This window comes from Ischnura elegans, assembly GCF_921293095.1.
Source record: "Ischnura elegans chromosome 13 unlocalized genomic scaffold, ioIscEleg1.1 SUPER_13_unloc_1, whole genome shotgun sequence".
Classification (NCBI taxonomy): domain Eukaryota; kingdom Metazoa; phylum Arthropoda; class Insecta; order Odonata; family Coenagrionidae; genus Ischnura; species Ischnura elegans.
The window spans coordinates 7,362,604-7,506,782 of NW_025791657.1; the positions used below are offsets into that span (position 1 = coordinate 7,362,604).

General features: G+C 37.9%; 2 protein-coding genes and 3 long non-coding RNA genes across 5 annotated transcripts; 3 read left to right on the top strand and 2 right to left on the bottom strand.

The window, feature by feature from the left end:
* Positions 1–332: 332 nt before the first annotated feature.
* LOC124172543 (gastrula zinc finger protein XlCGF57.1-like) lies at positions 333–26,683 on the bottom strand. Its single transcript, XM_046551988.1, has 8 exons — positions 26,654–26,683; positions 25,821–25,940; positions 22,702–22,830; positions 19,889–20,008; positions 17,210–17,341; positions 15,610–15,682; positions 8,183–9,293; positions 333–480 (listed from the first exon to the last, which is right to left on the bottom strand). The coding sequence occupies exons 4-8, from the start codon at positions 19,952–19,954 to the stop codon at positions 333–335; spliced, it is 1,530 nt and encodes a 509-aa protein (XP_046407944.1). The 5' UTR covers positions 19,955–20,008; positions 22,702–22,830; positions 25,821–25,940; positions 26,654–26,683.
* A 6,586-nt stretch (positions 26,684–33,269) lies between these two features.
* Positions 33,270–47,576, top strand: LOC124172411. The gene is made up of 3 exons (XR_006868151.1): positions 33,270–33,307; positions 33,425–33,562; positions 47,556–47,576. It is a non-coding gene; the product is annotated as an uncharacterized LOC124172411 (long non-coding RNA).
* A 2,062-nt stretch (positions 47,577–49,638) lies between these two features.
* Positions 49,639–52,644, top strand: LOC124172412. Its single transcript, XR_006868152.1, has 3 exons — positions 49,639–49,769; positions 50,934–51,065; positions 52,518–52,644. It is a non-coding gene; the product is annotated as an uncharacterized LOC124172412 (long non-coding RNA).
* A 10,063-nt stretch (positions 52,645–62,707) lies between these two features.
* On the top strand, positions 62,708–95,377 carry LOC124172544. Its single transcript, XM_046551989.1, has 6 exons — positions 62,708–62,720; positions 64,663–65,904; positions 76,405–77,303; positions 91,158–91,551; positions 91,695–91,912; positions 95,345–95,377. Exons 1-6 carry the CDS (start codon positions 62,708–62,710, stop codon positions 95,375–95,377), a joined length of 2,799 nt encoding a protein of 932 aa, XP_046407945.1.
* Positions 95,378–101,144: 5,767 nt separating this feature from the next.
* Positions 101,145–111,263, bottom strand: LOC124172410. Its single transcript, XR_006868150.1, has 3 exons — positions 111,003–111,263; positions 110,538–110,638; positions 101,145–101,751 (listed from the first exon to the last, which is right to left on the bottom strand). It is a non-coding gene; the product is annotated as an uncharacterized LOC124172410 (long non-coding RNA).
* Positions 111,264–144,179: the final 32,916 nt, after the last annotated feature.

Genomic DNA, 144,179 nt, shown 5'->3' on the forward strand with positions numbered 1-144,179 from the left:
CACATGCTGCAAGGGAGAAGCAGTTCAAATGCAATGGACTTGCAAGGGAGAATGGCATCAGAGTTTCAGTTAAGTGCCCTTTTTCTTGTTGAGGACAAGGCAGTGCAGTGCAGTTACAAGGTTGTTTCATGGCAGTTTCCACACATTCAGTGGAGTTTCAGCCCAGAATCAGCTCTGTTTCAAAGGAAAAATTTTTACTTGAGCAGGTTCGAACGACATTCTACCCCGTAAAGCATTTACGTGTACCCTTTCATTTACATTTCTCCAAAACGATAAAACCTGTCCCGATTCTACAGCAACGGTAATGTAGTCAAAACGTCTTCATTAATGATCTACCCACTCGGATGACCATTGGGCCTCACGCTGACGACTTGGCCATTATTTCCACGCATTTCAATCAAATCACGGACGTGGACTTCATCCCGGATCACTTGCACTAAGTGGAAGACTGGATTACCACCAGAAAGCCTCAACTTAAACCTAAAAAATTAAGGAGATGCAGTTTACAAGGAAGAATGAAGGCTCTACCTGATTCCTCATTTACAATGGCTCCTATAGAACCAGACGAGGAAAAACACAATAAAATTTCTAGGAGGTATTGCGGATGAAAATATGACTCAGAGCGCAAACAACACAGCACCAATCAATTGTGCAAAAAGTGCATCTCCTGCCATAATAATGTGAACGTTTTTGAAATGGTTATGATCCAGCCAAAACTAGCGTACGCCTATCCCGGTTAATCCCTCCAACGTCCATTCGATATTCGAGCATATCTCCTCACACAGTTTCATCAAAATCTGTGGTGGTCGTGAATACTTCCGTGACCGTATCTGATAGCCTTTTCGTTTAGCCCCCCTGAAAATTTCCTCTCTCTCCTCTTGACTTTCGGACTGCAATGTTTGAACTGCATGAGACAGTTTAAGCACTTATTCACAGCTGCATGTTGTACAAATGTTTTCAGCAGTAATGGAGAAAGCCGAGCAGAGAGAAGAGGGAAGGATTCGTGGAAGATGCAGCTCGCCAGGCGAGAAAGAAATCCCTGAAGGGTCTGCCTTTTTTCTCTCAATCAGCCGGTGGCAAACATTGTCTTCCCTTCCTTCGATGCTTGGGAGACTGACGGAGAATAAGGAAGAGGGGATGGCGGGAAGGAAAGGGGAGAAGCGAGGGACAGGTAATGACCTTGAAATGTGACTCTCTCGCCTCTTGCTCGGCACTCCAGGGACATCAATTAGCTCTTTGAGAATTAAAACTGTCGATACGATTTCCGCCTATGCCGTGAGCCCTCTTGAATATACTTACTCTATGGTTGTCTTTATTTTTGCTGTTTCAGAAAAAAATGGAATTGGTGTCAGCCACAGCTGAAGATTCAAACAAACTTCGCGTTTCGTACCTTTATTTCAATTTTCCATACACACGGCAAAAATTCACTAAAAATCGAGTAGACATGAAATCTCATCAATTATCATAAAAGTCCACAGCAACCTAACTAGTTTCATACCGGGCAAGGGTATAGACTAACTGCCCACCAAGTCCATAGGATTATTAACACAGCGTTGTTATAATAAATTAGGCACTCAAAAAATTATAAGCACTTAATAAAACTTAAATATTGATGCATAATATGAGTACTTATTTAAGGGCCGTATTCAGAAACGGTGATTCAACTTGTAACGGCGCGCTCTGTTGACTGCTATATCCAGAAACCTCACTACTCCAAATTGGTGGGAGATATGTTGCCACATTCATTTTGGACTAGGTTGATTACGCAGACGAACGTAGCGACATAGAAATCAAGAGGAACTAAGGGAAATAATTGAATAACGAATGTCTCAACGTGAGATGTGCGAGGTCGTTCTTTTCAATGATTCCATCTTTATGATTCAAGTCATTGGGGTGATTCCAACAACTGAGTCAGTCATTTCGATCATTCAATCATTTCGATCACTCAATCATTTTGATTGATGACTTGGAATTGATTGAATCAAGGAATGAGAAGATTGAAACAATTCAACCAATGAACTCCGATGATAGACGGATAAAAACCTATCCATTGAAATGAATCGCATGACTTTAATGAATTATGATCGAGATATTGAAGAAACTTATTTCAATAAGCGCAATATGAAAACTATAGTCAACTGCTAATTTTAAATGAATCATCTCCTGTAATAAAGTGCTAATAGCGATTCCGTATTTCAAGATACGGAGAAATATTTTTGCATAGATACATTCTTGGAGAGATTTACGAATTTTGAGGGAAAGATGTTTCATGAAAACAATCATGCACGCATTTGTAAAAGCATCTCTGAAATAAAAGAAATCCGATTTCGGATTAAGCATGCTAAATCCAATTGATCTTCTATCATTAAATTCTAATGTTGCTCACCCAACACCCAACACCGACACTCATTGCTGTACTAAAATTTTCGAGGGTGCAAATCATAGATGTGCCAAGTGCAATTAGTAAATTTCAAGCAGAATGTTTTTCACACATTTCATCCGAAGTGACAATGAAAAATAAAAGATGAAACCAAAGTTTTGAAATATTGTTCTTTTAGGTACCACATTTTTCCCAATGAATTGCGGAAACGCAATATGTTAACATTTTGTGAATCATATTAAGGGATGAATATCACCATTACTTCCGAAAATTCATCTTAAGTAGACTTAAGCAATCCGGAAGATAAGAGAAAAAGTCGTATGTACAGTCAGGGTAATTACGGCTTAATTATGTGTTTAAATCATCTATCGTATGTCAATTAATATTCATGAAATTACCTGATAATACAGCACGGAGATAAAAAATACATTGCGTAATGGGAAAAAAGCGATTATATGAAAGTAAACGGATGAAAACATCAATTGGGTTCACAAAGCACAACAGAAATATTTTCACACCAAGAGTAGGAACTTAGAGTCAATCACTGAATAAATAGGAAGTCTGTCCGATTAATGATTGATCCAAATACCGAAAAAAACGGAAGCCGATTTACGACAGACCACGGAGCCGTAAGTCGGGCTGATTGATGAACGACTTTACTTTGCGCAATGAATAATGAGCCATTTGAATCACTGGGTGATTAAATCATTTTGAACGAATCGATCAAGAACGACCCATCACTTGTGGCTTTGTTTGTAAACAAAATGGAAACGAGTTGTAAGTAGAATTTCGGCGTAGGAGAAGATTTTGATTTTAAAATTAATTATTGATCGGAAGGTTGCATTGGAGTGAAAGAAAACCGATGTTGTGGGTCTTTCTTTAAAGATTATGGCATGCAAGAAGGTGGAGGTCGAATTTAATCAACACGACGACGCACAGTGGTCCCAAATCAAAAAAAGCTGGCCAAAAGTCATTTTTTCGACTTTTTACGAGGAAGTTTTGAATTATGTATTCGGATTCTACAGGATATGGCCTATAATATTTCGTACCTGATAGGTCTGTGTGATTATTATGTTGACCTGTGTAACCCGTCAAACATGGGCATTTTCAGCCTAAAACGCCCGAGGCGTAGAAATAGCCGATTTTAGGGAAATTCAACTTAATAAATGACTATTTAAATTTCAAGGGATTAATTTGTAAATTTTAATACGGTAAGTTTGCATATTTTTGTACAATATTATAGTATTTTTTGTTCGTTTTAGAATTCATTATAACAATATTTAATTATTTATAATATTAGCTATTTTTAAGGCTATTTATAGTCAAATGTGTCGATATGGTTTTGTGCCCCACCGTGCCCCTCGAAGATTCCTATGCTGAATCCTTAGGAAGAGTATGTACAACAAGATGGAGAAAAAAAATCTTGCCTATACTTGCCTATCTGACATCTAGAGGGTTTTAAGTTGAGCGGTGCACCGCTCCGCTGAGGGCGGCTGGCCGGCGCCCGGCGGGAAACAGTGGCATTATCGCTCAAATATTCCTGTATCGGTGGTCAAACTTGCATGGTGTATACTTAGCATAATTCTACATCCTGTACGATTACATACATCAAGTGCTTCACGCCTATCGTATGCACACTTCTTGTTTGTGCACTCACCTTCAAATATTCATGAAACCAATGAGGGCCGTTTTTCATGCTCTTAATGAGAAACATTATGAGTGATGAAAAGCGACTACTTAAGTCACTATGCGAGAACCTTACAGTAACCGCAAGATGCTTTTCTTTGCAAAACTTTCCGCATATTTTTATAGAGATCCCTTACATGCCGTACAGCGTTGTCTGCACGTTATTCCGAAATAAGGTCTTGACGCTAAGAGAAATAAATGCTCCCTAATGGCAAGAATTGTTCACAGGATTATTTCAACAGCCCATAGACGTAGATAGGATTGAATTCGGAGGGAAAAATTCGTCTAAACCCACCAATGGAGCGTGCATCTTGCAAGTGCATTTTTTAATAATAATGGAATGAGGATGACGCCCTCCCTCACCAGAGCCATTGCATGGATGTGGTAAATATTTCCTACTCAGTTTTATTTAATGATTTTCTTAGTGAACAAGTGCTGTGCTCCGAACTGTGTTAATACGGCTAACTCGAGAAACTTCTCCTGTCCAGATAATTAAAGCACTTGGTTTGCCAATGTTTGGCATTCAAATTTCAGGATGCGCCGGAAAATCAGAGGCAAGTCTATATAAGGTTTTATATCTTTTATTCAATGTCAACTCATAATTTCCGGTTTATTATTGGTTAAAAATAGACAACTTTTAGAAATCACATTCCTCGTTTCAGCCGTAAAAACACCTGTTAAATTTGAATTATGGGTGCCGCAAATTTTTTCGTACCTTGGGGTGTACAATAAAAATACAGAGAGAAAAGAATATTCATAAGCGAAGAAGAATGAATATGACGTGGAATATATGATAAGAAGATTTTGACTGAATGAAACCAAGCATGCAAAAAATATTCTGACGCGTTTTGCGCGAAGAATGTTTTCTCGAAATACCTAAGAAAGTGGAATCAAAGGTCGAGGACAGATGAGCATTTCAAAGAGACGTTCAAAAGCTGGTTGCAGAAGGAAATGAAATTCCCTCGAGAAGCATATCAATATCTCCCTCTCGCATCTAGTGAGTGCAAATGATTACCGTGTATGCACAGTCGGCGAATATATGTAGTGTATAAAAATAATCACTCATTAATCTCAATCATCATATTTTTAAAAGTGGAGTTTTAATTCAGGATTTCATTTCAGACAAGATGAAACTACGTGTAAATATGAAATTATAATCAATAAGTAAGAAATATTGGACCCGTTTCCATAATATTGAAAAATCTACGAACAAATGCTTTACGTGTATGAAATTTAATTATTATTGTGATTTGCAATTTTCACGACAGGTATCTATGAAAGACTTGTCCATAGACAATCAGTGATATTAAAATCTCTATCCTGCGGCTATGAGATAAATAAGGAAGCCTTCAGCCAGTATTGCATTGAAATAGCTGAGCTGTACATCGATTATAGTTTGCATTATATGCTGCTCATGGTACATATAGTGCTGATACATGGAACAGCAATTTCCAAAGAATCCTTTCTTACAATTGAAGTTTTAACGGAGGAAGCATTGGAGGCCAGGAACATAGACATGAGGAAATTCCGAGTGGAACATACAAGAAATTCCTCAATAATGTTAAATTATGAAGATATCTTTCGAAGGCCTCTTTAAATAACTGAATCATACATTTTAATTACATCAGGAGTTACAAAAAACGAAGTCAGCCTATCAGGTGAGGTGAACATTTGCTAATTTTAAGTGATATGCAGAGCAACAATGAGTCCGATGGGGTGACATCGGACGACTATTCTTTTAAAATTCGTTTTTTGTGATACATGAAAACGATTTTATTACAATTAGAACATTATTTTCCTCGATGTTCTTAATATCAGTCATTTTATTTCATCTAATGTGACTTATCAAATACATGGAAGCCAAAAATGAGTAAGTGTGAGTATTTTTTCCGATTTTTGTATCTCACCGACTATGCTGATGGTCGCGGGTTCGAATCTCACCAATTTCATGTCGTTAATTCTATAATGGGTTTTAACAACAATTTGTACATATTTTGTCTTAAATTATACTATTTTAACCTCTCCATGAACACCAAGTTATCGCTAATCGCAATGACATCTGTATCGAGATTTTCTAAAAATTGTTTAAATAATAACAGCTCAAAAAAGCTAAAATGAAGAGATATCGTAAAAATAATGCCAAAATCACATTAAGACGATCAAAATCCATTAGGGACATCCAATTCTGTTGCTATTTTAGGTAAAATTACGACGTTTTTAATTTTGACCAGCTTTTTTTCGATTTGGGACCACTGTGCGACGTGACGAATGTAAGCAAGGTAGATTTGTAAAATTTCTGCAAAAATGTTTTTTTTTTAATTCTTCAAATCTGAATGGAAATTATTCATAAAATTTCTCTTTTCCATGATCTTTTAGAAATCTTCATGATAGAAATGCCTTTTCGGACTTAAACAACCGGATATTTTATTTCCTTACGATAAAATTGTTTAATGCTCACATTGTTTATGTAAAATACTTCGTCCGTAATGAAATGATCTCAATTGATGTATCTCGACACGCAAAACCAAGCGTGTAATACGATATTTTCCTAAAATATTATCTATTTGTACACAGCAGAGAAGTTAATTTGTTCATGCCTATAGATGGGACACAGTTACCAGTAAATTTATGGCCACTTACATGAGAAGGAAATTCCCTGCATTCATCATTTAACCCTTAACCATGGCAGGCAATGTTTTCAAGAGGACGACTTTTATTGTCATTTAAGCAAATAATTGCTTTGTGATTGTGGCTGGCGAATAAAAAAACGACCCAATATTGATGTAATAATTGACAGGAAAGGGCGTACAGGAACAAGTAAAACAGACGAGTCACTCAGTTTAACACTCTCTTTATCAATCGTAAAATATCACCAACTTAATATTTTCATAGAAATTACATAGAGGCACTACATTAACTAACGTCAATAAGAAAAATTAACATTGATTAATAACACATTGAACATAGATATTACACAAAAAGTTATTGTTAGGACAAAATGCCTCAAACTTTTGTCGAAAGTGTTGAGATACATGGCCTACATTTAAATGTAAATAATTTTCTACCAGTAAAGCATTAGCAGTAAAAAACACAAAAATAAATTATTTGATCCTTGAAAATATGGTAGAGTAAATTTACTCAAACATTTATGAAATTAGGTCGCAGACCCAACTGAACATTGTTATATTATTTTCAACATCATGGGACAATTTTTCCATTTAAAAAAGCAGTAATCGAAGTAATAAGAATTATTTACCTTGATGGCTTAAGAAAGCCAATTAGATTACTAAGACCTAACACTGAGGGCTTGCAAATAAAGAAAAGTTGGATCTACTGAGTCTTTTAACATTCATTGCAAGAATGAGGCTTCTTTCCTGTGTTCCCGCATGTGTAAAAGAAGGTTTTTTTTGGAAGAATTAGAGTTTTCACATTCCTTGCATGTATAAGGCTTTACCTTTTTATGAGTACGGATATGAACGAAAAGGCTTCTCTTTTGAGAAAGAGATTGCTTATTCACGGCAGGAATGAGGATTCTCCTTTGCATGAGTCCGAGTGTGGACGACAAGGCTTCTCTTTCGAGAGAAAGACTTTTCACATTTACCGCAGGAATAATGTTTTTCCTTCGTATGAGTCCACATGTGATACACAAGGTCACACTTTCGGGAGAAAGACTTTTCACATTCATTGCATGGATAAGGTCTTTCTTTCATATGAGTCCGAATGTGGATGACAAGGCTGCTCTTTCGAGAAAAAGACTTTTCACATTCACCGCAGGAATAAGATTTCTCCTTCGTGTGAGTCCGAATGTGAAACACAAGGTCACACTTTCGGGAGAAAGACTTTTCACATTCATTGCATGGATAAGGTTTTTCCTTCGTATGAGTCCACATGTGATTGACAAGGGTGCTCTTTTGAGAGAAAGACTTATCACATTCATTGCATAAATAAGGTTTCTCATTTGTATGAGTCCGAATGTGATGGACAAGGTTGCACCTTACAGAGAAAGACTTTTCGCATTCATTGCATGAATACGGTTTTTCCTTTGTATGACTCCGAATGTGACGGACAAGGTTGCACCTTAGAGAGAAAGACTTTTCGCATTCATTGCATGAATACGGTTTTTCCTTTGTATGACTCCGAATGTGACTGACAAGATCATTCTTTGTAGAAAAAGACTTATCACATTCATTGCATGGATAAGGTCTTTCTTTCGTATGAGTCCGAATGTGACGGACAAGGTTGCCCTTAATAGAGAAAGACTTTCCACATTCATTGCATGGAAATGGTGTTTCCTTCGTATGAGTCCGAATGTGGATGACAAGGCTTCCCTTTGTAGAGAAAGACTTACCACATTCATTGCATGGATAAGGTTTCCCCTTCGCATGAGTCCGACTGTGACATACTAAGTTGTCCTTTCGAGAGAAAGACTTGTCACATTCATTGCACGAATAAGTTTTCTCCTTTGTATGACACCGAATGTGACGGATGAGGTCACTCTTTTGAGAGAAAGACTTGTCACATTCATTGCACGAATAAGGTTTCTCCTTTGTATGACACCGAATGTGACGGACGAGGTCCCTCTTTTCAGAGAAAGGCTTGTCACATTCATTGCACGAATAAGGTTTCTCCTTCGTATGACACCGAATGTGACGTACAAGGCTGTTCTTTTGAGAGAAAGACTTGTCACATTCATTGCACGAATAAGGTTTCTCCTTCGTATGACACCGAATGTGACGTACAAGGCTGTACTTTTCAGAGAAAGACTTATCACATTCATTGCACGAATAAGGTTTTTCCTTTGTATTAGTCCGAATGTGACGGACAAGGTCACCCTTTTGAGAGAAAGACTTATCATATCCATGGCAGGAATAAGACTTCTTAGCTATGTTTCGACTACCTGTGCATGATTTCCCATCTAACATGAACCTAGTCCTCGCTTGCCTCACATTTCTCTTCTGCCTAGTTCCTCCGAGGTTTTCCTTAAGAATCTTATTTCCCTTTTGCCCCACCACTTGTCTTTTACATAACAGATGATTTAAACTCTTGGAGGAGGTGGGCTGGCTAGAACTAACAGTCTCCCTTTTTGAAGCAAGACTTTTGAGGGGCATATCTTTTCCGATTGACAAAGTTTCTTTCTTCACCTTCTTTCCTTTCCTTGAACGTGATGCTCCAATTTTTGGTTCAAGGAGTGCAAAAAAGGCTGAGGCTCTTTCAGGAGCAGGGAGCTCTAGAAAAGAATTTTACATTAAAAATAAGTAAGAGATGAAATCTGTAACTCTTTACCCTTATTATAACAGCCATTAGACAGATATCAAGGTAGCCTCTTTGACTGATCTTTAGGTTAGATGCTTTCAAGGCGTTAGTTTATTTTAAAGGTGGTTTCCAAATGATTCTTCACAAATTGAGGGGTACTTCTCCTCAGAGAAAATGTGCCAAGTTTGGCAGGTTGACCACAAGTATCTACTCCAGAAAACAACTCAGTGTAATTTTACATGAACAGAAGTAATCATAAACTCGATTTACCAATGGCATGCATACACATAACATTGAATTGAAAAATTATAATTATCAAATATAAAATTTCCTAGAATTGCAAGGTTTAAAATATGCAAAATACAAAGTCACAGGAACAACGGAGGCCATAAGGGAATTGAATCTCACAAACAAATCATTTCCAGCTTAATTAATCATTGGGGGAAAATAAATGGCTACAAATATATGGTTTACTATATGAAATTATCTTCAAGAACTACAATTACTAAAAAAAGAAATTTTTATATTGGATAGCCAACGACAAAAAAAGCATTAAGTGAACACCACATTTTCTTAGGGGTGGATCGCGCTATGTCAGAAGAAACTTTTGTAACCACTATACCTTGCAATATTATAAAAAATATTTCAAGTACAAAGGCACGGTGTATTAATGATCTCATACACAGGTTAACATTAAGGATGGTAAGCTCCGATGCCTCATATCAAAATATCCGCGGATATTGCCCTTCATCAGATATAAAGCAATAAGAACAAACTAGTTACATAGAAGGTTAACACAAAATGCACAACACTACCACAATTTTAATAAAAGGCTTTCCATGCAAAGAGGAACTGCATTGGAAAAACTATACAATTCGTAACTCCTCAGTAGCCTTTCCCCACACTACTTCCCAACTCCATCCTAGGGCCACCTAACATCTTCCGGTTTCACTAGCGGATCATGTATTCCAGATTGAATTGACTATAGATTAAGTCTTGTAAGCAATCACAGTAAACCCTGATTCATGAGTGACTCTGTAAGAATGTCTATTACAATTCCTCACTTTCAATTCTTGTCCAGAATGAATTTTCATAACACTCAAAGTATGTCAAATGTGAATCAATGTACAAAGTGCCACTATAGCATCTTATTGAAAAAATAAACCTAGCAGTTATACGTTATATTACCATACAAAAAATTCAAACTTTTCATATCCACCCTGAATGATGGTGATGCCCTCTACTTTGCTGTACCACCTTTAAAAATTTTGGGTGAAGCTAAGTGTTGAAGTCTTAGCTAACGAGAATAAGTAAGCATAGTGTGGTCACCCTCTGTCATTACTCTGCAAAAGAAAACCTTCTGCACACAAGGTATTGATATTGGGTTTAGTCTTTTTTAATCAAATCAGATTTTCTCCAAATTTCCCTTCTTCCATGATTAACTGTTAGGCCTAATAAAGCACAGTTGCCAAGAGCACAAAACAGTGAATTGGATGGGGTGTGTATCAAAGCCAAATTGTACCATTAAGTCATAACTGGACTACACTATTTTCACTCATTTCAAAAAATTACATGTTTATTATGTCTATGTACGCAATAATTGAAATAGGAATTGGAATCATATGCTAAGTATTCTTCACCAGTGATTTATTGGGAATTGTTTTCAATTAATGAGTCTCAAAGGCTAAATTGTTAGGTAAGGTATGCTGGAATTCCAATATGAATGCACATGGCTACAAATATTGGTTTATATCATTCAAGCATGGTGAAAATTTTGCTAGACATTTGCCGACCTGATTAAATTCTTCAGTAGAACTATTAACATAAACTAAAGAAAGGTTACATGGTTGAGAAATTAAGATGCAACATCCTTCAAAGGGGAGTGTCCACCAATCTGGTGTCAGAATTCAATAGAATTTTCTTGGGTTATACAGTCCATTGGGAGCTGTCCTTGAATGAGCCCCCATTGGGTTTTATAACCAAATAGTTAAATCTGAAATGCAGTTAAACATTAAAAGGTCAAATGTATTCATGAATAGGAGCCACTCTGCAGAAAATGAGCGTTAGTACAGCGGTAAACCCATTACCAAGCGGTTAACTCAATGTTGCGTATATGAAAAATTATGGAATTTTAATTCTTAGAAATATCCTACACTTCAGGATAATATTTTCTTCGGTTTACTGACATTTTGAAATATCCTAAAATTTACTGTTTTTCGTCAAAAGTTTCATAAAATTATTTATATTTTTTTAAATTTGAAAATTACCTTTTTCAAAGCATTGATGTACTACAAATTTTAAATGATATATCCTTAAGATTAACTGAGCAACTTTTTCTCTCACAAGGGTAATACACGATCTTCGGGTGGCCGACTGAGCTCAAATTTTCCGATTTGACAGATCATGGCTATCAATTCAAGATGCCGAAGGAAAACAGCGCACCTCTCGTAATTTTTCATGAAAAAAGCCATTGAAAATCGTAAAAAAGATGAGTCTACGTCGGATATACGTGTTTCCTATCACTTTCTTCTGGACATTGGTGGCTGGGTGGTCGAATGCTAAAGTAGGAATTTGGAGTTCGATCCTCTCCTTTTGTTTTCTTATCTTATTTACCTCAATAAAAATATTTTTTATTAATTTTTCTCAATAATAACGTGCTGAAAAGGGTAGGAAATGAATCAAGGGCTATATAATAACGTTTCTAATGGCGATTTTGTTTTTATTTGTTCTCTCTAGGAATATTAGGATATTCCGAGTGTAAATTGACTTCTGTAGGGGTGGGGACGGAATAATGACATTTAAGTTAATAAATGGGAAGGAAATCCACCCCATAGACAGATTATGCTTTCAATGGGAAATGGAAATGGATCAGGTTGGGGTAATTAACAGAATGAAAAGTGGGCAGAAACCCGGCGTCGGCATTATGCAACCCTTAAGGAATGGCGCCAAGGGGGCAAAAGTTTAATGTCCCATCCGACAGACTGCACTGCACTGCTGGTTTAATCCACATTACATGCATGGATTGAATGCAACGACTGCCCTGTATTTTTGACGGAATACTCGCATCATTCAAGGCGGGGTACGGCAGCGGAAGGAATGTGTTCTCCGCTTGTTCGAGTACTATCCTGAACTTAGCAAACAAAGAATTTCCAGGAGTGGTCAGGTAGTGTGCTGGTCATCCACGTCCAAATCTCGGTAAATAATTTAAGAGCATTTCGAAATTCAATCCCTGTATTCTGTGTGGTATTCAGAGGTTGTGAGTAAACAAAGCAATGGGAGAATGTCATTGGGAATTCCTTATGGTCATGTCTACACATTTTAGATTCAACACTTCATCACTTAGTTCAGCAAAATTGTTGCGCACCTACGTGGAACCGGTACACAACAAAATCATTCGCTAGAAATGTTACTTAGTTGACATTCAATTCAGCTTTTCATGCATTCAATTTTAGAGACGATAGAATGACAGGTTTATAAACATATAAGTTGAAGCAGGAGTATGACAGAAGGTGTAGTTCCTTATGCAGGCTTCCGCGGGTCGATGAATATGAAGATACGTCTCTTTCGGGTAATACACCGCGTGGGTCCATTATTCTCGGACGACAGTTTCGCCGGCGTTACAGTCGGCTTCACTTCACTGACCTGAAGAAGCCGACTGTAACGCCGGCGAAACTGTCGTCCGAGAACAATGGACCCGGTGGAGCGGTGTATTACCCAAAAGAGACGTATCTTCAGAAGGTGTAGTGTTGCTGTGGTCGAACCTTTTTACCGCATTTTTCTCAGTGCTTGCCATTCCTTCTTCCCGCGCTTAGATGGTAATTCTAAGAATCAGCGTTCAATTGGGTAGATATCAGTTAAATCGTCCTCTGAATTGCCTCTTTATCACTCTCTCAGTAATCATATTAATAATATTTCAATAGTTTTTGGTCGGCTTGTTGTCACAAAATTCATCCAGATGAAAAAGTGAGGAAAATTTTACGCCTCAGAAGTAAACCTTGGAAGAAATGTCAAGATGGTAACTGAAGAATATTAATTAACATGACAAGTAGGGTATAATATTTTCTAAGCTTAGCAAGTCCAATAAAGATTACAGTATTAAAGATATGGATGATTTCAAGGGTACATCACGGCTGATGAAATAGTGGCTGCAGTGCTAGTACTTAGGGAGGGAAGTAATGCGGTTGTACTTAAAATATGTGAACTCACCGAAGAAGAATATAGTCATAAATGATGGTGATATTCCTCTGCCTTAGGATGCTTTTAAAATACATTCAAACCTGCTTCAAGGCAAGCCACAGTTGAAACCAGTAGAATCTAAAGATCAATCATCAAGTTAACGCAAACATCCAGGTAAAAGATACAGAAAGCAAACCGGTATCCTAAATTCAAAAATTAAGAGTAACTTCCATTCGAGCCCCAAATGTCTTTAAGAGTAAAGCAACAGAAACACTCATTACTCAGTATGCATGCCATTCAGCAATTGAAATCATTCACTTATTTATCAGAGAAGAATCACTTGAATTATTTTTGAAACATTCAAATGAGTATGCTAGAGAGAAAAATAACCATATTTTTACTCTGAGAATGGCAGATTTAAAATAAATTCATTGGGATACTAATACTGTCGAGGTACAATCCATTACTGCTCACTAACTAGTACATGACAAATCAAGAGGGCATGTCTGTCCTAATAGTGAGGTGATGTATGATACGGAACAGATTTCATAACATTCAAAAATATCTGCATCTCTCCGATGATTCTCAAATTGACAAAAGTGAAAAATTCAGGCCTTTTCTCAGTAGACTAAATTAAAATTGCATTCAGTGTGGAATTTTTCGAACAAATTTTTCCATTGATGAGCAAATGGTTCCACATTTCGGGCAACACTAAGCTAAAATGCTCATCTGCAGGAAACCAATTAGATTTGGTGGTAAATTGTGGTGTCTAGCCTCATCTACAGGCCATTTCTATCAGTTTTTTCCCATATCACTGTTCTATATTTGTTGAATTTTTGTAAGTCTCCAAAACATCTAACCATGTATTTTTATAGTTTCTTCACCAATTACATTCTGTTGGCAACTCAAAGTGATAAGGATAATTTTGCAGTAAGAACGGAAGGAGAAAAACGAATGGGAAACTGTGCTGTTATGTCTTCGAGAGATTTGGCAAAAAACCAAAAAGGAATTTGAGGGTTTCCATTTGACAAGTGAAAAGATATTCTCTTGGTTCGATGGCATGATAATTTTGTCGTCACTGTTGCATCAAACTACTGGAATATTGAACCAATAGTAAGGACGAAAAGGTATAACCGGAGGCAGAAGAAAAGAGAACAAATTCCACAACCAAATGTCATTAACGATTACAATCAGGAAATGGGAGGGGTAGAAATACATGATAATTCTACAGCATGTTACCCTATCCAGATTAGCGTAAAAATGGTGGTAGCCTCTATTTATAAATGGGCTCTCTTGTGCAATGGGGAATGTGTGGCGATTTTACATCATGGTCATGGGCAAAGCAATCCTCAGTTAGACTGCCAGTCTGAGATCAAAAAATTGTATTGAGGCAAGAAGTACTTTCCAATACAAAGACTGGTAACAAATGGCATAAAAAGCGGTACGCATACGTGGGATGCCCTAGGAAAAATAACATACCCAAGCATGTCCTTCAATACAGAATAGGGCATTTCATCCAAAGGAATACTGATAAGTCCCAGTAGAAACCTCAATTGTGCAAATAATGGACAACTTTTGGGAGTTTATAGTGCAATGTTTATCTTCACGCAGAATGTTTTCACACATTTAATCATAAGTGAAGGCAAAAAATAAAAGAAGCAACCTAAGTTAGAATATTTGATTGTTCATTTATATTAATGTAGTTTTCCCAGCGCTGCATAAACGCAACATTATGTAAATCATTTATCATGATTAATATAATAATGTTTCATGCGAATTCATCTTGATTCGGCCTAAATAAACTGGGAAATAGAAAAAAATTAAAGTTGAAAGTTCTACATACAGTCTGGGGAGTATTGGGTTAAGGTGCCTGGTTGTAACACCAAGGATTTGGGGTCCAGGAACACATAAAAAAATTTCTGTTAACTTTATGGTAATATTGAAGAATAACAGGCCTATATAACATAAACAATAGAAAAATGCATAAAAAAATCCATGTGAGATTTGCAAAATTTGATTGGATTCTGAGATTCAGTTTTTTAATATTCCCTTGTCAGAATTAGTTACAAGTGTTTTCAATAGATAGTCATTTTCAAACACTGAAGAGCACTCACCCACTGCCTCCGTCATAGACTCCATGGCCATTGTGCGATTTTGAATCAGCTCCCCACTCTCCATACGAGAAGGCTGAAAGTAAGCAGATTTCAGATTTACCAACAACAACTGACATCTCTAAAATTATTTAAAATAATGAAACAATAATCTTCACTTCTTATGAATCTCTGGCATGAATACAAAAAAATATGAAGTGACAACACCAACATTAATCACAAACAATATCTAATTATTCCCTTCTCTCCTAAATACTAAAATATGCACCCCTCACAGGGAAAACAAGAGGGTAAAAAGAATAAATTAGGCGAGGGACAATTATTGTGGAGCAACAGGATTTCTACACAGTTAGTACTTCTATTCTTGATTGGGGGATATAGAGTACTTCTTCATGAATCTTCTTAACTTGGGGGGGATCAGGGATGCAGACTCACAAAAAATATAGGGGGGCCAAACCAGGGATCTTGCCCCAGGAAATTTTCTAAGTAGAGAGTTTTATGTTTTTTAAGGATTATAAAGAGTCATATGATCAACATTAGAATCCTTAGAACTCCAATCTTGGTATCTGGACACTCCGGATAAAATCGACAAGCCTGACACATTTTTTCCTCACACCCATAACGGATTTTTGAGGGGGGTCGGGCCCTCTCAAGCCCCATGGAGTTGGCGCCTATGGGAGGGATGTAATGTGGGATAGCTGTTTAACTTATTGGCTCTCATTCATTCATGGGGATGACCTCCTTCGCTGGCTGCTGTCGGGGTCGCTGCATCTTCTTTCATCATGGGCTGAGAGAATATTTAATTCAAGGCGTTGTGGGTTGATCTTATTCCTCTTGACATGGGAAATCTACCATTCTGTTCTCCTATTTCCTCTACTTTGCCACTCATCACTTTTCAGTCTAACCTCCAAGATTCTCTTCTCTCTCTAACTCTCCTCCACATGACAGGCATGACACCTTCAGCTGACCAGCATAGCCTTTGGCAATAAAATGAAGCCAAGGTCCCTGTGTCTCCATGAGCTGAAATTCGTCCATATGTTACAACCCAGAAAGGTTTAGGTTTCTGGGGATGAGGCAGGTGGGGGAAACCAGGAATGAAGCAGGTTTTCTTAGAAACCTCACTACGGGGAGGGGGGGTTTGCCAAAGCATGTCCTCATTTTGTAGAGTGAGGGGGTATAGATTCTGTCACCGTCTATCCCCTGCTCATAGGTGCTGTTTGGAGGGAGGGGTTGGGGAAAATGTGGACATTTCACTGGTCACGTACAAAACACAAAAAAAACCAGGAATCAGGAATGCAGGGAGTTGTGGGGGGAGGGTGAAACACTTTATAATTGAGCCCATTCCTGCTTCACTATGCCCACAAACATACTCAGTCAACACATTGCATCAGCTCTTTTTCCCTCGTCAACACCGATTTTAAGTTACCCATAAACCATGCCAAGTGGCATCGGTTACAATACCTTGTGCCCAACTTTGAAAATAATGATTAAGGTTTCAAAATCTGGGATCAAGTAGCCCATGTTTACAGAACTTGAATTTCAGCATTACCTCCAAATATCACTTTCATCCATTAATTTAATTGAATGTGAATTTCATGCATACCTCAGTGGCATCAGTCTCCTTGGGAGATAGTTCTCTCTTGGCTACAACCAGCAAAGAGTCAAGGTCTATCACAATGGTTTCTTTGCCATTAGAATCCACCACTTCACCTTGGGAAGATGTTGACGCCTGTGTCTGCATTTGAGTCCATAATCAGCATCATTAAAGACGGGGACAGAAATATAGAAACAGCTTCGTGAGTTTGCCAAAAAAATTATGGTTCTTATTAATAGCATATATATGTACATACCAACCATAATTCACTTTTGTAGTATTAACATGTAAACAGCTTAAGTGTAACATTTTTATGCACTAAATTGTACAATAATCTACCATAGTTTTTGAAAAAAACACTCATCTTATCAAAAAAATGGTAGGATTAGTATCAAGTAAGAAATCACTACTTACATGTGAATGACTATTAGTCTAATGCTGGAACGTGTGACTGAAACTTGGGTGTAATTTGAATTGATTTAAGATGTTTTTGCCACTGATTACATTGACTTAACTTCTGCTCATGCAAAAACTATTTGTATTCTGTGGATTTCATTAGCTAGATGAAGAGTGATGATGATTTACATATCGGTAGGTCAATGTTGTTCCATTTGCAGCATGCTGCAACAATGAATGAATTATTGAATCAGACTGTCCTGTTGTGAGATGCAACGAGTTTTTCATTTCCCCTCATATTTGAGTTGTATACTGTAATAAATGTATACATACAACAAGCTCCATCAAAATCAGCAGATGGAAAAAATAATTATCCATCTCAACAACCAACCTGGTCTACCAACATCCAATACTCTTTTCAAAAATGGTAAAGGACAAATCCTGAGTCCCCTTCATAATTTCCTCTACACAGTTCACACAATATCCAAATCTGATATAATAAATATATGCCTTACATTAATTCTTTTTTGGGAATAAATTTTCTTTGGAAGATACGACTAGAAACTGCATGATCAATTGATTTTGTAGAAATGCAACCAACCACAGCCAACACAAGCAAATTTCATTTCAAATTTATCATTCATAATGAATGCTTTTGTTCATTTTGTACGATTTCACCAAAGAATCATGACTCAAATGATTTGGTGTAGTTAGCCACACTATACTCGGTGATCAGTTGATCATCACTTCACGAGCACTGAGTGTGAGAGTACCAATTACTACAATAAGTAACATGAATGTCACTTGCTTTCCTTCCATATGGAGTATGTCTCTTTATGGAAGCGAAGCTTGGACATTGACAGCAGCAGAGAAGTCTAAAGGAGAAAGCATTTCAAATGCATTACTACCAAAGAATGACAAGGTCAAAGGGGATCGACCATGCACGTAACAAGGAAAAGCTAGGAGAGAGAGAGAGAAAAGATAATTTTTCCAAAAACCCTTAAAAAAAAAGATGGAACGGCTTAGTTGGCTACATTATGACACATAACAGTGAGATGAAAACAATTGTAAAAGGACAGGTGGAAGGAAAGAAGGGCAAGGAGCGGCATTGAATGAGTTTCATAGCCCAGGTCTTCAAGGATGTAAAAGAGAAGAAATATGTGGGCTAAAAAATGTCTAGCAGATAGGAGAGCTGCATCCAACCAATCTTACGATTGTTTACTAGCAATGATGCTCCTTCCTTCTGATTTGTGTTGATCAGAAGTGAGCATCGTACATATATTTATCCTCACAAATGTGGAAAGTGTCAGAGCCCTCACCTGTTCAGTGATCAAAGGTGAGTAATCAGAGAAGCTGTGTGCCCCCAACCTGTTCAGTACAATTAATAACTCATTTTGAATATCTTCTTCAAGAACGACACACAGGGTTCCCACTCTAACTAAATAATAAAATTCAGTTTTTTTCCAGACATTCATGGTCTAAATGTTGTCAAATTCATGGTCAATTGATACGCCATTTTAGGCAGGAACACTGATCAAGTAAAAATCATGGGCCTCACAGTAACTAAAAGTTTAAGAAACGCGAGATTCAGTGAATGCAAATGCAGCTATATCAGTGCTATCTCTAATGACATGACCTATAGTTAGAAAACTCCAGTGCTGGCTTAAGATTGTGAGTGAGAAAATAGAGGGAGCAGCATAGCAGGGAAGTTAAGAAGTTTACCAGGGTTAATGAACACCTTCGTTACTGGCCTTCCAGATTCGGTGAAGCCTTGTGATTTCTTGGCACATGGGCCATTACTTCTACTTAGAATATGTGTACAGATAAATGCATGACTGACCTTGAAATAAAATCAACGCATAGATTTCTCTTTTGATCCCCCAATTGTAGTTCTACAAAGAAGTTTGTGAGATTTTTCAGGTTTCAAGACAAAAATTCACGGTTTTATGGTCTATGACGTACCAATGATTGTCAAACGCAGTGCTGCAATCTCTCCATACGAGTATGTGTTCCGAATGGCTGATATGAGGTTTAAGCAACAGAAAAAGCAACTGAGTGATGGAAAAAGTGATGGGAATCCACAGCATTAAGGTTATCGAAAAAAAATTTCGCTCGACACTCACTTCGGAGTCATCACTGTATTCAACAAACAAGAGTGATCGCTGATGTGATCAATCGAAAATGATGAATAATGATCGCTTGAATCAGTCTTCAGTGATATTGGAATATTCCATGGAGGACTGAGGTTATGTAGTAGCAAAACTGCACTTAACAAAGGAAAAGTACACTCACCCAGTCATCCGTTGCCAATGGGTCTGAGACATCAGTTGATGTTATGGCTGGATCTGTAGTGTGCATCGCAGAATAATTACCTCCACTGAGAGGGTCTTCCTCCTCCTCTTTTAGATTAAACTAGAAAAAAATGCTGAGTGTCAATCAAAGAAGGCAAAAGGATAATACATGACAATAATAATGCTGATGTTCATTAGTAATAACAATAAAATCTCATTTACATGAAAGCCAAAAGCATGTTTGTGTAAGATTTTAGTGACCTACTACTATTAAATGGTTCACATGACTAGTTTATTCAGCACACCTTGGTGTGGAATGCTTCAGCATTTGCTAACCACAGCAGAAGCGGTAAGAGTCTTCACCTTCCAACCCAGAGGTTTCAGGTTTGCATCCCAACTGGGTGGCTTTCCCCCATCTAGGTCTTGTATTAAGCTCTAGATACATGCCTCCCCTTCAACTCGATCGTTTCAATGGAGAGGACTTAAAGTCCTGAATTTTATTGATCAACAAAGATGAAACTATTCTTACCATTCCTTTAAGTTTATCTTAGAATAAGGCCATATGCTCAGTCGACATTAAAGGATCAACTGACCATTGATACGTCATCAGCACCAACATAAATCTATCTTGCCAAAAATGTGCCATAAAAAACCATACATACGGTCAATTTTTAACTAAATGGACCCAACATGAACTAGGGCTCCTGAACAAGCCCTACATCCTACATAACATGGCAGCCAAATTTTTTCTGCTGATCATTACCAATGAATTTACATTTTAATGCATATTAAGGGAGACTAGCTCATATGAACAATTTTAAAATGTTTCGAAACACAGCAGAAAGGTAATAGGTATTACTACCACATCATACCATTGAATGGAATAAATAATAAAATTTTCTGAAGTGTAATATGTACATTGGCAGAAAGTATTAACGCACAGCTCATTGTTGTCTGAAAGCGGACAATTAAGGATCTATACGTCTTCCCAAATTTTTCCCAAATAATACTCTCACACAACTGGAAATTTCAAAAGCTCTATGCCCCTTAAGCCGGGGAAATAATCACATTCATTGCATTATGAGGATGAGCAGAAGATGCAGCTGCGCATATTCTCTGAAGTGTGATTTGTCCACGACTCACCTTGGATGGAGTTCACTCTAGTCGGGAAACCTGCAAACACAGTGAACATAATGGGCATTGAGACTCCCTCAGCACATTATCTTCTCAGTGGTATAATGGGTAAAGTATTACGCAACGTATCAGAGGTTCCACGTATCAAGCCTCACATGAATTTTCCCTTGAAATGAGGGAGGAAGACTAGCCCACGACACATTGCACCTGCAGCTAATGTTCGGAGCCTTGAAGCGAGGCTATATAAACTAAAGCACTTTAACATCGAAATATACCCTCACAAAATGCTTGACTCATTATCACTTCTTCAGGATCCAGCCACCAATATTTCTGACACGTATCCTCCATGATAGGTTTGAGGTTATCATAAAGTCAGACCCTCCCCATTATCTGTCACTTTTTTGTTGAAACTATCCACTGCCCATTCATGGGGAAGTGGGACAACCTCATCAAGAAATATAGTGCCATAGATCAATTATGTGTATGATGAACAATTTTGCCTAGTTCATCCATAATAGTTAAATAGGACCTTTTCAGTAGGTTGTACAATTTCCTCTGTTTCTTAAGGACCCACATAACATCGTTGTTCAACCAGTGAAATTTTTACAATCAATTTTAGTTTTTACAGAATATGCCAGGAATTTGGCAGGAGGCATCAAACATTTGGGCTTATAAAAATAAGTTACTCAGAGTAGATATAACGGGAGGCAATTCCAAGGTAATGAAAAAGTTATCCATACATGAACTCCTAATAGGACAAAAGATGCTTAACTTCAATGGGAAAATATGAATGTTTATTTTACTCTGCACAAACAACTGATGAGTGGTGTGTACTTGAGGTGTTTTTACTTCCAGGGACTAAATAAAAATTTAACAGTGTACATTGAAGTGGAACGTCATAAGTTTTCCCAGAAATAACTGACTACTTAACAACATATTCGCTCAAAAGGTATACAACAGTGCTTTGAAGCATGTGACATTGTTTCAGGTGTAATTGCAATATATCCGAGATAAATACAAACAACAAATGATAACTTCACCACTTTAAAGTATACCTCCACTACTGACCATGGTTTTATAACCATGTCATTTTCACTTCTCATAACCTTAAAAACTGACTGACATGAGATACTACAGGAAGCAGAATAACCAGTGATGGATGAAGCAGGAAAGAAATAGTCGGTAGAATAGTACAGGTACAGAGAGCATTCTACAAAAAAGAATAATCTACTCACAGCTGAGAATTAAAATACAGACGTAAGGAGACAATTAAAAAACACTACATTTGGAACATATTCACAAATGGTAGTAAGGTTTCATATATGCCAGCTGCAGAAAAGTCAAAAGAAGAGTGGGGGATAAGATGTCTTCTAAAAATGGTAACTTAATCGGCTACATCATGAGATATGATGGCCTTGTTAGAAGAATAGACTGACAAAGAGGAGGACAGGTGGACTGAAAGTAGGGAAAAAATGGCACAGAATGTTTTAATAAGTCAGGTTATTAAGGATATACAAAAAGAAGAACAAACACATAAAAAGGTGTACACACATAAGCAGATGTTAGACAAGAACCCAGGACTCTATGAAATGAATTTTAGGAATGTGGATTTATGATGGCAACATAGTTCATATGAAATTCAAGTTCAATGGAAAATATATAGTTCATTAATAGTAATACCTGATTAGAAGAGTCTTGATGCACCTGTTTGCTAGTAGCACCATCAGAGCAATCATTCACCACATGTCCTTCATCATCGCTAATCTGATCATTTTTAACAGAAGAGCACTTGTATGTTGCCAGATCACTCTATTGGAAAGAGGAACACACTTTGAAACACATTTTAATCTACAGGTGCACTAGTAAATGTGATCATGAACGAAACTTGAATTACAGGGTGTCTGTAGTAAACAAGTAATCCCTGATGAACTATTCTGGCCTCTTTGTAAAAAAAACAGAGTAACTTAACTGATGAATAAGATTCAGCCATTTAAGTTATTAAGTTATTTTTCCTTCTATTATAATCTAAGAAAAGCCTTGGGAAAAAAGGAGGAACAACTTCATTGGGCACATCATGAGAATGTTTAAAAGTGTGGACTTCCTGTATCATTGTAATTAATTTCCGAAAAGGAGCAAAGCAAAGAGTTCTGAGCTTTTAAAAAGAACATCATTATCTTGTCCAGAAATAACTGAAACCATTACATACGTATTTGCTCAAAAGGTATACACCAGTGCTTTCACGCGTATGACATTGTTTCAGATTTAAATGCAATTATTATCTGTGATAAAATATAAACAACAAATGATAACTTCCACACTTTAACATATATCTCCACTCCTTAACATGGTTTCAACACTATGTCATTTTCACATCTCATAACCTTACAATCAGACAAGCTGCAGGTGGCCTAGTTAACAGTGAAAGCATTGGAAATGTGTTGCTCATGAGTAATGTAGAAGGTAAAAGGGATCGAATGAGGAAGTACCAAGGAAGTACAGAGAATAGTAGGAGAAGTCTTCGAAAAGCAAAACATAATCGGCCACAGCATGAGATATGATAGACTTATAAAGGCATTCGTCAAAAAGAGAAATGGAGAGATGGATGGGAAGGAGGGAAAAGATTGCTTCTAGATGTACGTGCATCATTAGACAGATTATTAAGGATTTAAAACAGAAAAAGAAAGTAAATGTTTAAAGATATGATAAACCAAATTTAGAATGATGGCGATACAGCTCTTACGTAACTCAATTTCAATGGATAATAAATAGTTTGTAAATAGTATTACCTGACCAGAAATATCTTAATGAATCAGTTTGATTGAGGCGCCATCAGTGCAATCACTGAGTCTATTTCCTTCTTTATCATCGCTAATATGAACTTCTTTAACAGGGGGCACTTGTATGTTACCGGATTACTTTATTGGAAAGTGGAACTTCCATTAATACATATTTTTCGCAATTGGTACAATAGGCAAAAGTGATCATGAAGAAAATTTTAATAGGGTAGTGTCCTTCATCAAAAAAACGAAAGGCATTGATTGCAATTCCTGACCCACCATTAGTGTATTCATAATATATAAATTATTTGGTTTTAGAAATTCCAATTTAGACCAATTGCAATGTTCAATTTTAACCGCATTTGAAAAAGGCCGATTAGCGCCCATGCGATGCCACTCCACGTGACGTCACAGGGACCTAGTTTCTATATCACTTGATAGGAGTTTTACATTGTCTGAGTTTACCAATTCATGCATGAGACACAGAGCTCAGGGGAACAGCGGTTAATAATCACTGATTAAAATTGCCTTGGCTCGAAAAGTTTCCTTAATTTCATAGGGTATTAATAATCCTTATTTAAGCCAAGCATTACCTGCTAGCAGGGTACTCTGCTACCTGAGAGCAGCCTGCATCTCAGCGGTGCTTACATCCTAAGCCGATGGTCACCTCACTTTGCAAGAACGGGAACCAGAATGACGTCACACAGGAATTTCCCGGGATTCATACTCAGCCATCGCATTTTCACGCGCTTGAAATTTTCACTGTTCATTTTATCGCAAAAAGTAGATATCCTCATTTAAAAATATAAAAGTGTGAAATTCGTATTTCAGGAGTAATAATCTTTTGGTTTAGGCAATAAAAAAATAATGGGAAACCACCTCCTTACAGGATGTAAGTATAGAATAAATTATTCTTGATGAACGATTCCGGCCTTTTCATAGAAAATAGATTTACTCAATCAACCAACAACATTCGGCCAATAAAGTTCTTATTCCTTAAATATAATCTAATAATATCCTTGTTAAGAAGAAGGAAACACTTTATTGGGAAAATATAGAGGGTGATTTGCTCTTAAAACTGTGGACTTCCCCTTTCATTATAATTTAATTTCAAAAACAAGCTAGGCTAAGAGCACTGATTTCTGAGAAAATGATAAAAATCTAAAAATAAGAAAAATATTAGTATTACATTAATAATGGAAGGGTTTCAAGACTATGAACAACAACAGCAGAAAATCGAGTCAAAGTAAATAAAAATCAGTTCATGTCACTAACGATTGATATCTTTTGGTAATCAATTTCCAACGTACAACATCCCATTCAAAAGTGGTAAAGGAGAAAACCTTACTCCTTGTTATTTGTGTGCATGATTTTTCCGACGAAAATTATGCAACCCGCTTGACGTCAAAACTTTTACATCCGTAAAAGTTTTGACGTCAAGTAACGTAATCAATTTGCATTGCCAACGTGCAACACCCCATTCGAAAGTAATAAAGGACAAATCCCTAGTCCTTGTTGAAAATTCCTGTTCACTTTCATCACGAAATCCAAATCTGATCTGATTCCTGTGAATATCAATCTCCCATAAAGATCGAGCTCTGTTGATAGATCCGGCTAGCAGCTACGTCATGATGTCATGGTCATTTTTTAAACTGTTCCAAACTCAACAGTACTTAGCTTAACTCTCATTTCCTAATAACCCTTCCACTGTGTAGTGAACAGATTTGAGAACTCTTTGCATTATAAAAAAAAATGACTGCTGAGTGATGTGATGATAGTACGCTCACTTGTTCAGTAAACAAATTTGACTTGTTAGTTTAGCAAAAAACAAAAAAACTGTTTATTACAATGAATCAGTCATTTTAAATGATTTATTCACGAAATCTTATCTGTAGCCGATAATTATTGATCAGGTGAGGGAGAATGCTTTACTTTTCTGCTGAGAAGTGTTGGGAATACTCCGCAACCGAATGATATTAGGCCATAGCAAAAGAGTGCTATAGAAGGTAACAGTAAACTCACCAATCCATCGGTGGCCAATTGGTCTGACACATCAGTTGAAATTCCTGCTGGATCTGAGATGTACAGCACAGGATAATTCCCTTCACTGAGATTACCTTCGTCCTCGTCTTTCACATGCAACTAGGAGAGAATAATGGGCTTCACTCAATAAAAGAAAAACAATAATAACCTAATTGGGTAATAAAAAATCCTGTTTTGCTTGAGACCTCTCCAGCTGGCCAATGTAATCATGAGATTCTTGCCACTCACAGATCAAACTCCAGAATATCAACGTTCAACTAGGGAGGGGGGAGTTATATCACAAAGGGCATGCGGTTTGAAAGAGAGTTTTGGCCACTTACAGCAGAGGCAAAACAGCTGGAACGATAGATCGAGGTTCCACTGTACATTGAATTGTCTTCATATTTTCTGTACCCAGGATTTTAATGAGGTGCCTCAACAGTTATTGCTGGATCCTTCATTGAAATTAAGGAGAAGATGGCTTAAAACGAAGAGAGGGCAATAATGAGACAGTCCAGTTATAGCTAAGACAAACGGCTTGAACAGACATTTCACACAGTTATCCACAAGTCCACTCCATCAGTTACATGCGATTTCTATAAGAAGATTTCTAGTGTTGTACAAGTTGATTAACTGAAAAAGTTAAGTGTGGTTCAGCTTTCTGCCTCATACATTACAACTGAAAAAGCCCTTAACTGACGGTTGCATAACTGTGACTGACTTCCCGTAAATATATTTAAGACAGACACACTCTCTTTCTTATAGAACCAATAAATTTGTACAAATGAAGGTGGTTCAAATCAGGTTTCACTGTGTGTGAGAACACAACTTACCAACTCATTGTCCCTGGGCAGTACCAAGTCTGGCACAGGAAGGTATATTTCAGTGGTTTGGGCTGAGCATGTGAGCTGTGAATTGTTTTCAATCACATCTTGAATGCGGCCCTTAGTCTCCACAGAAGGCCCCGAATTGTCATCAGCTGCTCTTCCTCCTTCGACACTCTGCAGAAAAAGTAATAGCGAAAAAACACTTATCTCCTTAAATATACATACATGGGATGCTCTTAAGCAATATGAAAAAGGATGTTCAACATACTGTCCACGCTTTCATATAAAAATAGTGGTGTCTGCATGCCTATTAATCAATCACTGAAAATCTATCATGCCGAATGAAGCAAATTCTTGCAGGTAGATCCATAATACTCTGAGTTACTGCAGTGTCTTTTATAATTTATTTGGGACCAAAGTAGCTGGCCCTTCACTGCAAAATATACGATAGAGAATGGGGATTATCCAGCCGTATCATTTTCAGTTTTTTTATTCATATTACACGAAATCAAAGTAGAGAATGAGGATTAAAAATTTTTGCAGTTCAGAAAATTAAATGACAGAGTTTATGATTCTTATACTTTGATTCTTTCTTCTGAAGTCATAATTTTGGTATAAGTGGCTTCTAAATGGCCGAAATGTCCAGTTCTTCTTTTCTCGAAAGATAAGTAGAGGAAAAACATGTTGAACATATTTTCAATGTATTTATTACGTTCCAGACGTTCTGCTAACATTCAAATATTAACTCTGGAAGAGAATACTCGTTGCAATACTGGGTTATGTAGAAAGAATAGAAACCTCAAAATCATCTTCTCTTACAAAATCATTTCATTAAACTGTTTTTAATAACCCTGACATTATTATCCTTAAAACTTGCAAAAACAATCATGCAACAATAATGTTTTACGTTCTAAACAAAGTTCCTGCTGTTAGTTAATAGATGGATATAGCACTGACAGATGGTCGATTTGAAATGTCAGTAACATCATTACTCAAGCCTAGACATTTGGTGAACAAGCTGCTGGACGACCATGATGAATTTGTCTTGGCAATGGATACTTAGTGTTGTGAGAAAATTTCTGGGTTTGAGCCAACTAACCATCATTTGCATGAGCAGTTGATTGCCTTCTGTCATTAAAATAAAACAGGATAACGTGCATCAAGAGACCTACAAATTTAACCAAGATGCTGATCTAAGAGAGACAATGTGACATGATTGGTATCACTGCTTCAATGACCGTCATTTCAATGATGACACCTGTCCATGTGAAGGAAGACCAAATACCTTCAAAGAAACATAATTGGAGACATTGCCTGAGGAAGATCAATGCCAAACTCAAGAAGAGCTGGCTTTGTAGTTGGAGTTGCCCACCTAGCTATTTCCTAGCGATTGCATGAGTTGGGAATTTAATATTAAGCAAGAAACTTGGGTTCCAAATGATTCAACAGTGATTCCACAGCATAAAATGCTTGACCTAATGACACAAAACCTAGAACATTAAACATTAAAACCTATTTGGAAACACTGTAAAACAAAGGCTGAACGCACCAGCTAAATTCCCAGACATTGTACCATCTGATTATTATTTGTTCCGTTCCGTACACCTCCTTCAAATTGGTAGCCCCAAAAAATTAAGAATGCAATAAACTTGCCAGGCATACATAGCATATAAAGAATTATCGCAGGTTTTCCCATTTTATAATATCATGTAACGTTACTCGGGTATTCCACTGGGTCAGGTTCTCCTACTCCATCTAACAATCAGCCAAAGTTTCGATGAACAAGTAGTCAGTCGTCATCAGGGCACCTGGGCAACTGGTAAACAGAAAATTGAGCCAAGATAGAATTGAAGAATCGGACCCAGTGTAATTCCTGGGTAACCTTCTGCACACCATATCCTTAGCCAAGATTTTTAAGGCTCTTATGTAGGATAAGCATCTCAGTACCTAAAAAATGTATTTTCCAACAATGGTAACAACAAAGGTACAGGTAACTTATTAATACTCAGGTCATATTTAAACTTAAACCACAATATAATTTAATATAATATATAAACTTGATAACCACAATATTAATAGAATACTCCCAAAAGTATTAATGCATTTTTATAAACAGAATAGTGTTCATCTATAAAATTATTTAATGAAACAAATAATTTCATAAAGGGTACAAACAGGAATGCTTTTAGCCATATATTTTGTGATCTAGTTAATCAAAATTGATGTAAATATTAAAATTATATTCAAATATTGGAAAATAGTATTTACAAATTAACTTAACAGCTACAAAAAAGATATATCACATCAACATTCCTGATTTCTTCCTAATTTTACATTTTTAATAAAAATATTTTCATGGATAATTTATGCGCACTAAAATAAATTTCTAATACTCTGCCAATCTTGCCTTTGTGGCGCAATATCCGCCACAACACGCAGTAGAGAAAATTGGGAATATTCCAGGAACTCCCAAAGCAGCGTTCCGCGTTTGCCGTACTATATAAAAAAGCAATCTCGACCAACAATGATTCAGTCAGTTGAGTCTGTACTATGAAGTGAGAATAATTGCTTCATAATAGAAACAACATTAGAACATTAAAACCTATATGGAATCACAGTAAAGAAAGGCTGAACGCACCAGCCAAAATCCCCAGACATTGTACCATCTGAATATTATTTTTTCCGTTCCATACACCTCGTTCAAATTGGTAGCCCCAAAAAAATTAAGAATGCAATAACCTTGCCAGGTTTTCCCATTCTATAGTATTGAGTAAGGTTATTAGGGAATTCCACTGGGTCAGGTTCTCCAACTCCATCTAACAATCAGCCAAAGTTTCGGTGAACAAGTTGTCCATCGTCATCAGGGCACCTGGTACATAGAAAATTGAGCCGAGACAGAGTTGAAGAATCTGACCCAGTGTAATCTTGGGTAACCTTCTGCACACCATATCCTTAGCCAAGATTTTTAAGGCTGTTATGTAGGATAAGCATCTCCGTACCTAAAAAATGTATTTCCCAACAATGGCAACAACAAAGGTACAGGTAACTTATTAATACTAAGGTCATATTTAAACTTAAACCACAGTATAATTTAATGTAATATATAAAATAAGCTTGCTAACCACAATACTAATAGAATACTTCCAAAAGTATTAATGCATTTTTAAAAACAGAATAGTGTTCATCTATAAAATTATTTAAAGAAACAAATAGTTTCATAAAAGGCACGAACAGGAATGATTTTAGCCACATATTTTGTGATCTAGTTAATCAAAATTTATGTAAATATTAAAATTATATTCAAATATTGGAAAATAGTATTTACAAATTAACCTTACAGCTATAGAAAAGATATATCACATCAAAATTCCTGATTTCTTCCTAATTTTACATCTTTAATGAAAATATTTTCATGGATAATTTTTGCGCACTAAAATTAATTTCTAATACTTTGCCAATCTAGCCTTTGTGGCGCAATATCTGCCACAACACGCAGTAGAGAAAATCGGGAATAATCCAAGAACGCCCAAAGCAGCATTCCGCGTTTGCCGTAATATATAAGCAAGCGATATCTGCCAACAATCATTCAGTCAGTGAGTCTGTACTAGGAGTAAGAATAATCGCTTCACAATAGAAACGACACAAGTGCGTCATTTAGCATATGAAAGTACCTATTATTCAGCATAGTAAATCGCTACACCTTCATTATACCCACCATCCATTCATATAAGAAGCCTTCAAAATAAACATGCAATTTCTGAAATGTTGCTAAGATGTTTTTAGTTGTACATAACCTTAGCCTCATGAGATCATAGTTAAACCCAAAGGAGAGGTCACCAAAAAGAAATATAATATGTTTGCATGCACTCCGTACTATATTTAACAACCGATCCACAAACTATTTTCAAGTTCTCTCACATTTTATTATTTAGCAGCATATCGTCAGAGAATTCTTTGTTCTTAAAAAACTTGAGTATGGTAGAGGAGTCATTCCATGTCAAATCAACCAAAATTTTGACAAAATGGCACCCAACGAATCAGATTTTCCTGAAACTTTCCATGGTCATACGTCCTGGTATAATTAGAAATTGTGTACAATATTTGCCTCCAATTTTCAAATATTAATGAGATATGAGCAATCCGAATTTGGGAGTGACCCCTTGAGTGCCGCAACGTGCAACACATGGTGATTTTTATTTTCATCCATAACTCCATTCCTGGGAGATGACAAGACATTTTTTTTCTAAAGCTAAGTGGTCCATAATGATCCCACGATTATCGTTAAATATTCACTGCATGCAGTGGATATTTCATCAACAATAGACAACTGGAGGCTAAAATTGTACACAATTTCTAATTATATCAACCAGAATGTATGGCCATGGCAAGTTTCAAGAAAATCCGAATCGGTGGGTGTCATGGCCTGGTAGATTTGAAATGGAATGACCCAAGCAATGAGCCAAGTGTGTGGATTGCCTTTCTACGTTGATAAATGGTAAATTTAAATCCCATTCTTCCAGAATATTATTGCATAGTAAACACTAAGTTTTGCCATAAGACGACATGTCTTCAGTATTTGACACTGAAAAACCAACTGCAACATAAATAGCATCTTGCCAAGGGCTCACATATAGGGAGAAACCGTTTATGGGATGTTGGACTTATTACACTTTTCCGTGTACCATGGACGAGGGCCTTTCATGTAACCTTTTACTGTAGATTAACAAAATGTATGCTAAATTATCTTTCGACCGTTAATCGAAGTACCTTTTTAGTTAGTGTTCGATTAAATGGCCACCGGTAGTTCTACAACATTATATTTCTCCAATTGTGCCACCAAGAAGTTAATCGATTACAATATAGTTAATCCTCAAAACTTCATACCATGAATATTTCAGTCCGCTAAATTTATCTTTCTACATTCCTACTGTAGTCGACAAATACCGAAGAGTGTCACCTCTAACTCTGCCATGCCTATACTACGCCAGCCATCAAAGAAGAAAAAAGGATAAGTACTTACCCTACAACAATTACTCTGCAAACTTTTTCTAAGAACTGCGTCTGATTCTAAACAAATCTTTTTGAAGACGCTGAATTCCGTAAGTTTCTTCAAACACAGAGGACACATGGTAGTGGGCAGGCCATCTCCCACAGCAATCTGAGACATTAATAAACAAATTATACGTCAACAGAAGTAATTATCTTGGAAAAAACAAAATGAAGTAAGCACCAAAGAAGATCGATTGCATTTGATATGCCACTCACACGTAAGCCAACTAAATCATGTATGGCATCCTTTACAGCTATATTGCATGCCACATTCGAAGTGAATATGATATAATAATATTCATGATTTTTCATACAAAGTCTGCAATTCCTTCCTGAAGATTCCGTGAAAATCCCGCTGGTGCGACTCATGTTTTCACTTCAAAATCGCATTCACTGTTTAAATCAGTTATATCGTCACAGACATCATCTACTCACTGACAAAGATCTCAAAATCTCACATGGAAACTACATTCACTACGTTGATGTTTGAAATTGAAAATGCCTATGATTATTACGCTCAACGAAAGGACCAACGACGCCAACAACAAACAACAGTCACCTGAGAGACATTCCACCACTCAATAGCATGGGCTGAGAATATTTTCAACAATTTCTGACATGATTATAAATCTTACGAACACAACATGCACGACAAAGATCGATCCGCAACGTTTATTTTTTAATACAAGAACATGCAATCAAGCCTCTACATAAAATCGATGATATTTAGTTGCCATTTTAACCGCAAACAGCACACCTATAGAGCAGTCCTGACATCCGAGTTTCAAGACAACTTTCTTTCCATTTGAAAAAATAAAAGGACATTTAATTTATATTCGTCAATTTTCTTTCAATTTATTGTAGTATTATAGTTTATATTTCATTATTATTCAATGCTTAGGCTAGAAACTGAATTTAAGGCCGACTTCAGCTTCCACACGGTCAAAGTTCATTTGCGGTTTTTACATATGATAAAGGGTACAAAATATCTTGAAAGTTGTACTATAAAAATTACTAAAACATTTATGTCTAAAACAATGCTATAAAGCTCAATAATTTATCACTCATCGTTGCAAATACCTCATCTATCGATTGTAGGCCTACTGCGTACGTTATCCTCTAGCGCTAAAAGAAGCAACTGAAGTTCGGTATTTGAGCTAAATCTTGCTTATTTGGTCTATAATAATGTAGTGCGTCAATAAACATGGAATTCGTTGAAATATTTGCTGATTACTGTGCTGCGATGTGATTTCCTTTTGAGGTCATATTTAAATGTGAGCTGAACACGCCCTTTTTCTTAATAATTCCAATGTTTTTGCATTGGTGTACGTAATGGAAATGATCGTAATTTATTAGGAATTTAGTAATCACTGAGTGCTGTGTGGATGCTTTGCTTGAGGAGTGAACTGGTTTAGAGACTGAATTAGTTATTGCTGTGAAACCATGAGTGCTACCACTGGGAATTACTCAGAGTATTTAGACAGGAATTCCGAGGGCACCTTGTGCAGACTTTGCATGAAGAAAAATGATTATTATTATAACATATTCACTTCGATTGTAGCAAGCCAGATAACTGTAGAGGATGCCTTATATGATTTAGTCGACTTAAAAGTAAGTGGCGGGTTACAGTTATCGATTTCCTTGCCTCTTGTTTTATTCCGTTCTATGAGTACATATTATCCTTGGTACGTCTGAAATCTCTTGCAAATGTTTACATACTTTTCTTAGGTTGCTGTGGGAGATGGCCTGCCTGCAACTTTATGTCCACTGTGCTTAAAAAAGCTCATCAAATTCTACGCTTTCAGGAATATTTGTCATGAATCGGACGCAGAACTGAGAAAATTTTCGTCCAGCAATAACTTCAGGGTGAGTGCTTCTTATTTTTTTTTCATTGGAAGCCTCGTGTAACATCCACATGATGTTAAATCATTCTCGCAAACTGATATTAACTTGTTCGTGATTATGTACCGTGCTGCCCGGTATTAGTAGTTTTAAGTTTATATCAACGGGAATGAAAAATATAGCAAGATGTTTGTATTTGTTGGTAGAACTGGTTATATCAGTAACTTGAAGAAGTAACTTCATTGTGTATTCGATGAATCACTGGCCACGACGGGCAAAGTATAATGCTTTATGACTGTAACAAACTGGTACGTGCAACGTTTGTTAAAAATCGCTTTGATTAGGCATCAAAAGTTAATGGGGTATTAAATTTATTAATGAACAACAGTAGATGGTGCTAAAGGCCCTTGTGCATGATCAACTGAGCAGTGAAAAGAGTCCAATGTCCCACGTAGTGTTTCCGAATTAGTTAATCCTGACGAGGTATTAGTTAACTCGCAGTTGGTTTCTCAATGGTGACGAGTGAAGTCGTTTTTACTTTTTGTATTATGAATGTGAATGACCAACTCAAAAAAGAATATCAATGGATGTGAACATTTTTGTGGAATATGTTTTCGATGTATTTCTTTTGCTTTTTACCTCCTGTTTGGTTTTAAATTCCAACACTTACAGTTTAGATAATTTATAGAATCGTACTTGCCGACTTTAAGAAGTTTATTTACCATTTTTGAGCTGTAATACACGAAGATATATCGAATGAAATATTTCAACAAATCGATTGAAAATGTTTAGAACAGGTTAAGAAAATTTATTGTACATACCTGGCTATTTGGTCTAATGGTTCGTTGCAATGTTACAATATTAAGCCTATGCATTTTTTTAATTTGTAACATATCTGATTGATTTGATAACAATATTATTTGCTAAAATTATCTTTGTCAGCTGTTTATCAAATGTTTTATGTCTTTGCTTATATAAACCGTTAATGAAACGATTCTGCAATAATAATATTTTGTGTGCATGATTTTGGTGCTATCAAACATCATGTACACAAAAGAGTGTTATTTATTTATCAAGAGTGCGATTTTATTTATTGAGAGTTTGAATTTTAGTTATTACACTGTAACAATGGGTACATTTTTATAGGTATCGTAATTTTAAGACATGTTTTTCATTGTGAAATACTATTTTTTATGTATTGAGATGTTTTTCCCATGTAAGAATCGTATTATTGTGGCTGGGGATATTGAACGCTGTATTGCTCTTTAAATCGGTAGGGGTTGTTGCATTACGGTTCTTGCGTAAATGTCTGTTTACTCCATGAATTTACCTGTGCTAGTTATTGTCTAAATAAATGAATCCAGAAATGTACACAAGAATGCATTGGGTAACACACCCAACTTGTGTGAGTGCATGAATAGAAAATAGAACCTGTCTGATTTGGTCCTTGCATTCATTATTCATGCAATCACACATTAACTTACGTATGATATTGTGTGGTGTAAACAGGCCTTAAAAATATGAGGTGATGATTTTGATTCATCATGTATTTTTTCGGTTAACTTTTTTGAACATTCTTATTATTTGTAGACATAAGTTTTTTTGCAAATAGCTTCATGGCATAGGGAATGGGATGTATTTCATTTTACAGATCTATTTTGTTTAATGAATTTAAAGTGCATGGAATAATTGTTGGAGTAGAAATTGGAATGTACTACTTGAATTGGAAGGTCTTCTTTTCTTGTATATTTTTGGGATAGCGTGCATTATAATTTTAATGGCTGTCTTTTCAAAATCACCACCAGGTTATGACACACACAATAAAAACTTTAGAAAGCAGTTTTTCTGAGGCCATAATATCATACTCTGTTGTGTATGAGTGTGTTACTTTGCTTTGTGCAATATTTCTTCAGCAGATTCTCGCTCGTTGACATGTATTTTTGCAATGCACGTTTCGGTGTCTCTTCTTGAAAGATGCAACCCATTAAGCACTGGCTTAGAATTCTAATCCTGGAGATATGTGATGAAATCACCCTGAAATAGCCTATTCTTGTGAAGTCCGCATCATCACCAGTTCATTCCTGTTCCTGGCTTCCACAAAGCGATTCTGATATACCCATCTGTCGATCATTTCAAGCTTGTCAATTTTCGTTCTCCCTGATTGTATGTCTTTCTCCCACATGGAAACTGGGCAACTCTTCAAAGACAGTAAGTTTAAAATCTTTGGCCCTGAAAATAAGTTCCCTTCATTTTGATGCCAGTACCACAGTTTTACCACTCCTGCTTGGATGAATTTTGACGATATCAGTGTCAATATAGGGCTTATTCTCAAGAAGCAGTCGAGTAAAAAAAATGTAAAACGTCTGAAAGCAACAAATCTGAATAACATGGAAAAGATGACAAAAAATGGCGGTGGCAGACTGGAAAAAATTTACTCTCTCCGAATCTCGAACCCTGGTCCTTCAAAATGAAAGTGCGGTACGCTACCACTAGGCCAAACTGGCTTTGAAACAATGAGCCAAAATATTTAATTAGATTCAATATGATTGTATTTTTTAATTTTAAATGCTTTTTTCCCTCAAACCCGGGCGTATATGGACAAAACCCTTCAACAGTATTCGTATCAAATTGTCTACTTTCAAATAGAAAAGGTGTCATCTTCTTTCTTGACATCACTTGCACAAAACCTCCATGAGACTGTAAGAGATACTTAATGGTGATATCAGGTTGCCTCAGGGGATCCCATTTTTTATTTGAAATTAATGATCTATGCTTTCATTAAACAGCCATAGTCGACATTAACATAATATAATTTTTACAAATCTTGTTTCCTCATAATTGTAATCTGCATTGTTATCTCCTATTTTTGTCAACGGCTTTTAATGATTAACTTCTGTTTTATACAGTTATAAGAAGTGATTTAACTTCAATGGAGCAAAGTCTATTCGAATAATATAAAGGAACTCTTACTTGATTCATTTCATTAGAGAAATCTAAGGAAATGTAATGCTGTATTCATATAATGATACGTTATAAATGATTTTTAAATGAATTAAACGCTCTCACGAGTAGGTAGATCTGTGTATGAAACTTAGAACTGGTTTATGGTCTCTATCCAAATCATTATGTTTTTTGGTAGTTTCATTGTTCATGCAAGGAGTTATTGTTGTTTATTATCAATTTTCTTTGCTTTGAAAAGCTTTTTTTATAATGGAATTTACCCTTGATCAATGTTATGTTGTCAGGTTCTTATGTTTTACAATGTCAGTACAATTTTTTTTTCAAAATTTGAGTTTTTTAATATTTCTCTACTGTAACTATCGTTTAAAACACGTAAATATCGTAAAAGGCAAAAAGCATAGCCATATGCTTACCTATTCTCATTTAAGCAAATCCTAGCTTCACAGAACTGCTTATCTTCTGTCAGAAATATCACATGCCGTATGGAGTAAGGCTATGGTAATCGGAAACTAATCTATTTAGAACCTAAATGTCTTCATGTTAGACCGAATATTTTCTTCAATATGACATGTTTACATATATAAAGAGGTCATCAACAAAATAAACACATCCACTTCAGTTTCTGAGACACCACTGTGTAAAATTATTAGTTAGTGATTTTATCCTTATAAACGCAACTTCTCTGACAATTATTATTGCAGATACAAGTTCAGCATTACAAAATTTAGTTTTTTTGTTCATTAAACAGTGATAATTGTTACCCTAAATCTCTATTTAAAGTACAAGCTTGTAACTTGAAAAGAAGGATGTTAGGATACTTGCATGAGCATGATATTCCAGGGGTAACGAGAATTTTCTGTGAATGGGACAATTTGAAGGCCTTCTCCTGGCTCCAAGGATTTTGTGACAAAGCCATAATATGAGATGAGTTTCAACAATTTTTACTCCATCTGGCAAACTCACCAGGTCCCACACTTTGTTACACTTACAAGGGGAATACACGACCTTCGCATCGCCGATCGAGCTCAAATTTTGCGAATCGGTAGTTTATGAATACAAATGTAAGATGCCGAAGCGAGACGACGCACTTCTCGTAAAATTCCGAGAAAAAAGCAATTAAAAATCGTTAAAAATGAAGGTACGCTATATAAGCTGTTTTGAACGCCCACGTTAAACATTAGGGCGACAGCCCAGTGGATACGGTGTCCGACTGTGGAGGTGAAGGTAGCGAGATCGATGCTCGCTCAGGGAACTTTTTTTTGTGTTAATTTTTAAGAATTTTATTGTTTAAATTTTTAAAGTTCGTTTTCTTATCTTCGTTACTACTATGGAATATACTTTTAAAAGAGTTTTTTAAAATATTTAAATCAGGAATGGATCAGCTTGGGATTACGAACTGAGGATGAAGGGTGGATAGAACCCCGGCGTCGGCATTAGCCTTCTCTTAACGAAAGGCGCCAAGGGGACCACGGCTTAACGTCCCATCCGACGGACGGTGTACTGCACAACCAGTGCAATCCACATTACACGCAGGGATTGAATTTAGGAATGCCCCTTAATTCTTTACCGAGATTTGGATGTGGAAGGCCAGTACACTGCCTCACCACTCCAGTTAATCCTTTATTTGCAATTTTCAGGATGGAACTCATCATAAAGACATGTAAAGCAAACTGATTTGCGGCACCACGAACAAGCAGAAAAGGCGTTTTTTCCACAACTGCAACGACTGTCCATAATTTTTGAAGGAAAACACACGTCATTTACATTTACGTAAAATTGTCTCGTGCCAGCGAGCTTCGAAGCAAACATGCATGTTCAATAATTTTCCCGGAAACGTATAATATTATCTGGGTACTTGATTAACCTGTAATAGAAGAATCGAATAATTGGGGAAAGTTTTGCAAATTTTTTCCCTTTTTCGCGGCCGACGGACATGCGCGGAAAGGGGTGATGTATGTGTATTTATGACCGGAATCACTTTTGTATGTGTTTGGTTTGTTTTCTGTTTTTGAGTTTATTTGTTGTGTTTTCTTTGTCTGTGAGCGTGTTCGTTTTTGTTTTGATTTTTTTTTGCTGATTTGATACTATGGTGAGGAGAGATAAATAGTAGATTGTTAGGCAGAGAGCCATCTTGGAGTGAATGTACATAAGATACAGAGTGTCAAGTGATATTTTCCTTTGGTTTAATCGCTTTGATACGCTTGGGGGACACACTTCTTTTGAACATAGAGACTCTATCCTTGGATATTCCTACGGATGAGTTAACGTGTGCGTGGCACTATTGCTGGGAGCTGCTCATTGATAAAATTTATATTAGCTGCGAACCACGCGTTCAACATTCCGATAGATCAGCCTTTTCTGCTTGTTCGTGGTGCTGCAAATCACTTTGCTTTGCATGTCTTTATGATGAGTTCCATCCTGAAAATTGCAAATAAAGGATTAACTGGAGTGGTGAGGCAGTGTGCTGACCTTCCACATCCAAATCTCGGTAAAGAATTAAGGGGCATTCCTAAATTCAATCCCTGCGTGTAATGTGGATTGCACTAGTTGTGCAGTACACCGTCCGTCGGATGGGACGTTAAGCCGTGGTCCCCTTGGCGCCTTTCGTTAAGAGAAGGCTAATGCCGACGCCGGGGTTCTATCCACCCTTCATCCTCAGTTCGTAATCCCAAGCTGATCCATTCCTGATTTAAATATTTTAAAAAACTCTTTTAAAAGTATATTCCATAGTAGTAACGAAGATAAGAAAACGAACTTTAAAAATTTAAACAATAAAATTCTTAAAAATTAACACAAAAAAAAGTTCCCTGAGCGAGCATCGATCTCGCTACCTTCACCTCCACAGTCGGACACCGTATCCACTGGGCTGTCGCCCTAATGTTTAACATGGGCGTTCAAAACAGCTTATATAGCGTACCTTCATTTTTAACGATTTTTAATTGCTTTTTTCTCGGAATTTTACGAGAAGTGCGTCGTCTCGCTTCGGCATCTTACATTTGTACCCATAAACTACCGATTCGCAAAATTTGAGCTCGATCAGCGATGCGAAGGTCGTGTATTCCCCTTGTTAGAGGACTGCATTTCCTGATCCAGTGCCCTTTTCCAGTATGACCTTTCTGGGCCAGCCAAGGCCTCATCGATGGAAATATGATCCTTGCCACTTTCAGAACTACTCGTAGCTAAAATGAAGGTACAAAGTCAGGGTAAAGCTTAGGGGTCCTATTTCTTAAAGGGTATTTTCTCTCTCTCACACTACTGGATTCCCTGACTTCAATGGATTCACCACAATTTTCAATACCAAGGACATCGTTATTGGAGTCTACTTCCCCATCCAAAACACAATCTTGACTTTCTGTCATTGGTCCTTCCATTCTAATCTCATTAAACCCAATTGACTTAACACGTTGCGTACCGGGGTATTTAAATTCCTTTTAACCCTCTGTTCCGGCGGTTTTTTAAACATCACTCACTTAGCAAACCTTCCATTCGAAAAAATGCCATAACTTATTTAAAAATTAAAATTTTTTCATGCAATTTTGAATGAAATACTCACAACTAATTTCAGAATCTTTTTCTGGTGTGATACTCCATGAAACACTTTCCCTTGTGGAGTGGAATGCCGCAAGTTGAGCACACATACCTTGTCTCTTTTCTAATTTTTCTCGTAGCGCACATTTTGCATCTTCTTGTGTGATATTGTTTCGTCCCCTTCCCCACAATAGGAACGAGATGGTGTTTGCTAAGGTCTCTTGATAAGCGCTGTGGGTGATCTCTTGAAGGGGCCCGTCCTGTTGGCTTATCATCGCAGTCATCGTCCGAGAATGATTCACTCGACTCCTGCCTACTCGCTGCCCACTCTTTGGCGGTCTGGAGCAAAAAGCTTTTGAATCGAATGCCATTATTTTTGTTTAGAGTTTTATAAACTCTGAAAGCATTAAAAAGAGCGCAATTTATTAGCCAAAGCACGACTTTCTTCGACCATTTCATTGTTTTTCTCATGATGGAGTAATAGGATAAGTACATATCCGCCCTGTCAACACCTTTCATGCACTCATTGTATTTTAGAATACAAGTGGGTTTTCTGATTGCCTGTCCTGTAACCCAATCTTTTACCTTTGAGTTACCCATGCTGGCGTTATGAACAGTGCTAATCATTCTTACTTCCCTCTTGTCTTTCCAAACCACTAGTAACACCTCACCTTTACGAGAGAACGTGCTCTGTCCCTTTTTCAAAGTTTTTGCCTCGCTCTTCAACGTGGGAGGGAGTCCCCGATTTGGTCTTATGGTTCCACACACTCTTACTTTGTTATCTAAGAGCAGTTCTGCAATTTTCACACTATTATAATAGTTGTCTTGATAGACATGATGCCAAAGATTGAGATGTGGCTTCAAAAGAGACAAGATGGTTTGTTCTAATTTTTTCCCCTCGGCTGAATAAATTTCTAAATTACTAATGTAGCCAGAATCACTTTCACAAACCATTCGAACTAGTAAACCATATTTTACAATTTTTGCAGGATTATAGGTCTTGATTTTCAATCTTCCTCTCCATGGAATCATGGCTTCATCAAGTGACAATTCCTGCTTTGGTTTATACACATTTTGAAATTTTTCAACTAAGTATTCCAGGGTGGGTCTTATTTTATATAGTCTATCCGAAGTATCTGAGAATGCTTCGTTATCACTAAAATGCCACGCTTTCCATATCTGCTCAAATCTGTTTCTCGTCAGTAGCTCTCTAAATATTTTTGTTTCGATGAAAGGATCTGTACTCCAATACTCCTTCAGTGTATCTTTCCTCACTTGACCCATCAGAATCAAAATAGAAAAGAATTTTTTCATTTCAGCCATGGTTATGTTTGACCACTTCCCTGTTTTTGGCGATTCTTTGTATTTATGCTTATTTTGACAGTAATACAAATTGGATTGATGGCACATCATTTCAAAAAAATCATTACCAAGAAATAGTGAGACTACGTCAAGGATGTTATTGGAATTTTCTGGTAATCGCTTCACTCCAGGTTGGCCCAAAAATTGCTCTAAATGCCTCTCAAAATCTATTTTTTCCCATGAAGTAGAACTTCCTGCCAAAGTATTGTCTTCATTTTCACTCGCATCGGAGTCACTTTCACTGATAACTAGAGGAATACGTTTTCTAGTTTTCATATTCACCTCAACATCAGAATCGCTTTCACTTTCGTCGTTATCTTCGTCATACCCTAATGGTACATCTGACAAATCATCAGCACACAAGTCTAACAAAATTTCTTCTTCATCCAAAGTGTTGTCCTTCCGATGTGATGCCATAATATCGAATATTCTTATGAGTGGTTTTTAGAGCACAAATGCGTGCAAACCTTCAAGCGAGAAAAACTTGACACCAAATGTTCTATTCACTTGGACTCAGGGAAACACCAACTGCTCTTGACACATTAGGAGAGGAAACTAACCCAGAGGCAGGAAACAAGTAAGAGAGCATCATCTCCCTCCATGGCATGGACGAAAAGAACTGGGGGCCTCATTGTGAGTCCCCCAGTTCCTTTTGTCGAGAATGTTTATGTTGACGGAGCAGAGCAGTCCACTTGCTGAGAGTGCATCTCGAAGAAGCGGCGATGAAGATGAGGGTCAAACTCGCTAGATAAAACAAGGCCATGTGGATAAACTCTTTGGAAATAATAAGCCAAGTGTGTGGGGTAACTCAAGGAATAAGATAAATAAGAAGCCAACGCTGGTAAGAAGAGGAACGCCGATTCTGGGTGGAGGTGTTGAGAATGGAAATATGTGCAAATTCGGGCGTAATGCCTTTGGTTTAAACATGGTTAAAAAGCTAATGTTTAGAATATAACTTTACCCAATCAAACTTAATGATGTATCAATTCATTATTAATAACGAACAACAACTGAAAATGTTCTAACGAATACGGATTGCACGCTTTAAAATTGTTTTGGTTGACGCGCCTAAATGACGAGAATCTTCGTCATCCGTCCGGAACGTTCGGGAAAAAAATGACGAGAATTCTCGCCATCCGTACGCAACGTGTTAACATTATTTAAAGGCAAACTAGATTCATTCATAGGATAAAATGATAAAAAATGGTACACTGCATCATTCTTACCCTTATTGGGTACACTTTCATCCCTTACATTAGGCCTCGCATAATTTTCTAACAAATCATGTCTAGCCTTTATGACTTTTGAGGTATTATTTGGATCAACTTGTATATAACCTTTTCTTGTTTCACAATACCCAACAAAATTAACCTTTTCCCCTAAGCATCCCACTTATTTCTTTTCTGATTAGGAACATGATCATATGCTGGACACCAAAACACCCTTAAATGTTTGAATGATGAAATTTTTCCTCTCCACAACTCTTGTGGAGCCTTACCTTGAATAGCTCTATGTGGTACACGGTTTTTAATGTAGACTGCAGTGTTACAGGTCTCCACCCAATAACCCTTTGGTAAGCCTGAATCAAACAACCTGCATCTAGTCTTTACACATATTGTGCGATTAGCACATTGTGCCACACGATTCTGTTCAGAAGTATATGGGGTGCTAGTATGATGCTCTATTCCATGTACCCTTAAAAAGGAATAAAGAATAAAGAAACATTTATTGTTCTTGGACCTTTATGGTCCACTAAGAACATACAAGGGCTTACATTCATATTTGAGCTCAGTGCACAGAAGAATAAGATACATGCAAAAAAAAGTAGAAAATAAATTGTAACAGAATATAGTGGCATATTGGTACAATTACATTTTTTCTTGTAATAGCATTTTAGTGAACATTAGATTTTTAAAAGACATCAGTGATTTTGCGGTTTTGATTGGTTCAGGAATACCATTCCATAGCCTTGACCCAACAACTGAAAATGAATTATCAAATGCAGTGGTTCGATGTTGAGGAACAATTAAAAAATCAGCTGATAATCTAGTTACAACATTACGATATTTCTCTTTACTCTGAAAAAATTGCATAATGTATTCTGGCTGTTTGCAATTAAAAAGTTTGTATAAAAAAGAGGCAAGCATGTATTGCCTCCTTGTTTTTGCTTTAAGCCATTCTAATTTAGAGAAATAAGGGGATATATGTTCATCTTTTTTAAGATCATAAATGAACCTAACACACATATTTAATTGCCGTTGAATCAGGGTGTTAATCTTTTCGGTTAGGTCATTATATACAAGGCAGCAGTAATCAATATGGGGGAATATTAACGAGGATACAAGTTGCTTGCGTGTATGAGAGGGCATAAGGTTTTTATGAATTTTTAGCTGAAACAAGATCATGTTGATCTTATTGCTGATGGCTTTAACATGGTTTTGCCAAGACAAATTAGGCATCAATAAGACTCCAAGATTTTTAACGGAGTTGGCATATGATATTTCGGCATCACCAACAAAAATCTTGGGCAGAACATCAAAGTCGACATGTTTGAGTAGTTTTGAGGTACCAAATAACATAGATTTTGTTTTCCTAGGGTTAAGCACAAAGTTATTGTCTGCAGCCCATGAAGTGATGGCCCGAACGTCCTGATTTACTTTGGAAATTGCATCATTCAGCTCATACAAATGACAGTGAAAATAAATCTGTAGGTCGTCGGCATATAAGAGATATTTACAGTTTAGAATACACCTGGGTAGATCAAGGACATACAGGGAATATAGGAGAGGACCAAGAACTGACCCTTGGGGGACCCCGCAATGGACAGTAGTCCATTGCGATGTATTCCCATTCGCGTCCTTGACTGCCTGTTGACGATCTTTTAGATAGGAGTAAAACCAGTTAAGTGAGGAACAGGAAAAATTAAGGTTTTTCAACTTGTGGAGAAGTTTGGCGTGATTAACAAGACCAAAAGCATTGGTGAAATCAAATAGTACCAGAATTGTAACCATCCGTTTATCAATTCCTTGACGTATATCATCCGTTAATTTGAGTAGCGCTGTTTGCGTAGAGAAGTTTTTCCGAAATCCAGATTGATATGGATCATGCAAGTTGCATTGGTCCAGATAATTCGTTACCTGCTGAAAAACAATTTTTTCTAAGCATTTAGAAAGAGAGCACAGAATAGAGATTGGCCGATAATCCCTGGGAGAAGTTGGTTTTTTAACTTTTTGTATTGGTGTGATTAGTGAATATTTCCATACATTCGGAAATTCAGATGACGATAAGGAAAAATTATAGATATAAAGTATTACAGGTAGAAGTACAGTTGACGCGGCCTTTATAAATTTAACTGAGATTCCATCGACCCCAGTTGAGTTCGATTTAGAGAGAGATAACGTTTTACGTAGGTTGTGTGGGGTTACGTGTTGGAAGAAGAAATTTCTCTCGTTATAGGGTACAAGTGGATCAAGGTTAGAGAGACTGAATATGTCAGCAATGTTATTTGCCTCGAAGGTAAAGGCGGGAGTGAAGTGCTTGTTTAGATCATCGATAGATAATTCATGTAAGGGCTGCTTGTTTCGTCGCTGCACGAGTCCAAGACTTCTAAGTTCCCTCCAGACCTTGTTTGGTTCTGTCAAATTGGAGAAGGTGGTTGCATAATATTTTTTCTTGGCTTCCGTGACGAGATGCTTTACCTGATTACGCAAGACGATAAACTCAGTGTAAGCAGTCTGGTTTTTTGTTCGTGTGAAAATTCTACGTGAAATATCACGTTCCTTCATTTTTTGCTTAATGTCACTAGTCAGCCAGGGGGCTGAAGGCCGTCTAGGTGCGCATGTTCGCAGGGGGGCATGACAATTTATGCACTCTAAGAATTTCTGATTAAAGAGTTCTAATTTTGAATCAATGGACGAGGAGCTAAATATGTTGTTCCAGTCAAAGGTGAGCAGATCGTCCTGAAACTTTGCTGTATCGAAATTTTTAAGATCACGATAGAGAATTTTAGGTATAGGAAGACGAGGGGAATTGAATGAATAAGAGAGTAAAATTTTGTCATGTGCGGAGAGGAAAGGCACAGGGAATTGTGAGAATGAAGAGAGTTTTTCAGGGGAATCAACTATACAGAGATCAAGGAGAGTATCACTATGTTCTGTATGATGCGTGGGCTGCGTTGAGGCCAGATGAAGATTATAATTAAAAATGAAATTCCTGATGAAGGAAGAATGACAGCTGTCCCGTAGCAAATCGGCGTTAAAGTCACCTACAATTACAATGTTTTTATAGTTTGGGCTAAAAGTTGTATATGCTTCTTCAATATCAGTCAAGGACCCAACATTTGGAGGTCTGTAAACAACAAATAGAAGAAGTTTAGAAAGGTTTATACCATGCACTTCAATAACTATGAACTCGGGTCGGCATTCATAGGTCGCGGAAGAGGTCGCCAGCACCGACGAACTCAGTCGATGATGAATGAAGGCACCAACCCCGCCACCGCCTTTCCCGATCCGATCATGTCTCAGCAAGTAATGTTCACTAAGATCAACCATGCTATCAGGAATATTTGGTTTTAACCATGTTTCGGTTAAACAGATTATATCACTTACACAGGAAGAAAAATTAACCCGAAATTAGTCGATATGACACAGTAAAGATTGACAATTGACGAGGGAAATGTTGATTTCATTAGCAATTGGTAGGCCTGCGGGAAGAGAACAGGCCCCCGTATGTTATTTTAAGCAGTCAAGGTCAGTTTCAACTAGGATAGAAAGGCATTCACCACCATCATGGACCCGAGCAAACACACGGCCATTACGAATCCACACGTATTTGATTTTACCTTCTTTCTTAAGTCCCCTAGCCATTGCATATAGCTTTCGGTTTAAGGATGTCAAGGATTCATTAATGTAGACAGGAGGGTTGGTAGGGTTCTGGTTGGCGACGATGTCATTGAGTTTCAGGTTCCGTTTTGTGCGTCTACCATTTAAAAATGCAGCAGCAGTGCTAGATCGTAGAAAACGGACAATAATAGGGACAGGTCTAGGTGAAGGGTGAGAGGTTGCAGAACGGTTGGAACCACCCCTGTAGGCGTAATCGATTTCACTTGTATCCACTTTAATTCCCACAGCGATTCCAACTTGACAAATCAGGGCCCCAGCTACCTCCCCTTCGGAGTAAGGAATGCCGTGGATCTCAATTACGTTCCGGAGTTGCTCTTGCTCAACGCGATTAAGGCGAGCTTCCGTATCACTTAGTTGTTTCTTTAGGTTGATGTTTTCACTTAATAGGTGATTCAGGGAATCAGTTATTTTCACAAGGGAGGCATTGAGGAGCTCGAGAGACTTTGCTTGACCCCCGAACGACTCCTCCCAGCGAGATATTGATTTGCGAATTTCACTTTGATCCGACCGGATATCAGCAAGATTAGCAGAAAAATCTCTCAAGATATCACTCACACGATCAGGAGACAAACTGGAACTTGCGGACTCGTTCTCAGGAGCTTTTCTGATTTGCTCTCCATCACTGCTACAGCCGATCTTAGCCCGACAAACGTCGCAATACCATGGTCTACGTTTGTCACTAAGCTCCTTAAATTCCACTTCAGGTATTGAAAGGCACAGTGGATGGTAATGGGCCTTACACTCACAGCAAGAGAGCGACTTCTGCTCGCGCTTGATCGATTTAACACATGCACTGCAGTTAGGCATTGCGTAGCACAGGAGAGAACCGGAGAGAACGACCCGACCCACACGAAGGCTGAGCTCGAACTGGAATCAAACTTTTGATTAGGTAATTCAAGACCATTGTCAGATCTTACAACCTTAATCCTTATATCTGTCCTGTTCTCAGCCCAAGCTTTAAATTCATTGAATCAATCAAATGCTTCACTTTTGGATTTCATAAAAATAGCAAAATGGCTTCATGGAATAATCATCAACAACCACAAAGATGTTTTTTGCCCCGCCAACTAAGACATCACCTATTCGACCACAGAGATCCATATTTACCAGACCCAAAACTTGATTAACAGGCATGCTGACACCACTCCATTTTTATATGAAAACATAAACAGTATGTTTAACATCCATCTTGGTATTACTTTAGAGCATCCCATGCATGTATTTTTACGGAGATGAGTCTTTTTTCACTGTTACTTTTTCTGCAGAGTTTAGAAGGAGGAGGGGCAGCTGATGACAATTCGGGGCCTTCTGTGGAGACTAAGGGTTGCATTCAAGATGTGATTGAAAAGAATTCACAGCTCACATGCTCAGCCCAAACCACTGAAATATACATTCCTGTGCCAGACTTGGTACTGCCCAGGGAAAATGAGTTGGTAAGTTATGTTCTAGTACACAGTGAAACCTGATTTGAACCACCTTCAGTTATACAAATTTCTCCGTAGCAATAAAGAAGACGGTGTGTCTGTCATAAATATAAGTATATTTATGGGAAGTCACTCAAAGTAATGCCACCGTCAGTTGAGGGATTTTCTAAGGTAACATATGAGGCAGAAAACTAAGCCACACTAATATTTTTCAGTCAATATCACCTGTACAACACTGGAAATCTCCTGATAGAAATTACTTGTATCTGATGGAGTAGGCTTGTAGATAAAGATGTGAAATGTCTGTTTAAGTCATTTGTCTTGGCTATAATTGGGCAGTGTCTCATTATTGCCCTCTCTTTGTTTTAAGCCATCTTTCTCCTTAATTTCAATGAAGGATCCAGCTTTAACTGTTGTGACACCTCATTACAAGCATGGGTAAAGAAAATATTAAGACAATTCAATGTACAGTGGAACCTCAATCTGTCGTTTCAGCTATTTTGCCTCTGCTGTAAGTGGCCAAAACTCTCATTCAAATCACACGCCCTTTGTGACATAACTCTCCCTCCCTAATTGAACGTTGATATTCTGGAGTTTGATCCGGGAGTCGCAAAAATATCATGAGTACATTGGCCAGCTGGAATGATTTCAAGAAAATGAGTATTTTTTATGATCGAATGGGCTTAGTATTGTTTTTTCTTTAATTGACTGAAGCCTATTACTATCTTCCAGTTTCAAGTGAAAGACGAGGATGAAGGTAACCTCAGTGAAGGGATTTATCCTATGCTGTACACATCAGATCCAGCAGGAATTTCAACTGGTGTGTCAGACCCATTGGCCACTGATGAATTGGTGAGTTGACTTTTGCCTTTTATAGTTCTAATTTTCTACGGCACAATATCATTCCTTAGTGGATTATTCCCAACACCTCTTAGAACAAACGTAAAGCATTCTCCTACTCCTGATCAATAATGACCAGCTACAGCATACATTTCGTGAATGAATAATTTTAAATGAATTATGTATTGTAATGAACCTTTTTTTTGCCTTTTTATGCAAAACTGACAGCACAAATTTATTTACTGAGCAAGTGAGAGCACTGTCATTACATCACTGAGCAGTTATTAATGTTTTGATAGTGTAACACAGTATTTAAATCTGGATATGACAGAGTGGAAGGGTGATTAGGAATTGAGAGTTGAGAGGAGTACTGTTGAGTTTGGAACAGTTTAATAGCATGACCATGACATCATGATGCAGCTGCTAGCCCGGTCGAACAACATAGCTCGTTCCTTATGAGAGATTGATATTCACAGGAATCAGATCAGATATGGAGTTCGTGATGAAAGTGAATAGGAATATATAACAAGGACTAGGGATTTGTCCTTTACCATTTTTGAATGGGGTGTTGCACGTTGGCAATGCAAATCCATTACCAAAAGACATCAAATTTTAGTGAGGTGAACTGATTTTTATTTACTTTGACTCAATTTTCTGCTGTTGTTGTTCATAGTCTTGAAACTCTTCCACTATTAATGTAATATTAATATTTTGCTTATTCATGGATTTATAATATTTTCTTAGAAATCAGTGCTCTTTGCCTTGCTTATTTTTGAAAATTAATTTAATGCCAGGGTAAGTCTGCAATTTTAAGAACTATTTACTCTCAAGATTTTCCCAATAAAGGGGTTCCTTCTTCTCACTAAGAATTTCATTAGATTATATTGAAACAATAAGAACTTTATTAGCCAAATGTTGTTGGTTGATTAAGTAAATCTATTTCTACTAAGAGGCAAGAATCGTTCATTGGGAATAATTTATTTTGTACCGACATCCTGTAATTAAAGCATTCTTCATGATCACTTTTGCTTCTTGTACCAATTGATTATAATATGTATCAATGGAGGTTCCTTTTTCCAATAGAGTAATGCGGTAACATACAAGTGCCCTTCTGTTAAAGAAGATCATATCAGCGATGATGAAGATAGATATAGACTCAATGATTGCACTGATGGTGCATCAAGCAAACTGATTCATCAAGACATTTCTGGTCAGGTAATACTATTTATGAACTATGTATTGTCTGTTGACCTTGAGTTACACATAAACTGATTGGCATCTTCCTAAAATTGGTTTTTCTTATCTTTAAATATTTATTTTATTTTTCTGTTATAAATCCTTATTAATCTAACTAATGATATATGTACATCTAGAAGCATTCTTATCCCTTCTTCCCATCCATTTCTCCATTTCCCTTTTGACTAATGTCTTTATAAGTGTATCATATCTCATGCTTTGGCTGATGAAGTTTTGTTTTTTCGAAGACTTCTCCATCTATTTTCTGTACTTCCTTGGTACTTCCTCATTCAATCCCTTTTACCTTCTACATTATCCATGAGCAACACATTTTCAATTCTTTCACTTATGACTTTCATGCGGCCGTCGATTTAGAATCTTGCTATCATTTTTAAATATGCTCAGAATGTAGTGTCCAATGAATATTTTCCATATTTTAGTATTAGTACTGTCAGCTGTGTGGAGATTCCCGTTTTCTTTAGAGTTCTCTTTGTGCCGAAGCTATTCTATTCACTATTTCTTTCTTGCTTCATCCATCACTGATAACTAGGCCTCATGTAGCTTGTGTGCTTTTAAGGTTATGAGACATGAAAATGACAGTGTTGAAACCATGGTCAGGAGTGGAGATATATGTGAAAGTGTGGAAGTTATCATTTGTTGTTCATATTTTATCATAGATAATAATTGTATTTACACCTGAAACAATTTCATACACTTGAAAGCACTGTTGTATAGCTTTTGAGCAAATATGTATGTAAAGGTTTCAGTTATTTTCGTGCAAGATAATGACATTCTTCTTAAAAGCTCAGTGCTCTTTGCTCTGCTCCTTTTGGGAAGTTAACTACAATGATAGGGGAAGTCCCCACTTTTAAAAGATATTCATTCTCATTATGTACCCAATGAAGTTGTTCCTCCCTTTTCTTAAGGCTTTTATTGGATTGTATGAGAAGGAAGAATAAGTTAACTGCCTGAATCTTGTTAGTCAACTAAGTTACTCTGTTTTTTACAAATAGGCCAGAATACTTGATCAGGGATTACTTGTTTACTACAGACACCCTGTAATTCAAGCTTCGTTCATGATCACTTATGCTTGTGCACCAATAGATGAAAATGTGTATCAAAGTGTGTTCCTCTTTCCAATAGAGTGATCCGGTAACGTACGAGTGCTCTTCTGTTAAAAATGATGAGATAAGCGATGATGAAGAAGAATATGTGTTGAATGATTGCTCTGATGGTTTTACAAGCAAACAGGTGTATCAAGACTCTTCTAATCAGGTATTACTATTTATCAACTATTTAGTTTCCATTGAACTTGAATTGCATATAAACTATGTTGCCATCATACACCCACGTTCCTTAAATTCATTTCATAGAGTCCTCAAATCTTAACTATCATCTGCTTATCTTTCCATATTAATGCTCTTCTTGTTGTATATCCGTAATAATCTGACTTATTGAAACATTCTGAGCCATTTTTTCCCTACTTTCAGTCCACCTGTCTCTGTCTGTCTATTCTTATTACAAGGCCATCATATCTCATGATGTAGCCGATTAAGTTAAGATTTTTAGAAGTCATCTTATCTCCCACTCTTCTTTTGACTTTTCTTCAGCTGTCAATTTTGAAACCTTGCTACTATTTATAAATATGTTCCATATGTAGTGTTTGATGAATTGTTTCCTTACAGCTGTATTTCAATTCTCAGCTCTGAGTAGATTATTCTTTTTTTGTAGAATGCTCTCTGTACCTGTGCTATTCTACTTACTATTTCTTTCCCGCTTCATCCATCACTGGTTATTCTGCTTCCCTTAGTATAACATATCTGTCAGTTTTTAAGGTTATGTGAAGTGAAAATGAGATAGTGATGAAACCATGGTCAGTAGTGGAGGTATACATTTCCAGTTGTCATTTTTTTGTTCATTTTTATCACGGATATATTGCATTTATACCAGAAAAAAATTTCACATCCTTGAAAGCACTGTTGTATACCTTCTGAGCAAATATGTTGTTAAAGGTTCAGTTATTTCTGGGAAAACTAATGACGTTCTACTTGAATATACATTATGTAATTTTCATTTAGTCCCTGGAAGTAAGAACAGCTGTATTACACACCACTCATCAATTGTTTGTCCAGGGTAACATAAACCTTCATATTTTCCCATTGAAGTTAAGCATCTCTTGTCCTATAAGGAGTTCATGTATATATAACTTTCTTCATTAACTTGGAATTGCCTCCTGTTATACCTAGTCTGAGTAACTTATTTTTATTAATCAAAATGTTTGACAAACTGACTTCTAAAGCAAAGCACCATAAATTATTCTCCTTTATTGACCCTATTAATTTTTCATGAATGTGTGTTATTATATTTGTGCTCTGGACTCTCATGGAAATTTCTCCCATAAAATAGGTTTCTAATAAGAATAGGATTACATCTGGAGTTTAACATTTCCAAAAACCATTGCCCTGAGGATCATTATGTGGCTTTAGAAGGGATTTTGCAATGCAAAAAAGAGGTTTTAAGTCTGTAATAAAGTGGTAAATTTAATAAACATAAGCATAAAGAATATAAAATTCTGACATTATTTACTTTGAGGATGCTTGCAGGGTAGCATGAAGAATGTATCCATCTTGAATGAACTTTAATTTTATTCGAAAGACAAATTCTCAAAAGCATTTCTTTTTTTTGTATCTCAATCATGTATGATGATGATTTGGCATAATGTTGCAGCCCATAACCTTAACTGCTTCCCAAGGTGAAAAGGTGGAAACTCAGGGCACAGGAGCCGTAGTGGTAGACCTGGAGTGGACGCTGATTGGGGTAAAGAAGGAATCATCTCTAGAAGAGAATGCCCAGGTATATTAGGAATTCTTGCTATGGAATTTAATTAATTGATGATGGCGATATGTAGTAGGTAAAAATGTAAACATTTTTCATTGTAAATGGTAGGACGTTTAGCTTTCTGCACAGCTGTTAAGGTTACCCATTTGATTCAAATTTTCTAATTCCTGAAGTAGTATTCATATCTCAAAAGAAACCGTTTTCATTCCTTTTTATGTTTTATTTATGTGTTATATAATGCTTTCCTTATATTTTACGAAAGAAAATGCTGGTATTAATCATCTCATTAACCCATCGGCTTAAAGAGACGGCGATTCGCCAGCCTACGGGACTTTGCCGTAAACTAAAGAGCCGTCGATTCGCCGGTTGAATGCAGCGCTGTCTTTCAACACGCCTGATTAATTAACGGAATAAAATATTTGGATGAAATCTTAACATTTGTATCACAGAAACATTGTTCTTTAGGTCAAATGCATTTGCAGCTATCATTTTACAGTATTTTTACTCTTTCCCTCTAAATGTATAACTGCCATTTTTTAGGGGTGCGTCTTTCCGCCAGTTATATTTACGTACAGATGAAGGCCTACCCGTTGCCTTTCATTGGCACTTATTATTCACTGTTTATGCAATTGTTTTCAAAGTGATTACCTTTAGTATTTATCAGAGGTGATTTTTTGACTGTCTATTCATCTCTGCTAACGATAAGAAGGACGCATAAACAAGACGACTTCGTTTTCGTGGAATCAGACGCACCCATTGAAATGACTGAAATTTTGCTTCGTGCGTTTATGACAAGACAGACAGATGGCTGTAATGATATTAGTTTGTAATGTCTAGTTATCAATTTCACGATTGACTTAGTATTATTGCCTTGCAAGTGAGCAGTTCATTTCGGATTATGAACCTCTCTTTCTCCCGCAGATGGCCACAGAGGCCCGTCTCCCTTTCAAAATCACCTATCGGTTTACTATCAATGCTGACGTAATGTTGTGTTTCACTTCCACTGCAGGTGCCTAACCTGATCCTTATACAGGTGTTTTATTTCTTTATACTTTGCTCACAATTGTGTTTTGATATTGGATTCATGTGTCTGGCAATATAATACGCAGTTATTTGAGAACCTTTTCTGGGTTGAAAATTGGTGAGAAGCAATTACTTTGTTATCATTCACTTTTTCTATCAATTTGCTTCTTACTCAGACCTTTGTTGCTCATGTTACATTATCAGAACTTATCACATTGTAAGACATTCTTCTTCTCTCAAGGGCTATATAAACCCTGGGTTTGGCATTCAGATGGTCAGTTCGGAAGCACGTAAGGCTTTATTTCGTCGGTGTTTGTGCTCCTTGCGAAAATGGCAAGCAGAAAAATGGATTACTGTGAGAGTACCGATATCGAGAATGCTCTGTTTGAGAGTAATAGTATGAGTAGTGGTGATGAAGATTCGTCCGATGAGCGTGAGAGCACCAATGAAACCGCGGACTATGAGACAGGTAGCGAGGACTCTAGTGAAGAAGAGGTTGAGCATCAACCAGTAAAGAAAAAAAGTGAAGGAAGACAGCTGAATGTGGAATACATGTAATAACCTCGTGAAAAGGTTTAATTTTTGTGGTGCACCTGGCATGAACTCGAGAGTACTTCGGCATTTAACGGAAAATGATTTCCAACCACTGCTGAAGAATTACGAGCATATTTTGCATTGTGTGTTTTGATGGCACAGGTGAAGAAAAATAAAATTCAAAAGTATTGGAGTCTGCGAGCGGTCACTGAAACTCTTTTCTTCGGTAAAGTAATGCCCTATCGACGCTTTCTATTGCTGTCTAAATTTTTGCATTTCACTGATAATTCAACTCTCGATGAAAATGACAGGCTAAGAAAGATTTCTCCCATCAGTCAGTACGTGAACAAAAGTATTTCAGTCATATATTGCCCTTCACAAAATCTTGCTGTCGATGAAAGCCTTATGAAGTTTCTCGGCAGACTTAGTTTTAGAAGTACAACCCCAACAAGAGAGATAGATTTGGGATAAATTTTTACAACATTTGTGAAAGTTCCTCAGGATATTGTCTCCAGTTTGAAATATAGTGAAAGTCGGTGGGAGTGTGAGCAGTGCTGTGTTGCTCTTCAAATACCCGAATGCTTCAAGGATTTTCATACCATAAAACCATGAGGATAACGAAATTTACATTAAATAGTATTAGTTTATATTATTGTTCAGAGTACCCACCAACCAGAAAAATACATTTAACATTAAATACGCATAAAAACAAAGTATGATGGCAACTTTCACTCAAGGAACTGATAAGTCAAATTGTTTTTACAGATATCCTGAAATGAATTCAATGTTTGATTGTTTCCATATCAGTGACTTGATCACTGTTAAAAAGAATTATATATAAAAACACACATATCACTATTACTTTTTCCAATTTTACCTTCGAAATTTCACTTTGTTGCATTATTACAACAATTGTTGTAAAAAGTTACAATTTTGCTATTGTTTATAATATCGCTTTGTAAATTCAAAATTCTTCTAACAAAAAACTAAATAACGTTTAAAATTGTTTCATTGTAGTTAAGTGAAATTTTCAAATAAATAGCAACATTATATGCGTAGATAAAAAATATTATTCATTTAAAGAATTTGGCTGAAATAAATCGTAATCCTCGGTAAGGGAAACGCTCAAAAATACTAAGCCAATGGGTTAAGAATATCAGGTCTTACATTCAAATCAAACTTTTTAGTGATATTATATGTTAGAAGCTGCCCACAAATCACCCAAATGTAGGTTTACATAACCAATGGCTAAAACAAGAAAAGGGGGTCAACATTTACAGGTCTATTTTACTCCCTCATAAATGGTCTGCCTTCATGTAGGAGCGATAGCCCCGCGGTTATGGTGTGTGGCTACTACCTGGAACTTCTAGGTTCAATTTTCACATGGAGCACTTTTCATAATTAATTCCTACTTTTCATTTTACAAATATTATATGTTTATTATTGGCTCCATGATTTTCACTGAAAAATTTAGTTTTCAGTGTCGATATCTTCTTCTGCAATGTGGCTGCGTTGGGTTTTATCCCATTTTTTGACACGGATGCCTAATTTCAAATATGTTATTTTGGTTCTGTGATTACCAAAGAAACTTTAATTTTTTTATAAAATCCTATGAAAATAAAATGACATCAATTGCAGAGTTAACTAATAAAGATAATATTACAAAGCCGGCGTAACATAAATCAAAGACCACTTTGATGTTGAAAGAAATGCGAATATATTCAATTTGCTGAGAGAGTTGAAAAAGGATTTATTGTGAGTGGAAAATATTTGTTAGGAATACCAACTTTTGATGCAATATGATGTATGAAGTAGTTTTAGTGAATCCTTAAGAAAATTTCTGAATCCTTTGTGCATACATGATTCATTTGTTGATGATTACTTACAGCTTTCTTTAGGCAAGTATGGGGACCCAATTGAGAGATCAACTATTGCCCATGATTCCGCTACGAAGGCATTTGGTGAGTACTGTTTAGGATTGCAAATAACTCTATACATGGAGGAAATGATGTTCATGTAGAGGATGTACATGTTAATGCTTTTATGTTGTCAACTGTTGCTGTTACGAGGGAAATAGTTGAGAATGCGATAGTGGCCGATGAGTCTGCAATGGAATCAGTGGGTTAGTGCTCTCAAGGGCTACAAATAGCGGTATATAGATAAGGCTTAGGCTGCTTTCTGATGGGATGTCTTTTCCCTGGCCACTATCCCGTGTGCCAGCATGCTTTCAAATAACCATACGTCTCTATGGATGCCTTCAGATGAGTCTAATTATACCATGGTCTCCGCAGCACCCATTTCATTCTGGAATGGAACCGTGCCATTGGCACCATGAACGGGCCCAAAAATTGATGCAGATTTCAAATGTGACGCCTTGCTAGATTTCATGATGCCATGCCGTGAATGGGGGATGGTGCTGTGATGTCATATTTCCTGAAAGTGGTCTTCTTGTGACTTATTATTCATCCATCCATATTTTTTGTTTTCTTTGGTTTAAGTGTCAAATTGATAGGGAAGAAGAGTTACATTTACTTGCTTTTGTGGTCATCTGTATCATTTTTAATGCCTAACAAAAATTTTTGTTGTATTGAAATTTTTAACATTTAACCAGCCATGTTTTGAGACCAGTTTATTGAAAAAAATAGTAACATATCACCATAAAGGAGCACTTGGCTTGAGAATCGAGTATTGAAAATTCTTAATTGAAAATGTGAATATGGAAACTGGTCATGTGAATGGAAAAATTATCTTTGCTTTTGGCCCATTTTAAGTTAGTGGGAAAATTATGGAAAATATTTTAAATGGGCGCATTCCTTTTCGCCCTTCTTTCCCTACAATAGGCTATGGTGCTTTTTTAGGTTTTACAGAGAGCCAAGCATGAAGCTTCCTTGGTGGAGAAAATACTGTTTACATAATATAAAATCGATAGTAATGCGCCAGTAATGGAATCAGTATGGCTAAGAACAACCAAACTTCATTTCATTCCCTTAATTGTAGGATTTCGGTGTTATAAAACAGCATAGTATTGATAGTGGGTGTCATGCTAACTTTGGTTAGTAAGGTAATGATTCTAGCTGTAAGATTTATCTATCTCACTGCAGGATGTAAATTCAGGGGCAGTCACTTTCCCCTTTTAACACTTTCACGTCAAACGTGGGTCGGAGCCAACGGGCATTTTCATGCCATACACCTAATGCCAGGTATAGCTTATTGTTCATGGTGAATTTTGCATGGAATTACACACATTCTTACTTCTACGAGGTTGACTTTAATCTGGACTTCCGAAAAAATACTTACATGTCATATACAACCAGCAGGGAGAAGATGTTAAAAAAAAGAATAACAAAATGCACCGCGGCAATTGGCCAAGATGATGTCACAGAAAAAACAAACATTACAAAACTCCCTCCTTTGCTGTGACATCATTTACGCAATACAAACAATCATAAACAAAAAAATGGTCCACACAAAAAAAATTCTTTCAATATTCCACTCTTGAATATTGTTGTAACTTCATAACAAATTCATCTGCCACGTTATCACTACTACATATATATTCATATCTTAAAATACCCTTTTTAACATAATCTCTACATAAGTTGTTCTTTATTTACAAATGCTTAGACAGCTCTGTATCCCCATAATGCTTAGCAAGCCACATTGCACTCATGTTATCAGCTTTAGATACATACTCTGCTTCGCAAGTAGATGCTGATACAGTGTCTGACTTCTTGGGTAATTTGCTATTCCAACTCACTGGAGCATTTGCAAACATAGATATGTAAACAGTAACAGATTTTCTCTCTAAGGAATTGGCAAAATCTGCATCACAAAACAGCAAAATAGGACATTCTGAACGACAAAATTTCAATTTTACATCCGAAGTCCTTTTCAAGTAAAACATAATGTGCTTTACATCTTGCCAGTTTCTATTAGATGGATTACTATTGCTTTGACGAGCTTAACATACAGCAGAATATATGTCAGGCCTTGTAGTAGTGGCTACATATAACAACATACCAACAGCTTTCCTGTACACATACTCATTGAACCTTTTGGTTTCTTGACCATGATGTCTGTCATTTCTATCTATCTCTAATGGAGACGACCTTCCCTTCCCTTCTTCAAGTCTGAATTCCTTTAGTATTTGTCGTATGTAAGGAGTGTGGTGAATAAACATCTCATGGTTCCCATACTTGATACTCATTGACAAAAAATGTGTCATCTTCCCTAGGACTCTAATCTCGAGTTTGCATCCTAATTCTTTCTTAACACGTTCTACTTGTTCAATCTTCCCCCAAAATGCCAAATCATCAACGTAAATACCAATACATAGATCTTCACTCTCATTCACATACAGGCATGGATCCTTTACCAGCTTCTTCAAACCCAAATCATTCAAGACGTTGTGCAAAGTCACATGCCACTCCCTAGCGCTTTGTTTTAAACCATATAAGCTTTTTAAAAGTTTCCACACCTTTCCCTTATCTATTGTAAAGAACCTTGGTTGGTCCATTTACACTTCTTCAGTAAGTTCTCTGTGCAAGTACGCTGTAAGAACGTCAATGTGTTCTTCCGCCCAATTGTTTTGAACTGCCAGTGCCATCATCAGCCTAATTGTCTTTTTTTTGATAACTGGGGCATAAGTATCATGAAAATCTACACTCTGAACTTGCTTAAACACCTGTGCCACCAATCTGGCCTTGAACCTATTCACACTGCCATCTGGATTTTTCTTTAGTTTCAGAACCCACTTGCATCCTAGAATGTTCTTATCAACAGGTCTATCTACCAACACATAAGTACCTGCAGCTCTAATACTTTCTAACTCACTCTCCATAGCTGCCCTCCACTCATCATCATATTCTCCACTTAAAGCTTCTACTGGGCTTAAGGGTTCCTCAATAAAATCAGATATTAATGCTGAGAAATTGCAACAAGAACATTTTTTACCTTATGTTCCCTTTCACTTCTACGTAATGGGGCAATATCTAAATCCTCACCTTCATCATCCATGCCACTAACCAAATCATTCTCATTGGCCCCAACTTCAGTTATGACCTCATTCCTATCCCCAACTTCATTCACAAAATCATCATCTGCAATCACATCTCCAAATTCATTCACAAAATCATCATCTGCAATCACATCTAAATTCTCATCATCATAGTCACAATCATAAACCATCATTCTGTCTTTTGATGTAGTCCTTTCTTTGAAGGGAAACTTGTTTTCTTGGAATTTAACATTCAATTATACAATCTGTAACCTTTAACATGGTTCTCATATCCTAAGAATACACATTGCACTGCTCTGGGTAGGAATTTACCCTGTTTTTTCGCTAACCAGGCAGCACACCCAAATATTCTTTGTCTGCTCAACTCTTTATCCACTCTCTGTCCCTTCCACTATTGAAAAGGGATTCTATTATTTATCGCTCGTGAAGGACTTAAATTGCATATGAAACATGCTGTGTTGGCAGCTTCACACCAAAATGATGTAGGCAAACCTGACTGAAATAATAAGCATCTTACCATGTCTACAATAGTTGGGTTATACCTTTCTGCCACCCCATTCTGTTGTGGAGAGTATGCGACAGATTTTCGATGAACAATCCCATTTTCTCTGAGAAAGTTCTCAAAAATACCCCCACAATACTCACCACCCCCATCAGTCTGTAAGCATTTTAATTCTAGGCCATGCAGTTTCTCGACTTCAACCTTATAATCCTTAAATTTTGAAAAGACTTCATTCTTTTTCTTACAGAATTTCACTACTGAGTACCTACTAAAATCATCAATAAAGGTTACCATGTACATTGCTCCACCGTGTGATCTAACGGGAGAAATCATTTAATCACTGTGCACTAGTTCTAATGGTTTGCTAGTTATTCTGTCTCTTCTCACTGGAAAAATGGTGTTTTTCATCTTACCTTCTATACATACATCACAGCTCTCTCTTTATTTAGGTACCTTGAGTTTTTCTAACCCTGGAATTATCTTTATGGCATCTGTGTGCAAGTGTCCAAGTCTCTGATGCCAAACATCAATGCTGACTGCTTTCAATGCCACTGCTTCAATGTCATCCTCGACCTTGAAATCATCAGATTGCACTACACATGATTGAGCAACATTAGAAATTACCACATCTCCCTCCAGAGCATATAATCCTTCATGTACATATGCCGTAAATACATTGCTCCCATCAAATACACCAGTAGCACATTCTTTATCAAATAGTACCTTCACATTGTGCCCATTCAGTTTGGAAATTGAAATTAAATTGAAATTTAATTCAGGCACATACAACACATTTTTCATTTCTAGGTCATTACCACCACATTTTTCTGACATACTGAGCACAATAGTACCCCGTCCACAAACCTTAATACTACCTTAACTAAGAGTTACATTTCCACCTCCCGGAGTGAATGATGAAAACAATTCCATCTTAGAAGTCATATGCTCAGTCGCGGCTGAGTCTAACAACCACATATTAGGACCTTTCAGAGCAGACAAAGCATACAATCTTACACAACTAATGGTTTTCTTTTCTGACTTCGCTTGCACAAGATTATTATTAGTTTTACTTACATTCTTACTTGTACAGTCAGCAGCCCAATGTCCCCATTCCTGACAAGCATAGCACTGCACTTCAGGACACACTTTACTAATATGACCAGATTTCTTACATTTAAAACAACACCTGGTATTGTTTTCCCTCTTCTCCACTGCAGCAAGTTGACCTTTCCCTTTCGGCCTTGAACGACTCTTCCTTTCCTACTTATAGGTTATGAGCGCAGTCCGGTCATTTTCCTCTCCGTTCAGTTGTAGGCGCCTCCTTTCTTAGTCCAGCAAACGTCCCTTCCCCTTCCGCGTTGTTAGCTGAGGCTCTTGGAGAACGTTTTGAATAAACACTTCGTATACATCAAGTGGAAGTCCCGCCGACAGAAAATTAGCTACGACTTCATCATCGAACTCAATACCACCTCTCTGCACTTTCTTATTCAGTCTTTCAATGGATGCTGCATATTCTTGCATGCTGATGTCTTCGGTCTTGCTTACGTTGACCATCTCCTTCAGTGCGTACAAAGCATGGAACTTCGTAGACGTGACATATATTTCTTCTAAAATCGCCCATGCCGCTTTCACTCGGGTACAGTCCTCAATATCTAATAAAAAATCATCACCTACGGTTTTGTATAATACTGAGATAACCTTTCAGTTAAGTCTTAATTGGACAACGTTCTACTCCTCAATTTCGTGATATCCCGGCTCTATCGCAATCCAACAATGTTTATCAATTAAGTGCGCCTTCACACGCAACTTCCATGCGAAATAATTTCCATTAGACAATTTTGGAATAAAATTGCCGTTATGGTCCTCACTGTCCGCCATGATGACTAGTGAAAAACCTCACAATCAGTCGCTCAGTGATATACTTCACTCGAATTCGTCAACCTTCAACAAGTATTTCAATCTGCACTCTACTTGGTTGCCTGTCTGGGCCCTTAACCTATTGTTCATGGTGAATTTCGCATGGAATGACACACATTCTTACTTAAACAAGGTTGACTTTAATCTGGACTTCCGAAAAAACACTCTTACATGTCATACACAACCAGCAGGGAGAAGACGTTAAAAAAAAGAAGAACAAAATGCACCGCGGCGATTGGCCAAGATGATGTCACAGAAAAAACAAACATTACAACATAGCTGTCGTGGATTTTTCAATGCAAACGATTAGATATCTTCTCCTGCCAATGCGAGGGAAGGGAAGATACCCCTGAGTTTGAAATGGTCGGATGCATTCAGTGGCCGTACTCTATATTTCGAATTTATTCAGTATTAGGCTGTAAAGTTATGGGCAGTCAACTATACCCTTTCTTGCCAGTTGGAAAACGTTTTTGTGCTACGAGAAGCATTAGGACATTTTAAACATTTCTGTATGGAGCTCTATTTTGGGGGGAGTTGCATGGGTATTTTAGTCCCTTAGAATTCAGACCCAGCTCATCTGGGTATCTATCCCTCACTCCAGTCACTTACCCAGTCATAGCATTAATCCGCAGCCAACTCATTTCATTACCAATGTTTTTTCAACCAGAAATTGTATTTCATTTTCAATAATTTACTCTTTTAAAAGATTGCCTGCAGTGAGGATGATCATAAATGAGTGGGAGGGTTCTGGTCTTCTACGTATGAAAATGTCCATCGCCTCCACCCGACATCCAGCACGAAAGTGTTTAGCCCGACCCACCCACTCATTTATATCCTCTCCCCAGTACTCCGTCGTGAAGTGGTTGCACTGTCAATTGTTTTTGCGATGATATATTTTTTTGCATACTACATACTATTGAAAGTTTTTACTTTGAAATGAATTCTCCATTTTTTCTCCGTGCGTAAGCAATTTTGAAAACGAAATTTTAGCGTTAAAAATAACGAATTTCTGTATTAATAGTCTTCGAACCATGTGTTCACTAACTTTGTTGTCATTAACACTACAAATCCGTTTAAAATTCAAAAATGCTTAAAAGAGGTTAGTAATTTTTAGAAGGTTAAATTATTGAAAACAAGTACTACATTCGGTTTAAAAAATACTGGTAACACAATAAGTTGTCCATGGACATGTGTTGAGATAGAGATAGAGACTCAAGTGCAGTAGCAGGCGTAAAGGAAGGGCACACCGTTGAGTTGTCTCCCAAATGAGTAGTGAACTCTACTCTAAAAAAAGCTAAACACAGACTCCAAATATTCTCATGCTGACGAGGACACAGTGTTTCACACATCTAAGTTACTGTTATGGGTACCTTGGCAAGTGGCCTGCTTTATTGCCTCCTCTGCAGGGAGGGGTAGTAGGGGTGCAAGAGACCTTAAGCTGATGCTTTACAAGGGACAAAGTTCAACCGTTTTCCCTGCAGTGAGTTACAGAAATCCGTACTCCTAAAATACAAAGCAGTGATTCGCAGCCGTACGATTTATTAAAGGTACCCTTCTTCTGGGTTCTTTATCTCATAGCTTTGCTGATATGGGAGTATTTATTGTGGGTGTCACTCCCCTGTCGCGTTTAAATATAACATATCTTCTTCGTAGTGGAATTGCTAAATAGTCAACTGAATAGGAAGTGTTTTCAGTTCATTTTCTATTATAAACTGTGAATAAGCGGTCCTGCATGTGCAACAGTTTTTCATGGTAACTATCTTTTATAGAAATTATTTTGCATTTGCAGCCCAAAGGACCTACTGAATTAGTAATTCAGCTGTATTGTTGTAATATTGTTATTCTGTTAGTTGAACGATTTGTGGGTGCCAAAAAGTACATGTGATAACTAGTTCACTATTGTTTCCCTGGCCCAAATATTTGCTGGAAAATAGGCTTTCATACATTGGTACATTCAAAAGTAGTTAAATGTAAATTAAGAAAGGATTTTGACCCAGCAAGAGCAGAGCAATGAATTTATATCTCTTTAATTTCCAAAAGAATTATATGTTCATGTCATACTGCCCAAATGGATAAATGGCATCAGTTCTTGTTCATTACACAATGCGTCACGATACTGCCATTTATGTTGAAAGTGGTAGCCAAAAGAAATCTGATGTGCGTACATACTACAACAGAACTAAAATTGGCGTCAATGAAGTGGACCAACTGTGTACAAAATGCAATGGGGCTCAGTGATTTTCTGCATAAGATTGCTTAGATAGCAATAAAGACGCTAATTATGAAAAAGAGTGGAATCACTACTATCCCAACGTAAATAAAAGCTGAGGCGTGCGTGCAATCCTGGAATATGTAGCCCCGATACGCCTCCAAACGATTGTTTATCTCATTACAGTTAAGGATAATTGGTCACCAGATCGTTATTTTGTTTATTTTATTGCTTTTAGCTTTGAATGCTTAATGGTATTATGAAAACGAATTCAGGAATAATTAAAAATATATTTTATAGATGTTCATCTGTAGTGCCGCAAAATTTACGATTTTTATTTTTTAATTGGTTGATTGAGTGATTTTTTTATTTACAAAATATTTGCTAATCATAAGATATTCAATCGAATTGTAAATTAATTTCTCTTTTTAAAATATCTACCTTAGGACAATTGAAAATAAAGAAAAAAGGTTTAAATCACAGTCTGCCTTAAAATAAAACAAATTTTTAAAGTGGCCTGATTTCTTTCTTCTTCTTCAATTGTAAGTCAGATGTGTGGTGTGCATGTGTTTTGGCTTATGTATTAATACGATGGGTTATAATGATTCCTGTTGCCCTAGACGTTTTTGTGTTATGTGTTTCTTTCCCAATCTTTTCCCATCCATTCATTTTCTGTTTATTTTTGTTTCTGGTTTCAAGACCAGGCCAGGCTATATTTTAACTCCGTGATTAATGGCATTTTTCATCCATTAAATCGATTTTGAGTGGTAGGATTAGGAGTCCTAGATATCATGTTTGAATGTGATAGTTGTCATTTGAAATTCTTTTCTAGGGTTCCAAACAGACGATGGAATCCCTTTTCAAACACCATCAACTTCATATCTGCCTGCGGAAGGAAATGTGAGGAATTATTCAATTGATGAATGCACTGGTCCCTCAGCTTTTGTGACACAAATTGATTCCAACTCTGGAGCATCCCTAGTAAAGGCAGAAAGAAACCTGATGGATGAAGACTTGGAAAAATGTGGTGCTCCAGATACTGATATGAAAACAAATAGCTCAATTCCTGATGATAGACAATGCAATGCGAGAAACAACAAATCACATAAAATCAGCGGAACCGGAGGCGCAAAGACTTTTTTTGGGAAGAAAGGTAGTCATGATGCACCAAATACCATGAATAGCCTTAGGAATATCAGACTTAATAGAATTGAAAGAAATGGCTGTGAGACCCTCGTGGGAGACAAGGAGGAGATACCTAATTGCTCGATCAAAAATCCTGGGATCAGTAACAGGTCAAACAAAAATTCATTTCACTGCAGAGATGCATTCAACGACAAAAATGAGCTTATCAAACACACAAAAAGTAATTCTGTTGCTCATAATTTTGATGCTGTAGCAGAATCATCAATCGCAGAGAAATCTTATTCGCGTTCAGTCTGCAAAACGTCCTTCTCTCTGCGTAATGACCTTGTTTCCCACATGCGTTCACACACAGGAGAGAGACCTTTTTCATGCAACGAGTGTCAAAAGGCTTTCTCGAGGAAGTCCCACTTAGATCGTCATATTCGTACACACACGGGAGAGAAACCTTTTACTTGCAACGAGTGTGAAAAGTCTTTCTCGGATGAGAGCGCCTTAGTTGAACATATTCGTACGCACACTGGGGAGAAACCTTATTCTTGTAGCATTTGCTCCAAGTCTTTTAATCAGAGTGGCAACCTCAATGCACACATCCGTACACACACGGGAGAGAGACCTTTTTCATGCAATGAGTGTGAAAAGTCTTTCTCGAAGAAGGTCCAATTAGTTCGTCATAATCGTACACACACGGGAGAGAAACCTTTTTCTTGCAACGACTGTGAAAAGTCTTTCTCCGAGAAGAACACCTTGGTTAGACATGCACGCACGCACACGGGAGAGAAACCTTATTCGTGTAGCATTTGCTCCAAGTCTTTTACTCTGAGTGTCAGCCTCAATAGACACATCCGTACACACACGGGAGAGAAACCTTATACTTGCAACTATTGTGAAAAATGTTTTTCGAATAAGAGCCACTTAGTTAGACATGTACGTATGCATTAGGGAAAGAAACCTTTTTCATGAAACGAGTGTGAAAAGTCTTTCTCGAGAATGGGAGACGTAGCGACATTTTTTCGTACACACTCAGGGGAGAATTCTTATTCGTACAAAAGGTGCGATAATTCTTTCCTTTAAGCAAAATTCTGGTCGGACACATTTGAACGCGCGCAGGAGGGATACTTTTTTAATGCAGAATTTGCGAAAACACCCTTCACTCAGTTGTTCTCTCAACTGTCACTTGCTAAACCACACGGATGAGAATCATTATTTGTGCGGTGACAAAGAGCCTATTAAAATGGACATGTGTGCACACCCAATAGGATATTTATTTTTGCAACATCTGCAGTAACTATTTCACTCGTTAATACGACCTAGTTACACATTCGTACAAAAAGAGAAGATTAAAACTATCAATTTAACATTCGCTGCAAATATTTTGATTAGAGTGCTTACCTTCACAGTCACATGTGAGAGCAGCTATTTTTATGCATAACTTGCATCAATCCAGCACTGCAAGGAAAGACCTTGACCACCACATGTGTACATGAAAAGATTTGAGACATTATTCATGATGAGTTTTTGCTATGTATTTCACTTTTTGTTTCAACCTCTACTGCCACATTGACACGCAAGTGAGAGACACTTATTCATGTTGTGTATGCTGTGATGATTTTACTTGGATAAGTCACCTTTGTGCATGCAACATGTTTGCTCGGGGACAGGATAATTCATACAAATGTTACAAATGTTTCTAATTCAATCTCATGCAAATATGCACCTAAGAGCCCAGTAGATAATTCTTGCCTGCACATCGAGGAATGAATGATAGTTTAGTGCCAACATGGATTATTGACAATATATGTGAATGCATGAAGAATGTAGCAAGTCATGTATTTTTAGATTTTCAAAGTGAATATTGGAGGAAAGCAGTTGCAGAAAAGGGTACAGCCAGTCTGGCAGATTGGGATAAAGCAGCCTGCATTCCACATTTTTGATTGAAGACGACATTTATTTTCAATCCAACGTGTATTGCTCAAAGCCCAGCCTCTACAGTCATTTCATAATTGGTTCTGAATTTTCATGGAATGTATCATATGTCCTTTGAATATTTTTGGTTGAAATAATCAGTATTGTATCCACATTTTATAAATAATGTGATAATATTGCACAATAATAGGCTCATGTCCGAGTTTGCTGATTTGATGAATTTATTATGTTTTAGTTTATTTTCATTCTTAAAATATTTTCAATTTTATTCCTACTTTTTTATTTTTGGTTGAGGCTGAGCTGTAAGCCACCGAGTACATCCGCTGTGTTGCGGATGTTGGGTAAAACTTAAAATATAAAGTTTAGTGGCCATATAAGAGATTTAACTTGTCAAATAATCAGTCACGGACAAATGGCGGCATTACCCCGAGCTGATATTAGTCTTCCCGGTCAAGATAGGCTATCCAAATGATACATAAGGCCTGTGAAGATGCCGTGATTTTGCGATATGAGGCTTCCCCTAACTGTGCTTCACATAACCTGGGGGAGAGGGCAGAAGCTATTCTTCGTATGAGTGAAGATGGAAACCACATCTGTCTGTACGGCGACACTCTTTTCACTGCAGGCATGAGAACATGTACTTAAACAGCTGTAGTACTGCAATGTGGAAGGCAAGGGAAGCTGCCACATCATTGTACCGAGGAGTCACTGCAACTCCAACTTTAATTAATCATGCATGATGGAATTCTCTCAGGTAAAACATGACGGAGTTTAGCTGGACCACCATTCTGATCTCCAGGAGGAGACTGCCTGAGAGGGTTAATTTGTCAACTGTGATACAGTTATGACCTTAGAGTATATAGTTCAATCCTTTAATAACTCCCCCGCACGGGGGGAGGAGAGTTATCTCTTCCTTTGGGGAGCCGCGCCCCCACGGACCCGAGCCCACCGAGGAGAAAAGCTCGTTAAAAAACCCCGTCGCTCGCTTGGATAGTGTCCAGACAGCATGTGACTCTGCTGCTCTGAGTAGCCGTAAGATCTGGCGTCCAGAATCACCCACGTGTTTGCCGTGCGTGGAGACCCGTACGTGGGGGAGAAGGGGATCCTGGTGGGTGAGCTCTCCGGCACCCAGCTGGGCGTCGGATACCCGGTATGGGCCGGAGTTCAACACCCCACTTCGGCCCTGGATTCCCCGCAAAACGGGCGGCCGAGAAGAGCCCAGCTCGGTCAATCGGCTCCTGGCGGCTGGGGAGCTTGGCGGCTCCTTCCGAGCGTACGCCAGGACGGGTTAGTGCTGGAGATATGGGGGTCTCCGTAGGGCGGCTGAAGGCGTGTGGGTTCGGAGGGCCCCCGCGCTGGAGGTTCTAACCCGAAAGAGACCCCCTTTCGAAGGTTCCTATGTCCCTTGGGTAGCCCTGGCGACCACACCGAATCTCGGTGTGGCGTCCCGAATGTGTGGCTCCGTGGTGGGTGGGGAGCCCAGGGGATGAAATATAACGTAGCATGGAGTCTGAAATTCTTCCTCCACCAAAGAGATCCCGCCCGGACACGGGCGGAGGAGAACAGTTATTCGAAAGAGCAAAACGGTTTCTGTCATTGAAATGCTCCAAGGACGGCGAAAATTTGAAAAAGGTTTCTCCCTTCTTCATTAAAAAAGCACTTCAAGCCATCATTCCAGGAGAGCCAAACTCAGTAAAGAAACTTAGAGATGGTTCCCTATTAATCGAAACAGCCAATAACGTACAAGCCGAAAAATTGTTAAAAGTAGAAAAGTTGCACGATATACCAATCAATGTCGAGATCCACCGTACTCTAAATACATCTAGGGGTGTGATAAGCCACTACGACCTACTATATGTCGAACCAGACGAAATTAAGAAGGAGATGGCTTCCCAGGGTGTCATTGATTGTCGACGACTTACAACGAAGCGTAACGGTGAAGTGATTAATACTACCTCGGTAATCCTCACGTTCGGTTTGGATAAAATCCCGAGCAAAGTCTACCTAGGCTATGAATCGGTACCTGTGAAACCTTTCTTTCCCAACCCGATGCGTTGCTTTCAATGCCAAAAATTCGGCCACATCGCACCGCGATGTGAGGGCAAGAACACCTGCCCGCGCTGTGGCAAGGACAAGCATGACGGTGAGAAATGTTCATCGGAGCCTTACTGCGTCAACTGCGAGGGCACGCATCCATCGTACTCCCGAGATTTTCCCGTCATGAAAGATGAAAGGAGGATAATGGAAATAAAGACCCTGGAAAGAATCCCCTACTCCGAGGCACGAATGAAATACCGGTCACAGATGGCCCCAACATTTTCAAAATCGTATTCGCAAATAGTCGCAACCACCACTAAAAAAACTACATGTACCATCTCTACTCAGACTTATAATGATTTTCGCATTGAGAGCACGAAGATGCCCACACGAGAACAAAAAAAAACAGAAAAGCAAATTAATAAAGTCACAGACAGGAAAAGTCATTCTAAGGCGGTTTCCCCTAAGAAAAACCCAAAATCTACTTCTGAGGATGCTGGGAATAAGCGGGATAAAACACCCCCACCCACATCCTCTAAAGATGCACAATATGATGCCATGGAAGAAGACCTCTGTGTCTCGGACACAGAAGTGTTCCAGGCCAGGATAAAGCAGAGGAAACAGCGGTTAAAACGTTGATCCTCCGCTCACTGTGTACATACGTACATTTCCAGATTTTAACCTATTTATTTATTTATTTTAACAATTTAAACCATGAATTTTATTCTACAATGGAATATGAATGGTTTTTATAGGCACAAGGAGGAGCTGGTTGTTTTAATTAGAGACTATAACCCCGTCTGCATCTGCCTGCAAGAGACGCATTTTAAGCTGACAGACAAGACCGTTTTAAAAGGTTTTAAATTTTTTAGACTTGACGACACCAGTGGTCAGCGAGCCCAGGGTGGAGTGGCAATTGCTATTCGGGAGGCCCTATACACCTCACGAGTGCAATTGGACACTCCGCTGCAGGCAATTGCAGTGACAGTACACGCACCCGAGGCAATTACTCTCTGCAACGTATATCTGCCGGAAGGTGCACCTGTGAGTCGAGTTAATTTAGAATCCCTCGTTCGTCAGTTACCTCGGCCCTATGTTTTAATGGGTGACTTCAACGCACACGACACCCTATGGGGTAGCTCAAGAACTCAGTGCAATCAAAGGGGACGCATAGTCACAAATTTTATCAATGACCTTAACTTGTTTTTACTAAACACCGGTGAAAAAACTCGATTCAACAGCTTCAACGGTACCTTCTCGTGTATCGACTTAAGTATTACGACAGGTGGCCTAATGCCTAGGCTTGAGTGGTCCGTACATAAAGATTTATGCGGTAGCGACCACTACCCTATTTTAATAACTAAAGGTGGCGGTTTTATCCACCGTCCGACTCAACCAAGCAATTGGGTTGTCCGCAAGGCCAATTGGTCTCTTTTTAAAAGAAATTTTTATTTTAACCACGACGACAATGTGAATGGTGTGGGGAACATAAAAGTACTCACAGATAACATTCTAGAAGCCGCAAATTCCACCGTACCCCGTTCTAAATGCAAATCTCACAGGCCCACAGTTCCTTGGTGGAACGAGGAGTGCGCAAAAGCTATACAGGTGCGAAAGAGGGCACTCCGAATCTTTAGCAAATATCCTACGGCGACAAATCTCACCGCCTTCCGGCGCCTCAGAGCGAAAGCTCGGCAAGTGGTTAAGGAGGCCAAGAAAGCTTCGTGGGAGGAGTTTGTGTGTTCTATAAACCACAGGACTCCCATATCCAACATCTGGAGGAAGATTAAAAGCATCTCTGGCTCTAACCACAACCCTGCAATTTCATCCCTGAAGGAGACTGACCGAGTTCTGACGACACCTCCCGAAATAAGCGAGTGCTTTGGACGTCGACTTGCGGAGACGAGTCGTAACGGCAGCTACGACGAACCATTTAGAACACTGAAAGAGCAGAATGAGACGATACCTCTTACCTTTAACCCGAGAGACTCTGGCGAGGTTTACAACGACCCCTTTTCTCTGTGGGAGTTGACCTCCGCCATCCTCGAATCCCGTGACGGCTCACCAGGAATAGATAAGGTGCATAACGCTTTTCTAAGAAATCTTCCCAAAGAAGCACTCCCCCATATGCTGCGATCCCTTAACCAAATTTGGTCAGAGGGTAGTTTTCCAGACCCTTGGAGGGAGTCCATAGTCGTACCCATCCTTAAACAAGGAAAAGATGGATCGGACCCAAACAACTATAGACCGATATCTCTCACCAGCTGCGTATGCAAGGTGATGGAAAGAATGGTCAACCGTCGTCTCGTTTGGTGGTTGGAGCGGCGGAACCTTCTTTCGGATATCCAGTGCGGCTTTCGACGGGGTAGGTCAACCTCCGACCATCTCGTCAGGACTGACAGTTTCATTCAGGAAGCATTTCTCTTGCGGCAAAACGTAATTGGCGTGTTCTTCGACTTAGAGAAAGCGTATGACCGTGTTTGGCGGTACAAAATTCTGAAGACACTTGATAAATGGGGGTTTAAAGGAAATCTACCTATTTTCATTAAAAATTTTCTGTATGCCCGAGTTTTTAAAGTTAGAATAGGTGAATATCTATCTACCTTATATCCACAAGAAAATGGAGTACCCCAGGGGTCCGTACTGAGCGTGACCCTATTTGCCATTGCGATAAACGATGTGACCGAGTGTATCCGCTCCCCAGTTATGGGCTCCTTGTTTGTTGATGACCTCGCTATTTTCTGCAGGTCATCAAAATTAACGAATGCCTCTAGGCTGATCCAGCTGACTCTGAATAAGCTCTCCGTTTGGTCTCAGAGGAATGGATTCCGTTTCTCTACTGAGAAAACGAAATGCATTCACTTTTATCGAGGACGGGGTGTACAAGCCCCACCGTCCCTATATCTCAATGGTAATGAGCTTCCTTACGTTGAGAACGCCCGATTTCTGGGTATGACATTGGACCGGCGCCTGAATTGGCGCGAACATTTCCGAACTCTAAGAGACAATTGCTTCAAAGTTCTGAACATTTTACGGTTTCTGTCACATTCGACATGGGGCGCGGATCGTACCTCAATGCTTATGCTGTATCGAGCATTAGTACGTTCAAGGCTAGACTACGGATCGATTGTGTACTCATCCGCCCGTGAGACCTACATGAAACCGCTCTCGACGGTTCATAATACGGGACTGCGTTTAGCAACCGGTGCCTTCAGGACCTCCCCTGTCTTGAGCATTTACGCCGATACAGGAGAGCCTCCCCTAGTCAATCGCAGAGAGACGTTGATGTGCAATTATGCCACAAAAATTTTATCCGCGCCGAACCACCCCTGTTTTAACATTATTTCTCACCCACTGCTTTTAGACCTTTTTAACCGAAAGACAAGATCCACTAAACCTCTAAGTGTTCGCTTCAGAAACCTAATCGCAGAACGCAATTTTACCTTGCCCGCCACGTACCCCACTGGGTACAGCAACGTGCCGCCGTGGTTAATTCCCCGGCCAGCTTTGAGACTTGATCTTACTCGCTGCTCTAAATCTACTACTATGCCGGGAGAATACCAACAACTTTTCAAGAAATTCCGCGCCGAAAACTCCGAATCTACGTTCGTATACACTGACGGTTCGAAATCGGATACCGCCTGTGGGTGCGCTGTGGTATCCCCATATCATGGAGTCCTCAAGGCAAAATTGCATCCGTACTGTTCCATTTTTACGGCTGAGCTCACTGCCATTAGGATTGCTCTCCGATCCATTAAAAACAGTGTTGCGTCATTTATGATCTGTACAGATTCTTACAGTGCTCTCCAATCCATATCTCTTTATTCTCCTTGTCACCCCATTGTTCAGGACATACAAAGCACTCTGTTATCCCTGAGTAAAAAAGGGACCACTATAAGCTTCGCTTGGGTCCCTGGACATGTGGGCATACCAGGGAATGAGAAAGCAGACTCTGCAGCCAAAGATGCGCTCAGGTCTCCGGATACAGATTTTCAGTTAATGCCAGCGGAAGATTTAGGGAATGCCATGAGGGGTATGATTAGACAAAATTGGAAGACGCAATGGCTCGAAATCCAAAATAACAAACTTCGGGAAATAAAGCCCGTAATAACTGCGTGGCAGACCTCTATAAGAAATGTCCGCAGGGAGGAAGTGGTTTTAACACGCTTAAGAATTGGTCACTGCTTATTAACCCATTCATACCTCTTCACCGAAGAGAGAATACAGCCCCAATGCTTAAATTGCGATTGTCCACTAACAGTGCGACATATCCTGACGGACTGTGCAAGATATCGTACTGCACGGGTGAATCACAACCTCGGAGTCAACCTAGCTGAGGTACTAGGAGACACTCCCGAAAACATTTCCCGACTGATAGCATTCCTACACTCAACCCGACTTTTCAATAAAATATAAATGATACCTCTTGTAAATTATTGACACGTTAATTTCAGAACGGGCCTAATCCCCTTTATCAATACCAGTCAGTGAGTGGTGCAAAATGGCCTTAGCCGCCGACGCACCCTATAAAATAAACACTACTACTACTTTAATAACTCTATGGTGGGTGCTTTCCATTCATGCGACTCACGCGTCGACTTGTGTCGGCTCGCGGCATTTGTTTATAACTCTCCTATTCCTGTGCGTTACCATTTGTTGACTTGTGTCACAACAGTCGGCGACACACACCGAATGGAACACTAAAACCGCGACGCAAGTGGACTTGTGTTGACGTGTGTCAATGAATGGAAAGCACCCGGTACCAAGACCGGAGAAACCTCGCTGCTCGCTGCTTATTGCTGCATTTCGCTGACGTTCATCGTTGAACTTAAAATAGTCCCATCTAGATTTTAGTTTTATATCATATTCTATGCCATTTTAGTCCATTTAATTTATTATTGTGGGGACTCGTCCGACAAAGTCATTTCGGCTGTGACCGCTGTGACTCATCGATGAGTGATCAGTGATCACTTCACCTCGTGGTGAAACACGATACTTGTCTCTTTCAACAACTGCAGACATTTATTAAAGATATCTGGTGAGTACATGCTAATTATTCATATAGTATTTAGTAAGAACCGCAAATGTGAAAATAATTAAACGGAAAATATTTTGTGATGTCATCAATTGCCTGTAGCTGAACGTAATTTATTTGCAACAACTTATTTGAAGTACAAAAAAACTTTATTACTAATTATGGTTTTTATATCGAGGGAAATAACGATTGCAAGGGGAATTTAGGGGTGTGTAATGCACGTGCTGATGGACTTGTTTTTCTCTCAATTTGGGCATCCTTTATGCCCGTCCTCATTTTAGATACAGGTACATAAATAATGCTTTAATTTAGAAGTTTAGGGTATTCACGTGCGCGGTTGTATTATTACATTCCTTTGTAAAACTATAAACGTCTTGACTTCAATGGACATGGGTGACGGGGTTCACGGGGTATCCGGTGACCGGGAAAAACTGGAAATATGCATTACTCATATATGAATTTTTGCTCCTACCCATACAAAAAAATCTGTGCTGCGACTGCACTAAATCTGCACTGTAACTGGACTCTGTGTTTAGCACAGTCACAGTACACTTTTCTGTACTAGACTGTACTATGGCAGCTAGAATTTGAGAAGAACTGTACTGTAACAGTGCTGGATCACTGTGCTTGAACTGTGCTAGAGCTCAGACTGCACTTTGACTGGGCTGGGTAACATGACTGGAGCTGTACTATGGCTCAAACTGGACTGGGTTGGGTAACTGGACTGGAACTGTACTATAGCTCAAACTGGACTGTGACAGGGCTAGAAAACATGACTGGAAGTGTACTGTGGCTAAAAGTGGACTGTGACTGGGCTGGGTAACATGACTGGAACTGTACTATGGCTCAAACCACTGCGACAGGGCTGGACTTAAACTAGTCATTGACAGGAGAAAGTAATTCCTATATTATTTCGTATTACGATCAACTATCATTTCCATGAGAATATGAATGCGTAAATTATATAAAAATTTACGTTGACATTACAGCGGCAATGCATAGCTCCAGCTTGCTTATTACTTTGGTAAAGTATGGTCAAAAGAACAACTTCCGCCGATACTCAGCCATCTTTGTTAGAGCATTGGCTGGCATTGGTGTTGAACCGGTTGTAACATTACTTGTTAACGTGCTCTGAATTCTACGCTGTACGATGGATACGTCGATGTAAGATCGACGCTAAGAACATGAAGAAGTGAACTTTACTTCAATTACATCAAAATTAGCTACTTAGCCGGGAATTTTTCTTGCGGGTGAAGTGATATCGTCGATTTTGCTGAAATCCGTGTGGTTCGCGATGAATCAACTTTCAGATGTGCAGAATAGGATTTGTCAATTTTTCTCATGGAACCTAAGTGCTTCGATAGCAATATTTTTAGTACCATAAACTTTGTTCATATTAAGGAAGTGGAACGTAACAAATTCAGTGAGTGTCTGTTAGGAATATGGTTTATCTTTCCTTAGACTAGTCAACATACGAATGAGTGTAGTCGTTTTGGCCACTGTTATCTCTTTGCGGTTTTCTGATTGGATCAGGCAACCACTCTTCAAACACCCAAAAAGGGAACTATATATATCTGCTAATTGGCCTATCTTGATTTAATTCTGCTTCCTGTTTCAATAAGATATACAGGGAATGCAATGGCCACATCAAGACTCAATTATTGATTCATGGAAAGAGTATTACAGTAAAAACTGTGCTATGGCAGCTGCACTGTGGCTGTGCTATGGCAACTGCACTATGACTGTGATAAGGCAACTGTACTCTGACTGTGCTAAGGCAACTGTACTCTGACTGTGCTATGACAACTCCACTGTGACTGTGCTATGGCAACTCCACTGTGACTGTGCTATGGCAACTGCACTCTGACCGTGCTATAACTGTACTGTGATGTTTCAATTCAAGTGCAGTTTAAGTAGAGTCACAGTACAGCCCTTTTAGCACAGTTACAGTGCAGCTTTAGTACAGCCACAGCACAGATTTTTTTGTATGGGTACTTGTAATTTCAAACTGATTAATTTCAACTTCATTTCACGTAAAAAAAATTCCGCATCAACGCCCATTTTCTGGTCTAAAATGTGTTATTCGTTATTGTTTCTCGTCAGTGCTTAATTATCGCGAGTAATCACGTAAGATTAACCTGGAAATTCTGTAATTCCCGTGGGTAACCTGAATTAACGCATGCATTTATCTGCTTTGATTGGCTGGACACCCAAACTCATTCAAATTTCTGCTTATTACAGCCATGCCAAAAATACATAGAAAGCTGTACTCTGCAATTGGTCGACGGCAATTAAATAGGAGAATACAGGGGCATATTAACGAATCCATTAGCATCCTCGGTCATACTGCAGAAGTCCTCGCCACTGAAAGTAATTTTATTTCCGGTAGTACCTTCTCGCATCAATCTGAAGAGTCCAATTCTGACCTCGCAGAACATGCTACTGAACTGGGTGATTGTGAAAACGGAGTGGGTGCTACTCCTTTGTGTACTGTTTCTGAAGGAGATAATGTGGACGGTTTGGAAAATGTTTCTTTGTCAGTAGCATCTGAAATGAACAGTCATGGACCAAGCGAAGGAAACAGTGTTGTGGAAGAAGTTGAAGCTTCTTTTCAGGACAAACTTGCCATCTGGGCAATAGAAAACAATGTAACTCAGTCGTCAATGTCAAAGCTTTTGGCAATTCTAAAGGAGCATCCTTGCCATTCTTCATTGCCCCGAGATGCGCGAACGCTGCTTCGGACACCTAGACGGACTGTCGTCAAAGATATGGCACCTGGCAAATATTGTTATTTTGGATTTTTAGGCATAATCAAAATTGCCTTAAGTCACTGCCCGTCTGACAACATTCCTGATACCATTAAATTATTCATGTGCTTTGATGGTCTCCCTCTTTCGAAGAGCAGTGCAAGCCAGTTTTGGCCCATACTTTGTTCATTGCTCAGCGAAGATAAGCTTTTTGGCCCTTTTGTGGTGAGCCTCTACCATGGGAATGCAAAGCCAAGTTCTGCTGATGAATGTTTAAGGGATTTTGTGAATGACTTGATAAATGTCTTGGACACTGGCATCGACTTTAATAATAGAGTTGTAACTGTTAAGTTGAGTGGAATAGTGTGTGATGCTCCAGCTAAGGCATTCATTACCTGCACGAAAGGACATGCTGGTTATTTTTCCTGCAGTAAATGCTCACAAGAAGGGAGGTACATTCGTGGGAGAGTCTGTTACCCTTCTTTGGATTATGCCTTAAGAACAGATGAAGGGTTCAAAAGTCGAGAACAGGAAGAGCATCATGTTGGCAATTCTCCTCTCGAGGAGATTTCAAGCGTTGGAATGGTAACTCAAATTCCTTTAGATTACATGCACCTAATTTGCTTAGGTGTGGTGCGTAAATTGTTGAACCTCTGGCTAAGAGCTGAAGTCCCAGTTCGTTTAGGAAGTAGGGGGTGAAAAGCATATCAGCTCATCTTATGGAATTGAAGACTTCTATTCTAGAAGAGTTTGCTCGTCACCCCCGAGATTTGAAAGAAATAGACCGGTGGAAAGCTACTGAATTTAGGCAACTGTTACTCTACACCGGTCCTTTGGTGCTGCACTCTGTTCTTCCTGCTGACAAATACCAGCACTTCATGGCTCTGCACTGTGCAGTATCTATTTTGGGTTCAGAAAAGTACTGCCAAGTATATAATGAGTATGCAAACTCACTGCTTCACCATTTTGTGAAAACTTTCTCAGCCATCTATGGACCTGAAAACGTGTCTCACAATGTTCATGGGTTATTTCATTTGTCGGATGATGTTAAAAAATATGGACCCTTGGAAGCCTTTAGTGCATTTAAATTTGAAAACTACATGCAGAAATTGAAAAGGATGGTCCGGAAAGCTGAGAAACCTTTGCAGCAAATTGCATCTCGTTTGAGAGAAATGCAGAATATAAATAATATAATATATATAAATAATAATAACATAAATAATGATAATGTTGAGAAGTTAGCCCATGTTACTGATGTCAGTTACATAAGTGCGCATGTGGGTGGTCCCCTGGTGGAACATTGTATGGACCCTCAGTATAAAAGGGCAATATTTAATTCTTACTGCATTGGTTTACATGATGCTAACAATTGTTGTGGCCTGAGAAATGGCAGTATTATTAAAGTGGAAAACATTGCTTTCAATGAACTCACCAAGGGTATGGTATTTGTGGGGAGGCAATTTTTAGATGTCAATAATCTTTATGCCACTCCATGTGACTCTTCGCTTATTGGAGTGTTTCTTTGTGGCCCGAGAATGTCTGTGCTACTACAATGGCCTGTAACAGATTGTGTTATGAAGTATGTGAAGCTACCTTTTAAAGGCAATTATGCTGTGATTCCGCTCATGCATACTAATAATTAACTGTGTATTGGTTGCACTTCACCATTGAAATTGTTAAATTGTCTTATTTTTGGTTTTGTCCTGTAAATGTTTTATAATAAGAAAGATGTCAAAGAGATTTGCGGTGGTTCACTTCTCCACGACGAATGATGTTGCTGTTGCTCCACTAAATTGGATGAATGGTGGGAAATGTTCATGGCCACCTTACAAGAGCAATGGAAAGTTAATGGAGACCACAAAGAGCAGATTGGAACCGGACCTTTCATGGAGTGAATATCCTGTTAGAATAATTCAGTCATATGGTATGTTTACTTTAATTGGTACTTTTTAACGAAAAATTATCGTTACCTTCAGGTAGCCCCCTGATAAAAATAAACTCCTCCATTAAGGAGAGGTTTACCCTCCATTGAGGGTACAGGAAGGATAGGTGTACCCTTCCTGTACCCTTCAGCGAGGGTACACGAAGGGTATTTTAGAACATTGGTGGGTACGCCCTCTCCTTCCTGGAGGGTACGGGAAGGGTTTGGCCAGCCTCGATGAAGGGTACAGGAAGGATAAGTGTACCCTTCAGCAAGGGTAAGGGAAGGGTATTTTAGAACATTGGTGGGTACGCCCTCTCCTTCCTGGAGGGTACGGGAAGGGTTTGGCCAGCCTCAATGAAGGGTACAGGAAGGGTAGGATAAAATAAAAACTAAAAATCCATAAATTAACATAAAAATTAAAAAAAATCGCTAATAAACTAAGTTAAACGAATGGGGATGAGTTGCAACAGTGATTTCTAAAGTTACAGGGCATAAAAAAAATTAGCCTTCACGTGGTCTTGAACCCAGGACCTTCATATTACTGGATCACGAACTAGAGATTTAAAAACCTCGGCTATCGAAGTACTTGTCAGGAGTAGTTTCTCAACGGAACTTATACTACAAAATCTTAAGATGAGAATCGCACCCGGGCCTATGTGGAAGAAAGCTGTGACTTTTTTCTACCACACCTATTTCGTTTCAGAAAATAAGATCGGCATTATAATACTGAACATCACTCTAGCGATGTCTCATTGTCAGCCACACAAATAGGTTACATCCTAAAACGTGAATGGAAGAACTTCAAAATGAACTTTTTTCACACAATTACAGAAACTATTGTGTACAGTGGCGTAGTCAGGAATTTCGTTTGGGGGGGGGGTCCAAAACCAGGTGGGAGAAGTTTTGAAAAACAGGATAGTAAGTATTGGAATTCAACTTATTCAAACACTTTTCATAATCGAAAAAACTTCAATAATCAAAGAAATATTTTTTGGATTAATTATTTTTCAATATTTTTATTTCTGTTATGAAGGAAAATGATTGTGTTTTTATACTTCGGGGGGGGGGGGGCGGAGGGTCTGAACCCTCCGGACCCCACCCCTGGAAACGCCACTGAATATGTATATTATTGTTTTCCTTAAGGAAATTTTAAAGATTAGTTGTGTAGCCCGTCTATCTTTGCCTTCAAAGACTGCTTACGTTCTTGTACGGAACTCAATACTCTTTAGCAGGTGAAAGTAGCTAAGGAGACTCTTTCAGGATATGTTTTCTCCAGTTATAAATGCTAAGTCCCAAGGAACCCAGACGGCACAAACAAAAATCGCGCTTAGGAAGTTACTAAAAAGGTTTTGTTTCTTTATTTCCTTTAATGGCGAAAAAAGATGCAAGAGGACTGGCAAATTCATATGCATCGATAAAATTGTATCTCATCGATAAAACTGTATTCGGTCTGGGACTATTTTCTTTCGCGGGTGGTGCCATCGTGCCATATCATCCTAGAAAGATCACATCAGATCACATGCCTTCACAAGCTGGCACAAGCCAGCACAAGCCGTTGGAGATCGCATCGTTTACGTCACGTCTCACCACATCTCAGGGATGTTTGTGGTTAAGGCTGTGAAAAATAGTGTCTGGTAATGGTGAAGTTTCCCTTATTCTTTAATTTCATTCAATGGGCTTCAGAAACGTGTTAGTGAGATATTTTTGTTAAAAATGCCTTTCGTGTGTGTATTGTCGGGATGTAATGGAAACTCCGGGACATGGTTCAAGTTTTTAGCTTTCCAAAAGACCCTGAGTTGAAGAAGAAGTGCATTTGGGCGATAAGAAGAAAACATTTCACCCCTACGAAAAACTGTGAGGTATGTACTCTTTCTCGCTGTAATTATTTGGATGTAATTTTAAGTTAGAAGTGGCTTCGGGATGTTGATGCATCAACATCCCGAACTATTCAGTACTGAAGTACTATAGTACTATTCAGTACTAAAAATGGTGATTCAAAATATTGTAGCAGCAATTTTTTTGAAAATTCTTGCATTTTAGTTGTCTTTTTTGTATTAATTTATTCGGTAAACGTGTGGTTAAAGGAGAAACTAGGAATAAGCTGCCAAGTTTATAGGATCGAATATTGCTTCTTAGCTTGCCCTATGGTGTATTACACGTCGGCTTTCATCATTTCAAATTATCTTATGCTATAGTTTAAAACAATAAAAATATCAGGCATACAAATATTTAATATATTTACGAGCCTAGTAATTTGATTTCTCATGCAGAAATACCAAAAATTGGAAATGATTTGACCTAATAAGTTACATAGTATTTTATTATTTATTAATTTTAGGTGTGTGAGCTTCACATCGCACCTTGTGATATCAGAAAATAATCTGTGGCCTTGGACGAGAAGACGAGGAGAAAATTCATGCTGAATTGAAGGTGCCCAGATTGGAGGAAGGTACCATTGCTTCACTGTTACCTGTCCCCAAAAAGACAGCCATTTTGGCAGAAGTGACATATTTGTGGATGTGGATTTGATTTGTGCAAGTTGATGCTGTGATAGTGGACGTTCATCGGAGAAAGTATTGAAGATAGTTTTTATGTATCGACCAGTCCTCTTTTAAATAATTTTCTATTCGAAATAGAATAAGAGTAATTGTTTCGCTAAATTAGATGTGGGATAGAAGAGAAAATTGGAAATATTATTGTGGTTGACAATAGAAAATACATAATGCAGACATGGTGGAAGAAGTGACATATTTGTGGATTTGATTTGTGCAAGTTGATGCTGTGATAGTGGACGCTCATCGGAGAAAGTATTGAAGATAGTTTTATGTATCGACCAGTCCTCTTTTAAATAATTTTCTATTCGAAAGAGAATAAGAGTAATTGTTTCGCTAAATTAGATGTGGGATAGAAGACAAAATTGGAAATATTAATTTGGTGACAATAGAAAATACATAATATATGTATTGTATTTCTGTGGGTTTTTTTTTCCTGCCTCTTTAAAATTTCTTGTGGTGGTGACTTCATGCAAAGTAAGTATAAAATCGGAGGTGTGATCTAAGAGATACCATGTTTTATTTTACAAGTGTTTTTGCTGATGATTTGGCAGGACTTTCATATTTTTAATAGGTTTATACATTTACTGCAGTGACCTAGAGACTTTAACTCATCCCAAATAATTTTTCAAATACTTTAGCGCTTGATATGGGTAAGTTTTAGTAGCTGAGACTGAACTATACGTTAATTTTTGCTTGCATTTTGATGAATTCGATCATACTAATAGCAGATGTGTCAGCAATCCTGTTTCATCGGCAATTTTTCTTTAAAAATGTTATTTCGTCAGGCTTTAGGGTAAGCTTTTTAATGCTCGTGGGCTATGTGATTTCTTATTTAGTGTCAAAATTAATAAGAATTTACTCTTATTAACATCTCAAGGTTTCTAAGTAAGTACGAGCCACTTAAGAATGCTGGATGCTGGGGATGCGTGAATTAGCCTTGAGAATCTCATTTTTCGCCGAGTTATTTAAGTGGCCGAGTAAGTTTTGTAAGTTCTCAATAGGTAAATAGTACTGTATCATGGTAATTAGAATTCATGATATAGTATTATTTACCTATTGAGAACTTACAATTCATAATGATTCGTATTAAGGTTCTCGCTACGGTCGGTAGCTATCGATTGTGTTGCGTTCGATACATTTTTCGATCAGGCAAGTTACGATATATCTAATTTCGACCTAATCGCTTGAGATTAGCCTGACTGCCGTGTTCCTGCGCGCTTCGTATTCAATCGTACGTGCTTTGTAGCGGACATTCACATGCTGCGTACGCGCGTCGTCAACAGGCCGCGAATGGAAATTATCCATTGACGAAAAGCGACGAAGCGGCACAGTATCCCCGTAGTCAATGGGTACTATGTACATACGAATTAGATACGGAGGATTCTGTGCCGTCTGGGAAGGGTAAACGAAGGATTTTTCTCTCCTTCCCTTACCCTTAATGGTGGGTAGAGGAAGGGTACACGAATGGTAACGGAAGGAGTTCCAAGGAAGGGTACACGAAGGATTTTTCTCTCCTTCCCTTACTCTTAATGGTGGGTAGAGGAAGGGTACACGGATGGTAAGGGAAGGAGTTCCAAGGAAGGGTACACGAAGGATTTTTCTCTCCTTCCCTTACCCTTAATGGTGGGTAGAGGAAGGGTACACGGATGGTAAGAAAAATGCCATGTGATTATTAGTTTCATAATGTTATAAATTCATACATTCTATTCCACTGGTCTTCACATAACCTTATGACTCAAATCATTTTTCAATATCCTTTTGCTGCTTAGGCTAATTTAGGCTGTTACTACATTTAGTTTTTCATTGCATGTGTAGTTATATAAAATTTTTCATCATCTTGACTGTTGAGAGAGTTGGTGAATGAGAGTAACAACATGGTATGCTCTACCCCTGGCACATAAAATGCATGCATTCTTTAAAATGAATCACTTTCACAAAGTTTCCCCTGAAAACATCAATTTTAGCGTGCATTATTTTTTCCAGACACGTATGAGGGAGTATCCCCAGTAGCATCTTTTGTCGGCCCGACTTCGGTTCGACATCGTTTCTGTGTCGTATATGTCGGCCGACATATACGACATCAGATCGAAGTAGGACCGACATCGCTTCACAGCATACTGCAGTCGACTTAAGGCGATGTTGGACTGACCTAGGAACGACGTCGAGGTAAAACCTTGGTGAAAAAGTATTCAGTGGCGTGACTATGTGGGGGATGAGGGGATATATTCCCCCCAAAGCTCAGAGAAATAATAAATTTATTTAAACATTTTATCTAGTTCTGAAATATAACCACTGCATCTACATAAAGTAAAATCTGTAGTGCCAAAATGATGTAAAATGTATTTCTAGGCATGTCATTTTTTTAAAAATGTTCCTGTACCGCTGTTGCCTGGGGAGGGGTGGCCATCCCACCCTCCCCCCCTTAAGGCTCGTGGCGAGTAGCAATGTGAGTGCAGATGTAATAAATAAGAACACAAAACAAATATAAATTGTCATATCTCTCTAACACTTGTAATTCACATTACTCCAAAGTTTTCTTCAAGTACCTATACGTACTAAAAGAGCTATTCCGAAACATTAGTTCAATTAACATATAGGATTGAGCAAAGGTTATTATTTATGTTTTATCATTTATGTTCGGAACACCCAAGAACGCCGTCCGCCTGGGTTGCAATGAAATGCAGATTAATTCAAAAATCAAGCAAATCTAAAAAAATCCTGCCATGAAAAGATTTTCCTCGTTTCATAAAGGAGAATGCTCTTCGAAATGTGATTTAACTCGTGATATTTAATTAACTGAGGCGATGAAACAAAAAAAGAGATATATGTATCAGTGGGTTTTAATCCTCAAGTCATAAGGCGAAACTTAATTTTTTGAATGCCAAGATTTAGACTCCTGCCCGTGATTTCGACCTATCGATAGTGGATACCATCGATCCCATCGATGGTCGATTCCACCAATAGTCAATTTCCTTCGATACACACATGCGTCCAATATGGTCCACTCTCACGTACAACGAAGACAAGAATAATGTTACGTTAACTGTGTTGTGTTCGCCGTTTGCGAAATTGATCCTGCCGAAGTTTATCAGATCTTAATTTTTTCTTTTACTTGTTTCACCAGCACGTAGAATCATCTTCCGTTATCACGTAACTTTGTAGTGTTTTGTTAGCTGTTGGCGAAACTTCTCCAACGAAACTTTATCAACCGCTGAAGTTCTACTTATTTGCTTCCTTCATCAGAATATGGGTAAGTAAAAGTGTTGCCATTGCAACATTTTTATTTTAAATGAAGCATATTCTTAATATTTTCAACCTTCTCACACTTTCTGAGACTTAACTCAGTCAATCCATCTTCCGTGGATTGAAAAACATTGCGTTTGCTTAAACTTAAATTTATTTTTGTGCTTGACACATTTAATCACCGTAGTGTGAGAGGATTGTGAAAAAAAACTTCTCGGCTTTATTATTGATTGAGTCATTTAAAGTCATTTACATTTTTTAATTCGCTGTTGAGTGATATTAGTTTTGCTTCCTTCAAAATGTAATCATATTTGTTAAAGATCAGAGGGTATTTCAGTCTTTATTTTTATACAAATTGGTTTGAATTTATTAAGAAATAAATTCTCAAATCAATTTAGTACTTCGAATTTTCAAGGTTTTTTTCAAAGTTATCCATTAACTTAGAACTGATGAGGAATTTTTTCGAAATTTCCATTGTTGAATGTTGGTATTTATATAGCTTTAGGGAGAATCCCATGAATAGAGATTACTTTTTAAAAAAATTACTAACTTTAATTAGACAAATTAGATGCATCACTAATAGATTTTAATAGTGTTTATCTATTGTTCACAGGTGTAGTAAGGAAGAATTTTCCAAATGCCAGTTATGAAGAAATACGAAGAAAAGTGAGCTGGTTCTTCATGGATTCTTGTGACCTTAAGGAAGGATGATCAGGCAAAAACATTGATATTCATCCTATTGGCCTTTATTTTTTGTTTATATTGAATAAAGGCATTTCTAACGGTATCATTATTTATCAACACTTTGAAGTATTTGGCTGGTTATATTTAACATCGAAATTCTGACTACTTCTTGAACTGACTTTTAACTTACTATGCTTAATGAATTTACTCATGCGATAAGATTGGTTTTTTTACATTGGACGGATAGACTGATTAAATAATTCTGGATCCGCTAAAACCTCTTGACAGTAATTAAGCACAAGAGGTGGAATACCATCTGGGCCTGGCCCCTTTGTTGTGTGTAATGACTTCAATTTCTTATATATTTCTGAGATTCTGTGGTACATCGGAAAAAATATGTGTTATATTTAGTTAAATATAATTGTTTAGTCATAAAAGCACACTATACATTTTCCATTTTCTCCGTAGACCCTATTAGACCTAAATCTCACTGCTTTTTTTCTTTATCCAATTAATTGTCAGCAGGAAGTCTCAAACTAACTAGTAAGTGTTCCCACAGTGTGCCAGAACAATGCAAAACACACCAGTATGTTACATTATGTTGATGAACGCTCTCTACTGCCTAGACAGGATGTTTTAAAATGCATGTAAATGCTACTAAATGCTGAAGCTGTCACTCACACTAAATGACACAACGGATGCACTAGTACTTTCATGATTACACTAAATACATACTGGCACCAGAACAGAGTTTTTAGTTTTTGTTTTGCTAATTTTGATATTTTGTGGATACTCTTACAATATTATTGGATGAAAATTGGATATTAGGTAATATCCAAGTTGAATATTATATAGATGGCATTTGGCGGCAACTTCGGATATGATGCGAATATCTAAGCGATATTTTTGGATGAAAATTGGATATTACAGTTGGATATTATAGATATTGTATGGAATTCAATTGCTACTTGGGTGGGAATATTCGTGGACTATCCTTGGAATATTCCTGGACTACGCTAAGAAAATTCCTGAAATATCCCGGGAAAATTCCTGTTAGAATATCCCGGGAATATTCCTGTTAGAATATCCCGGGAATATTCCTGTAGGAATGCGTTAAATTAGAAAGAAATATTCGGTATTAATATGCTTCTTGTAGTATTTGTTAGCACAATTCTTAAGTTGGTTCTTCCTATCTGCATTTCTTCATAGCATACTTTTATAGGTTTTCAAGATACAAGTTTTTACTGTGTTGTTGTTACGACGATCCACCAATTCATATTACTATTTAATGAAGAACTTGATGGATGGTTTAGTAATTGCCTAGCTTAGGCTCCACGTACGTACATTTTCACCTTAGAATTTTAATTTAATTTGCATATTCTTTTAAAATTTATATTATTTTTTATACTTATATGATAAATACGTATGTTTGAGACATGGATACTGCTAGTTAGTGACTTAGTTTTCACAAATGAAGTCATGACATTACTAGGATCACCACTGTTAAGGGTCACTATTAATGTTTATTAATTAAGCTGATATATAATGGCAAATTGATTGACTGACTGACTCATTGATACAATTACGCAGCCAAAACTGTGATAGGTGGGGGTATTTGGCTTATTGGACGTAAAAGTAATAAAAAATTCATCGGGAGAAAATTTCTTAAAAATTGAAAAAGTCGATTAGTTTTCGAGATATATCGACTTGAATTAACATGGGAGCCTTATGGGACTAAAACTTTTTCGCTTTTATTTTGTACTTTTAAACGTCCGAGGAACGTGATATTCAATGGACATAAACAAGATTTTTCGGTTGATTTTTTTGGTATGGTTACCATAGCGACAAATTGATATTTAGTATTTTTATTATTTTTTGAACGTTTTCTATGCTTTTCTTATGGAAAAAGTTCAGGAATATTTTTGACCGATTTGCAATAATTGTAGGACAAATTCCTTGAAATATAAGGTGTAGGATTTTTTGCTTGATTTTTGGCTATCTTGGAATTTTCATGTGTCAAAACAATTCCGAGGAATAAACGATTTCGATTTTACATTGTCGTGATGGGGGAACTTTCAAATTCGGATTTCGGCCTTGAGACATATGTCATATGAAAATTTGGAATCTTCTGGAAAAACCGTAGAGGGTACTTCGTATGCATAGGGTGCATACTTCTTTACCAACGCTGAATTTTGGGGTCACGAAGACTACACCCTCACGTAATTCATCGTTTAAGAATGTTTTACATTATATGGAATTCAAGTAGTCGGGAATCGATATCTAATAAAGCTCGCGTAACGCGTCACGACAAATGAATGCCATAACCAATAATTGAGTTAATTCGGCGAAGATAATTTGCTGTGAATATGTAACGATTATTAAAAAATCTTGCGCGACCTGTTATGAAAGTCGTGTTACGCTGATTTGCGTCGGTTGCGCCATCTATACAGTGATAATAAAAATATATTTTAGAATATCTATTTTCATGTGTATTGTTAATAACAAAAACTTTCGTGCGTGGTTAAACTTTTGAGTGCCTATATTTTGCGTTCATATTGCCATCTCCTCACAAATAAGAGCAGGGTTTAGAATAGCTAATTTTATGGCTGTGTGTGAAAATAATTTACAGGCCAGGCGATAGCTATCTTTCACATTATTCCGCGCTCATATATTTAAGAATAGATGAACAGTTATGATGTGTATGAACTGTCGAATTTTTATAAATAAACCTCAAGAAATATGCGAATGCTGGATTTTTGAGGTTTGAGCTTCTCTCGGTTGAAAGGTGGTAACATTTAATAGATCCGCGCTTTTTGGATTTCTGTCTTCGAAATTAACTTGATCGGCTGGGTATTGGTGCATTGAATTGGTCTTAGTTCTAAAGTAAAAAGAAGCTGTTATATTTTTAAAAGTATGTTGAGTTCAAATCTTTATAATCAGAAAGACAAAAGCTACAATTCTAGGACAAGGGTCATAATACGAAAAATCGGCGATATTTCACAAGTGCATCCGTCGTAAATTTTACATTTCTCTCCATTACGTAAATATTCTATTCAAAACGGTCTTAACGCTTATATCATCGTGGTTACTAAGACGACGTTAAGTATTGTTGAGAGCGAAAGAGCGTATCCACCGTCTATTTCATCTACTAAAACGATATTGTAAGTGTTTTCTTTCCCTTTTTAAGCAACTTATGGACCCAATACTCGAATACGCGTGACGCAAACATGTTCCCACCCCCCTCTCGAACCCGCTTGATGTAATCAAGCGCCTATCGACTCGTTTCAATATAAATCTGAAAACGTTAGCAAAAAAACGTGAGAATGGAAGAGCGACTACGAGGTACTAATAGGTAGGTCGAGTTAGAAAAGTTGATAAGGACTTCTTGTCGTCACTGTACCGAGAAATAAACAAAAGAAAAGATGAAGATGATGGGATGTGCAGATGTTGAATATAATTCATAAGTCAATCCATGCATTCATTTTAAACTCAGCATTTTTGTATGTATTCCAATCTTTGGCGTAAACTGGCATGCCTGAAAGTACGTCACAGCTCTGACAATATGGCTGCCTGGTGTTTCAGCACAGCATTAATTTTGTAAATTTAAATGATAAATATCTCCCTTAGAAAGTACTTTCTCTACACTATTCTCAGACTCAGGATTTAGCCTAATTAGTGTTTAAAATGTAGGTGCCTATCGATATTCGTATCATTAATTCAAATATCGGCCATGATTTGAATGAAGAATTCTTTTTCCTTATATTACTATTTAACTTACCCTCCTGCGAAAAAATAATTTTTCTTATTGATCTTTGGCCCATAGTGACCTAATGATAATCCATTATTTAATTGCCGCAACTTCTGGGCTATTTAAGGTTTGAAACGTGAGCGCAAATAAGTGGAGTTACATTTTTGTCCAGTAAAAGCAGTAATCTGACCTCCATTTCCTTGACAAAAAGGTTTTGTCGACATATTTGTTCTTCCTTTGAATTATTGTGTACACAAGCTGAGTTCTGAATATCTCAATGTTTCAAAAAGTTATTTACATTTAGCCTGTAAAGATATTTCAGTCTGTCTCTGTATCTGTAGATATCTGTAACATATCAACAATTGTTTGTATGTATTATTGTATTCTTTGTGTGTTGATTTCAATTGATGACTGATGACAATTTCCTTTTGATGAAAGTTGCATATTTAATTTGTAAAATGTCAATTTTAATAAATGGTATTATTTTACTTATAACTTAATTATTTGCCTTAGTATTGATATAAATCTATTTAAAGGTTTTAACTAAAGGTAATGAAAAAGAGGGCATGGTTACTTGGATTTTGAAATTCTTTGTTGGCTTAACCCTTTCACTGCTGTTCAATCTCCGGAAACCTTCTCCTCACATGCGGCGAAAATGTTAAAATGCGTTTCCTGGGCCCATGGAGCAGGTACTTCCAGGATGGGTGTAGAACACCCTCCGAAAGGTCACTAATCCCCGACCCTATCCTCAAAGAACTCACCCTCGCAGGACCGTCTCATCGGCCCTACCAGCGGGGGCCCTACCTCCGGAAAAGTGACCGCTCTGACTGCAATTTGAAAATCAATCAATTAATCCGATCATCGAAATATGATTGTTTTCATCGCACTCCCGCCAATCAAGCCATCAAGTACGTCTTTGAACCGTGTTTCTGCGATAAAAAATAACGATTTTGTTAACTTTGCAACAAAACGTGGCTGCGGACCACCGGAAAATGGCCATTATATCAAAGTTAACAAAATCATTATTTTTCATCGCAGAAACACAGTTCAAAGACTGATTGCTTGATTGCCAGGAGTGCGATGAAAACAATCATATTTCGATGATCGGATTGATTGATTGATTTTCAAATTGCAGTCAGAGCGGTCACTTTTCCGGAGGTAGGGCCCCCGCTGGTAGGGCCGATGAGACGGTCTTGCGTGGGTGAATTCGTCGAGGAAAGGGTCCTGGATTAGTGGGTCCCTTCGAAGTGCTTCGGCGAAAGTGCTGACCGCATGGCACGGAGGAAGAAAAAGTACGTCCACCGCAGTCTGCCGTGCGGACGTACTAGGTACGTCCACAGCAGTGAAAGGGTTAAGCCTATGCCGAGCTGATACTGGATTGCTACCTGGGTAGTTACTTGGACTCTGATGAGTACCGTATTCCTCCGAATATAGCGCCCCTCTGAATACAGTCCCCCCCCTTATTTTGAGGCTTGGGTTTTGGGAAAAATTTTAACAAATGGGTTTGAATATAGCCCCCCCTTAACTTTTATCACGGGCATTTTTTGAAAAAAAGGGGGTCCCTATTCAGACATATACGGTATATGAGTCTCTGATATCTGTTTGGATATCAATTTCAGATAGAGATAACTTCCATCTTGATTTATCGTCTTAAGTACTCTTTATCCTTTTATGCTTCTAGTTAGTTCAAATAATTTAATTTCATCTAATTCCATACATATGATAATGCTTCTAGTAATTCAGGGTGCTCCAAATTTCTTTCGCATAACTGAATTATTTTAATGATTGCATGTTGCTTTATAGTTTTTTTATTATTTCTACAAAAGCACCTAGGTTAATTCAATCCTAAGCTAATGGTGACTTATTTTCAGATGAATATGTCACATACAATAATAGATTTGGGGTATGTCACCTCGATACTGTTTCTAGTGCTGGGCCTGTTTTGCCTTCATGTCGAGTCTATGTCGGACTTAGGTTGATTTCATGTCGGGCAGCTTTAAGGTCCAATGTCAGGCTGACAGCGTTTTGATGTCGGACCGAAGTTGGTTTGGTGTCAGGCTGAAGTCTGTTTAATGTAGAGCCAATGTCAGTTTGATGTAGGGTCGACAACAGTTTAATGTCGGGGACAAAGTTGGTTTATTGTCGTGCTGAAGTCGGTTTGACGTCGAACCGAAGTCAGTTCGATCTAGGTCCGACGTCGCTTTGCGTGTCGGCTGTAGCCTGGCTAAACGTTATCATTTCGACGATGGACCGACTTCGGTTCCCGACGTCGGATCGACATGTAGACGACCTATGTCGCCGTCGTATCGACGTTGGACCGACATCAAAATGCTACCTGGGTACGTGCTCACTTAAGAAGGGCAGAGGATACCTCTGACCTTAACACCGAAAGTGAGGACATCGGAAGAGGAAAAAGGATAAAGAAAGCTCGACGTGTGTCGAGCAGTGAGGACTCATCGGAGGATGATCCTTTGCAAACTCAGATAAGTCGCAGGAGAATAGACAACTTCCCAAAACCTCCGTCCATTTCCTCTATTGATAGAGGACACAAGAATAGACCAACCAATCAGATGACATCTCTCTCTCCTGTCAAAATGTCACCTCACTCGGAGAGAGAGAGGGAATTGCTGCCTTGCTCACCTCCTAAGGGCCCTACAGCATCGGCAGCAAGTGAGATTGGTTAGTTGGGTATTACTTTTTTGAATGTTACTAGGTGCTTAGTTGTTGCTCGTTCGTAGGATTCTTCTAATGATTTAAGCCTACCTCATATTAATGCCTGAAATCGATTAATTTGTGAAATTTACAATTTCTTTCTTCCCTAGATTTCAGGAGACAGGTATTGCGGGAATTGGCTGTGCTGCGAGCCACTGCAAACAGAAACAGTGATGCTATTCAAGCGATCCTTGATGCTGTTTGCAGTACCCAATCAAGAAGTGTTGATATTAGTGCAGCCATGCCTGCAAATCTGCCACTGCAGTCTCTTGAACACCTGGAAAAATTGGAGGAAGATCTTGCTGATGAGACAGTGAAGAGTAATATGGTAAGCCTTCTTATAAATCCTAGTTTGTTTCATTTAATATTCATACTTGTGATTTGTTATTTTGACTTGATAGTTATGTATAAACTTCACATATACCATTTTATGGCATCAAATTTTGCCTTAACCTGGCCAAAAAGTTGTGAAATTTGTTTGTATGAGGCTGTAGGCTTGTTTGTATGAAAGTGTAGTTATGTCTAACTCATTTATGGATTACTCTTTATCATGATGTTCATTTATAGTAAGATTACAATATTGCCTATCTCTAATCATTCAAGGAACTCACCCGAATGAAATTTTGAGCATTTCGAGAATATCTTTGCAGCCCCTCGAAATAGTTATTAAATTTACAATTATTATGCCACCTCCCATTTTTAGCTCATTGGCAATCAATCTGCGTTTTGAAATGCTTTTTTGTCATTTTGTGTTATGTGGCGTTCTCTAGCGGGATATTAGAACACTTTAACGTCCAATATTGGTGTAAATATTGGTACGTGTCGTACGATGCGTAAAGCCCAATATTTTAACCAATATTGCGCGCAGATATATTGGCCAATAAATTGGGAAGTATAATACGGGCTTAAGGCCTTGGTCAAGAATTTTGCTTGTAAACGGTGTTCCTAATCTCAGTATTGTTACCATGGAGCCACCGATGCATAGCTATAGCAGAACCACAAGTGCTAAGTGTAAGATGCACACACAAAAATTAAGGGTGATTGCTAACAATAAAATACATTCATTGCCGGGGCTGTACAAAGGAACCCACTTTTCAAGAATGCCTCAGAAAAGGAAGTAGAGTTAGCCATAAAGAAGTGGCTAAGACATGCCCCAGAGAGATGTAATGGGAAGAAAAAAGGTAACTCTTTTTCTTAACCTACTAACTACCATATCTTTTCATATGAACTTTAGCTTTCTTAAATCATCAGCCAGCAATGTGGCTCATGATGTGTGCATGGTGTGATATCAGTTTAAGTTTCTCATTTTTTCAAATGATTCGAAATATTTTGAATACATTGTGCACATTATTTATTAAGATAAAAGATGCTTGACAATGTTACGTTGTAACAAAACAATGGTCGGTAATAATAACTTACCGTTTGGAAATAACAAATTTTTGCCAGAGCATGTATGAAGTATTATTCAAATATTATATGTTTAAATACTTGGGATAAAAGGTTACAAAAAAGAAATGATTAATTGCCTAAATTAATAATTAGACTGTGGAAAGCAGGAAGCTGAAACCTAGAAGGCCTTGTTTGTTCAACTTGTGGCCTGATGCCATTGAGGCGTGCTGATGACGTATTATAATTATGGTGGCACTAAGAGGGTTAAGCTGTTGCATTAACTTGTATCTATGAAATAAAGCATATCATATCTCAACTTCTCAATTAAGTATCATGGAACGGGAGTCTTCTGGCGTATTAATCCAAGGTATGGGACCAGTCGTTAAGAATAACTGTGTTCAATAATGCAATAAATTCAATATATGCTAAGTTCGTTTTATGAAGGAAAGAAAAAGTTTCTTGCAAATAATTATTATTATAAGACTGCTGACTTCATGTATGAAAAACTATTTCTCAAAGTTCTTGTATCTATTTTTTTGTTTTCTTTCATTTATATAATTTTTAACCTTTTCGCGCCGAGCTCCTTTACGGGAAGTTGCTTTTTACTATAGGAAAGGTTTCAGAATTTCTTTTTCGCCCCGTACGGAGTTTTTTCTCGGCTTGGGACTGTCCAGGTAGTCGCTTCCTCCCCTTAATGTCCTTTCCTAGCGGGGTGCCGGTCCCTTTCCTCGGCAACTGGGCAAATATAATCCTCGACCCTTTTCCCCGAAGGTAGCCCATCCCGGCGTACTTTTTCTGTCAGTTTATTGTTGCCAGTGCTATTTTAATTTTTTTAATTGTTACTGTTGCATTAAATGTCAGTTCATCCATGAATTCCTTTCATTTTGCAATGCCTGTAGAACTTTTAAACGAATTTCTACGGTTATTTTTAGGGTTTTCAGCAAAACAGTACTATATCGTAGCCAAATGAGCTTTTCCGAGAAGAGTGAGGTTATCATCTTCCACGTACATATTTCAGTAGGAGAATACTTACACCAATATACTCTTGGGTGTTTCAGATGGAGGATAATAAGTTTTTCCAAGTAAACATTAATGCTCTAATGTGTCCCGAAATAAGCCCGTGAGGGGCACAGGGAAGACCACCTGGATCCTGACCAGAGAACCAAGATATGGGAGTAATTATCTGGGTAGAGCAGTTCTTATTCTTGCAATGGTATGAAATGCTTCTCACAACATGTGTCTACGTAAAACATTCCCTATTGGTACATTAAATTTACGATTTTTTTGGATTTGCATTAATCAGTATTTATAGCGAAATTCGTTTATAATACCTTTGTATTCAAAGGTTGGTAGGATGTTATAAAAAGAAGCCGCTGTAATTTTGGCTCACGACAAAGAACTAAGAGAATCATATTTTATTACATTACGAGTGCTTTTTTTCATAGAAGTTAAATCGGATATTCTATCGAATATCACCGCAAATGTACACTTAGAATGTAGCTAACAGAGTAACGTATATTTTTAGATGTAAACCATTACAATATCGCTCCTATAAACTTGCTAGTAAGTTAAAAAATAATAATTAATCGATGAAAAATTGCCAATTTGATATTTTATGCATTCAAATTTATGTAGGATGCTTATCTATGTCTCATATCTCTGTAATTCGTCATTTTTTGTGACGATGGTTCATTGGCTGTAGGTGTTTAAGGTAACTTACGTATTTCACTTTTTTATGGACCCATCCGAATTTTTTAAGTAGCGTAGTCGGCCATCATCTGTTGATAACGCTCGCATCTGCGTGGAATCCAGCGCGTCATGTATAGATGACGCAACCGTATCATAGTCCAAGGTCCAATACTCCAAGATCAATATACCTGTTGAGTTATTAGTGTTTTATCAACAAAATATTGCATCAATTTTCAATAATTAACCCTTATTAAGGAATTGCGAACGTATTTCAATCGCCGTGGAATTTTTAAATTTATTTCTAGGGTTCATAACGGAAACTTAAGTGAGAATAAGATAATAAGACTAAAAATGTAGAAGTCTGCTATTTTTTATATTAAATTCTTGGTTAAAAATGCTTTTGCGTAGAAAAAAACCAAGAATCCATTTCCAAGTAAAAAAAATTGTAGCACGCAACAAAATATATAATTGAAAAAATATTGACAATATAACCACTTCTCAATTGATTTCTGCGGTGAGAATGGTCATCAATGGGTGAGAGGGTCGGGATAAATTGCTGATCAGACTGAAAAGAAAGGAAGAATCTACTTGGAGATATATGTATGCATCTCTTGTATTGCGCAGTGTCATGCGTGACAAAGGGTCTTGTTTTTTTTTTACCCGTGATCATCTTCCTTTTCAGATTCATTCCTTGTATCAACTGTATTGCCACTGAGTGAGGATATTCAACTATTAGTCCCCAAAAGGCAAACTTTGAGATTTGAGGTGGAATGGTGGCTCCGATAAGTTCACCACATGTTCCTTTGAGAGATGGGTGTGCCAAGTGGTGCGTGTCTGATGTGTCTGCGCTTCCTCTATGAATTCGATCGCGTTCCCGGTCCGTGAGTGGCCCTTCCATTGATTTGGGCGAAGCGGTGAAACAACCCAGACGGCACAGGAAGTTTTCATACCTGAATATGAGGGTGGACCATCAAGATACAAAAATCGCGCTTAGGAAGTTACTAAAAAGGTTTTGTTTCTTTATTTCCTTTAATGACGAAAAAAGATGCAAGAGGACTGGCAAATTCATATGCATCGATAAAATTGTATCTCATCGATAAAACTGTATTCGGTCTGGGACTATTTTCTTTCGCGGGTGGTGCCATCTGGTGCCATCGTGCCATATCCTCCTAGAAAGATCACATGCCTTCACAAGCCGTTGGAGATCGCATCGTGTACGTCAAGTCTCACCACATTTCAGGGATTTTTGTGGTTAAGTGTGTGAAAAATAGAGTGTCTGGTAATGGTGAAGTTTCCCTTATTCTTTAATTTCATTCACTGGGCTTCAGAAACGTGTTTGTGAGATATTTTTGTTAAAAATGCCTTTCGTGTGTGTACTGTCGGGATGTAATGGAAACTTCGGGACATGGTTCAAGTTTTTAGCTTTCCAAAAGATCCTGAGTTGAAGAAGAAGTGCATTTGGGTGATAAGAAGAAAACATTTCACCCCTACGAAAAACTGTGAGGTATGTACTCTTTCTCGCTGTAATTATTTGGATGTAATTTTAAGTTAGAAGTGGCTTCGGGATGTTGATGCATCAACATCCTGAACTATTCAGTACTGAAGTACTATAGTACTATTCAGTACTAAAAATGGTGATTCAAAATATTGTAGCAGCAATTCTTTTGAAAATTCTTGCATTTTAGTTATCTTTTTTGTATTAATTCATTCGGTAAACGTGTGGTTAAAGGAGAAACTAGGAATGAGCTGCCAAGTTTATAGGATCGAATATTGCTTCTTAGCTTGCCCTAGGGTGTATTACACGTCGGCTTTCATGATTTCAAATTATCTTATGCTATAGTTTAAAACAATAAAAATATCAGGCATACAAATATTTACGAGCCTAGTAATTTGATTTCTCATGCAGAAATACCAAAAATTGGAAATGATTTGACCTAATAAGTTACATGGTATTTTATTATTTATTAATTTTAGGTGTGTGAGCTTCACATCGCACCTTGTGATATCATAAAATAATCTGTGGCCTTGGACGAGAAGACGAGGAGAAAATTCTTGCTGAATTGAAGGTGCCCAGATTGGAGGAAGGTACCATTGCTTCACTGTTACCTGTCGCCAAGAAGACAGACATTGTGGCAGAAGTGAAATAGAATAAGAATTCTATTCGAAATAGAATAAGAGTAATTGTTTCGCTAAATTAGATGTGGGATAGAAGAGAAAATTGGAAATATTATTGTGGTTGACAATAGAAAATACATAATATATGTATTGTATTTCTGTGGGTTTTTTCTTTCCTGCCTCTTTAAAATTTCTTGTGGTGGTGACTTCATGCAAAGTAAGTATAAAATCGGAGGTGTGATCTAAGAGATACCATGTTTTATTTTACAAGTGTTTTTGCTGGTTATTTGGCAGGACTTTCATATTTTTAATAGGTTTATACATTTACTGCAGTGACCTAGAGACTTTAACTCATCCCAAATAATTTTTCAAATACTTTAGCGCCTGATATGGGTAAGTTTTAGTAGCTGAGACTGAACTATACGTTAATTTTTGCTTGCATTTTGATGAATTCGATCATACTAATAGCAGATGTGTCAGCAATCCTGTTTCATCGGCAATTTTTCTTTAAAAATTTTATTTCGTCAGGCTTTAGGGTAAGCTTTTTAATGCTCGTGGGCTATGTGATGTCTTATTTAGTGTCAAAATTAATAAGAATTTACTCTTATTAACATCTCAAGGTTTCCAAGTAGGTACGAGCCTTTTAAGAATGTTGGATGCTGGGGATGCGTGAATTAACCTTGAGAATCTCATTTTTCGCAATTATTTAAGTGAGCGAATAAGTTTTGTAAGTTCTCAATAGGTAAATAATACTGTATCATGAATTCTAAATACCATGATATAGTATTATTTACCTGTTTAGAACTTACAATTCATAATGATTCGTATTAAGGTTCTCGCTACGGTCGGTAGCTATCGATTGTGTTGCGTTCGATACATTTTTAGATCGTGCGAGTTACGATATATCTAATATTCGACCTAATCGATTGAGATTAGCCTGAGTGCTGTGTTCCTGCGCGCTTCGTATCCTATCGTACGTGCTTCGTAGCGGACATTCACATGCTGCGTACGCTCTTCGTCGACAGGCCGCGAATGGAAATTATCCATTGACGAAAAGCGACGGAGCGGCACAGTATCCCCGTAGTCAATGGGTACTATGTACATACGAATTAGATACGGAGGGTTCTGCGCCGTCTGGGAACTGACGCAGAGATTGCGGGGGGATTGGGTTGGTGTGGTGGCTAGAGTGTTGTCTTCCCGCCCAGCGGACTCTGTTCAAATCCCGGCGACGGGGGAGAATTTACATGGACTGCCCGATTCCCAGGAATAGCAAGGGAAACGAAAAGAAAATTCTTCGTTTCGACCAGGAGGGAAACGAAAATAGGAGGCCTAGGTTTCGTTTCGTTCCGGCACGAAATTCAAATCACAAAGGGGTTTAGTTTCAACCCGGGTCGAAACTTTACTCCCGGGGAAGAAACGAAATAAATCGAAGTCCGGCTGTTCATAGTTAAGTTTTGATCCTAAAACTTGAATGGAAGGGAATAAGAGGGAATAGTTTCGACCCATAACGTTTGACATACATGGAGCTTAAAAAACTGAATGGCCGGTTTTCGTTCACCAATCTCCTGTTAAAGGTCAAAATATGAGTGCCCCATGCATGTAATTGCGGTAGGCTGAACTTCTACTAAAGTCAACAACACTTCGTACTCGGTGGGTGGGTCGAAATTAAACCGTTCGAAGGTAAAGCACGTGGTCCCTCCGGTGCGAAACATTATCTGCGTTTCGTTTCGTCTAAAAGTTTTAGTTAGTTTCGACCCGAAGTACTTTTGACTTCAATTTCGTTTCCACCTTAAGTTAAGCTCCCCGGGTTTAAATCCGTTTCTACATTTCATTTATTTCAGTTTCCCTTACCATCCCTGCCGATCTCTGCGTGAATGTTGTGTTGATGTCATTTCGGTTGTATCAGCGATCCTCTTATCGATAGTTGACAGAACTGGTCGTGGGAATGCGTGTCCGTACAATAGTTCACGTAAGTTCGAACGTTGCCACATAACGATGGTTGGGCGCCACAAAACCGCGAGAAGAAGCGGCAGGAGAAGGACGAAAAGTTAAAGAAGATGCCATCCATCAAAAGATGGATTTGTCCAGGAAAGGAAGAATTTGGGCGGAAGAAAAACTATACGTTAAGTACACGTTGTATACAGTAATATTTTAACCCTACCTACCTCAACAGATATAATAACCGTAAATTTCTCGTTCACTTCAGATTTTAGCCCTGGAGGAGAGCGCAGGTTATAACTATCGTTGTGTGAATGCACGATAGTTCCGACGATCGCTGGAACAATGAATGTGTGAACGAGGAAAATGAAAGCCGTAGTCGAAGTGAGCGTCGGAGGTGTTCACAAAATCATGAAGGAACGACAGCACATGTGCAAAAGGTGAAGCCAAGTGGAGCCACACAGTCTTCCAAATTATCCGGAAGCATGTGTGATGCCACACGGCCTTGATCATCTGGAGCGCTCTTTTCGGGAAGGGAATGAGTTCCTGGCACGAGTGGTGGCTGCAGGTTAGTCGTGGTGTCATCACATCCAGTGATGACACCATGACTCATCTACAACTACCAATTGGTTTGCCCAACGGGGAACTTGCATTGGTCGTCGATTGCTCTAAAAACTATTTTTAATAAGTAAAATGGATACAATAGCTCGCAAAAATACCTCAAGTTTCTCAATTCATCATCAAAAGAAAAAAAGAATGACTTTCAAATGGAGAACAAATTCTCTGAGCCGACCACTGCGCGAAGAAACCCGAGCGTTGCCGAGGCCAGATGTGACGTCATAGGTGACTTAACAACCGTAGGGAGTTGGAAAGTACACTGAGAGCATTCTGTAAAATTTGTTTTGAGGGAGTATTTAGCCGCTCTTCGTCACTTTATTTTGTTTTGTTTTTCTTGGGCAAGTTTTCATATTGCTATTATGCATCGATTATCATTTGGGATATTAATAATGCGACATCGGGATGATGGACAAGCTTTTCACAACGTATCTTTTAGTTATCAGAAAAATGTATAACGTTGCCGCTCGCTCGAATAGTAAACCTGAAATTCATCTCCGTCTACATAATACCCCGCACGCCGATTATAAGGCGTGCGGCATGGGCTTTTAGGACACCAGCCTTTTTTTAGGATCTTGATTGCTTGATCGTGAAATGTCATAACTACGGTATACAACGGAGGTGAACACGCCCCTGACCATTTTTACATTACTCTTAGACATTTATCGATAGCGTAATAGGAGTTTTTACGATGGCACGATTGCACGATTTACAATTCATTCACGATGGAACACTAATAACTCTTGGAAGATATTATTTTACCTTGTGAAATTTTGTGCTTTACAACCACTGGCACAGTGATTATTAGCAGTAGCTTAACATCTACATCTGCATAATACCCTACGAGCCACCTCTAGGGTGTTTGGCAGGGGGTGATCAATCACCAGCATGCAGCATGCATTTGGACTCCCACATGCACACTCTTAACGGGAGATATCACGTTGAAAATAACCCATTTTGGCACAAAAAGTGTTCCTGAATGTCTCCAATCTGCGAACGAAAGTTGCATTGACTGGAATTCACCTCATAATACAAGCACAGGCAGTCCTAAACGACGAAGTGTCCGGTATCTACGAATAAATGGATGATGTTATTGTATAAAGAAGCATAATGGACGTTAGTAAACATCAAAATTTTTCTAGTTACACACTTAAATGAATGCTATGCCGTCGATAACATCAACTTACAACTAACGCATCCTTCTTCCAACGGCCGTGGCTCAGACTCCTATAACGATGATATTTAGCTATTATGAAATTTTTGGTTTAACTTCTCCAGTTTTATATTTTATGCCCTTACTCAGATATTAATATTTTTGAATAATACATATAATACATATATGAGGGCTTCCGATACTCTCTTTGCTTTAAATAGAAAACAATCAACACGTCTCACAAACGAAGCTCTCAAAACTGCTGGCAACTATTACAAACAATCGCAACAATTGCTTCGCGTAATGTTTCGTGGCCATATACGTCGTCGAGGCTTCGTCGGCAGTGGCTTGGGGAGTGAGGGAGATTTTGGCGCGCTTTAAAATTCGTTACATTTATCATTGAATATCTCGCAAAGGAAAACTTAGATTTACAAGCGGTTTTTTTGTTGAATTTATAAAATAATGTTCTGTCCTCCGGTGAAATAAAAAAAATTCATGCAAGTTCCCCATTGGTTCAAAGGCATACCCAGCGGGCAGGATGGGGCTGCTGCCCCCCTAGAAGCAAAATCAGAACAGGATGGAAACGAAAATTTTCGACAAATTTTCTTTTAGCCCACGAAAAGTGATATTAGCATAAAACAGGCAGCAAAAATAAAAATAGTTTTTTTTTAAGTCAAACATTTTAATAACTAATAAATAATTATCATAATTTTCTAGAAAGTTAGTTTTATTAATCTTTTCTGTGTTTAATTTTTAAAATTGATTTTTTACCAACTGATTTTAGGCGACGCTTCATCTCCTGCTCCCTCCTATGCACTAATGTCACCAATTTTAGAACTTGGGAGCGGTCCGAGTCTTCAGGAAACCGCCGAGCCATCTCCTTAGCTAACGACACTGCGTTAACTTCACTATAATCCATTAGGTTTGGGTCTGCCCATCTCGCCAGTAGCTCTTCCACCCAATCAGCCTTGCCAAGTCTCACTCCAACATGCAGGAGCGTTTTTTGCCGCATGCCCCGTTCATCCACATATTCCAGCCCGTCTAGTAGCTCTTTGTGCTCGACCAATGAGCCAGTAAGCAATCCATTTATCGGCCTTTCCTCGAGTAATTCATCGGCGTTGATGTCCGAAACGCTGCTTGCCATTGTTTCAAAGCAATGAAACAATTAATTAAGCAAATTGGGCGGTTTCAGTGAACAAGGAGTGGTTAGGATGGTAACCCAGGAGAAAAAAATATCCCGCCGTGTGCCGGAAAGGATAAAATGTTGGCTGCAATGAAAAAAAATCAAAATCAAACTGTTTCCTTGTAAGTAATCCATGGCAGTGCCAGTACAACAGAACCGGCACCCAACTTGAGAATCAAAAACCAATATATCGTTCACTGTGCAACGCAAAGTACAAAAGTTAACTGCCAAAGAAACTGCCGCCTGGAAGAGAGGGTTCAGCATCCTGGCCAATAGCACAGGCAGGAGCAAGGTTAGCCGGCCAAAAACACAGTGGTCGCGAGGAAGGAAAACTAAACATACGTAGCAAAAACACGAAAATCATCACTTAGACCTGAAGACGCCTGGTGGAATCCTGGCGAAACTGTCGTCAGCTCTGACAACAAAACGTGGGGAAAATCTGGGAAATGGAGAGATCCACGATATCTGAACGCCACGGAAGATGACGAGACAACACAGCGAGAGTGTTTTTTCATTCCTCTGCCACACTATGCGGCATTAGGGTGGTCCTTATTTTTCAAGTTTTCGAATTTATTTTGGGACGCCTCCAGTTTTGTTCCATTTGGCGAGAAAATAAATAATGAACATTATTTTTGCAATCGGATACCGGGAAATTGTGGCGCATCGCACTTAAAGTTATGAAATTTTGGTATTTTTGGGAGTTTTCCGGACATAAGGGAAGATGATGTTACTCTCGGATTATTCTATCCCTTTTCTTTCTTAAACAACGACTTGTTAGACATTTACTGAGCATCACCCCAAAATTTCTTTCATTTCTGCCCTTTGGTTCCCGAGATAACGCACCGAAAGTGAGCGCGCGCCACCCCAGTCAGACACTTTGGGTGTTACGCGGGTTGCATATGCTACATATTTCTATCGAAAGCCATATTATTCTTTAGATAAACTTTAAACTTCGTCATTATACCCTTGATTGTTATCTTTATCACTGTTAAGGACCAAAACGGGCTTAGTAGCAGTGGTTTATTCTCCACATCTAAAACTTATATCTAACTCTAAGTGGTTCTGTCAAAATTCAGAGTATCATTTCCGAGAGCTAACCCCTTAAATAGTATTTGAAAGTGAATCTCCTCGTACTGAATTGCAGCATAGACCCTTGATGCTCATAGTAGCTGTTTGTTTTGCCAGTATCCACGCGGGTCTTTGCTTTTCGCATTTATGCCGTCAGATCAGTGGCAGAATATCTACCATTGTTGAACCAAATAATGGCAAAATAAAGAAAAACACAAGCTGTTTTAGTTACATGAATTAGCTAAATAAAACACGCTTATCCTATGGAATTCATATGCTTAAATGCATTACGTATCAAAATGCTTATTTGCTTAAAAAGAACCTTGTTGAATCGGTCCGGGGCCATATTACGGTGTTTAGAGGGGTTTACAAATAGCAAATAAGACAAAATTTAAGTGTTCGTGTACAATAATAATAGTGATTTAAACTTAAAAGGTTTAGCCATGCTGAGAGTTAATAATGTTTTTTCACATCTGTGCTTTCTCCCTTATTCACGTACACAACCTAGAAGTATTCAGTTAGCGCCTTAAATAATATCCTTGATGTATATAGGACACAATTACACATTAGATTACACTTTTAAAGGCTTAAGCATAATCCCGTTGATGAAATTGGAATCATAAAAAGATGTCTGTTGAAGAATTAAAAACTAAATTGAATATTAAAAATTTCAATTTCTACCATTTGGAAGAACGTCTATCAAACTGCGCTCAAAGATTTGTATGTTTGTCTCTTTTGCCTCCTACAAAACCGAATTCAACCTTTTGCCTGCTTAAGACTAAAATATGCGTCTGGAAGTTTCATGACCCGGGAGACGAAAGCCGCAAATTTTCGTCAGAGATTTTATTACGCAGGTCAAGTTCAACAAGGTTTATTTCCGCGAGATAACAACATTACATAAAATATGAAATATATATTACAAGTAACATGATAACAAAATATAAATCTCGCGGAGCTGCTTAGGTTTACGCCTCTTCAGCACTACTGGGGTTGAACACTGGTACGGGAGTGGTATTGGCTTGGCATTTACCCTAAGCACGACGGGAAACCCGTAAAACCGCCGTCAGGCCCCACGGTACATAACGAATGCCGAATATATAAGTTTTTAGCTCTTCCCCGTTAATGATGGTCGCGGGTGAGCGATGACTTTGTTTCGGAACCAAACAAAGAGGGACTTTGAGGGGGTACCCTCAAAACTAGGGAGCAGGTACCCGCACCGATCGTCTTGTATTACTCCTCTTAGCGGTAAGGGACCGCGGTCATTCAATTGTTCAATCAGTCAACTTTCAAAATAAATATTTGCACCTTTCTCAAAAAATATCAACTTACAACTGAATTCTTTGTCTTTTGAGCAGCGTTTATATTTTAAACGATAATCTACGACAAATATTAACTTATACATTGATTTAGGTGAAAGCATCAACATGGAAATGAATGCTGCATTAAATGCGTTAAAGTTGACCTTAGAACTTCGTTTAAAATTTGAAAATGCTAAAAAATTAGGAATTCAATTCAAAGTCTGCAATTTACGTGCAGGCAACAATTATCCATATGCTATATATATATAAGCAATACATAAGTTGACCGCGAACCAATGCCGCAGGTATGGTAGTAAACCCGGAAAGGAGGGAGCACAACTACTCTCGGAGTCCAAGATAATGCGGAGTCCCAGCGGGGAGGGGTCGAAAAAGGTTCAGCGAGACCCTCCTTAACTTATGTTCTCCAAAAATGCTCCGTACCACGAGAAAGAAGAGTCTCTTGTGGCTCAGCACAGCAGTCATGCTATGACGAAAACTCCGCCGTCTCGAAAGGGTTAAGCAACAAATATCCATATGGCTAATTCATATGAACAAAGCATTATTTACCACGAATCAATGCAGCTGGTAGGATTATAAACTGCTAAAGGAGGGAGCTCAACTACCCTCAGAGCCCGAGGTAATGCGGAATCCCCGCTAGGAAGGGTTGAATAAGGTACTGAGAAAGGAAATTGTGCTGAGAGTGTGTGATCATCCGCGACACCCTTCTTAAAGAATGCCCTGCAAAAATGCCCCGCAAAGAGAGGAGGGAAGAATTTCTCGGGGCTCAGTTCAGTAGTCTTGCTGAGGCGAGAACTGCACCGTCTTGAAAGGGTTAATAATTAACTACATCAATGGGTGAATATATTCTATGCTTGAAATATATTTATTAATAATTTATTATCAATGCAGGTTATCAGACGCATAGTGACTTTCAAAAGTTTTAGGACAAAGTTTGTGGCGCTGTCTCTGCATCTTGAGGAATTTTAGTTTCCCTTACTCTTTTAAATTACCTTGGTCACTCACCGAAAATATTTCGTCTGCACAAGAGGATAAATTCTCTCAGAGGGAAACGTTACTTTCATATTGATCACAATGTTTCAATTTATGTCGGAATTTTTTATTATTTCGTGTTCATTTATTCTGTACTTAATACTGTTTTATTAATTGGTTTACGTTTTATAAAACTTTGACGGAAATCAGTTTTGGGTGCTCTAGTGGAGTGAGCGTTACGCTACGCTACGCTGAAATTTCACGGGTTTTATTGGGTCTCAAGTTCCCAGCTGTTTTGGCTGTCTATTTAGACTTTCTTCACTACTTGTAGTTTCAGGCGTTAAACATTCTCGGTGTGATCATGGCATTGATTCTACATCTACATCTCATCTACATAATACCCTGCAAGCCACCTCTAGGGTGTTTGGCAGGGGGTGATCAGACACCAACATGCATATTTGGACTCGCACATGCACACCACACCGTCCAAACAACGTCCCGTATAATAACAAACTATACTACTGTATGCTGTTAGAAATAGAATATAGAATAGAAATTCAGAAACATGCATTAAGTTTTACATAGGTTAGTAAGCTACACTACAAGTCATGCAATCTATTAACGAGTTTTATTGCTGCCGTTATAATATCTTATTGATCGTGGAAAAAATGACATTCGGAATCTGTCTGTTCTACAATCTATCTCTCTTATTTTATTTATATGATCTGATCTTCCGTAGTACGTTGGCGTCCGTAAGATATGGTTAACATCGTTAGAAAAGACACTGCTCTTGAATTTATCCAAAAGGTTTAGTCTATTTTTCAATCTACGGTCCGATAGAGATTCCCATCCGAGTTTATCTAAGAGGTCAGTTACACTAACAAGACTATCGTAACGACCTTTCACATACCTGGCAGCTCTTCTTTGCACGCGTTCTAACTCTGTTATTAAGCCTTTTTCATGAGGGTCCCAAACACTGGCAGCGTATTCCAAGTGTGGTCTACGGCTTGGTTAAGTGGAGGAGGGAATATGGGAACGGATAAGGGCAGTTTTGAGGATTTAGTGTTTAGCGTATGCTGAGGGGGTATAATCCCAAAGAGTTTTCAGTAGAAAAAATAGAAAAGAATAATAATAATATCAGGCCCAACTTTTGCACAGTGGTAAACCAAAGTAAATAATTATCAGTCATGAAATATGATTGTAAAATTTTCTTCATTTCGAGATAATCAACATAAAAAGTGTCTGTTGGGTCAAATTGACCCAGCCGGACATTCTAGTGTTAAAACTGTGACGAGCCATATGTAAGTTAATATTTGGGCAAGGGTTGCATTATCCTTTTTGCTGAATGGCTGCATTTAAAAGGCTAGGGATTCAGAAAAGGGGTTAGCCGGGGCTTGTAGGCGGATAATAACGCGGCGTTACCTTTATGTAACAGTTCAAAAAATGACGCAAGAGTATTACATTTCGTGTTCTTACTTCAAGAATGATGAGGATCAAATGGATCGACCGAGTAAGGAACGAAGAAGTCCCAAGAAGAGTTGGAGAGAAGAGAAGCCTAATAAAAATTTTATAATAAGAAGACGGAACAACCTTATGAGCCACATTAATTAAGCTAATATAAAACGACAATTTCACTCACTGACTGACTCATTGATACAACTTCGCAGCCCAAACTGTGATAGGCATGGGTATTTGGCTTATTGGACGTAAAAGTAAAAAAAAATTCATCGGGAGGAAATATCTGAAGAGTTGAAAAAGTCGATTGGTTTTCGAGATATATCGACTTGAATTAAGATGGAACTTAAGATGGATGAAAATTAAGATAGCCTTATGGAACTTAAACTTTTTCGCTTTAATTTTGTACTTTAAACGTCCAAGGAACATGATATTCAATGGACGTAGACTAAATTTTTTGGTCGATTTTTTGGTATGGTTGCCATTACGACGAATTGATATTAAGTATTTTTTATTATAGTTTGAACGCTTTCAATGCTTTTCTTATGGGAAAATTTTAGGAATTTTTTTTAATAACTTGCAATAATTGTACGACAATTTCCTTGACTTATAAGGTGGAAGATTTTTTGGTTGATTTTTTCGCTATCTTGGAATTTTCATATGTCGAAACAATTCCGAGGAATAAACGATTTCGATTTTACATTGTCGTGATGGGCGAATTTTCAAACTCGGATTTCGGCCTTGAGACATGTGCCATATGAAAATTTGGAATCTCCTAGAAATACCAATTAGGGTGCTTCGCACCCTAACGTTTCAGCTTACCTTCCCCGTAACCCTCTTGGTTAATTCATAATAAAATTCCGAAAAATATCCTGCACGCGAAAAATCATTGTCGCCATTTTTTTGTGGAGCATACAATCTTGAATATCTTAGCAACCATTCAAGCTAGATGAATGAAATTTTCAGGGTAATAATATTAAAATAGTCAAATTTTGCTATGATGACCTTTCCGCTCGACCGATTCATGCACGAATTATATCGATACCAATCTCCTTAGTTACGCTTTAATCGCTAATAACTTTGGTATTAACCAAGTTTTGAATATGAAAATCATACACAATACAACTGCTAATGTGTTTAATCCGACAAAAGTTAAATCAAGCGGATCGATTGATTAGAGTTCACGTTATAAATTGATATAAGGTTACATTCGATGGAGCCATTTTTCATTCCTATTTACATAGTTACGGGGATTAAAATTTTAACAATATGTAAGGAATGAATTATGCGTACATATAAATTATTTAAATGAGTAATGTTTCCTAATGAAGATATATCAATATGCATTTATATCTTTTTGTAATAGGTCCCCGTAAGAAATACACGCATCGCCCTATCTACGTCACCAATATAGGTACATAGGTGAAATTTAGAAAGCGGGGATAGTCGAGAAGGCAGGAATAAGGGAATGACCACAGAATGGAAAGGATATCAATAGTATTGCGAATTTTTCAATACAGGTGTCAGTAGAGTCGATTGTTCGATTCGATTTTTATAGCAAATACGCAAATTGGCATTACTTGATTAGTGTTTACGTTGGACCAATGAAATTCGGTGAATGGGTACATAATGGTATTCCTCACAATGCGCAATGGAAGTATGTTTTGTATACAGTCTCACGTTCGATATATATCGAATCTACTTTTTCTTAAAATATATCGAATTGCTATAACATATAGGATTTTACACCCAAAGACATAGTTGACCAGGAATTTTAAAGTAGATGACCATAGACTGGAAAAAATATCTATAGCAAATGCGGATTCTACAGTACAGATGGCAGTATTATCGGAAGATCGATTCGATTATTGTAGCAAATACCCAAATAAGCATAACTTGATTACTATATAGGTTGGACCAATGAAATTTTGTGAGTGGGTACATCTTGGTATTCCTCAGAATGCCCAATGGAAATAAGTTTTGTATATAGTCTCACGTTCGAAATATATCGAATCTGCTTTTTCTTAAAATTTATCAAATTGCTATAGCACATAGGATTTTTCATCCAAGGACATAATTGACCAGGAATTAATGTAGTAGATACCCATAGACTGGAAGTTAAACCAATAGCATTGCGTATTTTACAGCACAGATGTCAGTATAATCAAAAGATCGATTCGATTATAATAGAAAATACATAAAATTGGCATAACTTGAATAGTAAATCCGTTGGACCAATGAAATTTGGCGAATGTGTACATCTTGGTATTCCTCACAGTGCTCAATGGAAATATGTTTTTTATGTAGTCCTGAATTGCTTTAACATATAGGATTTTATGTCCAAGGGCATAGTTGACCAGGAATTTTAGGGTTGATGATCAAAGACTGGAAGTTAAAGCTATAGGATTGCGAATTTTCAATACACGTGTCAGTATACTTGATAATTTGATACGATTATGGTAGCAACTATGCAAATAATGAATGGCCAGCTTCAAGGTGACCCTCCATTAGATTATTCACAACAGTGTCAACAGTGTCAGCAGCCTCCGGAGTTCCTCCGTGGAGGTTATTACTCCCGAAGCTGCCATTCTCCTCGACTTCGGTGGAGGAATGTCCTCCGTAATATCCTGAGGATCAGGAGTACGCGGGGGACTGACTTGAGAAGTCGAGGGTTGAGGATTCTCCCTAAGGAAGGATTGCTCCACACCTCTTTTTTTTCCTCCCCGAGTTTTAACCATTCTGAAACATGATAAATGAAAGCATAGTATGATGGCATACTTTTATGGACTAAAAAAACATTTTGGATAATAATATAATTTTCCACTATTTATAAGATCTCGATTAAAAAAGGAAGACCTGATTTTAGTAACATATTGGTTCAATGATGAATGAATAAATTAGCGAAAATAGCAAAATGATGTTTGTTTATTTATAAAAAAAAGTATGGCGAGTTTGGTGTCGTTTCCCATAATTTTAAAAACACTTTTTAAATATGGTATGTATAGCATTTATCAGAAAACATTTAGCTTGTATCGCTATGCTATTAAATGCCGAAGAATAACTCAAATCTACTCCACTCCCATTGTCATAGGCCGGGGTAGGGTGTTTGCCTGCGGAGGATTATAAGGGTCGGACGTGCAGGTACCCGGAGACCAGCGGCCGTCCCGTTTTACACAGAGCATGGGCAGAGCTATTTACCGCCGGGAGATGAAATGCATTCCGAAATATTATCAGAGGGAATCCCCGAGCCAGTCGGTAGACCATTGAACTCTGCTTCATAATAAGAAAATATCCTCTGACGCCATCCTGCTTGAGGGTTCTTCCGCCCCAACACCCTCATCCCTAATGCTTTTCACGTGACAATAAACCCTCTTTGTGTCTACGAAACTTCCCAAAGCAGGGCCAAGAAGGTCGCGCGGCACCCCGGCAATTGATCAAACAAAAGAATATGCGGAGAGAGTGAAAGGTATCTGAAAAGAGTGAAATGTCGAGGACTACTAAAGATATTGCTAGCGATCACTTCAACTCCAACTTTCAAAACATCCTTTCCTGAACAGCCAAATCTCTAACTGGAATGACAACACTTCCACGGATAATTATTTTTCTTGATTTCCTGATTATGCAGATACCAAGAACACAAAGTTATTGTCATTCACAATGAAAAAAGATATTTTGTTACGCAGCAAGCGAGGACCGCAAAATTTTAACAAGAATACAAAATGTTCTTTGATATCGTGTCTTTTATTTGTTTCCAACATTATGATCGTGGTAATTAATCACAAATAACAGCAACAGCACTTTCATCCTTCAGTAATGAAGGCATTATATGCTTATACTTACTAGTAATAGGAACGAGTTTACGAAGAAAAATTAACAATTTATGCATGAATTTGTAATGCACTGGTCCGAGGATTAAATATAAAAATTTAGGAGCGCATAAGTGTCATTTGAAAAATAAACTAAATGAAAATGTTTCTTGAGCAAAAATTGAAAATAGCTACGTTTCGCAAAAAAATATTTCGAAGCAAGAAAAGTATAACATAATTACTCATTGACTCACCCAAATTGAAGGGAGACGAAGGAAACAAAGAAGATCAAAACACAGTATCGGGATATTTACAGCTTCTGAATTCTGCAATCGATTATTTGCTGCTGCAGTATCTTGTGCAGGGAGTAATAAGAAGAAATAATGATTACACGGTACATGGGTGTTTAAAATAAAAATAGGATCTATGCACAATAAATGATTTAAAAATGCATTCAATGCTTCATCGCCATATTTCATCGCTAGTTAGTGAGGAATATTCGAAGAATATTTTGGATAACGACAATTTATCTCCGTAAAAGTTAAAAAAAAAATTAACTGAAAAGTTTCATTTTCTTTTAACTTGAAAAACATAAACTTAGTTATCAAAATACATATCTATAACACATATATCAACACACAATTAGGTAAATAAAAGGCAAATCACGCATATTTACAACAGAAAATGAAATAGAAAAAGGAAAAAAAATGTTTACGTACCTCCAAGTGAAAGCGTCTTCGACCGTAATATTCACCCCAGCAAGAAGAACTGACCTTCCCCAAGCGATGATTTATATATGATGATGATGATACATGATTTCATTCTATTCTATTGTAGCATGGTATCAAGGGATATCATTTTCCTTAATTTCCCCATTCAACTTACAGCAATCCCAGTGCAAGTTGATGGAATGACACTTCTCAGCTACACGTGAATTACACGTGAAGAACTAAATTGGAGATCAATTCCTTGGTTGCCACTCGAACGAGTTATTTCCCTCCTGTGACTTACGGAGGGGTTTTTATATCCACAGAGAGCGGGCTTATCTTATCTTGTGCGCAGTATAATTAAGGGAAGTTCAGATTTGCGTGGGATTGACAATCATGAATAGTGTCCTTCACTACTTGCTCGAAAACATGGCGATATTCACAACTGAACGAATTTGATAAAAATGATGGTCTTCTTTTTAACTTTTTTTGCTATCATGAATGGGTTAGTGCGGTGTGGGATCAGAATAAGAAGATAAAGGATACAGATATGGAGTTGACCACACACTGGAGTTACGAATGTGCCGAATACCCGCACGGGAGGCGCGACGGGGCATATATAATGATAGGAAATGGGAGTGCCTACACTGGAGGTGATTAAGTCGCGCATGGGATCAGCGTTTGCAGCGTCAATCTCTGGACTAAAATCCGAGTCGTACGAAGAGCAACTTTTCCTCTTATTTATGAGCATAGAAGTGACCTCTTATGTTGAACTTAGGTTCCATTGGCTAAATAAAGTTCGTTTGCTTATCCGTTGTGGTGTTAAAAATTCATGAGATGAAGACAAGAATTAAAATTTAATACTGAATTTAGAAAATACTGCAAGGTATCGAACAAAAACTAAAATCAAAGAAGCATTAACACATATTTACCGTAATCGATATTTCAAGTCAGAGGCGCAGCAAGAGGAGGATTTTGGGAGTTAAACCTCCCCAAAGCGGAGCAGGAAAACAGGACAACAACACGCGGTGAGAGAAGAAATTAAGAGAGTGCTAAGGACACCTAAATACTACCTTGCATATATACATATCTACTTTGAAACGTAGGCTATCGGTGCGAGATTTATCGGTATCAAAAGCTTTTGGGAGCAGCTGTCTATTCTGCTTTGTCACGCGATCCTTCGCGGCCATTGCAGCTCGCATCATTAGGCGATGAAGTATTTCATCGTAATACGTAGCTGCGCTCGAAAGCCTTTGATTCCAAATATCTACTTAGTATTATTATTATTATTTTTAGAGTATTCTACCGATTAAGGTAGGTTTGCATGGAGTACTTAAGAAGTGATCTGGGAGCCTTCCTTTCCTTCCATTACCGCCTTCTTCAATAGCGAGGTCGGCAAGGTCCTCGGGGTCGCAAACATGCGAAATCCTTGCAGAGACTTATCATCATCACCATCAGCGGCAACAGAAACGAAGAAAGAAGAAAGGAAGACCAAGAAGATGGAGAAGAAGAAGTCGGCCATAAATGTGGGGACGTGGAATGTGAGGACTATGATGAGGGCGGGAAAGTTAGAAAATATCAAAAGGGAAATGGATAAAGGGAGGATAGATATCTTATGATTGGAGTGATGGGTATTGGGTTATATATAGTGGAGGGGAAGATAGCCAGCGAGGGGTAGCATTAATATTAAACAGGAAGATGAGTAAGCGTGTGGTAGGTATAGACGAGGTAAACGATAGGATTCTGGTGGTAGAAATTGAGGCGCGGCCCGCCAACCTTGACTTAGTAATAGATAAACGAAAATTTAGCGTGGTAAATAATTAATTAATGAGATTTTATATGCCAAAACGTTCAAGCCGGTAATAAACGTTTAACAATAAGTCATTAAAGAAACACGCAGAGTTTTTCAAATCTGATTTGACCTCTGCTAGAGCTGAACTATCAAATTTATTATGGTCATTATTGTCGGTGGAAAAAATGATATCTTAAATCTATTGTTTCTTCGGTATATTCCCATAATCATATCCAAGTGGTCGTTTCTACCATCACAATTAGGCTCTTTTAAATACCTTAAAAGAATCCCATACTTTCTCCCATGCAATAACTGGGGTAAAGCAATTAATCAGAGATGAAGAAATGTCATTCAATGACGCCTATTCCGCGCATTGAATTTGGCTACTGAAAATACACTAGTATAGAGGCACCGGTGTTACCTTTCCAGTACAAGCAAAAGAGAAGTTACAAGACAGACTACCTTTGAATGGTAGAGATACTCAATAAATCTAAGATGACAACATGCACTAACCAAAACGTCCGGAGGAACGTAAAACAGTGATTTCACAGGATTCATTTTTTTATTGAAAATTTTTTTTCTTGGCGTTCTTAATTTTTTGTTTGAAATTATTTTTAATTTGTTTTCATAAGGTTGTGCATCATTTTTACCATGTAATTTTTAAAATTTCTTTTTTATATGCGTTGTTCTCTTATCTTATTAACATTTATCCCTTCGAATTGATTGCTAGCATTGGTTGGATTTACGACAGGCTATAAAACATAATATTGATATTGTAACTGAATAGCCGGATATAATTATGTTATACTAAGACAAAGTAGCAGGTTAGCATATTCCGCATTCTATGCAGCAAAAATCTACTTTTTAAACGCAGGAACTGCGTATCCGATGAATTCGTACGTGACCAAAGACACTATAGTCCAGAATTAAAATCACGATGTATGCCGTTATCACGAATTACTCAAAGTTCCAAGGATGTTATCCGTTTGATCGATTTCGGTATCATAGCATCTACAGTGGGGCACTTGTATAGGTGGTCACCTACTCAGAATTCCATCAAGAGAGGGCGATTATGATGTTCCGGGAAAGATGAAACGGGATATAAGAAGGAGATAAGGGGAGAATAGATAAAGGAGAAAGATAAACCCGAGGGAGATAATTACAGCGGTTGTACATCTATGAAAAATGGATTCTTCAAAAAGCGGGTATTCACATTTCTCAACATATTCAAAGATAAATTTTTAGAGTTGATAATCCGGTGGTACAAGGGCTTATCCAAAATAAAAACTAGATAGAGATAGACGCGGTTGTTCAAGTCATAACACAGAAAAATTTACGAAACCAAAACTTACAGAAAATTATGACAGTGCTTTTTTGTTAAATGAATTTAAGTATACATAAATTAGTAGGCTACACTGCAAAGTCACCTAATCTATTTGTGAGTTATAATGTTGCCGTTACAATCTCTTCTTGATCGTGGAAAAAAAGACATTCGCAATCTTTCTGTTCTACAGTCTATCTCTCTATATTTTGTTTCAATGATCTGATCTACCGTAGTGAGTTGGCGTTCGTAAGATGTGGTGAACTTCGTCAATAAAGACACTTGAATTTATCTAAAAGGTTTTGTTTACTTTTCAATCTACGATCTGACAGAGATTCCCATCCTAGTTTATCTGAGAGGTCACTTACACTAGCAAATGCTACCATGACGATGTATACACAAGTCATGCTCTTCACTTAAAAAATACTTCTATACTTTATTTCCATAACAAAAGCTATGAAATTAGTCACAGATACGAAATATAATTTTCCTGAATTTTTATTAATCTGATCCCAAATGGGAACATTGGACAGTTAACGTTTGAAGATTAACGCTTATCCCCTGCAGAACTTTCTCAAGTATGAGTTCTTTCATCTGCGAACGTTGTGCATGCATGCCTGCTTTTTCTGTGCGGGCAATAGGGTAGTTTCCTTCATCAAAGAAAACGAAAGGCATCGATTGCTATTCGTTTCCCACCATTAGTGTATTCATATTATACAAATTATTTGGTGTAAGCTATCCCAGGTTAGAAGAATGTAAATGGTCAATTTTATTCTCATTTTAAAAAGGCCAGACTGGCGGCCATGCGATTCCACTCCACGTGACGTCACAGGGACCCAGATGCTATACGAGTCGTCAGGAGCTTTACATCGTCTGAGATTCCCAATGCATGCATGAGGCATAGAGATCAGGGAAAAATCTCTTGGTAATGATTATGAAAATTGCCTTGGGTCGTAGAGTTTCCTTTGCAGGATATGGCATTAATAATCCTTAATAAGCCAAGCGCTACCTGCTAGCAGGGTATTCTGTGCTACCGTCATGCTCGGCTTTGCATCGTAGTGGTGCTCATAGCTTCGCATCAAGGTGACATCACACAGCGGCAGCTGGAACCAGAAAGGCGTCACACGGAAACAACACGAGCATGCATGCTGTTTCCGTGTTACTCTAAGCATGGATCAGCGGTACACCTTAAAAGTTTAAATCACCATTATTAGCATAGAGGAACACTTATATTATGTATTATTTGCTTTGTGTATACCCATTTAGATGCCGTCTTAAGGCCCCATACGGATCCAGCAAGGTGTGATTTAATGTGCTCTTTAGGATGTTAAGTATTATTATATGCAATGTATTTCTGCATTGGAATTCTAAAGTAACAGTGCCTTTTATTTTCCTGTCTTATTTACCTAATAATGCTTTTGTATCTATTTATTGTGCCATTATTTTACTTAAAAGTAATTTCACCGTATACATAATAAGTCATCAGGATGGTTCACGCACTATTTTGGCCTGATTAAGGCTAAACCGCGATTACATTGTAATGTAATTTAATTTACATTTCGTGTACATTTCCTGCGGGCGACAAAATTCCCTATTTTCTATTATCTTCAGAGAAAGCAAATGTCTTCACTCTCATACAGCTAGTCATATGCTGAAGTGAAGCGGCAGCTGAAACAGCATTGCTTTGAACAAACCGATAGGGTAGTACAATTTAAAACATATTTTGACAAAATTGGAAGGCATGACATCGTAGGACAACATGTTTTGGCAGGAAAGTTTTATTTTCATTTTCTCATGCTATCACGAAAAATAAATGAATTAAATCACTACTTTCGTGAAAGCAAAAACATACATTAATCTGTCATTAATAAACAGGATATGATAAAAAGAACCTAATCACAGATTCGGAATCAGCGCAAAAAATACGCTTAAGGTATTTTTCCAAAGTCTCTAGTATCACAAAATCTATGTTTACCAGTGATATCTAAACAATTATCACTTTCAAATGTTTTAGTGCGTCAATTGCGATTGAAATTTTCCTCAATGATATGCAGATTATTGCAACAAATTTAATTGATGACACACGATGACAATTTTTCGAGTTAAATTACATAAATTGCAATACGAAATTAGCATTTTAGCTAATTGGAAAAAAACTTTATTTTCTGCAATTTGATACCTAGCTTTCTTTTTAATTTATTTGAAAATAAATTTTGTAAAATTAAAACAATGCATGATATTTTGGTGTAAAATTACTTTTGACAATTTATAAAGGTCAAATGAAATATCTAAATTAATGTGAACAAAAAATGAAGGACGAAAAATGTACTCCAATGTATTCGCACTTCACCTGGGTCAATATCTCTCTTTTTATTAAATTCAAAATATCAGAAGCACTTTGATGTATTATATGTCAGCATCAACATCTCCGGTTGTACACTTAGGTCCTAATCAGTCACTTCTCATGTGGAGGTCTTCTCCGATTTTTTCAATGCCTCATTACCCTCCCTGTTGCGTTTCTCCGAGTAGTATTAGGTACTTAAATTTTTATTCATCCTTCGCTATGTTTCCGCTACTGTTAAGCCTGCCTCCAACATGCGGACTACTTTTCCCTCATTCGCTTGCAGACAAAGGTATCTTCAATAAAGATAGGAAAATATCCTTCTCGATCGAAAGAAAAACGCGTTCTGGCAATGTGCACGGCAGTCTTTCCGGAAAAGCTAAAACTTCTTCAAAACCAACTGCATTCAAATACGTGGCCCATCGAATATTCTCGTTTACTGTCTTGTTTACCTTAAGAAAAAGCTTGCTAATGCCTGCAGTGATTTTTGTCGTTTTGTTGAGATAGGCGAAGGAAAATTCATAGGAGCGTTCCCAATGTGCGCACATGATGCCGTCGAATGCGTCTCTATTCTACGGATATCATCGCCAGTCATGCTTTGGGCTGATGGAGACTCAGGTCGCGTATTTGGACGGCGAAGATAGGAAATGGTTTGCCTTGTTTGAATTTCCCTCTCTGACCGAAGAATAGCAACCCACTAGAAAGGAAACCCACTATCCTGCGAAGCGATAGTGGCGGCACAAACTTTGTCGGGATACTTTTTCCCCCATACTACATACAGCAGATGATAGAACGAATTATGACCACCCTAAGGCATTCGAAAATGTTCGCTGTATTCCATAGTCTACCAAAACCACGAACATTTTCCCGTTAGTTTAACAAGTTTCCATGCTAATTATTCACACGCTTAGTGTTCCCAACGATTGATTTATGACTTATTTTTCCTACTCGTACATAGGTTTTGGATAGAATGTTGGGCAGGTGGTGATTAATCGCTAGTCTCCGACAGGGAATGAGGTTACACCAAGTTATAGTTTAAATAAAATATCCAAAAGCAGCTTATCGTTTTAGTTCTCGGCTTGAAAAAAATCAGATGATCATCTCAAGGAGTAAATAATTGCGACCCTAAGGGCTCAATATTTTCCGGTGTACTTCTAAAAATTGACCAATTCATTTGGTAATTTTTCCTTTACTTTAGCCTCCTTTCATGCCAAAATTCCCTATGAACGTTGGTCTATGGTAAATCCCGTGCTAAGTTTTCTTTACGACTACTTAATTCTTTTTATTTACGTCTATACCTCAAGGATTCAGAAGATACCGCTGGATATTGAGCTGAACTATTGTCACTTCCAGACTATTAATCATTAGACGCCATCCCACATTAGGATAGTCCAAAAAATAGTTAAATTCTGAGATCCAAATGAAAGATAATTTCTTTTTTATAGTTTCATTAGAAAGAAAACTAGAAAAAAACCTAATCATAGAAGACATTGCAGAAATTGAAAACAGTTATACCAAAAATTTGGATTTAGCTTTATTCACTGTCCATGATTTCCATTAAGGGACATGTTTTCGGCGTTATGTGTAACAAAACTGAAACTTTCCTCTTACTTGCTGGAAAACCGTAATTTTTAACGTCACCACTGTGATAAATACTCTTCAAATTCGTTTATCAATGAAAAATGTATTGTGAAACAAAGCAGAATTATAAAGGAAAATATTGACGAAATTTGTCTTCATATGCTGTAACAAATGAAGCTTCAATAAAGGTACTGAGAATAAATAACTCTTCTATGCACATTATATAGTACTTTCGTGGCAGAAAATAAAAATAAAGCGTCAAAGACATGGAAATAGCAGTTAATTCCTAAATCATAGATTCTATATTTGTACAACAGATAATAACCAAAGAAGCACAAAAGCATTTTAAAGGCAACAAACGGTTTTGAAGGACTTTTCAACAAATCTGGAAAAATATCAAAGGTAAATATTTTATTTTATGAAATCTTCTGAATTGAAACAAATGAATCACTTTTTAGCTAAATGTTATGTAATTGCCGGAAATGAACCTAAAGAAATGATATTTTGTGGAATCCTACCTCAAACATTATCTGCAAGAAAAATGCATTCTTCATATTTTTTATGAATGCTCTGAATCTTCACGTTAAATACTGCAATAGTTTCAATACAAATATGCAAATTTATCTCTTCGCCACATGCGTTACCCAGTCTACGTTATGACTGAACACCATACTATGCTCCTTTTTCCGAATTTTGCTATCAACAAACTTGAAAACTGAATATTGGTAAAAGTTCAACTATTTTCATCATGAAACCCAAAGGTTTTTTTATCGCTTTTTAACCATCGCCATTGACATCTTACCTGTTTCTGCGTTCATTAAGTCCTGTCTCCGGCAAGCGTCGATCCAAATTCTCATCTCCAAAGCTTTGGGAAAAATTCACACTTCCTTTGCATTTGCGATAGCTATTGCTGCAGCCAGAAACCAAGCAAAAAGATATTGCAGTTCCTTGGGTGCAATTTCCTATAAACAAAAGTTTTTCGCCACAAGATCCAGAAGTCTTCCCAAGATGCACGCTGGAAATGAAATCCGGTTGAAGTCATGCGACCGTTGGCATGCGCAATGGCTTACCTATTTAAGTACTACCACGCAGAATACGTAGTCATACGGAAGTAGGGGGAAAGTTAATTTGGCGGTCAAGAAAGTCCACATCGAGAGCATAAGTCCGGTCTTACTTGGTTGTCGTGGATCATTCAGGGTGCATTTCTGAGTGTGATGTCTCCTTTTTTGGATAATTTCCGATGCAAAACGCGATTTTATTTCGCGCACCATTTGTTATTTTCCGACCGATAACGCTGAGATTTTTAAGTTTTGATATTTCGGATCATATCCTGAAATTGAAGTTATTTTGGGTTGGAAAACATCATATGGAGAGAAATTTCAGCATTTACCTAGAATGACCGTTATCGGTAAATTTACCCTTTTTGTATTTTATACATTAATTTAGCTCTCTTTGCCGATACTTGTTGTCAATTTCATGTAATATCAAAGCGTACTCCAGTTTATTTCTCATGCCTTTACGTATGATTTCATAATTTATGTGAAGGAGGGACACCTAAGCAAAACCAAAGTGTGCGTCGTCGTAAAGAGTCACCACTAGGCACTGTGTGGGTAGTGATGAAACTTCATTCAGCTGAAATTCATTGTTGCGTTCCTGCGTAGCAGCAGCCAACAATGCCAGGTGCCGCCCGTCATATAAACGATCATGGATATCTCCAACCACCTACCCGCCAACATGTTCACTTTCACTCCGTCCTGCTTTCCCGTGATCGTTGCTTCTTCTGATGGTTTCCTTCAATACTCCTCCGATCTGCACGTCCCATAGATATTTACTACAACGCGGTCATTGAACGTGTTTGAATATATTTCTGGGTCGATCGGTTCTCCCTATGCCACTCTCATTATCCCTTCGCGCTTGGTATCATGAAGATATCTTACTCAGACATTTCAGTTTAGTCACGTCGATAAAATGAAATGCATAACGCCACATTCCAAAGGCTTTCTCTTCTACCTCCTCGAGATTCAAATACGCGTCTCAATCTACGACTTCGGTCGCATTATCTTAACGCTGTCTCTTTCATTGTCTCATAGCCAACCATAGCGTTCCACATTCCAGTTTGCACAGAGTTTTGTTTCTCATAGGGTGACGACAGTTTCTCTTGGATCCCACTGGGCGTCTTTATAAGTGCCGATATCGGCGTTTTGTATCTCTTTTGTACAACTTTTTCTGACCCAGAAAAATCCGACGTATTTTATTTACATGGGCAAAAATTAACGTTTCGATATTTCAGGAAAATTATTTCATTTAAAAACTTAAGAGTTTTTCCCAAATACATGTTTGAACGCAGTGAACGTAACCAGAATATTTGCAAATGTGCTAAGAGTATAATGAAATACATACCTTGAGACCAAATTTGTAGTGCTTCATTTTAACGCTTTTTTCAATTTTTCTCTGATATATGTTTTCTCTGAGAAAACTTCATCAAATAACGTGTTCTGAAATTCTACTTGAGTTTTAAAACACATGACGTATTATTTTTTAACTTTACAAGTGATACACACTTTTATTTTGCAGAAATATTTTTTGATACAATTGATATTTTTTGTAAAGTAAAAACTAAATCTGACCGTGAAACTAATCAGAACATAAAAAGGTAATCAGAACACTTCCATTCTCGTTACGTTCAGCTATGAAGGGAAAACGACTGAGAGAGCGCAAGAAAAGGGCGAATGGTCAATTGACCGCTGGCGGTCATTATAGGTATGCGGCTTGCCCCGGTCATTTTAGTGTTAACACGTGTGTTTTACTTGCGGCCAAACTGCCTCTAGTGTAGCAATCAAGTCAAGGTGGGTGGTGCACCATTGTGAAATAGCAGAATGTCCCGACTAAGGACACCTTCCCACTTCCCTTGGGTGCAGCAGGTGTTCAAGTAACGCCTCTCCTACCACTACGGATCGGAAGAAAGAAAGTCAACGGTGGGTTTTCCCAATAGTAGTGCAAGCAGCCTGTCGTCTTTACATCAAAAGATTACCAAAATGCCATTGAAGTCGAGCATGCTTTCGACAAAATAAAATATGTTCCTCATCCTCTCCCTGCGTCAGAAATGCGCTTAACATCAATCGAGCAATACAAATACCTTATCGTTATATTTAGTAAGTTTTGATAGTGATAGATATAAAATAATGCATAAAATGTTTACTCTTTTTATAAGTGAATGAACGATCTGCGTCTGTTGAACAGTTGAAAGAGAACAAATTCTTCACGGTCGTATTCTTTGGTGGGCAAAGTGGGGTGGGGAAGCATGTGTGTGTGTATTCATGGAAATTTGTGTCTTAGAGCAAATCTGATAGGTGAGTATTTGTGCTGCTCGATTGTTTGGTTCCACAGTGTTTTAGCTTGATTTCCGTGTTTTACCCCCCCTGTCAGCCTTTTAACTTCCCAACCCCCTCCCGACTTTGCCCACCAAAGAGTACGGCCTTGTGGAATTTGTTCTCTTTCACTTTAACTTCTTACTTCTTTAATCTCTTCAATGAAATATAGGAATACACATTTGACCACGAGACTACTCTGCGCTGATGCCTGCAAGTTGACGCTCGTGCGTGAGGCGGATACGCACGAGAATCGCTGCTATTCGGTTACTTACAAATACATACAGCTGCTTGTTTTGCCTTATGTCTTCTTAATATTTTACTTTCTTGTCACCAAATCGACGCGCAAATCGACGTCACTTTTTTATAACTCAACATTTATGGGATTTTTTTCGAAAACATTTACTACCTTTCACTCACTCCTGCAGCAGTCGTCACCATCCCTAAAAGGTTGATATCTAGATTTTATGATAGTATATTGTCTATATGCATATAGTACAAAGTTGTTTTGTCCAAAATTATTCGCGGAGTAAGGTAAAAAATTATATCTAAAACACAATTTTCGAACAAAAAAAACAGAAAAAACACGTTGCCTTAAAAAAAGCGCAACAGTTATGCAATATATCAAAGTTAAAAAAATTTTCATAAAAAAGTAGGCATGAAGTGTGGTACCCCAGACATATTGCAACATAACTCTCATAGTAAAAGAGGGTTTCAAAAAGTCCAAAGCTATTTTTGTCAACATTTTTCTGGATCCGCACCGCTGTGCAGCGCTCTCTCCCACCATTTCAATTTCCCGTTGTGTTTTGCATTCCTCTCCCTTCTACTCCCTGTTGAGCCCCACCTATCGCGTCGTTGCCCCGTGTAAATTCCCGAACATTCCTTCCCCACCGACCCTCGCTAATCCCTCCATGGGACACCGACAGTCTCTAGCCCATTCATGCCCTCTCCCATTTTTTCTCTTCCAAATTCATTAGGTTTATGACTGCCCTTTCTTACCCTCGCCCTTTTTTACGAGCTCGCCGCCCTCCCCTATTCAGGAATATTAATATTTTGTTCAGAAACATGTCCACAGATAATATTTCATTGCGTTCTTTAATTGTGCCCATTTAGTTTCAAAAAGTGGCTCAGTAACACGTCTTTCGACAAAATACCATTGGCAAAATTATATCTTAATTTTGCATATGTTCCAGTACCGCATTTAGGAAGGCTGCAGTACTTTGTCAAACGAATCATTGTCTCCCATATTATTAGTATGCTGAATATAAAAACCCCTCCAATCTCCATTCGATGTTCAAGCATATCTCCTCTCACAATTTCGTCGTAATCCGTGGTGTTCGAGTGAATATTTTCGTGACGCTATTAATTTGAAAGCATATTCCTTTAGTTTATGAATATATATTTATAGGGCCCAAGGCGCCCAGAAAATTCCCTCCTTCTGCCTGGCTTTCAGACTTCGATCTTTGAAGTAAATGAGACCGTTTCAACACTTGATCACAGCTGCATGTTGTAAAACCGCTCAAGTGACAATGGGGAAAGCTAAGCAGAAGAGAAGATCGAAGGATTCGTGGAGGACGCAGCTCGCCAAGCGTGAAAAACCCCTCTCATAGGACCCTGCCGCAAGGTCCCGATTCCGCATGGTGGTAGGAGAAAGACTTTTAGACTATTCTTTCGGTCCGAGGCGAAAATCGTCTTCCCTAAGCTGGAGGCAATGAAGACGGACGGAGAGTTTGGAAGTGGGAAGGGAGTGCAGGAAGGGAAAGAAGAGAGGGAACTAGAACGACTTTGAACGATGGAACTCTAGCCTCTTGCTCGCAACTCCGGGGCCATCTATCGGCTCTTTCAGAATGAAAACAGTCAATACGATTCTCTCCTGTGCCGTGAGCTCTCTAGAATATACTTTATAGTTAAGAACTCTCTTAATCAGTCGTACATTATCATTAACTTGACATTTTCAAAAAATTACATAGAAGCACTACATGAACTAATATCGATCAGACAAACAAAAATTATTTAATCATACAATTAGCATTAATACCACATAGAAAATTATTCTTGAGACTAGGTAAATCAACGTTTTGTCAAAATTGTGTAAATACAGGGCTTATATTTAAATTTAAACACTTTTCTACATTAAAACAATAGCAGTTTAAGATAAAGGAATTATTTATTTGAATCTTGTAAATATTGCAGAGTAAATTTACTTGAACATTTAGAACTTAGGTCACAGACCTAAATGAATATCATTGTATTATTTAAACATTATGAGGCATTTTTTTCATTTAAAACATGCTGTTATCGTAGTAATAAGAATTATTTACGTTGATGAGTAATGAACACTAATTAATTATACTACTACGACCTAACATGGTGCCTTTAAATGAAAGAAAACGTGAATCTATTGAGAAAAAATCTATTCACCATAAATGCCAAAATAAGGCTTCTTTCCTATGTACATTAGGGCGGATCGCAAAAATCGATTTATTTTCAAATCCATCTGGCCCAATGAAAAAAAAGTTGTGGGACCGATCAAAAATAAGGACTGAAAATTTTGAGACCTGTACTTGAACCCCTGACCCTCGCTCAAATGCAATTTAGGGGGGAGGGTCAAAATTCGAAAAATATAATATTTTATGATCATTCCCTATAGATTTTGCCGAGTTACAGCCCTTTAAGGGCAAAAATTTCGTGCATTTTGACGTATCTGCCACCGTTTAGCCACAAAATGCCTAATTTGAGTCCGCGTCCGCGAAGAAAATATTCCAACGCCCACGCAGCGTCGCGAATACCAGAGCAGCAGGCCGATCCCTTCCCCTCCACGCTCGCTTCTCCCCCTCCCGCGCATGCTGCTACGAGGTCGTTTATCTATGATAATATAAATCAGAAGTTGGTAGAAGGTAAAAAAACGATGCGTTGTGAGACGACTTGTCCCTTATGTAGTGCCTCGTCGGCGTTAAACAAATCGATGTTACCAACTTTTAGAGAAGTGATGAAATATTTTTAGATCTGCGCACGCAGGAAAGGAGACTTCGGTCTATGAAGACGCCTCTTGAGTGACCATGAAGGTGTGCGAACTATGGTGTCGCTTCCCTTCCATTATGTGTGTGACTAAATGTATTTAGCGGTACCACAGGAAGTACTAAAACTTACGGAAAGTGCGAATAGGCCAAAAGTAGGGTTTTTAGTGAAGTACAAAACTCAAGCACTTTTGAGGGAACATTTGAAATCATGCGATACTTTTGCGTGCAAGTGCTAGAAGGAGCATAAGGTTCCCCCTAATGAATAAGTATACTGAGATACCAGCGGACGAAACGAAAGATGATGGCTGCTGGATTGAGTCCTAAAGAAACTCGGAACTGAGGAAAAAAAGGGAATCGTTGGAGAGCGATGAGTCGACATCGTCAATTCTTGTATGGGAATATAGTATCAAAAAATTTTCTTCATCAATTCATCCGAATAAAATTAAACTGGCGAGACATTAACCGATTTGTATCCCTACTTCCCTCATGAAATACACATTAAGGAGTATAACCTAAAATTGGAACTTCTTCGGGGAAATTGCGTCTGCCAACTATGATAGAGGTATATGCAAGAACCAAGCAACAGCAATGATCGTTCCCGCAACTTAAGCTGACGCAAAAGTCATAACTTCGTAAGATACATCAAAGCTAGTGCACCAGAATTACTTACGTAGACAGAAAAATATGCTAATTACTATGAATAAGAAAAGGGAGGTGTCATCAAAGGGCCTCATTTTATTGGAATGAAAGACTATACTCTTGTCTGATGAAAAAAGGGAAGAGGACTTATCATTACAAGTTTATAGGGGAATGTGTGGTGTTAGTTGAATAAACAGGGTCCCACTTTTGCGTAAGTTAGAGTACTTCCACAGGAAGTACTCTAACTTACGCAAAATTAGAATAAGCCAAAAAAGGGTTTTATCGAAGTATAAAACTCAAACAATTTTAAAGGGACATTTTAAATTATGCGATTTTTTAGCGGGTAAGTGCAAGGAGGAGCATAAGTTTCCCCGAATGAAGAAGTATTGAATAGTCTATAGAATAATGAAAAAAGGCAAGATCTTGCCTCGAGGACTTATCAATACAAGTTTAGAGGGGAATGTGTGGTGTAAGTTGAAGAAATAGGGTCCCACATTTGGAGGATTGCCTCCCCCGTCGGAGGATTAGCAAAAGTTATAAAATCTGCGATTATCGATTCCTTTTCGAGTGGAAATTAGAAACACAGAATTAAAAAGGATTTGATTATGATGGTACCAAGCGAATACCGCCCAAAAAGGAGGCATCATCCCTTTGCTATAAGCATAATTCCAACATCCCTTGCAGTGTGGGTAGACTCTTCTCGGGATTCCAACCGGGTCAATTTTTCCATAATGGCCAACATTTCAAGCTCCGACTCGGGGCTAAGGGATAAATTTTGTTGAACCACGAAAAGAGTTTACCCACATAATTTGCCGGGAAAGCATCAAATCGTATTTCATCCCTTAGAGTGGTCTATTTGCTAATTGCACTATGTTTACTTGGATTTGCAACATGAACCTTGGGAGGGTAATCAAGGGACCCAATTTGCGTTTCTTCAAGGATGCGTTTGGCGACCAATCCAAGATTTTTTTAATTCCTGGATTTTAACGTCGACGTAAAGGACTACCCGCTGATGATATATTGGAGAGAGACTCCGATTCCTTCGGCTATATCTGAGCTTAGCGCTGAGGAATTTAAAAATCTATTGATAAAAATTTAATTTTAAACTTCAATATTCCTTTTATTATACATACGGACGAGAGATTTGCGAAAGAATTTACCAAAACTTTGTTGACAGCAGCAAAAGACGAGGAATGACACTAACATAAGTAATACAGACTGGAAAGCAGGTAATTGAGTAATTCCTTCGTGATTGTTCCTCACTGGACGATGCTGATACATCAAATACTAGTAAGACTAACAAAGAAAGACGCACTTGATGTGAATTTTGGTGCATCTGGGGCGTTCGAGAGGGGAGCGGGGAGTGTACACCGGCGGCCTTCGCCGTTATTTATCCATTTAGTCACAGCTGTCCGACAATACCGGAATAGAAGTGCATAATCTAAGTTCCCAAACCTTCATAGCCACTCGAGAGGCGTCTTCATAGACCGTAGTCTCCTTTCCTGCGTGCGCAGGACTAAGAGTGCTTGAGTTTTGTACTTCAGAAAAAACCCTACTTTTGGCCTATTCGCATTTTCCGTAAGTTTTAGTACTTCCTCTGGTACCACTAAATACATTTAGTCATATATAGTAATATTTTCTTCGCGGACGCGGACTTAAATTAGGCATTTTGTGGCTAAACGGTGTCAGATACGTCAAAATGCACGAAATTTTTGTCTTAAAAGGACTGTAACTCGGCAAAATCTATAGGGAATGACCAAAATATTATATTTTTCGAATTTTGACCCTCCCCCCCTAAATTGCATTTGAGCGAGGGTCAGGGGCTCACGTACAGGTCTCAAATTTTTCAGGCCTTATTTTTGATCGGTCCCACAACTTTTTTCATTGGGCCAGATGGATTTTAAAAAATCGATTTTTGCGATCCGCCCTAATGTTGATGCATGTGCAAGACAAGGCTTCGTTTTGTGGTATAAGATTTTTCACATTCATTGCATGAATAAGATTTTCCCTCCATTTGATTCTGCAAGTGACGGACAAGGTTGCTACTAACACGGAAAGACATTTCACATTCACTGCAGGAATAAGGTTTCGCCTTCGTATGAGTCCAAATGTGATGGAAAAGGATACTCTTCTGAGAGAACGAATTTTCACATTAACAGCAGGAATAAGGTGTCTCCTTCGCATGAGTCCGAATGTGATAGACAAGGCGACTCTTTCGAGAGAAAGACTTTTCACATTCACCGCAGGAATAAGGTTTCTCGTTTGTATGAATCCTCATGTGACAGACAAGGTTGCTCCTATCAGAGAAAGACTTTTCACATTCACTGCAGGCATATGGCTTCTCCTTTGTATGAGTCCGAATGTGACGGACAAGGTCACTCTTGTAAGTGAAAGATTTTTCACATTCTCCGCAGGAATTAAGTTTCACCTTCGTATGAGTCCGGATGTGATGGATTAGGTGACTCTTTTGAGAGAAAGACTTTTCACATTCACTGCAGGAATAAGGTTTCTCCTTTGTATGAGTCCGAATGTGACGGACAAGGTTGCTCCTTTCAGAGAAAGACTTTTCACATTCACCGCAGGAATACGGTTTCTCCTTTGTATGAACCCTAATGTGACAGACAAGGGTGCTCCTTTCAGAGAAACACTTTTCACATTCGTTACATGAATAAAGTTTCTCCTTCGTATGAGTCCGAATGTGACGGACAAGGTTGCTCCTATCAGAGAAAGACTTTTCACATTCACTGCAGGCATATGGCTTCTCCTTTGTATGAGTCCGAATGTGACGGACAAGGTCACTCTTGTAAGTGAAAGATTTTTCACATTCTCTGCAGGAATTAAGTTTCACCTTCGTATGAGTCCGGATGTGACGGACAAGGTGACTCTTTCGAGAGAAAGACTTTACACATTCACTGCAGGAATACGGCTTCTTTGCTGTGTGTGGAGTATCTGTGCATGTTTTCCCATCTACAATGAAGCTTCTTCTCACTTCTCTCACATTTTTATTCTCCCTCGTTCCTCCAAGGTTTGCCTTAAGAGGCCCTTTCCTTATTATACTTCTTCTTCTTCCTTTCCTTGAATTCGACGCTGTTAGTTTTGGTTCACGGGGATGTAACAAATGTGAGACTTTTTCAGAAGCTGGGAGATCTAGAAAAGAATTTCACATTTAAAATAAGTAAAGTCAGACGTGTAATCTATGATTCATTGACCTAATTCAATAACCATTACACAGATATCAAATTTGCAACTTCAACCGATCTTTTGGTTAAATGCCATTGACATTACAAATGTTGCAATTAATTTTTAAGGTTGTTTCCAAATATTTCTTCACAATTAAGTGGCCTTGCTGCTCAGAGAAATTCAGTAAGGTATTACATACTAACCTCCAATATCTACACCAGAAAAGACCCCACTGCACAATAGGGTGGTTTTCTATTATTTTTTATTGCCTAAATCGAAAGATTATTACTCCTGGAGTACGTATTTCACGCTTTTAGATTTTTAAATGACGATATCTATTTTTCGCGATTAAATGAAAAGTGAAAATTTTCAAGCGTGCGAAAACGCGACGCGTAAGTAGAAATGATAGAAAAAAGTCCGTGCGGCGCATTTCTGGTTCCCCCTCCCGCCTTGTGGGGTGACCTTGATCGAGGCTCTGAGCGGTGATAGGATGCAGGATGCTTGCGGGTAGCTGAGTGCCCTGCTGGCTCGTAGCGCTTGGCTTAAAAAAGGTTTATCAATACCTTATCAAACGAAGAAAACTTTCCGACCTTAGCCAGTTTTAAAAGGTGATTATTAAGAGACCTTTCCCTGAGCTCTGTGCCTCATGCATGCATTGGTAACCTCAGACGATGTATAACTCCTATCCTCTCGTGTAGAAACTAGGTCCCTGTGACGTCACGTGGAGTGGAATCGCATGGGCGCCAATCTGGCCTTTTTCAAATGAGGATAAAATTTGACCCTTGCCATTCGTCTAAACAGGTATTTCAAAAACCAAATAATTTGTGTATTATGAATACACTAATGGTGGGTAACGAATCGCAATCAATGCCTTTCGTTTTCTTTGATGAAGGAAACTACCCTATTTCATTCAAAATGGCACTAGAGCATCCTATTGAAAAAATATACCGAGCAGTTGTATGTAAATTAAATAGCTAACAAGAATAAGTGAGCATGGGCTTGTCACTTACTGTCATTATTCTCCAGAACCACAACTTCTGCACAAAAGGCAAAGGCAAGTTTTGTCTATTTTCAGCCAAATTACTTTTTTCCATATTTTTCTTCTTCCATGAATATGTGTTTGACCTAACAAAGCACAGTTTCCATCAGCACAACAAAGTGAATTGGATGGACTATGTATCAAAGCAAAATTTTCCAATTATTTCATAACTGAACCAAACCAAACCGGGGATCGAGCTATGCATAAAAATAAAAATTTCAGTGAAAATTATAGAAATATTGACGAATAATAGGCTCCTGTGAAATAGAAAGTAGGATGAAAGTACGAAAAAATTTCATACGAGGATCACAAAATTTGACTGAATCTGAGATCCAGTTTTGGGGCATTTGAAAAGTCAGAATCAGTTACAAGTGTTTTCTGTGAAGAGTCATTTTCAAGCACTGAAGAGCACTCACCCACTGCCTCCGTCATATACTCCATGGCCATTGCCTTATTCTGAATCAGCTCTCCATTCTCCGTAGAAGTAGGCTGGAAGTAATCATTTAAGTATGAACGGACAGTTAATTGGAACTATCTTAGCAGGTGATTGAAGACAACCAATTCTTAAAACCATGTAAACTCACATATTAGCTTATATTTACCATGTGAACAAGAAGTAAAGTAATTATATTTATGAAAAAATATGCATTCTCTATTAATGACAGCAAATGTAAGGAAATCTGATTTTCCACACTTTGAAAACAATATAAATCATTAACAGCAAATTGAATCTGTGGTTGACAATCATTACATTCCATAGTATGCCTTCCTTCTCGAATTCCATACTAAAATTGTAATAATTTATTTATTAATGAATGCATTTATTATGAGAATTGAGCACACTCAAAAATCGCCTTAACACGTTCACTGCGGCGTGCGACACTGTGTCGCATGGCAAGTTCGTTTCTGCCGGCGGGCGTCGACAGTGCGTCGCTGTTGACTGCTTTACTTTTTTTGTGCCCGTATTGGTTTCGCTTGAAGCGAATTTCTTTCCGATGCATTCTCAGCCCTCAGAAAGGTCGACAGATAGTTCCGGTGGTTTCCGCCGTGAGTTTAGAGTTTTTTGTTGCCGGCCAAGATACTCAATTTGTAAGGTGGGTTCAGTGGCTCCTGAATTTTTTTTTCGGAATTTGTTACCGCATACATTTTATTTAGATTCATTTCACTTGGTAGAAATTGATTTGTATTTAATTTCATCTTTCTTGCCCGTATCGTGTAACATTTTCGTATCTTATAACGGCTTTACACACAATGTCTAAATTTTTTTTCGTGGAGGTGTTTTCTGGACATCGATACATAATGTGTCAATGTAGTGTACCCCACCTTCAAAGGCCCGGTTCTTTTTGCCAAGGAGAAAAATTTAGTTCAGTGTTTGCTATGATCCCGTCAAGACCGAAGGATATTACCCGCGGCAGTCGTCTTGTTTTTTTCTTTTCTGCTCAGTCCACTTTTTCAACGGTAAGTTCTACTTCTTTTCTTATAAATATTTGGTGTGATTTGATAAACTTATATAGGATAACATGATATCTTTTTGCAACGAGTAAAAATGAAGTATTATTCTGTATATTTGCACTCATTGAATTAAGGATTCATTACATTGGATTATTTTTCAATGATTTTTTTAGACATGGATCATCCAAAAAATGGTGTCAAACGGCATTTATCTAATTCCTTGAACTTTTCTGGCGAGCCATCCCCCGTTGTTCGTGGCACTTCCTCTGCACTGACGTCGCCTGGATCCTCATCAAGTGGCCTGCTGTTCGAATCGCCTTCACCTAAGAAAAAAAAATCTCGTGTGCTGGTCAAAAAGCAGTGGACAGACGAGGAGCTACTCGATGCGTTGCAGAATTCTGACAGGGAGGAGGATCTCAATTCTGATTCGGAATCCAGCCCAGTGGAATGCACCGATGAAGATGAGGAAGGTGATGATGATGAAGAAAAGGCAGGTGATGTTGATTTTTTTCCAAATGCAACTCCATCTATTGCCGTAACAACCGTGATGTCAGCCAGCCCACCATCCATACCATCTCCCGGGAGTCAAGTGTCCCAAGATCACGGTGCAGCTGTTGTAAATGTACCACCAGCTGCAGCAGGGCAACCATCAATATCGACTTGGTGTCAAAACGCGCATCCTTCCGCACAAATTCCTTTTTTAGGAAATTCTGGGTTGAAAATAATTCCTCAAGGAAATAAACCTCTAGATTATTTTTATTTGTTATTTTCTGATCAAATATTCGATTTAATATTGCAGCAGACAAATTTGCAGGCACAAAATTTGTCATCTAAGAATGTTTCACCTAAAACTCGCATAAATGGATGGAAAGACATCAACCGTGATGATTTTGAGGTTTTCTTGGGTTTGCTTTATCTTTCTGGTCATATTCATGTACCCAGTTTTGCACATTATTGGATGAAAAATTCGGTGTATAACTTTCCCCTTTTCCGAAATGCCATGGGGCGTGACAAATTTTTACTTATTCTTAGAACTCTTCACTTTGCGAGAAATCCTCAGCAAGGTGAACCTAAACCGTCAGACCTACTTTTCAAAATCAACCCATTGGTGGAGTTATTTCATCAAAGAAAGTCAGACATTTATTATCCCTCTAAAGAGTTGAGCATGGATGAGTCAATGTTGTTATGGTGGGGACGCCTTTTCTTCAGGCAATATATCCAGAATAAGAGGCACAAATATGGTATCAAACTATACATGTTGACACAGCCTAACGGTCTCTTATTGAAATTGTGAATATATTGTGGTTCTGCTGATAAGGTAGTAGGTGGAATTGGCCATGTTGAAAAGGTCGTGAAACACCTTACAAAAGATCACTTAGATGTAGGCCATGCAATATATATGGATAACTATTATTCTGGGGTTGGTCTAACAGCTTACTGTCTTGATCGTAAAACATACGTGACAGGAAACTTGAAGGCGAACCGGAAAGGTAACCCATCAGATATAGTGCAAAAAATGTTGAAGCCTGGTAATGTAGAAGCAACTTACTCTAATAATGGCATCTGCGTTCTCAAATGGCGGGACAAACGTGACGTTCTAATTGTGTCCTCAGAGTTTGGCGCCCGTATGTCTGAACACATATCCCGCTCTGGTAAGGTTACTCAAAAACCTGAGGCTGTCCTAAAGTATAACGAGTTTATGGGAGCGGTCGACAGATGTGACCAATTATTAGCATACTACCCCTGTGAAAGAAGAACTCTTTGCTGGTATGCCAAAGTTGGCGTTCACATATTCCACGTTATACTGAACAATGCCTTTATACTGTATAATATTTTCAGCAATATTGAAAAATTGACTCTTTTGCAATTTCGGGATAGTGTGATTCAATCACTAATTTATCAACATCGCCCACCTCTTGAATCTTGGGCAGAAAATCCCAAGTCAAAAAACATCCATGTTCCGAAAGAAGTTGCCCGAAGTGAAAAAAATAGAAAAATAAGAAAGAGATTTATCATATGTAAAAATGCAAACATGCGAATAGAGGCGAACTATTACTGCGATCTATGTCCAGGGAAACCAGGATTATGTATTGAAAGCTGTTTTGAACGATTTCATAGTTATAAATGAAAGACTGTACTGATATTTTTACATATTGCTCTTTGTAAAAAATATCTTACCTATTTGCAATTTATGATTATATGTTTTTCTCTTGTAAAAAAGTGTTCATGAGGATGTTGAAATAAATATTTATGTTTCTGGAAAGTCTACTTGGTTTCAATGTCCAAAAGTAATGGATGGTAAAAAATGCGTAATGTTATTGAAAAATTGATTTGGATCTCAACTATATACCTATAGTTTACAATAAACTTAACTTATTGATCTGGCATGAATAAAGAGAGAATCTGACAAAGTAACATTATTTGGAAAATCTAACCGAGAAAATGGATTTTTTTACATTTTACGCTTTTTTGCAATAATTTATATTTCATGTATAAATTTTTATTTGGTTGTATGTGTGCGAGTTAATTAGATTAACTATTTTTAAGCGATACACTAGTGAATTCTTGTTGTTTTATGAGATATATTCTGCGTGTGCCCAAAAAACTATGACGCGCTCTTGGCGGTGATCTACGCACACGTGATCGTATGCCACTTTCGAATGCTTGCGCATGCATAAAAATGACTCGAACTAAAATAATCTATAACTATTGAGCCCGTATACAAATTCTTAGGAAACTGGATGGATACAAAACCTGCCACAAAAACAGTATACCATAGCGAATGTGAACAAGCAGGAATTCCCGTGTGTTGCGGGACTGCATAAGCAAAACCCATTCGAGGGGCTTTCGTACGGCGGCAGTCGACACTGTGTCGCAAGTCGTTTTTTTTATATAAACAATGTCCAAAATGCAAAAAGGTATTTAGATATAGTTTCTATACGTCAAAAAGAGAATATTAAAGAAATAAAAAATTTCAGCCATCGGGGAGACTAAAGAAATTTAGACCAGCAGTGAATGTGTTAACTATCATGACATACCCTGTCACTAACAAAATATTGTCTACATTTCGATACCATTTTATGCTTTCTTTAGTAAGGACATATAACACAGAACTGAAGTTTTTCTAAATTATTCATATAAATTTCGGCTAGGACAGGTGACCCCATAGCTAGGCTATCTACGTATTTGTAGTGCTTGCCACTGAAGAAAAAACTTTTGATATGTGCAAAATTCCAGGAGTCAACAATCTTCACTTACCACTGGATGTGGTGCATCTGACTTTATGAGGATGATTTTCGCTAAATGTGCTACTTTCATCCTTGGGACACTATGTTTTTATTTATTCATCTCCCAGGTGGAAGAGGGGACTTTTCAGTCTCAACGTCGCCCGAATAAAGGCATTTTATTATTATTATTATTATTATTATTATTGTTACCATAAAGGGTTTCCACCAAATTTCAGCCACTTCTATTCATTAAATTAATATTTACCTTGATTTAATGCAATACCATCATCGGACATGATTTATAGGTCCTAAGATTTTACTTAGTAAAACATAAGTCAAATGCAATGCATGCATGCAACAACAAAAAGAAACAATCAACTTGTCTTGTGATATGAATGCACCACAAAGAACTCATTTAGGCTGAAGAAACTTAAACCACACAAAGAAGCGTCATTTTATACTTGAAAACATTTCTCAAAGGAGCATATATGAAGCTCAGAGGCAAAAGGTTCTTTACTTTAGTGGCCATATGAAAGGGTCTCTTGTTGTACACTGCTGTGTAATCGCAGGACATGAGTACTTTCTCACCATGTCAAGTTAGCTGCCCATGCACTTGGGCAATGGTGATGAGCTGTTCCAAGAAGTATCCTTTGAGCATATGCAGAAGAAGAAGATACATGAAAATTGGTACAAATTATAAGAAGTTTAACAGTATAGGACAGTGTCGGCAAGTTTGAATCGATTGGGCTACTTAAAAACCTGTGTAGAAAGTATATAATAAGTTCAATCATTAAAAATACTTCAAATTCAGGATCTCCCCCAAACATCATTTTCATCAAAAAATTAAATTGAGTTATGTAAATTTCATTCATACCTCAGCAGCATTATTCTCCTCTGAATATTCTTTTACGTACATAGCATAAGAAGTTTAATAGTATAAAATAAAGTAGCAAGTTTGAATCGATTGGGTAACTAAAAAACCTAAGTAGAAAGTATATGCAAGTTCAGTCATTTAGGATATCATAAGTGTTGGCTACTTGAGCCTTGTTGTCTAATTTGAATCCAAAAACTGAAAAATGAAGTTTAGTTCTCTGTGTGCTCTCAACATCAGCAAAGCTGTCTAGTTCAGTGCTTTGCTGGTAGGCATAGGCAGTACGTAGACTATAGATCGAGTCTAGGAGGTTTGGAAAGACACCACCGAGAGCAGTAGTGGTTAATTAACTATCACATGAGTTTGTTTATTATTTCATTCAGCAAAATTTCATCAGTTAACACATCAGGAATGGTTTTAAACTGGATATGATTGCATGTACTTCATATGACGTCTGTTGCCGAAGGAAATTGAGGCCTTTTTATGCCCTAACTAACTCATTAACTGTACAGTATGATGTGAAGTATAACTCGTACACATTATCCAAAAACTAAGGTCACTTGAGCCCATTGGGCACGGAGTAGGGATATATCTACTCTATGCCTTGGGCTCAAGTAATTTACTACCTCTTTCATTGTTCCTCAGTGTATGACGAGTTTGCACTCAAGTTCTCCACCGACAATTTCTTTTAAGTTGAAATTTTTAAGGACTGGGCCACAATTCCTGTTTCTAACTCTAAATAAACAAGATGGGAAGAAGGTGGTATTTGGAGACAATCTTACTTCACACCTCATAATCAATGTAATTCAATTCTGTAATGTACACATAATTTTTCTTCCCCATTAATTCATCCCACTTTACTCAAGCACAGGATGTGGTGTACTTTTGGCGCTCAAATTTAGTGGAAGGGCAACATTCACCATTGGAAATAGTTCATTCAAGTAAAATGATTGGTTCTTCCAAAGAATCAGTCCTCAATGCTGTAGCAAGTTGTTTTGGAAAGCCACCAATAGGCAGGCCGAAAGAAAGTCGTAATAGTGCTTATAGAAGACAATCATATTACAAGCCATTTGCCAAATCAAGAAAAATCCAAAGCCAATGCAGACTTGTCTATGATTAAGAATGCATTTCTTCAAGGACTGCAAGATAACAGAGGAGAGCTTGTCACACTACCCACTACGTGGAAGAAATACTCATATGTCACCTAGATAGAGTATAAGAGATAAGGTGATAAAGTTAACTTAATGATCTAAGCTTGGAGGTGGACCAAAATCAATGATGTCTTGCCATACAAAGGGTCTAGCAGGTTAAGATTGTGAAAAGTGCCCCCAGATATTTTGAAAAATTGAAAGCTCAGGTTCCCGCAATTTCAACAAATGTTTTTAATGATAACCTGCTCAATGGTTATCCCCATGTAAAACGGCAGTTATGCATATTCAAAAAGATGATACACCAATTATCACCGCTTTTGTCATATTCGCGCAGTACTTAGGAAATTAAAGCTTAACAGTATGGTTATAAACAATGATTAACCCTATCGCGCCGAATGCCACACCTGTGCGGCGAGGATTTTTTTCCACGAACACCTGTGCGGCGTTAATTTTCCTAACCTAAGCAACGAATGCCTCGCCTGTGCGGCACAGGTCGAAAAAAGTGACCATAGCGGACACAGTAGACCCACCGACGCGTGTTCCCTCATGATCCGCCTAAGCGCGAGCCCAGTCCCATCTTCGGCCGCTTAGGTCGACCCTTTCTTATCCTCTCCATGCGGTCAACTACTGTTATTTGCAGTGTGTTTTCCAAAACTATATTTGTTGCTAACCTTTCATATCTATTGCCATAAATGAATTCTTATTTTTTTGTTGACCACATGGAAATTTCAAACAAAATTCTAACGTTAATATCAACGGAATTATAGACCAACTAGTAAATATAATAAATCCGTCTAAATTAACGTTAGAACTTCGTTTGAAATTTCTGCACACTCAGAAAAGAAACACAAAATTCATTTTGAATGTAAAAAATCGATGCGAACAACAAATATTTGCATATATTTTGCACTAATATTTTAGCCAGTTGACCGCCGACTCGTCCTGGGAAGGGGCTTTTAATCCCTCTAGGGTCTGGGACAGAGGCCGAGGAAAGGGATCGGCGCCCCACTGAGTTGGGTCCAAAAATGATTAGGGAGGGAACCACTGCCCACAGTCGATGCAAAAAAGCTTCGTGCAGGGGAGTAAGGAAAACTTTCAAGAGACTCATATTGAGGAAGAATTTCCCTCAACGAAGGCCCGGCGCGAAAGGGTTAAGATTAATTTTAGTGTGATAGGTGTTGTTTATGTAAATTTTTATTCTTAATCAATAATATAAGAAACTGATCAACAATCGTTGCTCTCAACAATCAAATCAAATATCCTCGTGGAATACATAGATGCAAATGGCACAAACCAGGTATTCGTTTTTTTGGCTGTTTCACCAATTTCAAAATTTTGAAAAAAAAAATGGAATGTATTTTAAAGTTGTAACAGCATATATATTTTTTGGCGTGTCTATTTTTTCCTAAATTTTTTAATTTAACGTTGAGAAATGAAACTTATGCAAAAGTTTAGATTTCAGTCAAAAATTTTTGAAAAACAACAAGATTCCTGAATTTACATTTTAAAATCAAGGAAACGATTTTACAAAAATAAAAACTGCGGATAAGGTTAAAAAACAATAAACAGTGTTTCCATTTGTTTGGGGTTATTATCCATTGTAAAGGCCTGCAACTTTGGGGAAATACATAATTTTGGGTGCAATATAAGTGTATATTTTTTATTTTTCGAAATATCAAGGGGCACTTTTCACCATCTTAACCAGCTAGACCCATTGGAGAAATAGAAATAGAGCCCCTAAACCAATAAAAAGTATATTTTCTTTCACTGGACTCTAAACATTGCCATACACAAATCTAATTTTGTTTCACCAATTTGTTTACAGACTTGCTGGTAGTAATGTTTCAAGTGCTTTTTAGAAATTGAAATTTTAAAATTATGTTTTTACAATAACTTGTCTATATAATTTATATTTTGAAACCTACAGGATGATAAAAAATTATTCATTGCAATAACAGTCACCCTACTTGAACCCAAACTCCCTTCAAATGGTAGTTATTATGGGCATTACAGTTTGGGGTCGAGTAATCCAATAATAAGATTAACTCAATCCCATATAAAATAAAACATTCAAGTACTAAATGCCGTCATTGATGCTAAGACGGAAGCTTGGGACATTCGGTCTTTAGGAAGAAGACCCACACAGATAGGTACTTAAACGCGGCATCACACCATCACCCGCGTCAGAAGTCCTGCGTTATCAAGACCTTAAGACATAGAGCCCTTGCCGTTTCTGATGAAGATAGCGTAGAAAGTGAAATGGAACATCTTATTTCTATTTTAAAAGGAAACGGATATGCTATTTCATTCATTAGGAGAGCTTTAAGGGAAGTCAAGGCCCCGATGGAGAAAACAAAACCAAGTGCTTTTGCAGTTCTGCCTTACGTATCAGGAACAACGGACCGGATTGCTCGCATCCTTGGAAAAGCCAACGTTGAAACCAGGTTTGGCACGTTGAGGAAGATCAGAGACCTACTTCCATCCGTCATTGATGCTGTTCCCCCATTACAAATGGAAGGCATATATGAGATTCCGTGTTCATGTGGGTCTAGTTACATCGGACAGACCAAACGGAAGATAGTGACAAGACTGAAAGAGCATGAAAGGGCGCTGAAGGCAAGGCAATGGGAAACTTCAGCTGTCGCCGATCATTTTATGTCGGGGCCAGGACACAAGATCCTCCTGGATGAGGCCAAAGCCATTGCAAGAAAATCTGCATATTATCCACGGCTTATTAGAGAGGCAATAGAAATTTCTAAAAGACCAATGAATTTTAACAGGGATGATGGATATAATTTAAGCCATGTGTGGAAGAGATACATTTCGAAAATTTAATTACAATATTCCACCTTTCATCTTCCTTTTTTTATATTATATGTTTTAAAGAAGTTGGCTTTTATTTTATTTTTATTTTTATTTACTTTTTTAAATACCTTAACAACAATGGACCAGTTTTTCCAACGGTATGATAGGTGTTTATATTTTCATTCTCCTGACGACGTTCCCAGTAAGTGGAACGAAACGTTGAGTTAAATATTAATAGCACGCAGACGTATTCCCGAAAATGAATTATAATAGTGCATCTAATCGCTGCGAAAACCTTAAAACTAAAATTCAAGTACTAACTTTGTAAAAAAAATTTCATTTTAAACCATAATTGAAACATATAAAATGAGAGTTTTAAAGAAAACAATACCATAACACCACCATTCACATGAGGACGTGACGTGGGGGGAAGAAAAGGGAGTGGGATGATTCCTTTGGGAGGACGTGGTCATGTACCGTGGATTGGGTCAAAAGGGGGATGGGAAGAAAGGGGGGGAAGGGCATGGTCCTGTTGAGGGAGGGCTCTTTGCTGATGACTTGCTGGCGTGCACAAAAGAACGAGTGCTTACTACACAGATTATGAATTCAACAAAAAATTAAATGCAATAAAACAAGGAATAATACACACAAATGCATGAAATTATCACCCAATTACCTTAACTTAAAACACAATACTGGCACGTGAAAAGAAACCAAAATCAATCAAATTTACGCAAAACAAATGACATCCAGAAAATAATTAAAAAATGACACAAGAATCTTCACTTCTTGTGATTCTCTGGCGTGAATACAAAAACAAATGAAATGACCACATCAACACTAATCCAAAAACTATCCAATAATACATTCTGTCCAAAATACTAAAGTATACTCAGTCACGGGAAAACAGGAGGCCCAAATGAATTAAAAAACTACAAGGGAAAAATTTTGCAGGGCAACGGGAACTCTTCACAATTAGTTCTTCTATTCTTGATCGGGGTATATAAAGGAATTCTTCGTAAATTTTTACCTTGGGGGATGGGGGGGGACGTAATGCGGGATAACAGTTCTCCTTATCCACTCTTGGTCATAGATGGGTATGACCTTCTTGGCTGGCTCCAGTCAGGGTCGCTTAATCTTCATTCACCGTGGGCTGAGTGAATATTTATTTATGGGCATCGTGGGTTGACTTTATTCCTCTTGGCACAGGAAATCCACCCTTCTGTTCTTCTATTTCCTCTTCTTCACCATTCTTCTCTTCTCAATCTAACCTCCACCATTCTGTTCCCTACTTAACCCCCACATGACAGGCAGGATGCCTTCAGCTCTCCAGCATAGAATTCGGCCACAATACGAAGCCGGCGTAAATGTGTCTTCTCCAGCTGATATTTGTCTGGGTTTTACAACCTAGAGAGGGTTAATATTCTGGGATTGTAGTAGGTGGGGGAAACCCTGGAAGTAGTGGGTTTTCTTTGAATCCTCACCATGGGCAGGGGGTGTGCCTAAACATGTTCTCATTTCGTAGAGGGAGAGGTTGCAGATTCCGCCACTCTCCATTTGCTGCTCACAGGTGTTGTTTGGAAGGAGGGGATGGGGAAAAGTGAGGACCTTTCACTTGCCACGCACACAACACGGAAAAAACCCAAAAATCAGGAAAGCGAGGAATCGTGGGGGAAGGGGGAAACACTTTACACTCCATTCAGACTCACACTCATACTCACACATGATATTGCATCAGCTCTCCTTCCTTCGTGCACACCAAGTTAAAGTTACCCATGAAACATGCTAAACGGCATATGTTAAAATATGTTTGGCCATTTTTGGCCACAGCATTTAAAATTCAGGATTTCTCCCAAACATCACTTTCATCCATTAATTTAATTGAATGTGAATTTCATGCATACCTCAGTGGCATCAGTCTCCTTGGGGGATTGTTCTTCTTTGGCCAAAACCAGCACAGAGTCAAGGTCTATCTCGATGGCTCCAGTGCCTTCAGCATCCACCTCCTCACCATGGGAAGATATTGAGGTCTGTGCCTGCATATGAGTCCAATGTCAGCATCATTATCGACAGAGATGCAGATATACATATAGAAATAGCTTCATTAGTTCGTCAAAAAATAAAGACTCCCAAATATAGCATTGATAAGAATCTACACACCACCTCAAAAAATTCACCAGTTAATATTCACATGTACACCTTGTTTGTTACATTTATGTGCACTAAATTGTACTATAATTATAATGTACGACAATGCTCAAAAAAGGAAATAACTCATCTTCTCAAGAAAATGCAGGATTAGTATCCGGTAAAAAAATGCAACTCATGAGTGAATAAAAATTTTTCTAACGCTTGAAAGTGTGACTGAGACTTTGGTTTAATTTTAAATGCTTCAAAATACTGTTGCCCTTCACATTGAGTTATCTTACACACTTGAAAAATGCATTTGTATTCCGAGGATTGTATCTGCTAGATGTTTTACATCATGATGAAAATTCTTAAGTCTTTTAAAATACAGAATCACATAAAATTCAAGTATGGGCAAATCGCTCAAAAGAGTACAGAAAAAAATACAAAGCATGCTTTGCTGAGATGGATGAGATGTGTTTACTCACATGCCAAGAGTTCATCATACTGTTAGCTCATCCTACTGCAATGCCTGGATTTATTACCAACCTTGAATTTGCATAGTAGCCTTTTAAAATTATTCTGCATTTTGCGGATGATAATCATAGTCCCTGCTTTATATGACTATTACCCTAGCATTCTTTCATCTAACAAAGGTTACTATAATAATCCAAGGGGTTGTAATTCCATGTGTCGGTATAGCAGTTTTTAATTCTGTAGTGAGCCAGGCAATAAATAGCTTTGGAGTATAAAGGAGCAATTCATAGCATGCAAACAATAATAGCAATTTCAGCTCATTCCACTGCCAATCTAACCTTAATTACAGTGGGTATCATACCTCCCTCTTAACATACAAAAAGTAAGCCTAAAACGATCATAAACATGCTATATTCATTACATTTCGATATTTGGTGCTTTTTTAATGGTGCTTCACAGGGAGTAACTGTATTAACCTCTTCCCTACGCAGGGCGTGATTTCACGGCCTGAATTTTCTGATGCTAAAGAAGGAAGGCCGGATTATCATAGCTTGACGTTTTCGAAGCAAAAGGCCAAAGGCCGTGTTTTCACGATTTTGCGGTCAAGCATGCTAAGTGGGTCCCAACCACCATTAGAGTCTCTCAGCATGAGAGGTCCGACCCTTTCCTATTGTCCGCATGGGGATTATCTCGGCCTATCCCGGCACTTAGTGACCCACTCAAGGAAGGTGCTAATGGTCACTTATTTGTTTATAAGTTAAAATAACTAAAAACGTTCATTTTGCATTTATTGAAAATCAATGCCAGGAATTACATACTGTATGTTCTGCTGATTGGTTCCAAATTTTAAACGGAATTCTAGCGTTCATATTAACGGAGTTGATCATCACCTAGAACAATTTTTGGAGACGCTAAGGTTAGATGTTTAATTGTTATTTTTATAACTCACTAGCAAGTTTGTAGGAGCGATATTGTAATGATTTACATCTAAAAATATACGTTATTTTGTTAGGTACATTCTAGATGTACATTTGCAGTGAAATTCAATAGAATATTTGATTTAACTTCTATGAAAAAAAACCCTCGTAATGTAATAAAATATGATTCTCTCATTTCTTTGTCGTGAGCCAAAATTACAGCGAATATTTTTAATAACCTCTTACCAACTCTTGAATACAAAGGTATTTTAAACGAATTTCGCTATAAATACTAATTAATGCATATCCTAGAATTTCGTAAATTTAATGTACGATAATGTATGATAAGGAATGTTTTACGTAGACACATGTTGTGAGAAGCATTCCATACCATTGCAGGAAAGACAACTGCTCTACCCAGGTAGTTACTCTCATATCTTGGATCTCTGGTCAGGTTGCACCTCACAGAGTTGGTTCGGGACACATTAGCGCATTAATGTTTTCTTGGAAAAACTTATTATCCTCCAACTGGAAGACCCAAGAGTATATTGGTGTAAGTATTCTCCTACTGAAATATGTACTTGGAAGGTGATAACCTCACTCTTCTCGGAATATCTCATTTTCTTTTCAAAATTTTCTTGCTGTGTATTCAAATTTAGCCGTTAATTATCTGTACGCATTCCGCTACCTATACCAGGGATGGTTTCTGTGGAACCCTGCTGTGCGATGCAGCCCATACCATGAATGAAAGAGAACTGCACCACCTAGGTAATTACTCTCATATCTTGCTTCTCTGGTCAGGATCCAGGTGGTCTGCTTTGTGTCCCTCATGGGCTTATTTCAGGACACATTAGCGCATTAATGTTTTCTAGGAAAAACTTATCATCCTCCAAACTGGAAGACCCAAGAGTATATTGGTGTAAGTATTCTCCTACGGAAATATGTGCGTGGAAGATAATAACCTCACTCTTCTCGGAAAAGCTCATTTTCTTTTCAAAATTTTCTTGGCATATATTCAAATTTAACCGTAAATGTTCTGTATGCATTCCCCTTCCTCCTCCTGCAAGGATTTTTTTTCAAATGATGTTTTGGTGGAATGACATTTTTTCTTGGAATTATACAGCCAGGATTTTTTTCTTGAAGTGCCTTTCGTTTTGCTTTTGTTAGTTTTGCTTACGTTCTCGACAGTCAAGTGGTATAAAAAACTATTTTTCACATGCTGGATGCGTCAGTGCTGAATGCGCATTGTCTTTATAAGGCTGTCACAAAAAAAGGATACCGATAGAAAAGTTCCAGGTCAACCTTATTCGGGAGATTTTGGAAACATACCTCAGGCAAAACAGAATGGCTAAAGGAAGAAGATCACAGCAAGATCTACCGACTAGGCTAACTTCGCCATTGCCGGTCCAAAGCCCGGATGCAAAAGAAGGATGGGAAATTTATTCTAGAAACAGTGTTTTGTATTTTTTTATTTCGTGCGTAATATGAATTTATATTTATAACAGCAAATTTGCTTTAAAATAATATTTAGCCATTTCAAACAACAAATTTGTATGATTCAAGTAGTTTTATGAGAATTTTTCAGGAAAATATTCTTCTAAAAAAATTCTAAATGTATCATTTTCATGTTTTCAGAGAACTGGAGAGCAGACGCAAATGAGGAGTGCGGATTTTGGCATCATGGATCTAAATTATGTTAATATCATAAATCGTAAATATTTAGAAGTAGGCTAGGAACATTGAAAGATTTCCTTCCCTTTAAAGTATTTGTTGGTCTATGATATAATGCCGTTTTGCTGTAAACCCTAAAACTAACCGTAGAACTTCGTTTAAAAGTTCTACAGGCATTGCAAAATGAAAGGAATACATTGATGAACTGAC

Bases quoted from the DNA above. Each gene is read 5' to 3' on its own strand.
- LOC124172543 (XM_046551988.1), bottom strand. From the start codon at position 19,954: ATGCACACTACAGATCCAGCCATAACATCAACTGATGTCTCAGACCCA. The intron at 17,342-19,888 runs GTGAGTGTACTT...ACTCAAATGCAG, and splicing joins CATTGGCAACGGATGACTGG to ACACAGGCGTCAACATCTTC. The intron at 9,294-15,609 runs GTGAGTGCTCTT...ATTCTTTTCTAG, and splicing joins GTCTATGACGGAGGCAGTGG to AGCTCCCTGCTCCTGAAAGA.
- LOC124172544 (XM_046551989.1), top strand. The intron at 77,304-91,157 runs GTAACTCAAATT...ATCGACATGTAG, and splicing joins AGATTTCAAGCGTTGGAATG to ACGACCTATGTCGCCGTCGT. The intron at 91,913-95,344 runs GTAAGCCTTCTT...CTTCCTTTTCAG, and splicing joins AGACAGTGAAGAGTAATATG to ATTCATTCCTTGTATCAACT.